Source organism: Ciconia boyciana, chromosome 2 (genome assembly GCF_034638445.1).
Source record: "Ciconia boyciana chromosome 2, ASM3463844v1, whole genome shotgun sequence".
Taxonomy (NCBI): Eukaryota; Metazoa; Chordata; class Aves; order Ciconiiformes; family Ciconiidae; genus Ciconia; species Ciconia boyciana.
Genome location: NC_132935.1, coordinates 57,050,810 through 57,194,988, shown reverse-complemented (window position 1 = coordinate 57,194,988; position 144,179 = coordinate 57,050,810). Strand labels below are relative to the sequence as shown.

At 41.3% G+C, this 144,179-nt stretch overlaps 2 protein-coding genes across 10 annotated transcripts in view; one reads left to right on the top strand and one right to left on the bottom strand.

Annotated features, from left to right (window-relative positions):
- The window catches only part of RAB31 (RAB31, member RAS oncogene family), a 62,487-nt gene extending 10,378 nt beyond the window's left edge, over positions 1-52,109 (bottom strand). Inside the window, 8 exon segments of the mRNA XM_072852755.1 lie at positions 1,354-1,463; positions 6,064-6,170; positions 8,034-8,105; positions 21,739-21,820; positions 24,454-24,533; positions 51,692-51,781; positions 51,784-51,860; positions 51,863-52,109. Coding sequence (XP_072708856.1) covers positions 1,354-1,463; positions 6,064-6,170; positions 8,034-8,105; positions 21,739-21,820; positions 24,454-24,533; positions 51,692-51,781; positions 51,784-51,860; positions 51,863-52,109 — 865 coding nt within the window.
- An 18,333-nt stretch (positions 52,110-70,442) lies between these two features.
- Positions 70,443-139,057, top strand: PPP4R1 (protein phosphatase 4 regulatory subunit 1). Of its 9 annotated transcripts, none has more exons than XM_072852751.1 (21): positions 70,443-70,635; positions 70,923-70,967; positions 71,448-71,588; positions 86,519-86,603; positions 95,382-95,488; positions 106,626-106,768; positions 108,146-108,292; positions 109,886-109,993; positions 110,732-110,797; positions 113,094-113,252; positions 114,445-114,575; positions 116,130-116,647; positions 123,769-123,944; positions 127,909-128,004; positions 129,321-129,506; positions 131,033-131,194; positions 131,821-131,921; positions 134,843-134,963; positions 135,052-135,186; positions 136,178-136,319; positions 138,024-139,057. In XM_072852751.1, exons 4-21 carry the CDS (start codon positions 86,545-86,547, stop codon positions 138,185-138,187), a joined length of 2,721 nt encoding a protein of 906 aa, XP_072708852.1. In that variant the 5' UTR covers positions 70,443-70,635; positions 70,923-70,967; positions 71,448-71,588; positions 86,519-86,544; the 3' UTR covers positions 138,188-139,057. The 9 variants fall into 9 exon arrangements, with proteins under 9 accessions (XP_072708852.1, XP_072708851.1, XP_072708850.1 ...); XM_072852750.1 differs by having other exon boundaries at positions 86,468-86,603; XM_072852749.1 differs by lacking the exon at positions 71,448-71,588.
- Positions 139,058-144,179: the final 5,122 nt, after the last annotated feature.

Sequence of the window (144,179 nt, the reverse complement as noted above, 5' to 3'; positions counted from 1 at the left end):
AAATCAGAGGTGCAGTCAATACCCTTGAGGGCAGGGCTGCTGTTCAGAGGGCCTTAGGCTGGAGGCAGGAATGGGCCAACAGGAGCCTTATGTGGTTCAGAAAGGGCAAATGCCAAGCCCTGCTTGCGGGAAGGAGCCCCTGGCTATGAGACAGGCTGGGGACTGGCTGCGCAGAAAGCAGCTCTGCCAAAAAGGGCCTGAGGACAGCAAGCTGAGCACGAGCCAGCAGCGCGCCCTGGCAGCAGAGACAGCCAGCAGCACCGTAAGTCATACCAACAAGAGCCAAGCCAGTAGATCAGGTGAAGTGGTTATCCCCTTCTAGATACGGTCTAACACAAGCTGCGTAATGCATCCAGTTTTGGGCCCCATAATACAAGAAAAACGTTGACAAACTGGCACGGGTTCAGAGGAGGGCCACCAAGGCAAGTCAGGGGGCTGGAGCGCTTGCCCTGTGAGGAGAGGCTGAGGAAATGGGGCCTGTTCAGCCTGGAGACGAGATGGCTTTGGGGGACTGCAAAGCCACCTGTCAGTACCTATGGGGAGGGCTGCTAAGAAGACAGAGCCAGGCTCTTTACTGGGGTGCATCCAGGACAACAAGTGATGGCGGTCATGAATTGAATCAGGAGAGGTTCTGACTTGATACACCGCGGGGATGCCACTGTGAGGGCTATTTAAACACTGGACTCGGCTGCCCAGAGAGGTTGTGGAACCTCTGCTCTCGGGCCCAGTCAGACAATGGCCTGAGCAACCTCGTCTGAATTCACTATCAAGTCTGCTTTGAGCAGGAAGTTGGACTGAAGGTCTCCTGAGGTCCCTTCCAGCCCACAAGGTCCTTCCCACTCGCAGCCAGAGACCAAAACTGGAACCCCTAGAAGGCAAACTGAACAAGATGTTTTTTTCCTTCTCGTCATGAGGAACGTCAGTCTCATCTTGTTTAGAAGACCTGTAGAGAAAATTTTTTTTAAACTGATTCCACTGCAACAACTATTTTCTACTTATCATAGCCCTCCAGGCGCATTTCTCAACATTTAAGTTTTTACCAACATGATGAGAAGATCAACAGTATCACCTCTACAGGAGGCTTGGTCTGAAACAGAAGGTGTGACCCAGGTCAGGATCTATATACAGATTTAAGAGGAACAAGCTTACCCCGTACCTACTATCTACTATGTTTTGCTCTAGCATATTCAAAGTCATTCTTAGTTTACATCTGCATAAACAGCAGCCATACTACTGGCCCAGTGGATTTCTTGATGCCCTTGGGAAAGAAGTTTTTAGACCCTAAACAGGCAGCTATTTTCAGAAGACCTCCAAACAATCACAATTAATTAATTAAAGGGAGCATTTACTTACTTATTCCTTGAAAAAGTTCTTCAATGTTAACAGCATTCTTTGCACTGGTTTCAACAACAATGGCACCTATAGATTCTGCATATTCTTTGGCATCCTTCATAGGAACCTCCCTATCAAAAAAAAAATTACAAATAAAACAAAGTTTTCAAAAAATAATTTAATTTTGGGTAAAAAAAAGACCTCAAACACAGCCTAATCAGAAAAGCATTAGTATGCTATCTTTCTTCTTATTATGGCATTTAGATCATCATATTCAAAATCTCAAAGTGTCACCAGTGATTGATCTGCAGATTTCTTGGACTTGCTGCTGAATCCATGCCTTGAAAAAAGGAAGATAATTTAAATGACCACTCCATTTGTTTGTTTTTTAAACTTGACCCTGATAAGAAAAGCATTAAAATACTAGAGAAAAGACAGACAACTCTGCTGATTCAGGCAGCAACCAGTACTGTCCACACCAAGTGTTCAAACAAGATAGGGTATGACTGTTGTGGAAGTAAACGATAAAAGCATCATATGTCTAAGTGTTTGCAAGCAGCAAGAAAACGAGAGATTCTGAAAGAAATATGAAAGCCACTGACACTGAGCACATTGGCAAGAGCAATCTGGGAGTGCCACATTCACTGGGGGAAGACCACCATTCTGTGCCACGTTGCCAAAGTGACACCATCTTAAAATCGCTGGTAGAATATCCTCATTTTGTAGCCAATACTTCATATGCCAAAAGCTGGTAAATGCAGTTTACAAGATGTAAAAGACCTCTGCTTCAGACACAAAGCAAGCCCCACATTGACCTCGTATCTGCCTCAGCCAGGTGGCAAATCTGAATCTGCCTGTGTCCACTGCTGTCTGTAACCACCGCTATTCCTGATTTTTGAGCAACAGCTCAGAATCGGAGACCGAACACCCTAACAGGCACCCAAGGTACACCCGATCAGGGGAGCACATGTTGAAACACCAGGCTGCCAGCACTATTTTTCTTCCAGTTGTTCAATGCATCGACTGGTGTGTTTTGTGTGGCTTTGTAGCTGTCTGTTGCACATGCAGGATTTGCACCAACTCCTTCACCACACAGCTCCAATGTACCAATCCAGAGACTCCTAGTCCATTATTTGCTTCTTTGTATTACACATCTTTTTATTGCGGAAGACACAGGGAAGGCAGCATTCCCCTTACTATTTCTGAAATGGCACCTTGGCCTTTATTACGAAAGGTACCACCATCTGCGGATGGTCCTGGAGATAAGAAAAAGGGAACTTAACTATGTAACACAATATTCAAACAACAGTAAAGGAAGAAATTTGAGAGCATAAGGTTATGTAAAGACGACTTTCAACTTGCTATAATTTAGATGAGAAAGCAAACTTCAGGAATCAAGGAAAAGGTAAAACAGCAGCAAGTGACGATATTCCAAGGAAGCATCACAAAACTTCTTAGCCTCCTCTGATGACATTTCTAAAGGAAACCTATAAATGTCCACAGCACATGGGCAATAAGCACCATGCCATCCCGTGCTGTCGACACGGAGAAGGCTGCATTCAAGTGGAGTCACCGTAATCTGGATGTCAACATTGCTAAGATGCTACCTTGTCAAAAAGGAAAAACACAAATGCTTGAACTCTGAGCTGAGAGATGAATACATGCAAGATGGGGTGAAGAGGGAGAAGGCAAGAACCATCAGTGGAGTGCTGCAAAAGTGTTATTCCAGGGCTATGGGGAAAGTTAGAAGAATACCTATTCTGAAAGATGTCAATTATTTCATTTTATCCTTTCCAAATCATTCTATTGATTCAGTCTCCCTGGAGATTTTCTGAATAATTACTGAATAAAGAAATATTCTGGGTGCATAGAGGGAAGATCTGAGCATGAAATTCTGCTGAATTCTCTTAACCAAGGATGTGGCAGTTTCCAGTGAACACAAGTATTAAGAAGGTGCACCATGTTTTTAGGGAAGTAAACACTTCTTAGTTGCTACTATGACTACTGATTTCTATAATGCTCAAAAGATATTTTCAACACTCACAACATTTTAACATTGAAGTCTCAGTTCCTGTCTTTGAAACTACTTTTTAATGACCTGTCAGATGGACAGGACACATATCAGAAGGAAAAGTCTCCTATTATTACTTAAAAGTAGACCAAACACTCAACAGTACTATAACAAAGATGAGGATTTATACTAAACAAAGTTGCCTGTCTACCTGTAGAAATTCCTTCAAAGTGGAGAAGAAATTTACTTCAACAGAGTGCCAAAAACTGCTGATAGCCTACCAACAACACTGAGAAAAGCAGCATGACCCATGAGTGTCCCAAATCCATCTCGGCAGCTCAAAACCAAATTTTAGATGCTAACTGAGGAGGGTAACATGGTCAATGATTATGAGAAACAGTGCCAGTCTTTTCCCAAAGGAAGATAATCAGTTCTTATTGCTTCCACTCATTCCTCCTTACATTATCTCCTACAGTCATAGAGATGGCAGAATCAAATCAACCTGAACTGGGTCAGCTTGTCCTCTTTTGCATCTACTCATGTTGGTCTTAAAAGCAGCTGTCTCTCTGATATCCAGCAAAACATCTACCAAAAGTTCTACAAAACCAAAGAGAGATGCCAAAAATGCATGTAAACAGCAGCTTGCTTCTGTGTGCTTACATCATCTTATTTTTAAATTCTCTGTGCCCAAAGACGTGTATTTTCTACTCATTGGAAACAATCTGATAAATTGGTGACACGTTTCACCTAAAATCATTTTTACTGAAGGAGATTTGAAGACAAAGCAGCCAGAGAATGCATTCAGCTGCATGTATTGCATAAACAATCAGATTTCTGGAAGAACTGTGAAAACATATCACGTACAAGATAGTCTGCTCTCTATTTTTCCACCCAAATCTCTTTAGCTGGACGTCACTGGATGATGTTAGAAAGAAAAGAGGCTGGGGGATGCAGAAAGAATAACTGCATGAAAGAAATGTTCTCAAAACTACTCATAATTATGGGGAGAAAAAAAGCCCCCTCCCTAAAAGAAGAAAAAAAAAAAGAATGAGAGACATTAGCTCACAGAGAACAACAAGGACCATGCAAACACCAGAACATTTTGTGCATGGAAGAGCTGTACTGGTTGAACAGGAGCAAGAAACAAATGATCGGCAATCAGTAAACAACAGGTAGTGCTTGAGAGTAACGTGGTGGGAAGATCACAGTCGCTCTGTGAGGAACCCCAGTATTCTCACAACATTTCTGGGGTGCAGGTTTTTCTTCATGTCTCAAGTTAACCTGCCTCTGGTGGAACAGCATTTAAAAGCTTGCTGCCATGGCAAATGCTACCAAGAGCAGGGGGATGGCTGCTTATGGATTCATTTGCAATTGGTGCCATTTTTCACAATCTCCAAACTTATTACCCTTGATTTAATCAGGCAACTGTATTGCTGGGAACACTTAAGTAATAAATTTAAAAGTGACTCTGAGGGCAACTGAAAATGACGATTTGTGCTAGCTGGTTTTTGGTTTTATTTTTATAATTGTCCTTTCCTCTTTTTTTCTACTTCATATTTGGAAACCTTCAGTTTTTTCTTGTGGGACTCAGTTTTACCATGTTGACAAGCATATCACAACATCATGTAGGAGATGCCAATATACTATCTGTGCCCCCAATTCTCAGCCCAACAGGAACCAGGAGTCTTCTAGCATCAGGGCTTGTTCAGGTCTTAGAGAAAGCAGTGACTCACAGTTTTGTGTTCGTTCATGGCTGACAGTGGTCGGGGGCGGGAACAAAAAAAACCCAGAAAACACACAGGTCCAATCCTTGTATATGCCTTGATTCAATACAGCACTGCATCACTTAACTGAAGTTACACATTTCAGGGCTTTGGTGCATCTGGGCCATAAAACAACAGGGAAATATATTCGAACAACCATGAGAGCCTATGAGGTCCTAAGAGGAAAGCATCAAATACGGCCACTGAGTCTGTATTCATAGTTGAAGCAAGAAGTAACAGTCATGGACTGACACAGAGGTTCACTACTGTACAGCAGAATGTGCTTCCATTTCCAGCAAGGATAAATGCAAACCCAAAATAGAGCTAACAAGCAGAAGAGTGACTCTAGCTTCACTCTCATCCCAAATAGCATCATCTCGGCTCTTCTGCAGGAGGGCGGATTCAACCCTCCCCTCTTTTACCCAGGAGGTTCTTTGCTTCACACAGGTGACAAGTTTTACTTGAGGTTACACTCCAAAAAAACCCAAAAATATACTTTCCACATCCAGTATTATGGGACAGTTTCAGTTGTTGCAAAGCACAAAGCACAAGTCCTCAAAGCTTCTCTGTGACTAACGTTATTCTACCTCAGGCCCATCCTTCTAGCTTTACATTGCTGGTTTTGCTCATCACTTAATACATTCTGCACCTTTTAACATGAGTGGAAGGAAAAAAAGGATAATACTTTTCCATTCCCAATGATTCAGCAGCTAAAGGGTGTAGATTGTACAAATACACAGGAAGGGCAGTAAAAGAGAGGTTAAAAAAAAGTACATAATTCAAGTTGTGCTGCTGCTGGTGAGGCGGTACACTGGTAGAACCATTGGTGTTAGAAAAGACTCAATACAGCTGACCAAAATTATATACTATTATTAACAACGAAACAAATTGGTTACCTGAAGGAAGGAAACAATATAGTTACTGCAATCGAAGCAACAACAAAAATGGATGTATTACCTGATATCAGAAAGATCACATTTGTTTCCAGCGATGGCCATTACAATGTTTTCAGGACCATGTTCTTTTAGTTCTTTCACCCATTTCTTCAAAGTATGAAATGAATCCTAAGTCAGAGAAATAACAAATAAGTTAGTCTTTGCTGATGTATTTGCTTATGTTTTGAAGTTGGAGGAATGCAGCTTTGACAGTATTAATGCAACAATAATTTTATAGATCTCAAGACCAGAAGAATGCTGTATCTATGTAATCTGCTTTTCAAGACTTCCTCAAATTAATTCTTGAACTTGGACACTTCCCCCTTTGCCCCCGCCCAAAGCAGCACTGAATGTTTTTCTTAAATTTTCAGTCATGAAGAAACTACCACAGCTCTTTTAAGTTTGGCTAGTAGCTAATTTCCTTCACTTTTAATGTGAGCTTCATTTGTCTAATTTCAACTTCCGCCCAGTGGATTACCATCACGAACAGTATCATATTTTGGTAACATCCAGGAGAGCTTTCACAGTGACCCCCTCCCCTCCACACTTCCAAATCTGTGACCTTGTAAACCTCAATTTACTGAGTATGAAACCAAAGAGACAGGTGACAATTTGCTCTGCTTTTTTCATCCAAGTACAAAATTCGAACACTTTTTGATGCTACCTACCTTTTAATAGTACATTTTGTATTTCTTTACACTAATGTACTAATAGCATTAAAATCACTTTTGTTCCTAGAGGTTCTAATCATAACGCATGGTTGAAATTACTACTGAAACTCAAAGTGAGCTCCCAAATGTATTATAAATAGTTTTTTCCCCCTTCAGAAATGCAGATAAGAGTTGTGTCTAAATCAGCAACAGCTGTATCAGTATCACTGAAGAGAGAGCACTATCAGTCATTTGGGAAAAAAACATCCATTCTGCTTTAACGATCAACGCTGAATATTAAGCATCAGAAAGTGAAGTACACATTGACCTTCTTCTCCTGTTTTCCCCTCTTTATTCTGAGAGCTGTGCCACATAAGCTTGGAGAAAGGCTGGCAAAACACAATTCTATTGTTACAATGCATTAGAAGATCAACTGTAAGATATTTAAATTAAAAATAAGTATCAATCCAGCACGATTCACTCTTCCTCATCTTTTCTTGGCAAATTAGCAAAGGAGAACAGTACCGCTGTGCACCAGCGGCCACCATCATCAGCCACAGATCATTACACTAATGCACTGGAGAACCAACCCAGCTCTCTCAACCTAGTAGTAAATAATTCAATTGGCAAGAAAGGAATAAAATGCTAGTGAACTGTCATGACCATCCATCCATTAACGCCTCCTCTAACTCAGCTTTATCAGCAGGGGTTTCTTTCAAAAGCAGTGGAAGAGGCATTCAGCTACAACCTCCTAGCCTCCTCTGCCTGAGAAATGAGGAAGAGCAGTTTAGAATCTGAAAATACAACTTTCATTCCAAATGAATAAAGTTAAGGTCAGAGATATATTTCATTCCTGGTTTCAAAGTTAAGACATGAGTCCCACAATGCAAACGTGAGATGATATGCTTAGTTAAAAATATTTTGTTTTAAAATAAGTAATATGCAAACAGCTGAATTTCTGTTCAGTTGTTAAAGCAGCCAGGTGCTTTTTGTAGTAAAAATTCCATTCCATACAGAGAACATAGGTGGTGGTGGTGGGAAGAAGTATTGCAGGATATTATCCTGTCTACTTAGCTGGAGGAAATCCAAAGAAACTTTGGCAAAATGCAGTCTCCAACCTTTTGTCTAGATGAAGTTTGAACAACACAGAACCAGGACTTCATATTTAATTTTTTAAGGCAGTTGGACACCTCCATCCAAATCTACACAAACTACCAAAGCATATAAACCCACTGACATGAACAGGGATTAACATAAATACTTCTGCAGTTGTGGGTTTTAACTCCAACTCTGGCCCAAGCAGAGGAGTTAACACAGGCGAAAAGTGTACAGAAGGTCTTACCTGTTTGGTGATATCATAAACTATCACGGCTGCTGCTGAACCTCGGTAGTACATCGGAGCCAAGGAGTGAAACTGTTAAAACATAACCCCCCCAACAAAAAAATATCATTAATAAATCAGAATTATCACACACTTCATCAGGTCACAAAGACTCGCCATGGCAGGACCACCGACTTTCTTTCATCCCATAGAGAACAGACCTCTTCAGTGGTTGCCCATCTCTAATTTTCCTTAAATGCCAAGGAAGCAGAGCTCCCTTATCTCCTGTTGTTCTTCATCCTGCTGGATTTACGCAATCAGCGCTTGCTGGTTCAATACATCTTTTCCATTACAGGGCATGGACTCTGAGGACAAGTTTTGACATGAAGATCACCTACACTTGGAGGCTTAACCTGACAGCATATAGACCCCTTCCCCTGGCAAACCACAACATTTTGCTTTGTAGTTGTAACAGACTGGATTCAGCTTGGGTTCAAGTTTTTTAAAACATTGCAAATGACTTGGATAAAATTAACTTGTCAGAAAACTCTGAACACCTGTCATGTTTAGTTATCCTATACTATGACAGATATTTTGAAAAACATGGGTTCTTGCAGTTTAAGTTACTTTCCAGCTTTTTGTTTCAAGGGAAACATCCTTTAAGAAAAAAACCCAAGCAATAAATATGTTTATTGTAACAACAGCTTGCCAATGAACAGCATAATTTTCATAATTTACCATGACTAAGGAGCTGATTTAGAATTTCAGCTTATAATTACACAGAGAAAGGAAGTCAAAAAGCCTTTCTGCTGATTCAACTAAACGTAGTCTTAAGCAAACCAAAAATAATCTTTCTTGGAAAATACATTTAGTCTCACTGTACTCGCACAGCCATTCTACAATTTTTTATTTGCAAAGTGATCTGCAAAAGCTTCATATAAAGCTGCAGCTAATAACCGAGGTCAACTCCTAAATCAAATGCATTATTAGGGCAGGGTATGAATATCACTGCCCAGCGAACGTGCACGGACCTATGTGTTACGTTGCAAACCTCTACAGATTTAGCAGACACATCTTTTTCTCAGAACTGTACTTACAGACTGAGCATTTAGACCTAGCAGCCTCCACTGTTTCACATGCAATGTATAAAGCAAGTTATTTGTAATATTGGTTAATTTGCCAGTTTGTAAGCTATTTATCACAGATCACACACTCCAGCTCAAGGTCGATACTTTCTCTTATAACAGTAAGGATGCACAGCAGCAGTGACAGATGGTCAAGTGCTGAAGTGTTTTGGGGAGCAAGGCAGGTGGGAAAGCTCATTAATAGGAGAAAACAGCAGGAAGGAGGATGAGAAAAGAAAGAAGAATCAGTCTAGAAGTGTGGTCTGAAGAAAAGGGATCAGCCAAGATCCTGAGGGAGCTTGGTAGATGCGTGCCTTCTGGGCTCTTAGTATGTGGCTTTATTACTTGCATGTTTAATGCAATAAACACTTTTCAGAACTTTCAGGCTTCCATATCATGACAGAAATTTCCAGCGTGTAAGAATAGAATAGACTATTTCAGTTGGAAGGGACCTACAACGACCATGTAGTCCAACTGCCTGACTAATTCAGGGCTGACCAAAAGTTAAAGCATGTTGTTAAGGGCATTGTCCAAATGCCTCTTAAACACTGACAGGCTTGGGGCATCGGCCACCTCTCTAGGAAGCCTGTTCCAGGGTTTGACCACACTCTCGGTAAAGAAATGCTTCCTAATATCCAGTCTAAACTTCCCCTGGCGCCGCTTTGAACCATTCCCACACACCCTATCACTGGATACCAGGGAGAAGAGATCAGCACCTCCCTCTCCACGTCCCCTCCTCAGGAAGCTGTAGAGAGCAATGAGGTCACCCCTCAGCATCCTCTTCTCCAAACCAGACAAGCCCAAAGTCCTCAGCCGCTCCTCACAGGACATGCCTTCCAGCCCTTGCACCAGCTTTGTTGCCCTCCTCTGGACGCATTCAAGGATCTTCACATCCTTCTTAAATTGTGGGGCCCAGAACTGCAGGCAGTATTCAAGGTGAGGCCGCACCAACGCTGAATACAGCGGGACAATCCCCTCTTTTGACCGGCTGGTCATGCTGTGTTTGATGCACCCCAGGATGCGGTTTGCCCCCTTGGCTGCCAGGGCACACTGCTGACTCACATTGAGCCTGCTGCCGACCAGCACCCCCAGATCCCTTTCTGCAGGGCTGCTCTCCAGCCACTCCCCTCCCCATTTATACCTGTGCCCAGCATTACTCTGTCCTGGGTACAGAATCCGGCATTTCAACTTGTTAAATTTCATCCCATTAATCATAGCCCAATGCTCCAATCTATCCAGATCCCTCTGCAAGGCCTCCTGTCCCTCAAGAGAGTCAACAGCACCTCCCAGTTTGGTGTCATCAGCAAACTTGCTAATGGTGCATTCAACTCCTGCATCCAGATTGTTGATAAATATATTGAACACCACTGGCCCTAGAACTGAGCCCTGAGGAACACCACTGGTGACCAGACAGATGTAGCCCGATTCACTACAACCCTGTGAGCCCAGCCCTTCAGCCAGTTCTTCACCCAGCGCACCGTGAACCTGCTCATCCCACAGTTGGAGAACTTGTCCAGAAGGATGCTGTGAGGGACAGCATTTTAGTCTTTAGACCTCTTGCTATTAACATACTTAAAGCCCTTCTTGTTATCTGAAACAACACCGGCCAGTTTCAACCCGTATTGAGCTTTGGCCTTTCTTGTCTTCTCCCTGCATAAACGAACCACAGCTCTGTGCTCTTCCTGCGAAGCCTGACCTCACTTCCAGAGATCATGCAATTTCTTTTTCCTCTTGAGCTCCACAAGGAGTTTCCTGTTGAGCCAAGCTGGTCTTCTGCCCTGCTTGCTTGACTTACACAGTGGAATTGCCTGCTCCTGTGCTTCTAAAAGGTGGTTCTTAAAGACTGACCAGCACTCAGGGACTCCTAAGCCCTCAAAAGCAGACTCCCAGGGTACTCTGCTAAATAGCTCCCTGAATAGCTGAAAGTGTGCTCTCTTGAAGTCCAGGGTAGCAACTCTGCTGTTCTTTTTTCTCATTACACTCAACCATTTCACGATCACTGTGGCCAAGGCAGCCACCTACCATCACATTCCCCACAAGTCCTTCGCTATTCACAAATAGCAAGTCTAGGAGGGCATCTTTCCAAGCTGGCTCACTGAACTTCTTGTTACTCAGTGAGTACCAAGGTACTATCTCCTACAAACTTCAAGAATTTCCAAGACCTGCTCATCAACATGTGTGTTGCGTTCAAGTAGCCTGAAAATCGGGGACCTTAACTGTGGAAGGCAGATCTGACCTTTCATGGTGTATGCACACTCTTCCCAGTCTGTAAACTCCTGGAAAAAAAACAACATACCCTACACACATGCTGATTTGGTTTTAATCTAGATTACATGGTATTAATGAATTTACAAAGAGCTCTCAGATAACAGTAATCACACTTCACAGGAGCCATGCAGTTAAAAACTCACATGCTTCAAATTCCTTCAATACTGGCCCAGAAAGCACACTGAGAACCTGTACAACATCTTGGGAATTTCTCTCCCTTTTCTTTTGTCCAGGTGACAAGAACACTTTCCATAATAGCTGTTCCATTAAACAATATTGCCAGTGTTAGGGCCAGAAAGTAAAAATAAAAATGATAATAATTAAAAAAACCCCAAAAAATAAAAACCAGAAAAGCAGACCTCTTTCACTGTATCCTGGACAAGTAGAACTGCATGCAAACTGGAACCAGGATGCAAGCTACCATTTTTGGGGTAGGATTAATTTTTAGCCGAATTCCCAAACCAGCTTGTTGCGCATCAGATAAGCCCCAGGCTCAGCCGAAAGGAAGGGGTGGGAAAGCATGGCTGAGAAAAAGGAGGAAGGGCAAGACCACTAGAAGCCAGATACACAGCGGTTTAGACCACACTCAAACAGCTCTGCACTTGCAGAACTACTTTGTGCACATCTCTGCTGGTGCAGTCTACTGCCACTGGCAGTTTTACTCTTTTTTTCCTATAATGGAAGCATATAATTTTAAATGAGTACAAGTAATACGCAGAAACAAAGAAAACTTCTTCTGAAACACTTCTGGAGATTAATTAATCACTTCAACAGTGTGTTGCATTTCAATAACAGAAATGCCAAGCGATATCAAACTATGCTTGACCTGTTCCTTGTGTCAAGAAACATAAAAAGTGGTGACCAGAGACGCAGCATGTGGGAGGAATGCAGTTCCTCTGCTATTTAAGACAAAATAATCTACTTAAATATTCCAATTCCTCACAAGCTTGGAAAGAGGGAGGGCAAGACCACAGCAAGCTAGGCTTGGAAAGGCAACTGCCTTTGAAAGGCACTCAGGTTCAGTAGTTGGTGTTAACATGTAAGTATGACCTCCCTACTCTACTCTACTGAAAATCTATTTACTTGCTCAGCTGACAAGACAGTTATTTCCTCTTTCATGATTCTACAGTAATATTTTAGCTATAAGGCCTTTTAAGAGGAGAAAACATTTCATCTATATTTGGGCATGTAGCTTCTGGATTTGGGTTTTTTTAAATAACCAAGTGATAGATTTCATCTGGCATGTAAGTTTATATTCCTGTTTGGATAAACCTGACACTCAAGCTTTCATATTTCACATTGGACAAAGTGACTAAAACAGTATTACAATGCATCTTAATGCAATTTCCTACAGTCTGAGAAAAAAAAAAAAGTACTTTGAAATTGTTTAATAACAACTGAAAGTACACTAGTAACAATTATCATCAGTTATCACAGTACAGAATATGAAATAAAACCAAAATTAAATCCCTTTTGTCATTCTTTTGTACAGTCTAATAAACAAACATGACGACACATTATGTCCCAGTCATAAGAAATCACTGTTGTCCACAAGAAAACAGGAAAAGACTCTTTGCAACACTAAATGAATCAAGAGGGGTTGAAAAATTGTAACTCTGAGTAAGTTTCATGATCTAATAATAGACTCTTAATGAATGTGTTTTATGAGCATGGATTTTCCAACATCACAAACACACTCATAAAAATATTATGCAAATAATTATGTTTATTTGATGCTTTTTTTTTTTTTCATTTTTTTTCTTTTAAATCAGTGCCCAAAAGCAAACTCCTCTTGAACCTTTTTCTGGCCTAATTACCTGGAAAAAGAGAGTCACGCAAAATTAAAGGGATACAAAATATTAATGTGCACATTTTTCACCTGCCAAGGACCAAATGTGGGACAGATGCCCAAAACAAGCGACACACAAAAAAATCAGCTCACAAAATTAAATCTCATGGGACTACCTTCTGTATTATAAATTACAATGCCTATAACCTTGATTTTATATCTCAGTATTTCTGTGTCCAGTGATTCCCAAGAGAATTAGGAGAAACAGGAGCAGTTCAAGATTCCGCATGAGAACAGCTCTGCTTCTCGAGAAGGGCCACCTAAAACGCTCGGGCAGCCCCCCAGCTCTACCACACGGACACCCAGCCCACAACCCCAACTTGCCGGGGCGTCAGCCCCTCTGTAACCCACAGCAGAGAGCAGTGCTCTGGCAGATCCTACCTGCAGGTCCTACCTGCAACCAGCAGCAGCTCACATCACCTTGGGCTAACAGGAAAACACAGACCCGAAACAGTGGTCTATCAGCTCCTACCGTCACAAGTAATCACACTCCTAACCAGTTTCAAAAGCTGATCAAGGTCCAGCCTAAAATAATTTGTGGGTTTTTTTCATCATACTTCTATGGGGATCATATTATTTTGATGATTAATAAAATTCTGAATTCCTAATTACTACATTACTTGTAATTTACTTGCACCTTGACTTACTAAAATTCAAGCATCGATGCTTGCCTTTAGCTGAAATATGAATACAGAGAAGTCTTGCAGTCTTAACTTCGCCAGTTTGCTAAACCAGGCTCTTCCAGTCTGAAGCTAAGGTAATGGGGAGAAAGCAGGGTCTAATTGTCTTTCTCTGTGCCTGGTCCAGCTTCAGTTCATCTTTCCTGACTGCTGGTGACCAGGTTTGCATGCAGCACTCTAGACATAAAACAGCTTTAACTGCACTTCCCCTAACATGTCACACATTTCTCATGGCCGCATCATACACATGGTCATCCTTTAGCCAGTAAATACATTCACAGGTGGCTTTCCTCCTCTGTTTCCAGAAAAATCACGTACAACTTTACAGCATACATTTTTGTTGGGAGTCAAAAGGTACAGGGACTTGCTACTTATACTATTGAATTTCCTCCCTACTATTTCCCACCATGTCCTTCTAGGCACTGGGAATACCTCCCATCTTTGTATAATGAGTAAACCATCATTAGCAGCTCACCTACTGTGGAAATTTAGAAGTCCTGTGCCTCTCATTCAGTATCCACAAAAAGTTTGCCTATTTGCAAATGCTGACCCACTTCATCACTCATTAGGCCTGTTCTGCTTTTGTAGGGGTTGGTAACTTGTGAGGCTGAGGTCACTAACCCGTGCAATGCAATAGTTAAGCTGTGGGGGCACATTTTCCAATTCAACAGCTACAGCCAGGCCAAAAGGGTCATTCAAAATACAAATAAGAAGTTTATTTTACTGAAGACATGCCAAAAACCAAAATCAATGACTTGTGTAGCTTCATGCAGACTTTTAAGACTCTCTTCCTTAGAGCACACCACACAGCGTGCTACATACCTACACAGTCACATCAGTACTGGTGCAATGCTAACTGGGTTCAGAGCACCTTCACACTCGTGTTCCTCTACCAACACGTCCACTTCACACTTGTGGTTCATCATCTCTGCCACTAAGGAAGAAGTAGTGAGGTCACATGCACATTATGAAATTTCCTCTGAAAGCAGGTCCCCTTTTTCTCTCAGGATCCAACTAGAAACTGCCCAACCTTTGCACAGCCCTGCAGCATAGAGGACAAATTCAGTCATTAAGTGGTGCAAATGCAAGTTCAGCATAGCCAGAGTTGGTCTCATTGATTCCAGGAGTATTTTGGGATTCTGCAACTCCTGATCTGGCCATCTCACTGAAGTCAACAGAAGCTTTGCCCTTGCAAAGGGCAGAAAAATGGAACCAACCAGACATTAAGGAATTTATCACTGATTCAAAAGCTCTCTAACATTTTGCTTTCTGCTTCCTGTGCGTCTCATCATGGAGTGGTATATTTGGTCATAAGTGATGCTTTTCATATTTCCTCTATACTAACAGTACAGAATGGGGAAGAAGAAAAACCCACAGAGCAGCCATATCGCAATACTTAGTACAGAAAAACAAATTCAAGGGAACACAATGTAAATCACACCTGAGCTGTGGTAGTGAAAGTCTCTTAACCATGTCTTATGTAATACTGGTTCAGAAAGCAAAACAGAGGCCAAATAAATACAGAAATAAAAAGCTACCACTCCTGCCTGTTTATATAGAGGCTGACAAATGCTGCTGAAGACAGTCTGGATTCATTCAATCTGCCAGGCACACCAGGGAACATTAATTCATGTCTGCAGCTCTTCGCACTATCCTGTCGTGCTACACCCCAGCACTGGCTTACCGCCACAGCAGGGATGTCTCTTCCAAACCCCACAGCCAAGAGGAAAAGAAACAAAACCAAAAACAATGACAAAAAACCCCCACAACCCCTCTTTTTGCTTTTACCATCCTAGACTGTAAAGAACATCACTTGTTCTTGCTGCAAAAGGATTATAATTCTGCCTACAAGCATGGCTGGAAAAGGTAAGGGTGCACAGAGTAAGCAGAACCAGACCAGTGCTCAGCAAGTGTTACACACCTTCTCATGGCAAGGGCTGAATTCAGCTAAGATTTTTCCACATGGTGCCTTTTCAAGCACCTGCAGGTGCACAGCAGCACAAGATTTGCTTCCTGACAGCTGTAATCATTTGACTAGATTTCATTTCCATTCCTGAGAAGCTGCTCTCTGACTGAATATGTTGCATCTGAGCAGCCAAGACCAAACCACTTGGCCCCTCTCAAGGTCAGAGATCCTTATGCTTTCTTTATCTGGGTGCCATTAATGGTAAGGACAGCCACAGGTTCTGGCTCTCTGCTAGCTGCTTACGAGCACAGGCAGTGACATAGCTCTGCAACTTCCTTCCCCTTCCTATTACACACACTCACCTTTCTAGACTAGGACCTTCACGCACCTCTGTCCCCTCACTCCGCAGTCCACTCCCAGCTCCACTGCAGGGGATTTTGGGTGTCCTGTTTCTCCTGTCCTTGGCCCTTCCTGCCACGCCACCCCCACAAACCCCTTCAGTCCTGTCCCCAAACCCACCTGAAGCACATTCCTCCTCATGCTTTGGCCCCCACTCCTACAACCCGAACCACTGAGGTTCTCATGGTGAAGAGCATGGTAGACCAGTGCCAGAAACATGTTAACTACCTGCCTGTTTAGGAGAGCTGCATTCCTGCTTCCATGGATCGGGTAAGCACCCATGGGGGAAGAGCCAGAGGCTGCCAGCACTGCATCCTGCATTGCACGAGCTCATTGAAGCGGTCCGTGCACCGTACCTATTCCACAGCTTGGGAGCCTCTACTTGCCGAAGCCTGGGCATTTACATGCCCTGTTCCTGTCACCTTTGAGGCAGCGGCTGCCAACAAACAGAAAATCTGGGTGTGGGGAGAAGCAAAGGCAAAAAACCAGAAGCGTCAAACAGATTATCGTGACACACAAGCTTCTCGCACAAGAAGCGGCACAGGGAGGGATACAAAATTCCTGACATTCTCAGCTGGCAAAGAGCAAATGGAAAAATACTATGCATGAAAGCCACTATCAGATACCATTTAGCATTTTATAACCTTGAGTAGTTTTCCCTACATGATTGCAGGCTGCGAATCCTGAGAACTGGAATCTCAAGCTGAATAAATCAGGAAAGATTTGTCTGTCTCCAACCTACAGGTATTTTTTGCTAGTTAAATTGAAATAGATATATATAAAAGAATGAGCATTTTTCTCAAATATGTAAGAACTCTTAAAGTGAAGAGGGAAAAATTCCAACATTTTAGGATAACCTTTTGAAGATATTTTAAATAAGCAGAAAACAAACTTTTGCAACATCACAGAAGTGACCTGTGCTTAGCCCTCTGAAGTTTACAGTCATCAAACAAAGGATGCAAAAGACACTACCCCTAAACCATGGCTCACTGTCAAACTACACTTGCTACAAGTTTGTTGAAGCTTAAGAAAAAGCACATCCACATGCATCTCTTAGATTATTTACCATGCTTTACGCTCACTCTAAAAATAGTAAAAATAACATATTCACTTACTAGCTCTGATTACATGTGTGCTCTCACAAACGCACATATTACCAAATCACCTGTTGACCTCTGCAGCACGCAAGCAGTAGCTCACCGCACGGAGGTCCTTACACCGCATACAAGGAACCACCTCCGCACTGACTGAGCTGTGAGCTACCATCAGAGTCACCTATATAAAGTGGCAGAGCAAAATTTAGGCCATGTCTTGACTGCAGAAGTAATTCAAGTCATTGACAGTTGGTGTTAACTCCTCTTAGGATAGCCTGGTTTCAGAGGAAGCATCCGTAAGCTCAGTGATTAGGTTGCTCAGCTTAGGGGAAACATCCCAGGCAAGACTGCAGCAAGGACAAGTCCTCCTCTCAAGGAGCATTTTCACCCCCTACTTTGTGACGCTGTCTCTAGATCACCAGGACAACTACTGTTACTCAGAAAAAAGGGTGCTATAAAGCGCTGTAGATATCTCATCAGTCAGCCTTTTCCTGGAAATGGAGCAGTTTTAAAAAAAAAAAGCCCACAACTCAGGGTAATTCCTATCAAGGTTTAAATTGAGCTCAAGTAATTGAGGCTCCTTCTATTAAACAAAATTAAAAATCCCGGAGTTCAACACTGGGGATTTAAAATTAAATTTAAAAAGGACAGATATAAATTTTCCTGCCCTAGAAACATGGCCCTCAGGCTCCCTAACTATTTGCTACAATATTCCTCAGCTGGCAAAACGGAAAGCTGGCAGCCACCCAAGGTATTCAGACAAAGCATTGTAATTAGAAGCTACTTAGGGCACCATGAACCAAAATATATGCTAATAAAAACATCATTAACTAACTCGTGAAGAGACCCTTCTTAGGGGAGGGAATCTTTGCTAACAATAACATAATTGTCATGCATTTAAGTCCTGAAGTCCATGGCAACAATTTGAAGCTGATGGGGAAAAAGTGAGATAGGGAAAAAAGTGACATTTGGAAAATAGTGGGGCGGAGGGAAAGTGACTCTGAGAAACAGAATAAAGTGAGCTTCTCTGATAGCACACCAACACAAAGCAACTGGGTCTGCAGAGATCAGTACTTAGGCACAGAAACGTAGGGGGATTTCATTAAGTGTGCTGCCAGTTTAAGGTTCTCCCTACCCAAAAAAGGGAAAAGAAAAAACAAGATAAAAGGATTAAGAAGCTCTCTCCTTTTGTAATCCAGTACAACGTGAATTTTCCACAGCGAAAGCTGCTGGAGAGCCACGTACCTCTCTCCGAGGTCCCCTCTGGGAAGCACGCTGAGCATTTGCTCCCAACCAAGGCTATGATAGAAATGCTTTTGATTTCCATTTTCTGCTGCATTACCGTCATTCTGCAGAAGTGACGTTTGCTTGTTATTTGCCACAAAATGGCAATTCTGGTTCCTTCTCTACTCTGCCTACAATTCCAAGTTTCCTGACACAAAAGAAATAAAATATTATATCTATTACCCATATGAATCAGAAGTTACCTGTTCTCCATGACCAACCTCTGACTGGCTGACCTGTATATTAAGGTTCTTCAACTCAGGTGTTCCTACAAGCTTTTAAACCCAACCATGACCAGCATTTCCGAAGGCTTGCCACGTTACAAGTGGCTATCTGAAAGTTGATTTAATGCCTCAAGGGGGTGCTGAGTGCTTCCAGCTGGCTTCTCTGAGCACCCAGGACACGGCTCCTTTTCAGAAGCAGCCACATGAATTTCCAGTTTCTCCCAGCTGACTGAAGGCAGCCAGGAGGCACACTGGTTCTCACAGAGCATCGCTTCAATAAGGGCTTGCAACTAAGACATTTAAAAGTGGTTTCTCTACACCCTCCAATCTGGCAGTTTCCCAGTTTGTTGCCCAGAGAAACTCATGAAAAAGGAGGAGAAAACTCATTAAAAAGGAGAAACTCATGAACGAGGAGCACAGAAGTGCTGCTGCTGTTGCTTCCGCCTGCCCGTTCTACCATGGTTAAGGTTTGAGCTTAACTTTCATGGCATAAGTAAGGCTTCAGTTAAATCTCACCCACAGCTCTTCTGCTGTGAAGGCTCCATATCAGCACGTAGACACAGCAACAGCTGGCACAGCTGGGGAAGCACAGAACACCCTGACTGCAGAATAAGCACACACAAGTCCTAGGCTTGGCCTTGTGTTCAGGACAACGAAGCCAAACGAAGGCAATGTTGAAAGAGCAGGAAGTCCTAAACACTGCTATCAGCAGTATAGACAATAGGGGCATTGACGAAACTTCCAGACTTTAGCAGTGGAACATAAAGCCTCAACAAAAATCGCAAAGAACAAGGGAAGCACAAGAGCTCTCAAAGCAGAAACACCACTCGGAAGACATTTATTAGTACACTATGAAAAACAGCAATAGGCCCAGAGGTTGGGGTAGGCTGGAAGCTTTGGGTCATCACTGTTGTTCAGAGGATAACGAGAAAGAAATTAACAGGGGGCAGACATTTGTTCTTGAGTAGTACCTCAGAAGGAGCAACACAAGACAAAGTTAACCAGAATCCCAGATACAAATTAAAGTGAATAAGCTATTGAGAAGCATCATCTGTAAAATGGGGATGTTCTAGGACAGAGAACGACCTGGAACAGTATGGACTTCACCTTGGGAAACTTGGTAGCCAGCACTCAACACCCATCAACTTTGTTTACTCTATCACCCCATTTTCCTAGAGTCCTAGTGAAGGATTTGGAATACGCTGTGCAAACACAGAAGAAAAAGATAGTTCCTGGCCTAAAGAGGTTATAATTCACGATTACACATGAAAACCTGTAACATAACTTACCTGCAATAGATTCTGAGCAATTTAACAAGGTTTGTGGTGGTCACTGCTCATCATTGTTGGACACAAAAGAAAGGAAAGCAGATGTATGAAAAATGATGAGCTTAAAAAAAATTGAGAGGAAACATAAGGGACTAGATGGGAAGGATGGATTTTATGTCCAGGAGTCAGAGCTCAGTCACAGATTTCCTGTCTCAAATAAGGCATCATTTAGTTCAGTAAATACGACTTTATTAATATGCACCTACTTTTAAAAAAGCTTTGAGAGTCTTAAGACTATGTGGGAAAATAGATTAATACTTATATTTAAATGTCAAGAACTGAGTTTTGTGTGCTAAAGAGCTAAAAGGAAAAAAAAAAGAAAGCAGAGCGGGGCAGCAGACGGGGTAGAGAGAGAGAGAATAAGCAAGGAAACTAAAACCATGGGAAAGAAAACTGAACCTTTGCTACCTCTTGCAATAATTAGTCAGTTATCAGCTCCAGACCATGCAGAAATGGAACAAACAAGATTCAAGGGAAGGAATTATGCTATACTTCAAATATGTTTTTCAAGATCCGTTTTCCCATCATAAATAACATACTGAATTGCTAAGAGTCAACAGATTTCATCAGGGCCATTTTGCATCATGCTGCGCATTCTAAATAAATGCACAAGCATTTCCTGCACTTAACAGCAAAAATCTTCATTCCCTGCAATTCATATACAAGGGATGTATCAGGACTGACATTACAGCCTGTATAAGCATCTCATTTTACCCCAACCTAACGTGAGCATAGCTATATTTTTCCATTAACAGGAACAGTGCAATTTCACAAGAAAGTTTGAAGATATTTTAAAACATGTGCGTGGGTTTTTCCATTTCTTTCAAACTTCTCAAGATAAACGTGGGTATACGTTAAGAGAACTCTACAGTTCTACAGCCTATTACTGCATACTACTGCTGTTGAGGCTATTAAAAGAAACAAATGACCAACCAGGCTTACATACAGTCTATATGAACTAATGCCCACAAACTCCGTTATGGCTTTTTTGAAAAGCCAAAAGAAAAGCTACTTAATTTGAGCAATTCACTTCATAGACTTGAAAAATTAAGACCAAAACCCTAAGTGGTTCAGGTTGCCAGTGCTAATTTCCATAATAATAACAGCAGACACAACCCGTGCCCATATTCAATGTCCCAACTCAGGACAACCCCGGAGTCACCACCTAAGCTCAGACTACCTGCCAGCCCATGTGCTGGAAGTCAAATGGTTTCCAACGCCAATGAAAGCTGCCACATGTAAACCTGATGAAACCAGAGGGGAGCTGGAGACTGCTTGGGCACTGCCTGAGCTGTCTTGAGGAAAGTGGCTGACAATTCACACCAGGATTTTTTTTTTTTTTTTTTTTTTTTAGGTAAGTGGTATGGTCAGCCTGTCTCTGCATTTTCCCCACCGGTGAAATGGGACCCTATATACTTGGTGACTGCTGACCACCTGCTTTGCAGAGCCTTGCAAAGGTTCAGTAGGTTTATACTTACGAAGTCTTCTGAAGATGAAAGGTTAAGAAAAAGTATGCCAACACATTGAAAGAGACCGGGGTAACAAAGACATACTGGTAAGTAATACTCACCCGTTCCTGACCAGCTGTGTCCCAGATCAGAAATTTATGAAGCTCATTCCCACAAGGCACAGTTTTAGTCATGAAGGATGCTCTGAAAAGAAGGAAGCAGCAGAAATTTGTAACATGACCGACACTCTGAATATGCAACCTGTAGACCTTAGCCATTCCTGCTGGGTTCGACTGCATATGGGGAAGCTCCAAAACCTTGATAAAATGCCTACAGAAGTGAAAGTCTCCCTTTTCTCAGATAAAATATATGATACCTATATAGGTACTTTAAAAGAAGGGAAAAGCCTCTGAGGTTCGGAGGGCATTTCTTCATGGGCCCAGGAACACAAATGCTCCTGCCGCTCACTCATAGCTTCTGCTGCTAACTAGCTCCATCTTCTCAGTGATATGGACCTGACAAAAAGGCATCATCCAGCACCATACCAGGTAACAAATGTGCAGCTTTTCAGTTAAACCTAGGAGACTGGATCACCAGGGAACAGAAAAGTCACCTGCTGGAATGCACGTGGTGAACAAATGGGAAAAAGTTCTTCCCCCTCTCAACTCAGATGAAGAAATCTTCATGGCTTCTTGTATTTTTTGCAGGAAATGCAATTTGTCTATGTTTTCACAGTGTAATTTTTCTTCTTTTAGGAAAGAGGGTTACAAATTTATAGGCTTTTTCTATATTACAGCATTTCAATTGAAAGCTGGCTAGGAGAGACTGCCAAACTCTGGTAGATTTGTTTTCCCCATCCTATCTGGACACTGCTGAACAATTTCGGTTGTGATAACTTTTTTCCTGGCTCATAAAGATGCATTTGATACAATGCACTGTCATTACAAAAACACCAAATTACATCAAACGACATATGACTGATCAAAACATTTCCTGAGAATGATATACCAGAGTTCTCCTCTACAGCCATCTGCAAGTTGCTCGAATTTAACAATGCTGCACTGCTTATAAAAATATTAAATAAGGCAAAAAAGTGCAGCATTTTCTTTGGTTATTTTCAGGGTGTGTGCTTTCAGTTGTCACTCTCCTTCTCAAAGCATTAAGCAACACTTTACAGCTTCAAAAACAGGAACTTCAGAGCTGCAGCAGCTACTGTAGATTGCAAGGATTGTATATTTCAAATATCTGATTAATTTGGAAGAAAATAAAAACAAAAACCTTATCTATATAGACAAGTAATATCACCTGTGTGCAAGCTAGCCTTCACATTTTAATCCTCAAATAGAAAAATATTTTCCCTCTGTTCTCAATTATGAAAATTAAAGGGTTGGGGTTTTTTTTCCATTTGAGCAGAAGACATTTACTTAGCAACAACAACTACTTGGGGAAAAAGGCTGCTGATGATTTAGAAGTAAAGAACCACTCAAGTTCCCATCAATTCCCTCACTGCAAACAAATGTCCTTCAGTCAGTAATGTTATTCATTACATGCTTCCTTTCTCTCTGTCCATTCTTCTCTATTCATTACATTCAGGAGTCCAAAATTGTCCTGGAACTTCAACGTGCAACTTCCAGCTGAGGCTCCTTCATGCATCGAAAGGCAGAGCTTTGGAAGATATCGTCTAACCCTCTGAACAACAGACAGCAATCGATACCAATCCTTCACAGACAATTTAAACAGCTCTAACACACAAGCCAGATCAGCCCTTCCCACCCAAATTACTCCTTTGTGAACATTACGTATTAGCTTCCTTTCCCATAAGAGATCAAGAATTTTCAAAATTTTCCACGTTACATTGGACTTGGCAGTTTTGTCCCTAAGATGTTAAAAGAAAAAATTTTGGAATTAAAATCAACTACAGGACTAATAGGCTTCTGATGGTCTAACACGCGGAAGCATGGCAGTTTTTAAAGAAGAGCAGGTGTGAATGAATTACACTTAGTTTAAATTACATTGTCCCTATTTTGAAAAAGACAGGATGATGTAACATGTCCTAAACCTAGATGAAAGGATGTCCGCATCTGGGAACAGACGTTGTCCATGTTCCAGCCCAGCCTGGCAGGACACACAGCGTAGGTACGTTAAAGGGCTCCCCATGGTTCTCCTGCCACTACTCAGCCATGGGGTGTCCTGATCATTGTGCAGATCACAGCCTCTTCGGGTTGTGGGGTTTCGGTTCTTTAAGCTCCAAGGATCAGATTTGATACCTCATAGACCAGTGGGAACTAAAGTGATTTTAATCCTAAGGTCCTATGACCAAAACAATATGTAAAGTGGGAAGTTCTTGACAAGACAAAAAGAAAAGGACACCAGCCGAGTAAGACATCTAAGAATCTCTTGGTTTAAGATGGGTGAAGAAAAACAAAACAACAGCTGGAAGTCATGGCTGTGCCCAACACAAGTCAACACAACGTGGTTCTGGACAGCCCCAGAGAAGAGGCGATTTCAAGAGACACAATTCACAAGAGGAGAGTGGCAGAGCTCTGTCAGCCTCTCCATAAAAGATGATGCTGCAATATAGTTGAGGCCCCCTCTGTATTCCTAGAACAGGGGAGAGCAGAGCAGACCTGGTTTGGGGCAGCCCCAGACTCTCTAAACAGGTAGCATGAGCTGAAAGCCATTAAAGGAGACTAAAGGGTTCAGTGAGATTGATAAACTGGAGGAAGAAAGATATACAGTATTCAGAGCCTTGAAAATAAGGAAAAAAAAGGAGCTCAGCAGAGGGCAGTGAATTAAAAAATACATAGAAGAAAAAAGATATTATGCGTGGTACTTACCCAATAGTAGGACTAATATTGTGATCAAAGTGGTCCTGGACAAATCGACAAACGATGCTCGATTTCCCAACCCCAGTATCCTGGAAATAAAGAAAAGCATGACGGTGAGTTCAGGAGACCCTAAATATCAAAATTTCACCTGATGAAATAGTCAAATATTAATTTGTGAAATGAAAATCCTCTCTAGTGACAAGTGGGGCAGATTAAACATTTCAAAAGAAAAGTGAGCACATGGATTATCCTTTTCAAATGTCAGCATTATGAATGGAACTCCCCGGTCCCCTTCCCAACACTCCCTTCTCTCCAAGCCTTGTATTTTTTTGGGTGGATTTTATATTCCTGTTTCAAGGACTGCAGTACTTCAAGCATAGCCATTTACTTGTACAAGAAAATCCTGTGCTTTCAAACACATGGTGCATTACCCAGCAAAACCAGAGAAACAATTTCATCCAGACCTGTTGCAAGGGCAGCCCAAGCATGCTTCCAAAACAGATTACTAACACCAACCTTTTAGTACACTGACGGCACTAACTTAGTAGAACTAACCTTTCCATGGCAAGACAAACAAGCCTGCTTGGTGGAAACTTTGCAGAGGCTTCAGGTGGTTTTGAAAAGGCAGGAATCCAAAGAGTTGCATCCCCAGAGATGTACAACTATCCCTGTGCGGGTTGTGTTACTGGACTGCAGTGAAACAGCATTACTTTAAATGCAACACAACTTGCTCTCTACACTGCAATGTGGTAGGCTGCTTCCATTTGCAGGAACGGTCTTTTTTTACACCCCTCCCCCCCCCCCCCAATCAGTAAGGAAAAATAACAGCAGTACAGTACTAGAATAAAATTCAAAATAAACTTGGGGGGGGGGGGAGGAGCAGGGGGTGGGGAGAAAAGCTTGACATTACTCAGAAATACTATTTTAGGCATTTAAGATACAAACAACTTCCCCCAAAAGCTGCATTTTTCAGTTTGTCTCTGCTATTCCATGAAGCCTTGGATGGTAGGTAGAAGAACATAAATTATACAGAGAATTATCAAGGAAGAGGAATAGCAATGTCTCCCATAGAATTGCAAAGAGCCTCCTTAGAGACAAAAAGGATGCAAGGAAATCGATCCTGACCTTTCCAAGACATTAACAATGACAGCCCAGGGTCCAGTGTAACTCATTAAAAAGTCAATGGAAAGTTTTCTATTAATTTCACTGGAAGTGACTGCAGAACTACCAGATTGCACTTGGTAGTTCCATTTGTATCCACATTTTAAGACACTTGACTAATTTACATAAACTTCTCAAAAAGTGCCAAGACAAGAGAATACAGTTTGTTGAGAGCACTACACACATAACTACTTATTAAAAAAAAAAAGCCTTTGCCTTTCCTGTAATCAATTTTGCAATATTTTATTTTCTTTTTGAATATAAAAGGAAAAGAATGCCTGTAGTTAAGATTTCCTTTCACCATGTTTAAATGAAACCGTATCGCCACTGCAAGCGAAGTCTTTATAGACAGTGCTTATTAGAAAACCATCATTTAAACTCTCATATTTAATTCAAAGCTGTCCTTAGCCTGCTTAAAAGCCATAATAAATGCTCATGCTACACAGATGGTTGTTTATCTACTGTGTTCAATCAATAGGAAAAAAAGATCAAAGAGAGGAGCAGTGTTTAAAACCAGCCCTGTAGCCTTTGATCAATAGCAGCAACACATCCTGTTGCTATTCCCAAATTTTGTCTTCATTATCGATTCCAGCTGACATCTCTGTATAATTACTAGACCAGGATGGCAGAACACATTTAAAAAAAAAAAAAAAAAAAGTCCTCTGTGCTGAAACTGAGAATCTAATTATTATTCCAGATTTTAAACGTCGTGGAGAAACCAGAACTACCACCCGCTGGGTGCAAGGAATTACATTTCCCTCTTGTGGGGACAGAGTGTCTGCCACTGTATTTGAAACTAGCCATTGACTCCCGTGCCCCGACGATGCTTCAGTTTCGTGTACTTCCTTCAGCTCCCTTGACAGGTCACTCAGAAGGGCAACTGCAATTACAGCTCCTGAGAAAGAGGAGCCCAGTCTCTGGCAGGGACATGACATGCACAAGCACGGATTAAAGCTTAGCTCATTTTCCTGGAAGCTCCTACCTCTTCATCTTGCAGTTCGTGGATCTTACTAACATTTCATGCTAACATTAAATGAACTTAAAAAATTTCTATTGCCCTTGCATCTCTCACAACAAGCACATCTAAACTTAAGCCTGTGCCAGGCACAGTGATAGCCCTCAAATAGCTTAAAAGCATTCTTACACTTTGCTCCTGGGGTTGCTTGGACTACCGAGAGGACTAAATTTACCCCTGGTGTAACTCCAGTGAAACCAATGGGCTTGGACCACAAATGAACCTGTCTTTAGGATGACCCCTGTTGCAGGCAGTGGCCAGTGCTTCCCAGGAGCCAGGCAATTTATTGCACCAAGGGGTTCAGCTGAAACAAGCACTCCCAGCTTCTGTTTTGTTGCCTGGAGGATACAAACGGCTGGCTAGCAGAGTATAATTAGAGCACAGAGGGGAAGGAAGTAAAAAAGAAAAAGCTTCCTACTTAAGGCAGTGATTATCATTCCATTGTGGGATTTAAAACTACTTAGATAGTTTTCAGCCCATGTTACCGTACTCGCACCCATCAAACAAGACGCTCACCTGCCTGAAAGCAAAGCAGATCATGGTCTATGAACATTATACAACAACTTGAAAACTGAGTAGAAATCTTTTACTGCTAATCAGACCTTATCTTTTACTGACAATAGGGAACCATGTTTCAGGTCGCTCTCGCAGAAGTCAAGGAAAGCATGGTTGCTTCAAAGAAGTAGAAAAGGCATTCACTTCTCAGCAATGCATTGAAATTAAGCCTCCTTGCTAAGGCTGTACGAAGCTTTCCTGCTACCATCTGCTTTGTCCTTTACTATATGGTCTTCCTCTACATACATCCATTTTGCTAACATCTGATGGGGATGATCATCCTTGGTTTGTTCCTTTTTCTTCAAAGTATTATAACAGACTTGTCAACCCACATGCCTGGGTAACATTCAGACGTGCAGATGACTTATTTTTTCAGCTCTCAAAGTTCTGCTTTTCGCCAGCTTTTTTACACCCTCTAATCTGTTTTTCTTTTTTGTTTTACTCCATGTTGGTGTACATATAACATCAAACATACACCAAGGAATAACATTTCGGTTTATGTAAAAGCTCACAGCGGTATCGAGCTGAGTGGATTGGACAAGTTTCAGAAACTGAGAACATGTCCTGAGGAGTTATGTCGCACTTTAAGGAACAGATCCTGCAATTCTTCAGAAAAGTCTTTATCTATGCGAAATCCAAGGGTTTCAGCACTATACTAACTGACTCATCACGATTGAGAGCATACCAATCCATGAAAGGAGTGGCAAGAAAGGAATAAATAATTATTCTGAATCAAGGTGTTCATGACGCGTTTGATGAGTCACTCATGGGACCAACTGCCTGTTTTGCTTTTCTCCTTTCTTCTTCATAAGCCTTGTAGCACACTTACTTACTTACAAAATATCAGTTATAAACTGCATTGTACCGAGATAAGCAAAAGAGGTGGAGTGGGGTGGGGAGGAAGGAAAGGAGTAGAAATGTAATTCACAGTACGTGAACTGCTATTAGTTCACCAGAAGAAGTAGCTACAACTTCAGAATCTCTCACTGGTCATCCAAAACGGATATGGAAATCTGAAGCCGTATCAGATGTTTCTGATAAACACAAGGAACCAATGCAAGCATGACCATTTCCTGATTTTTACACTTTAACCCTGAAAAGACATTCTCTCTTCCTCTAAAATCCTTTACCCGCAGATTTAGGCACAAGGATTTTAAGAGCACCAGAATGGAGAGCAGCATGCCACAAAATCAAGTGCTTCCACCCACACTCCTGCTTGCAGAGAACCACCCCACTTGGCTCTTCTCCACTTTATTGTAAAGGAAAGAAGACTGTATTTCAAGCCAGCGGAATTACAGGATGCTGGCAACTAATTTGCAGGCAAACGACAACTGAGCTGCTGATTTCTTCTGGCTGATTTGCAGCAGCATAGAGGAAGATTAAAAAAAAAAAAAAGGAAAGAAAGCAGAAGTTCAATATGAGCAATATATTAAAAAAGAAAACCATTTTCCATCACAAATAGGCAGCACATCCACTGTTCCAGATGTGTGCATCCTGGCAGAAAAAACTGATGCAGCAACATTTAGCTCTTTAATTTAAATCTGGATGTCTCATTTATACCTTTGCACAACCATAGGGCTCAGTCCTCCAAGCACTTTTCCAAATGGAATGGTACTATACTACCCTGTAAACACATCCCTGATTAGGATGTTAGTCTTTAGTCTTGATATTATAATAGCTTTTAATAGATTCGGATGGGTCAAGTCCTGCTGTGCTGAGCAAACTAAACTCTTCATGTAAATTCTTTTTACATCTGAAATGGAATAAATGTTGAATTCACAAAAAAATCCACACGTATCGTGACTGATGACTAAACAGCAGCCCTATAATTATGCAGACTGCTGCAACAGCTATTTTATTCTTGACTACGCAAAATCTTTCTGTGCTATGTTAACACAGAGGGCTTTTTAAATATATGTAAAATTAGATAAACCACGCAAAAATCCTTTTATGACTCTAGGATTTTGGAAACGCAAATAAAACAAGAATACTAGATGGCATTTCACACGAGGAAATGGCACACTAAGAACGAACATACTGAAGAAACTGCCTTCTGTCCTCCCACTTGCAAAGTAAGAAAAAAAAAAGAACATCTGGCTTGTAACCACCACAGATCTCATGACTAACTTCCCATTTCAGCTTTAAAAGAAGGCTGAGATACCCTGGAGACGGGTGCCACAAAAACCTGCATTGAGGAGTAAAGGAGAACTGATCTCTATGAAATAGGGATCCAACACACGGCTCCTTTGGAAGGATGGAAGTTTTCCCATCAGCTTAGACAAAGTCATGATTCAATCCATGGTATTTCAATTTGTACAAATTAAAAATGTCTGTCCCTCCAAAGCATTTCTCGTAATAACCGAAATTCATTGAGACATGATCTACAGACAGAGGTCTCATTAAAATTGACTGTGTTTAACACACGTTTGCCTTAGGTATCAGAAGAAGAATGACAGTACCCTAACAACCTGGAAGGTATTACTACCAAGTGCTCTAGAAAAGCAGGTAAAGTCAATATTATTTCAACAATAATATGAGAAACACTTGGAAGTGACAGCCCTGTATCCTTTCCCAGGAGCAAGAAACCAACCCCATGGCTCACGCGGCTTCCACCGAACCCGGCAGGACTCCCCTGCACCTCACAGCAGGGATGCATCTGCCCCTCAGAGCCACTTTGTGCTGGGGCTCCCCAAAAGCTTACCTGCTAACCACCCTAACTGCAAAGGCACCATGAGCCTTTGACTGCAAAGGCACCATGAGCCTGAGGATCCCCGATCAAGAGAAAAAGCGCGCGACCGATGCAGTCAGGGCTGATTTAGGATAACCCCCAGGCAGCCTCCCGTAGCGTAGCTTCTTCATCATGCATATAGCTGGAATTACAAAGCTGCTCACACCGATGAAAACCCAGGTTGTAGGCAGAAGGCAACACTGGAACCTACCCGCAAGCTGTTTTGAAGCTTTCTCCAGACAGGTTAGCATCAAGAGGTGCAACAATTGCACGCACCAGAAACAACCGTCGTCAAATTTGGCCCATCAGTGATCTTCTTAGTGCACCTTCCAGTGAGATAATGCTGCCTTGTGTCATCTTTCAGACACGGGGAAGCGGGAGGCTCGATCAAACATACAGAACAAGGGTACAGTCAAAAAGCTGTCCCGCTCTCCTGGAAGAGGATCTGCTCAGAGAGGAAGCTGGCTGTTCCTGATTATTGAGAGAAGCAACAATTCCTGGCTCCCTGTCACATATTCATGCCACTGGACAAACTTCTTGGCTGGTTCGTTACTAACTGAAAAATAACATAGGAGCCACTTTATGCTGAAGACTTCCCGAGCTAAATTCTCCTCTTTGTTACACTGATTTGACTCCTGCCAGTGCTACAGCAGATAGGAAGGAGAGGTCCTTGCCTTGCCCAGTGCAGAACTTGCATTGATGAAGTAATTAAGATGTACAGATGAAAACATTTGAGTTGGTATGAAGTTGCCAAAAAGGAGAAAACTGTCCTTTGTCATCAAAACATTTGATATCTTAAATACAAAAAAAAAAGGCATTCAAAATCTCTGCAACTGGCCAGGCAAATCTGAGGTAGAAAGACACGGTTTAAACTTTAGGGGAAGAAAAATAATCATTGAGCCTCACAAAAAACGCAGATGCAGAGACCTTTCATTCTGGTAGCTCTGTAAAGCACAGCTGGTTTTGACTTGGCAGTTCAGCTTCTGCACATTAAAATAGCCGTTCTTTCCACTGTCAGAATTGGCCACGCTTTAGTTTTTGATTTACAGCTGAATCCCCCTGGCCCTTTCCCATTATCCTCAGCAGGACTTTGATGGAATTTGAAAATTCACAGCAGTGTAATGACATCGCAGTGCTGCTAGATGGCTAGCATTTTATTAGCTATCATCAAACAAATCACTAGGCCTGCACCGTAAAGTATCGCTGAGCTTTTGCAGAAATGTATGCTCAGCTCTGGTCAAGCCTAGGAGGAACGTCACCCCTTGGGCAAGGTCTGGCATGCAGCACTGAGATATCCAACCTGCATCTTCGATGCTTTCGGAGACACCAGTCCTTAACCCAAAGGCACGTGATGTGGTAAGGCTGAGTACAGGATTATGGCTGTCTTTTAAATTCCATTTGGAGGTAAAAAAGCAACGAGCTGAACAACAAAATAAATCTTTGCAATTTGCAGCCTGCTTTAGTTCTCTATGCCTGCCATTAACATTTTAATCATTACTCAGAGGATCAGATGCAGGCAGCAATGCAATACTTTCCATGTCTTACTAATCCAGCTACAGCTGCTCTGGAAGGCTGTGGCAAGCGGCTTGAAGAGCACGTGAAACTGGCTTTGGATTTTTATCAACCATATGAACATACAAGGAAGAGTTATGCACAACAGACTCCTGATAATGGTTTCCAAGGGCAGTATTTTACCCAATAAACTTTTGCTAGTCTTAAACACATCCTTCGTCCTTCCTTCTATCTGGGTATCACTCACTTGTCTGAAGACACTGCTGTAAGGAGAAATACCTTTCAGGAGACCTGGGTTCAGAGACACCCCTGGGACTGAATCTGCCAAGCGTCAGGCTTGTCCCAGTGAAAACGCAGCCGTGCACTGCGGAGCGGTGTCTAGGAAGAAGTGCAAATAGCTTCTCACTGTATTCAGTTTTTCCATCTGCAAGACGTATCAAGTGAGCAAATCCCACCACTGCACAAGCGCACAGATGAAAATACAAGAGCAGCCCTTAGACGGACACATTGGCTCTCAGCCGCTTCACCAACACAAAACTGCCAGAGGCTTCAGCCTGAACCAGAGGGATGCAGGCTGAGGTGCTCTGAAGCCTCGCTTCTGCAGCCAAAAGAATACACATCTCAGGACACAAATAATCTTTGTAAATTCCAATTTTCGCTACAGCCCTGTACAATGAGAAATAGATTATTTCCCCTGTGAGCAACACGATTCTCAGAGAAGATCCTCTTCCTGTTGATTTGCTGGGATCCCCCTTCCAGAGCTACAGCACTGGCCCAGGGGCACGCCTGCTTCCCAAAGCGGCAGCACGATTTTTCAACTCCCAGCCTGGCCCTCTACGAAACGAGAGGTCTGTTGTGCTTTTCCTTCCTACCCCACCACCACCACCTTTAATTGTTTGACTTTACTCATTACCTCTGGTACTCTGAAAAGCTTGTACAAGCCTGGCAATGTACTTTGCAACAAGAGCTCCAAACAACATCAGACATGGCCTTATGCCACCAGTGATGTACAAGGAGTTTCTGCAAAGGTCTGGGGTGTACTCGGTTGCAAAGCAAATATTTGAAAGGGAAGAACTGGAACCAGAGTTGGCCTCCAGGACTCTCCATGTGCTATCTTGCACTTTCCTGAGTGAAGGGTACTTGCCGGATGAACGGTCATGCTCCCATTGAATATTGGAACTGAGTTCCCCCAAGATCCCAGCACAAACACACGGATCTCGACGCAACTGTGTTTTTAGGGGGAGGATTATTCTGCAGTGTCTCACTTCTTCAGTAGGAACCACCACAGTTCTTTTGGCCATCTGTCCATGTGTGAAGCTTACAAGAACATCTCTGTCTGCATTTGTTTGTTGCATGCCCTTTTTAAAACCCACAATGCATGGTAGTATTTTAAGTCTGTCGGTATATTACTCCCATAAAGTTAGGATGGTCTATGTCAATTCTCCCACAGTAAAACACCCTACACATCATTTCTAATTGCTGATGTAATTTCAGGCCAACGCTGGTGTTGTTGAGCACCAATTTGCTACAGAATAAGGTTTTTTCCCCTGGTGCGCATCAGAATTAGATTAACTCTAATTCCTTCTACATGTAGGAGGAGCACCGCTTGCTTTCAGAGACATTTTTCCACCCCCAACCAGGTAAGTCCTGTTATATTAGAATACAGTCCTTCCTCCTAGTGTTGCAAGGACTGCATTTTGGCACAGGAATTCTTGGCTCCATCATTCTCAGCTCACTAGCTGTTAAATGAAAATAATAATTACTTGATTTTACCTTGTAACAGCATTATGAGGATTTAAATCAGTGATAGTTGTAAAGTGTTCAGACAGTACAGTGACGAAGAACCACTTAAGTGCCTCGAGAGACAGTCAAGTGCCAAGTTCATTTGTTTGGTAATTATATACATCTTCAATACCACCTGTATATTCCTAATGGCTATTTTAAAATAGAAAAATATCTGCTGGCCAGGGCTTAATGCTATCTGGTCTCTGAATCCTGAGGGGATCATCTGATCCCTTCTCTCAATCTGTTTTCCTTTTGTCCACGTCGGTTAGCAAAACGCGTACAGTACTGCCCATCTGCTTCTCCTCAGAGCTGGATGTGTCCACAGCCCTGTCCACCTCTCCCATTCCCAAACGGCCACCGAAGCCAAACACCTCCTGCCAGCTTTTGGCTCCCTTACCAGTCGTGATTATTCAGGCTGTGGCTTCCTTTCACATACATCCTGCACACATCCTCCCGTGGAATTAAACTCAGGCATGCATAGCTGCTCTGCTGTCTGCCGTACCTGGAGCCAGGGAACGCAGTCCTACTTGTCCTGCCATTTTGTAGGCTTCTCTGGAGTTAGTAAGTTTATCTGTATTCACTGTGACAGGTCCATTGCTCTCCACCAGATCCCAGCCCACTAATCTTTTAAAGACAAAAAACCCTAATGCCCAAGTTTCAAATACACCTTCTTTAATACTTTGCTGCATCCTTTCCATTCTCACAGACAAAAAAAGAGTATTTCCAGCCCTCCCCCACCCCCGGACTGCAATATTAGTTACAATCTCTCTACAATTACTATCTACTTTTGTCAGCGATAGGCCCAGAGACCCCAAGCAACACCATGGCTTCACCAAACTGTAAAGTACAAAAGCAAGCATAGGTGGCCAAAAGCACTTTATCATCGTATCAAAGCGATGTGCCTGGCCAGAGACGGGAGAAGCTGAAGAGCAGCTGATGTCTGTACAGTAACTAATGTTAACAATAAATTCACTTTCCTAGAGACGTTGATATCTTTGTATATGTAATATTATATGAAACCAAAGTCTCTCCTAGAGTGTTTCCAAGATACTTGGCATTATCCTGCTATAACTAGGGCTCCTATCTCAAGCTCTTCATGCTAAGTTGAAGGCATGGAGAGTCACAGCTGCAGCCTGAAGAACTTCAAGGTGAGTGGACCAGCCGGATCTTTCCTCCTCTTTCTTCTGCAAACACTTGGTTTTCAAATGGATTCGCTCAAAGTGCTTTCTCTCATCTGGCAGCTAGTAGGCACTCCACTAACTTCAGCTGAAGATTTGACTCCAAGTGTGGAAAGGTTTCTCCACATGTGAGGACTCAAGAGAAGGAACATTATCACCTTGAAAGAAGGCAAGACGGTGCTGGGAAGATGACCTAGTCAGAAAGGGAGCTATCTTTCCTTCATATATAGTCCAGTGACTGACATGGCATTTAATCAGTAGTAAGGAACAAATCCTCCTTTTACATCGCACTAGCAGTGGGTGGCAGGATTAGCGGTCAGTTAAACTATCTGCCCCCCAAGAAATCACAAAGTGGCCCATGTGGCTACTGTACATTTACTCACCCAGCGCTTACAAACCGTGCTGCTCTTCCGCGACCTGCCAACTCTTTTGTGTGTGTAAAGTTGGCAGGGGAATTATAAAACTATCTTTTATTTATGTGGCAGGGGGCTGCAGAGGGAAAGGGAGAGCAAAGAAGCTTCCTTCAAAGCTATTCTTTAAAATAACTCCAATAGAATAAAAATAAATAAATAAATCCATAGGGCAAAACAAAAATGCGACTGATGTAGAAAACGTAGCCTGTGGGTCAGCACTCCAGCTACCTCAGTTCCTTTCTCTGCAACACGACTCAAGAACAGCAACACTGTAGAATATATTAAAAAATAAGAACAACAAATTAACAGTGCAGCCAACCTAGCCCCAGAATGCCCAACTTAGCAATTTTTAAAGCTAATCTACTTCGGCCAAAAAAACCCCAAACCCACACTCTTAATTCAAATATATCTGTTTAATCACCGCATCTTACCGTACAAAGTGCAAGCTAACCACACTGCCACGCTAGCGTGAGTGTGGACGGCAAAGATAAGAGCCTTCAATCTTTATTAATATTATTTAGAAACTGCTTCCTGACATCAAATTTCCAGCTAATTCTCTGTGTCTTTTCTTACACATTTCCTTCCCCTCTCCACACAAGTTATCAAATTCAGAGCAGCAGCTGAGAGAAATGGAGGATTTTAAATTGAAATCAAAGAGCAGAATCTCAACCAATCAATTTCTTATGCCCTTGACAGCATGTGGTAAGGACGGCTGTGGAGGAAGAAGTGCTCAGCCTGGTGAAAAGAAAGGGAACTTAGTGTTTATTTGCATTCCTTCATCTCAAACTGTGGCTTTTGGGGGCATTTGGCTATTCCCTCAAGATGCTGAACTCCTTGTTTTGAACAGCCTCTACAGTTTCCAGTAAGAACACGATCTCTATAAAAAGCAGCTGCAAATAAGGTGGTATCAATCTAGTTGACTAATAAGATGAGAGGATGAAAGGAGAAACAAGCAGAGCACCTTTCAGGGAGCAGCCTCACACACACACACACAAATCTCCTTTGGAGCAGCAGCACATGCCAACAAACGAGCAAAAAAACTGGATGGGGGGGGACCCAACAGCACAAAGCCTGAGGACATCCTTAGCGAGACTTGCTCATGCTTTGCACTACAGTAAAGCGGCTTCTGAGTGCAACAGTGTGGTCACAAGCTGTGTAGAAGCAGCCCAGCCTTTTCGGGACCTCAACGTCAGTCCCGGACGCTGATTAAGTCACAGGGAACAACTTTGCTTCAAAAAAAGTGACTCAAGACTGAACACATGGTGAGAAGCAAGACCCCTGGCTACCTGACACAGCTGCCCACCAAAGAAAGGTCCATCACAAAACCAAACACCATAAAACCTTTCTACAAAGGCTGGACTGTGCTGCAATGCAAAGGAGGGCATTTAATTGGGAAATAGCACCATCTGGTGACTCCTGGTACTAAGAGAGAAGGAAACGGTCAACTTGGCCATACTGGGACAGGAGGAAAGGAGAAAGGAGCACTGGCTAAATTGTGCAAGTGAGTTGGGAACCAAGAGCCTGGGTAAGGAGGGAAAGAGGACTGCATGATGGAGTTACAAGAACAAGACAAGTGGGACAGACAGAGATGAAAAGAAGAGTGCCTGAGCACCTTTCCCTTGGAAACACAGGCATGTCCCACTGCTGTTACCACTGCAGGAGCCCTGCGTGACAATGAGTGGTGTGAACACAGCAAAGGAAGCCGCAAAGGGATGCCCATATCCCACACATAAATCACTGTATTCATGTACCATGAAAGGAAAAAAACACCTAAGCCTGCAAAGTATCAACAATGTTGTACACCTCAGAGGGGCTTTTTTGTTGTTGTTGTTGTTGTTCATTTTTAGGAGATCTATAGCTGTGGGACTTTATTAGAGTCACTATCGCCCAGACAAGAATCATTTGCTCTCTACTGATCGTTGAGTCATAGGATCCTCTTGACCAAGGCATAACCCAGACCAGGAATAACGCAGGTAAACCTACCCTGCCAGATGCCCTGTAAGTGATAAGAAAGTGTATTACCTCACACTCCATGGTATGCTCTCCCATCTCTTCACTCCCACCACCCCAGCTCACCTTAATAACCTCTCCCTGTTACTGGTTTGGTGATTCCCAGCTGAGCACCACCACAGATACTTAAGTATGATCACTCCTATGTTCATCACTTCATTTTTTCAGGTGAGGAGGAGAAACGAGAGCCTTGGTTTACCATGGGAAAATTCCTACTGTGGTGCCACAGATGGATGGTGGTCACCATTCATCATCCCCCACCCGCTCCGCCAACGAAGCAGGAACCAAGAGCAAATTTAGCAGATCTCTCCAGCATGTGAAACCTCAACAGGGCGGAGCTAAATAAAGCTGAAGTAAAACAAAGAAAAATTGCAAGTCCTGCTTTAATGCCATGGAATTTTACCAAGAGCAATATCTGATTTTGCTAACTCAGATGGTCAGAGTTCATTTTCTGGACAAACTTAGGAGACCTTTTAACATCTGCACACTGCCATCCTTTTCCTACCCACTCTATTTCAAAATATATGTGCAGTCACAAAAATCCACTTGACGTACTACTCTTCACACAGATAAATTCATATTTAAAATACAGTAAGAATCTGTGTGTATAATATCTGCTTAGGAATCCTGATAATTGGCCCTGAACTTGAAAAATTAAGTAACGGATAAGTGTTAAGGAAGTAACTTACAAGTCACTGTACCTCACATTGTCAATGATAATGAGTATTGATTGCTGGAGCTGTTATCTCTATAGGCCATATGCACACACACCAGCATAACAATCTGGTTAAATATCGTTCATCATCATTGTGCAATGCAGTGATCAGAGAAACTAAATTCAATTTTCAGACTAAATACATAAATAACCTGAGACTTCCGTAGTTCAGTAAACACATTAGGCAACAGCATCCTGACAAATGCTGTTTTTTAGTACAGTTTGGCAGCAAAAAATTGGATAAACAATTCTGTGTTATGCTTTCCAAACCAAATTCTTTTTCTAAGTGAACCTTCCCCACATATATTTGTAGCAGCTGAAACTTTAAAAATAATTGTATGACGAGGAAATAATCTTTGACCTGAATTGCCATTTGCCACAAGTTTCTGTTCATACTCCAGCATCCTGTCTCTTCCATTGTCAAATCCTACCATTAGGGGCCATAATTTCAAAACAGAGGCTTGTTAGTGTCACTTATTAAATAGGAAGAAAAAAAGATTTGATACACCTGTCCCCACACAGAAGATATTCAAAATCTTCCAGCCAGTCCGGAATTGATAATCCAATCCAAACATTATAGTTTCATATTACAGATTGCCTACAAATCCCAACGAAGTAATTTTCTTTTATTAAATGAAGGCAGTGGCTCTTATGCAATGAACTATATGCACATCAACTAGGTACAGCATTTGAGGAAATGGCTCTTGGTGTTCAGTTTACTATTTCGGTAATATAAAAACCGTCCAGCAGTTGCCTGAAAAATTTGTAAGATGGCTGCATTGCCTTCAAATTTGCCCGTCCAAGCTCAGCAAGCAACTCAATTCAATGTTCAGACATTCCCCTCCCAATCTGCAACTACCTCGCCTGCAACTTATTATTGCATTTCATACCAAAAAGGAAGAAAAAAGCCACATAAATTGTGAGTGCCAACCGAAACACCAGTTGAAAACTTCAGTTGTGGAGAAAAGAAAGCCTGATCCCTTCTCTCTTGCAGCAACGGGCGACAGAGAGGAAGGAGGCAGAGTTTCAGGGGGCAGCTATATAAAGACATTTCCTCTAAAAAATGGGAAGCAGCCTCATGGCCCCAGATCTTTGCTCCGAATTAGCGGAGCCGTAGTACAGGGTATGTCACCTACCAACAACCAGAAGCAAACAACTCTTCCTTGCCTCTCTGCTGGCAAAAGGCGGCCAGACACCAGCGTCTGCCAGCGGTTTGGGAAATGCCACGCGGGTGGGACAGGGGCTAAGGATTTCATTAGTGGTTTTATCAGCAAAAACTCTGCCTCTGCTTATCAGTTCCTTTTGAGCTGATACAACAACATCTAACAGCATCTTCTTTATTCAGGCTGCCCTTACAATTTGCCAGCCCACCCGCAGCCTTTGGAAACCTGCCTTCATTACCCTTCCAGACACATTACAACGTGTGCCTTACCCCGGGGCATCAGGGGAAGGTGGTGAGTTCAGATTTCCTGGAATTTGCCATTATCTGTTATCTACAGTTAAATGTAGATAACACGTTGATGTAGATAATGTACATCTACATGGACATTAAATGGCATCAAGGAGAGGTCTAAAATCCTTGAAACTGGGGGTTTTCATTTCCTGAACTGATGTGCAGGACTGGGAATGGACAATCACAGGTTTGCGTAAACCTAAATCTGTGTTAGAAAACTTTTCACCAAACTATCATGTTTAATCAACTTAGATTAATAGTGATTTCGTGTTTATTTCACCTGTTCCCTGGATCTGAAGTTCTCCCTAATACAGTAAATGTCACCACTTATTTTAAACAGCGTCATGTAAGGACCCACCTGGTGTTTTCCCCTCTGTCACCCATGCAAGCAAACAGAAGAGATAACAGCAAGCACAGTATAATAAAACCCAGGGCTGAGTTTTTCATCTATGGATTTACTGCATGCTGCTGTGAACTTACTGAGAGTAAAGCTATCTGCAGCAAACAGGCTCATAAATGGAAGACATTATCAGCGCAAGGCCATATCCCTTAAGTAGTTGACTTGAATGTTTTCACCTCCTGTTGATTTCAGCAGCAATGAAACTCAGCAGCTCCTAAAGCTGGTACAACTAGTGACAACTAGTTTCAACTTTTCAGGGAAAAGCCCTTTAAATGAGCAGGAACAGATTTTGTTGCTGTTATTGTTAAGGCACCTTCCTCTCTCCACCACAAAAATAACTGGGAAATAAGGATCTAACTTACAACTGACTCTCAGAACAAAGTTTTGATTCACCTGGCAAATTTTTCTCATCTTCACTCAGAAACAGGGATCCAGAAATGGTCAAAACCGTACAGACTTTGCAAATCTCAATTGAAAACACGCTGGGAGCATTTCAAATGGCAATGATAAACCGCGAAGTTTAGTACATTTAAGGACATCTCCTCAAGGGACGAGAATAGCTGGGCTAGAAGAACGGCCGATTTCATCTTTCCCTCCAAAGAAGGAAGAGACTGAGCCGCAGAGGGTACTGAGGAGTCCCTCTCGGGACGGGCTGTCTGGGTGCTACACACACCGCCTGCCTTGCAGCCTGAGTGCTCGGGACCACGTGGGACCGAGTCCGACGCTCCTGCAGACCCCAGACACGGCAGAACGACAGGCACAGGGATTTTGGCCATCATCTCAAGAGGCCCATGAGATCCTACCAGACCTTCCCTTTCAGCTACCAGATCTGCAACAGTGTTCTTGACCAGTCAAAACGATACAGCTTAATTTAATGCAATGTAAACAACGATTCTGCAGGTTCAGCTGGACAAAAGTGTTTTGAAACATAAATGAAACAACGCTAACTAAGACAAAGTTACAGCTTTAAGAAAAAAAAAAAAAAGGAAACTGAAGGCTAAAACCAAGGGGAGGTGTTGGGGTTTCTTCATCCCACCTCATTATTTTGTATGTATTACTCCCTTCGCTGTTTGGCTTGGTGTGGTTTTCTGTTTCCTTATTCTCAGCTTCTCTTTCCCTTGCTCCTGCTCCAACTTTACCCCCCTCGTTCCTCGTTCCCTCCCACCGGTCCCCCACAACGCTCCTCCAAAGCTTTGCCTCAGTCCTCCACTTCCTCCTCCTGCGTTAGGCTCTTTGTTTATCACTTTGTTCCTCCAAATCTCCCCTACACCAACTTTTCACCCCTTTTTCTACTGGTCACCACTGAAACTATTCCTGAAAATCTTTTTAGCCTGTAGGGCTGCCACTCTCCTTCAGAGAAACTTTTTGAATTTGGACTTATTCTACAGGTGCCAAAGGCTCGTTCTGTCTCTTTCTCCACACCAACCTAAAGGAGAAGGCAAACCTGGCCACAAAACTCTGGATCAGCTTAATTACCTGGTCAAATAAAGCACCATCTCCAAAGAGCCTACCAGATGCAAAAAACCAAGTAGAGGTAAAACTGAGCTACTTCATCTGCTTTTAATGTTAAATGACAGGAATCACTCAAGAGCTGTGTTATCTCAAATACTTAATTTACATAAACTTTTTATCTTTGTCCTCCACACAGCACTGCATTCAGCTGTGTATTAAAGTATACACTGAGCTTTAAGCTTCGGATTCAATTTATCCCATTCAGCAAAGGCTGAACGATGCACCCTGATATACTGCTGAAGCGGGATTACCCCAATACTTAAACATGTGCTTAAGGACACTACTCAAATTAGGGCTTCAGTAACATCATCTTAAATCAACATTTGTGTTATCTGCTGTTATACAACCGCCATTTTTGTCACATTAAACGTGCTCCAACTGTCTGTCTAATGCCTAGGCATGCGTTTATTCTTTTCAAGCACATCCTGCAGGAAAAAAAATAAAGAAAAATATCCAAGGGGAGGGGGGAATATCAAAGGACAGAACAATTGACTCTGAAGACTATTCACACAAACTACACACTGCTGCTGGAGTCATAACAGTTGAAGACATTAAATGTGGGGGACAATGTTTAATTCCTTCATTGACATTCAAGCAAACTAAGACAAAAACAAAGCCCAACATTCCTTGAATTTTCCACAAGAGCGATATCGTCCAAAAAAAGAAAAATACTGACTTAAGGGATAACATAAGAGAAAACCTTGTTTGTAGCACACTCAAGAACTGAATATCCTAAAAGTAAGATTGTCTGTATAGTATTGCAAAGGTTGAAATCAGGATGGATTATGCACCATGAGGGACTTCTGGCCTAAACGTGGTTGGAAGCTTCCTGTTCATATCAGGTTTAACAAGATATATTGCAAGTGTTGATTTTATGACTGTTAAAACAGACCCACATATATTTAGTACACTAAGGAAAAAAAAGAGGGGGGAAAAAAAACCTCAGATAATCGGCTTCCTATCCAATAAAGGGAATCTGTTCTTTCTCATTTCCCAAATCCCTCCAGGAATTAACCAACTGCCAGATTTATCCAGCCACAAAGTGGAAGTGTGCCCTTACAGACTGGTAGCGGCATGTGTTGGTCAGAGGTGTTTTTTTAAATTAACAAAGACTGTCACAAGCAAACAAACATAGTATTTGCTTCCACAGATGCCAGAAGCTGCTTGAGATTAAAACTGTGACTGTGCGCGGGCAAACGCCTCAAATTTTTCAGTTGTAATATGCTTCTAACTCCTAAACTACTAACCATAGCAATAATGTACTTTCTCCTCCTTAAATCAAGTAGTTAAAAATGAATTAAAGTCCCAAGAGCCAAATCGAGCTTTGGTGTGACTCCACACCGCATTCAAGGGAGTCCTCTCGGGGATGCTTTTCACATCAGCCTTTGGGAAGCCCGGTGATCCCTACCACAGCTTCTCTGCGTTGGCACATACCAGATGTTGACCAAATACCTAAGGATTCCTCCTCTGTCGCTGAATTCCCAGCATCAGCCTCACAAGCAAGAAATGGGCACGTCTGGAGAACGCATGCAACGGCAATCCTGGAGACAAGGTACCAGCTACTGATTACGAGCATAAGATAGAGAAGGCTAAAGCTACGCCCATGCCCACTGTATCTCACAGGTCACCAGTGAGCATGGGAGGACATGCAAATGGCTTCAGACACATCCCATTTGTCAGAAGCAGAAGTTTGCTGATGAGCCATTAGATCCTATCGACACTTCTTAAGTTTTATTTGCTGCAGAATTATAATCGGCCAAAAAATTTCATTTTTCAAAATTAAACCCACTTGAGGAACCTCTTTAACTCACTTTGGTTCAGTAGATAGACTTTAAAGCAAAGGAAAATCTGCCTCAGAGAGTCCCTAACTGTAGGTGAATTCCTGCAAGAGGCTGATACTTATCATTTTCAAAGATTGCCCTTACAGTTTTTTATAGTCCCCTGCAGTTGTGCCCAGCAGAGGCTGACCGGTCCAACCGGGACACCCAATGACGTCTGCAGCATCCTGTCGCTCTGCTGACAAAGGAGGAAACAATAACTCGGGGACACAAAGTATTTAGTAGCTGGATTTCATGCACATGTACTTCCACATGTTGCCCAAATAAGAACTCAGTTCAAAACAAAAAGTGCAAAACCGTAACTGCTCTACCCTCTCCTCCAAGAAATATAAAAACCACACACCAACTAGCATTTATGTTTAAAAATAGCCAGGCAAAAATAAAAAGCGTTTGTTCCACTGCCTGTTGTTCAGCTTTCACAAGCAGCCCTGTGAGGCTGGAGACCGTAAATCAAACCACTGGCATTTGCTTACACAAGGCTGTGCTCCGAGCCGGCCTCCCATCCACCTCCGCTGGCGGCTTTCTAAAGCTTGGATTTGTCTTCTTGCAGTGGTGTTCAAAACTGCAAGTGTTCAAGGGAAGGGTGTTTAAGATGTTTCAGAAGAAAATTGAAATGTCTGCCTTTCCTGACGTATTACAAGTTAAGTTGAGACGGCATTTAAGAAATTTCCATTCACCTTGACCCTTATGCCGTTACCCAGTCTCTACAAGGTAGGTAGGAAGAAGAAAAATATCTCCATGAGAACAAAAACATCTTTTATTCTCATTTCCTTCAGACGTGCGTGCCCCATGGCAGCTCTCATGCACCTTCTGGCGATGGGCTGCAGAGCTGTATTCACAGAAGCTGCCCGTAGGCTGCAAACACTTGCATGACAAGACCCAACAAGGAGCAGAGCACTGAAGGCTTGCTCTGCCCTGTCCAAAAAGTGTGGGATGATCTAACCCATCAGTGTGATTAGCACTGGACAGAGGTAGGATTTTTTTTTTAAATATTTTATAATGCAGCCAGTTATCCAAAGGAAGCGGAGGGGAAAAAATAAACCAGCTTAAATCCGCTATAAAGGTTAGTAGGGTAAGGATTTAGAAATACCAGGCCATGTAAATTAGAAGGAAAAGACCAGGCTGAATGCTAGCTTGTACTGACTTTCAAAGGGAAAGCCCATCAGAGCAAGAAACTCCAGGAGAGGTAGGAAGTGGCAAGCGCTCCTTTTCCTCCTCCACCAGCAGGCAGGGCCACTGCCCGGACTGCCCAAGGACGAGCTGTTCCCACCTGTGTCCTCGTGCCACCCCTGCAGAAGGCTCCAGGGACGCCAGAGCGACCCACAGACGGCAGCTTCAGCCATGCCCGGGGGGCTGTGTGCCACCCTGCAGCCCTCTGTGCCAGCTGCTGTGGGTCTGGCTCGCCCATGGGGCTGCAGAGCTGGTGGGGAGCAGCCGAAGCCACGACCCAGAGTAGGATGCACTTGGCTATTAGCCTGTGTGCCAGCATCGACAGTATGGGTGAGGAAACCGAGGAGCAGAAGAGGGAATAGATACTTATTGAACTGACACGGGCTGCCAGCCCTGGAGACAGCAAATGATCATTGCCCTGAAAACGAGATCCTTGGTGCTCCCAGCTTTACAGATGAGCTCTGCAGAAGAACGAGACCAACCCTGAGAAGGACTGAAATGCCTGATGGCCATGCTACCTAATTTAGCCAGGGCAAATGCATTTGTTCCCTTCAATGTCAGCATCCAGTAGACCAGACCAGATGAACCCACCCAGTGTCCCACCACCTTTCCCGACCCTTTTGGAGGGTACCTCTGGGTATCCACCCACGTGTTGGGCATTCGGCTGGCCCCAGAAGCAGCTTGAGGAAAATGTGAGCGGAGGAAGCCCCAAACCTCCAGATGGAGGTGGAGATGATGGCAAGGCAGTCAAACCACAACTCCAAACTACAGCCCCCCATCAACGGAGGTTGATGAGCCGCTGAAGTTGAGGAGAAACAAGCTGCCCTGCACTCAACAGCTTGTTTTCTGAGACAGCACCTGAACTGTGGGGAAGGTGGGGTCAACAGTGCAAGCCTGCTGAAGCCAGCTATGTTCCATTTCAATGCACCCCTCTGCCTTCCCCCTCAAAACCAAGGCGTAGGAAAAGAAGAAAATGATGCCTGTCCCGATCTCATCCGAACAGGGACGCAGCAAGGAAATACATGATCAACAACAGCTCCTGGAGGGTCTAACAGCCCTGAAGACTGGGCAAATGGCATTTGGAAGAAGGAGCAGAAAGGAGACAAAAGAAAAGGTGGGTGTTTGAGAGCAACCGGAGCAAAGCTGTGGCTCCAGCTTCCCTGTAAATGCCTCTCTCAACAAGGAGTTAGCTTGAGAAATTTTAGAAGGACTATGTCTATCCAGCCTGTACGCTTGCAGTCTGCAGCACCCACATACCCAGCTCAGACACAACCCAACACTAGCAAAATTTACCAGCACCGTAATTTATAAACACCACCATATGCAAAAGCCCTGCAGGTTCAGAGGCCTTTGCCCATGACCAGCTCAGCTAACGCCTATTTTGCCACTTCCTTAAACTGCAACACACCCTATAAATAAGGCAAATTATCGCCTGAGAAACAAGTCATACCATCAACCAGAGTCTCAGAAAACATCCTTTAAATGTAAATAAAAAATGGCCTTTTAATATAGCTTGACTTAAGCCAGTTACAAGGAATTGTCTGATGAGAATGAGAGGGTTTTTCTCTACCCCGCACAGTTCTTGTATGCAGTTTCTGGTCGCTTAACACAGTCTGCCTCAGCACTACTTCACTGAGTAGGGCTAAAACTGCATTCATCCATGTTAAAAAAAAAAAAAAAAAGGAGTTTATTACCAATTCAACTTCCTTATTTTGGTAGAAATAAAGAATTTACTTTTTTCCTCAGAATAACTGTAAAACAAGAAGTTTCAGAATTTTTCAGCCAATACTAAGAAATCAAAAAGAGGGACTGAAGCAAGGGGCTAGGGAAACCTAAAAAACCCTATAAACAAAAGAAATTAATACAATTTAAGAGACAGTAAAACTACAGCCTGCACATGATTTCTGGATGATAGCCACGGCATGGTCTCATTCAACAGGCAAGTTATAAGCTGGGACCTGCGAGCGGGTTATCAGCAGATCGGAGCCGACCATGTGCAGCAACAGGCACCAGCCACAGCGTATTCGTTTGCTGCCCAGTCAATTAGTAGTAACAAGCTTCCCCTTCAGAGGCTTTGCAGCTACTAAAAGCAAAACCTGCTTCAAGTCCTGCCTTCTGCCGATTCAGAAATCCAGTTTGGTTGTGCTGCTGGAAATGAAAGCAGAATGTGGCCTCCACACTCATCTTTTCCTAGAAGGATGTTCTGGCCATAACTTTTCTAAGCAATCCCACCCAAAACTTTTGGAAGATATGAGTAAATAAAAAAGTTTTGTAGATATGTCAGGAAAGCAGTAAGGCCAAGGTCAATATGAAATCCTGAATTCTGTTAAATTCTGAGGAATTCTGTACCTACGTATTTAATGTCTACATTGCAAAAATCTGATTGTAGCCATTTAAATATTTTATAAATTAATAGGAAAAGGCTAGTTCAGGCTTCTGAACATACTTGTTTATTGATACAAGAGAAAAGACACTTCTTACTTGGTATGTAACTAGATTTTTATGCAGTATTTTTCAAAAAAAACCCAAAATCACCAGTCCCAGTCTCCTTCAGTATCCTGCTAGACTGTTCTTCTGAATGGCAAAGCAGGGCAATGGAGTATGGAAGTGCTATGTGCACATATTAAGTGTAAACTTCAGAATATTCTTCACCAAGGGAGAATACCAAGGAAACCGTTTCCCAAGGAAATGAGGCATATGTAGTCACACTAACCGTGTGTCTGGCTGTCTGCCTTTCAGTTCCCTGTGGATTTAAAATCATTGTCCAGTTGTACACGTGATTTGATGTTTCACTACAATGCAAAGAAATAAGTGACTAGGAGAGAGACACAGAGGAGGGCTCCTTTGATGGAAAGGCTGCAATGATGGACACTTCACACCAGTGACCCCACAAGACAGACAGCCATGCAAAGTCATGATTCAAAAACTTCTCTCATGATAGAGCTACTTGTTTACATAATAAAACATGAATGAATAAGTAGATGATGATGATGAACCATTAAGATGGGGAAAAAAAAAAATCGCTTGTCAGTCTCCGTTGTTCCCTCAGATGGATATTTTGTGGACCAAATTTTAGAAGTCATACATCTACTTCATCAGTACAATTTTCTTCTTTCCGCGACTGCCTTTGTCATCTGCACTACTTTGGTCCCTCTTGTTCTGTTTCAGGCTACAGCACTGCAGCTGTTGATGCATGCACAGCTTCTGCACCTGCGCAGTGTTACTGTCTTCAGTAGGATGCTCATCTTAACATGTAGACCCCCTTGCACCTATCTAGTGAGAAGAAAGGTCCTTAACTGATACAACCCAGCCAGGGGTAAATTTTTGGTTTTAACAGCAGTGCTCCTACTTGGGTTGGGACATCTAGGCACTAAGAGCATTAATAATGACAAACATTTTAGAGTCAAAAGAGAAATAAAATTGTTGTATTTTATAAACACCAACACAAACTAAAAGATTCTCAGTCATACGTGTTCAGTATAACAGCTACTTAGAGAAGAGTGGGTACTTAAGCTTTGCAGTGAAAGGTCTGACACACGCATGCATATGCTCTGCCACAGGAATTTGTTCTTCATCCAGCAGAATCCAGAGCTTTACATTATCACGACATGAAGATAAGAAAATGAGAGAGATTTTCTCCTTATGAAAACTATTATCATAATCCCAATTACTCTGAATATCAAAAAACTCTGAGCTCAATTCCACAGCCTGCACGTGCAGACGCTGCACACCGAGGTGCGAGACATCATCAAAGGTAATAAACTGTTCTCCATACCTAGCAATTGGGATTCAGTTGTGGAGAAACTCCTGAGGAAACCTGTCACTCCTTTTACATGAAATGTCACTCTTTTTACAAATGTAGGCTTACCAGCTTCGGAGAGTATTTTCAGACTACATGCTAGCAGAACGCATGCCAGCAAGTGACTTCTTATGAGCAAGAAAATGGAAACACAAACAGGAGGATGAAGAAATGAAGTCTCAGGCAAGGAAAATGTAGGCACTAAGTTTGGGAAAAACTTTCTACAGTAAGAGCTGTTAAGCTCTGGGACATAACCCTGGGGAGAAGACAAACCTTCACCGTGAGCTTTTTAGGAACAGGAGAGACAAACATATGTCAGGAAAGTTATAAGAGGAGCTTTAGGGCCAAGGGATGACCTCTGAGCCTCTTCCAAGCCTAACTCCTTTGGTCCTATGATGAACAGTCACAACATAAAAATGCAATAAACAAGAACACAAGGAAAGGAGTAATGGAGGTCACTTTAGATGGTTGTTAGCAAGCCACCTCCCAAAGTCCCTCTGAAGGGCTGACAAAGTTTCCTCAGGAAGTGACAAAGACAAGAAACTTTGCCTTAGTCCTAAACCTGGCAATCTCTTCTGCGGTTGCCACACACAATTATGTCAGGACTTGGCAGAGAGTCGTAAATCGCTCCTCCAGCCCACATAAATAAAATGTCGGGAGCCAAGGCACATGGCACTCAGCAGCCACAGCCAGATTAGGAAACCTGGCAGCTGCACGCCCGGCCACATTTCAGCACTGAAGCATGGCTCAGGAACACACCAGCCCCCTCCGCCCCTCTCTCCTTCACCCCCTCAAGAGAGTGCCCACTCCGGAGAGAAACATCACGCGAGTCCAATGGGAGCTGCACTTCATTTCACTGCATAAACTGAGCTGCAGCGAAAACTTGCTCAGCCCCAGAAGCAGGCGGCCTCTAACACAGGGACAACTGCTGCGAACAAACAACAGACTGGACCGAGAGACCAGAAAGAGTTTGGGGTGACAAAACCGGACTTGGAGCAGGTGCTCAAGTGTTTGCACTTACAAAGATGAACACCTTCCACATGCAGATACCTCGCTGCCCAGCAGCAATAATTTACTGGGGGAAGTAGTTTAGGAGCAGGCTTGAGGCCACTTGCATGGCAACATACTCGAGAGAGCTATTAAAATTATACCTCCATAGCTCTTACACCTAAGGCTGTGAGGCACTGAACAATTCGGGAGGCATCCTGCTCCTGCCAGCCCACCAGCAAGCCGGAACCATCATTCCTCAAACAGCACTGCCTTCTCAAATTCATGAATAACAAAGCTCCGCCATCAGCAAAGCCTGCCTTCCAAACTGACTCACACGTAGCCTTGAGCTGCCCCAGATTTCCCCTCTGTTGTGCTCTTACTGGTATCTCCTTCAACATCTACAAACCCCACGACCATCCCCTTGTTGTGCACTACTCCAGGCTGCTCCAAATCGTTCCCCATCACATCCACAGAGAGTTTTAAAAACCCCAAGATACTCTGGAGGAGGAGGAACTGAAATGCAGATACCCAAATCTGAGTTTTGTTAGATTTATGCTAAAAATTACAGGCCAGGTTCCCTCCTGGCAATGCGGGGTTACATCCAGGAGCAGATGACTTAGTCCCCATCTCTACTGCAATGGCTCCAGACCGAGCACTGGCCGTGGAGTACTGTGCTAGCTTATAGGGCTGGCAGCGTGGAGCACAGCTCCGGTTTCTGTATTCCCCTCTCTCCTCACCCTCCCATCTAGACCCTCTACAGCCAAACGGGGCTTCAGGGCTTGTGGAGAAGCTGGCTTTGCAAACGTTGTGCCAGCTGCAATTTTTCCTCATTGGGGAATTCTGAGCTAGCAGCAACAGCCCAAGCCCAGGCCCTTTGCACAGCTGACGGCCACAGACCTTCAGTGATCCTCCTGTCTGATGTAGAGATGCAGCCTAGGGCTTTGTTCGGAAGTGGAGAGGTATACAGGTTTAAAAACCTATTTAATCCCTATTTCTAACAAGGACAGGAACTCATCTTGGGACTTGGACATGCCAGACTACTGATTATCAGGGGATCTACTAGATACAATAGAGATTAACCTACCAGGTTCAAGACCTACTGAAAAGACAACTGTCAAGATTCCTTTGGTAGATCTGAAAATGTATTTTTGAGTTGCCATCTAGCTTTCGAGCAGATCAGAAGATTAATGCGTGCACTTGTTCACACAGACAGGTACAGAGTTTCTCTGTTCTGAAAATCTGTCTGAAGTTCCCGAGGGGATTTGTCATATGAAGGATTCCTCTCTTTTGGGAAAACAGTGTCAACCTCCATGGTAGGTAAGATGTCTATGATCAGAAGTAGATGGTTTTCTAGGATTATACCCTATTAAAACTCAGGAAGGAACATCTCACTAACTACTAAGAGACTATAACTACAGACACTTACATCTTCCTAAGTATTCCCACTGCCACCCTATCATTTTAATGAATCTACAGAGTAATTGCATACTCCTGGTAGCACAAAGCTGCTTTATAGGTTTCTTTTCCTGTCTTAAAAGAAGTAAACAATTGCCTTGCAAAACCTCCAGTACATTTGTTACAAAACAGCAATAAATAATGGGCAAGAGGAATGTCATTCCACAAGACACTTCATCTCACTTCACGTAAAATTACAGGATTTTCTGCTGGAGAAGAAAAAATACACATCCACATATTCTACCACAGACTCCTCACGTTTGTATAAACAACATTTATTTTGTCTCTATGCCATTTTAGAAGTTGAAGACAGGAATTCTAACAGAGAAAGGAGGAATGGTCACTGCCAAATACTTTGGGTTGAACTCTCCAGTGCCCTGGCACCACGTCCTGGCACTTACTGCAGGGCAAGGTACCCACGCCTGCTGGGGTAAGTGTCAAGACAAATCCGAGAGAACTGGAGTGTCTGCATTTGTTTGTTTTATAAATGTTCAACTCACTTGTACAGCATGAAAGAGAATTCACTCTAAAACACCTTCACTCATGCAGCTTTTCTGAATGTTTATGGAGATACGGACCTAAAAGCAGCCTAACTGGCACCTGGTAATTTGAGATGTTTGATTTAAAAAAAAAACAACACCCCTAAGTAGTGATGCTCTGCTGGTAACTGTCGGAGGAGGTGGCTCTGTTCTCCCAGCGGTGTTACTAACAGCTCGGAGGGCGCGTTTTGCTGTGCAGCTCCCTGCGCGCAGGGCAGAGAGGGGGCAGGCGGAGCCGAAATGCAAAGCTAAGCACATTGCTGCTCCAGATGTGAACCGCGCACACGGGCTGGCCAAAAAAGCAAAAGAAAAAGCAGTGGCAGAAAGGACGTTCCTGTAAGGAGCCGAGCGCGAGAAGCTCTGAATTAAGGCAAGTAATTAAACAAAGCACCGACACCGCACATAGGTGACTCGGGGCCGGCGAGAAGGAGCCACCCGAAATAACGTCCCAGGGCGGGCAGCGCGCTGCTGCTTCCCCCCGTTCCGCTTCCCACCATTGTTGCAGGGGCTCGGCGAAGGCAGCGCGGCGACTGACAAGACCTTACAGCCTGCCGCGGGGATGGCGGGCAGCCAGACCCTCCCGGACGCCTTTCGGGGCTCCGGCACCGGAGGCAGACCCGCCGCGGGGCCACCACCCCGGCCGGGGAGACCCGGCTCTCCGGCGGCGACGCCCCCGGCTTGGGAAGCGCTGGGGGCAGGCACCCCCAAAAGAGAGCCCCTCGCTCGCCCCCCACCGCGTTACGCCCTTCAAAAGTTCAGAAACAAGACAAAAACCACACAAAAAAACCCACCGAGGCCTCCCCCCGCCCCCCGGAGGCCGGTGCGCGGCTGCCAAGTCTCGGCGTGGAGGAATTCACCGCGGCCGGGCCCCCCCCGCCCGGGACGGGGAGACGCGGCGCCCTCCGGGGGGGGGCTGGCAGTGTTCCCCTTCGCAGCGAGCACCCCCTCTCGCTCGGCCCCCACCTGCGGGGTGGGGGAAAGAAAGGGGCGAAGCGACCCCCCCGCTCCCCTCTACTCACTCCAAGCAGACACACTTTCAGCTCGCGTATCGCCATCATCTGCCCGGGGCCCGGCCGCTCCGCATCCCCCGCCGCGCCGCCGCCGCCGCTCCGCACTGCCCCGCCGCGGCGCGGCTCAGCCCCCGCCGCCGCCGCCGCCGCCGCCGCCGGTCACATGCGCCCGGCCCCGGCCCCGCCTCGCCGCTGCCCGCCCGGAGCCCGGCGGTTGCCGAGCGTGGGGCAGGTCGCGTCTGCGGGGAGCTGGGGCGGGCACGGGCCGTTCCTCCTCCGCTGGAGGAGCGAATGTGCTCGGTGCTGCAAACCGCGCCTTAACGCTGCGCCCTGGAGCGGGCTTGTGAGCGGGGAGATGTTGTGTAAATATTTGCTGTTGTGAGAAAGATAGTCGGTGAGAGACTGCATCCTGCATGGGACTGCACATATGCTTAGTCCTACACACCATGTGCTGGTCTAGATAGAGGATTTGGACTGCTTCGGTTGGGAAGGATCTGAATCCATCTACCTTTTTTTTTTTTTTTTTTTTTTAGTTTTACTTACTAGGTGCAGAAAACATTTAAAAGAGTAACTCCGTTTTTAACCAATCCTAGTAATACATACCCATTTTTGATTAAAATGGTCAACCTCAGGTTGACAGTAGGGCTGCACCCCACACATCAAAAAGTTATGCTAAATGCTACATTGCAGCTAACGTCAGGACCAGTCCACCAAAATCAGTGAGGGGGGTTCGTAACCACTCTTCTCTGCTCTTGGTAGCCGAAGTCCTAGAATTTATGGAGAAGAGTTGCATGCTATAACCCCAGGAAAGCAGAAGAGCGTCGTCTGTCAGGTATTTGAAGTCATAGCCTCTGTTCTACTTACAGTTTTATTTTCATTTTTTCACTAACTTATCAAGTAGGATTGCTGAAGGGAATGAAGAAAATCTTGATTAGTCATTGTGAGATTACTGCCACGTCATTAGGAGCTTCCTGGCAATAAACTGTTGTGGCCTTCATTATGTCACTAATGAGTTCCACATTGGGTCCTACGCTCACACCGATAGGCTGGAAGAAGATGTTCACTCTTCCAGAATCCTGCGCCAAGGAAATGCTTGGAACAAAGCAGTTGTTATCCCCAAGGAGGAAAACACAAAGCATTTCTAGTGGAGTATCACAGCCTGTCAGGAGAGACACTATCAAAAGAGAGATATCAAAGGAGAGGCTCGTCAGAGAGATGCTTGTGGTTTAATTAAGCTTGTCTTTTTTTAGGAAAATTTAGCAAAGAGAAACAAAACACAGCAGGTTTTCAGACAACCAATACAGAATATTGCTAGGATTCTGTCTGCTCATTGCCTTTGCACAAGAATGCATTATACAATAAAGTCTTTCAATAAGCAAATAGAACACGCTCACTAACAATTACAGTTTGCACTCATAGCACAACTAATCTAAAGCAGCCCGACATTTCAGCCAGTAATTAATTCTACAAATCGACAGAAGATATGAATTTTTAAGGTTTTACACCATCTCACTCCATCCTTTCTCTCAATTTTAAGTCTGAGTTAAATATTGCTCCTCTAGCTTTGATTCTGACTTTTCCACTGTTGAGGGACTGAGATTCACAGACAGTGTTATGGTTCAGGATCACCTTTTCATAAAATCTTCTCTTTTTTTGTCACACCTTTAAACATTTCCGTGTCCTTCATGTACCCCATTGGTCATCTATCCCTTTTCTTTGGTCCAGATTTTCTAATTCTTGACGTTTGGGAATTTTTGCTTATTGTACACGTGAAACATTATACCAGCTGGATTAATTTCAGCAAGAAACACTTGAATTACATTAATCTAATCTAATCTACATTCGATTGTGGATTACAGAAGGATTGATAAGTGGCACACTATGTTCAAAGCTGTTCAATGTCACAAGCACTGCTTGAGGTACGCTCAGATTAAGCTACAATGATGTAATGAGAGCATCCGTAGAGCAGATAATGCACTTTACTACACATGCATTGACTCTGCAGCTTTAACCGAGGCGCCTTAACTTTCCAAAGCCCATCCATTTGTGAGACGGTCATTTTTGATACATCCCACTGACTTCAGAGGCACGTAAGTACTTCTTCTTCAAATACACAGTGGCGAAACAGGAGCCCTCACTAAAAAAGGTTAAAGCCCAGACCTCAAAATCTTACTTCTGAAGATAGCAAATAACTAATTAGCTACTTACAAACAAGCAAATTGTTTAAAACAGTAGCACGAAGGTGATCCAGTGGAAGCTGTTCAGGCTGAAACAGCAGGAGAGAGAGTGTTAAGGAGGGGCAATTTTACTTGCACAGGCAAAAAGTCTGAAGAGCCAAACAAAAAAAGAACAACCAGCGGAAAAAATAACCCATTGTACTCGTTTAAACAGAGTCTAGAAACAAAAAAAAAGGAAAAAATATCCCCCAAAATGAGGGAGATAAGAAGAGAGAAAAATAACAATACAAACAGACATGTGCTCCACTATTAAAAAAAGCTAATGACGTTCGTTCTTCCAGGAACTGGCATAATCCATGTGTTTGTCTGCATGCAAGACGCTGTGGTCAGGAAAACATTTTTGAGGAATTGGTCATGTTGCAGTGTTTTCAAATGGCTGGTTAAAAGCAAAGGAAAACAAGTCTTTGCATCCTAAAGGTTTTCTTTTTTTCCCTTTTGTAGCATCTTATTCAATGAATAATTACAAGGTTTGAAGCAATGATTTACCTCACTTCTTTCTACCCAACGGTATTTTGCTTTTGGGAAATAGAAAGCCAAGCAGCTTTGTTTTTCAGCAGCCTCCTCTCGGAGTTTCAAGTAAGCCCTTCTCTCCTCAGAAGTCATTTCCTTCAGTTTGCACAAACTGGAGGAGCCAGACCATCCTTTAGTTTATTCTAATTTTATAACAGTGCAATTGCACTGATCTCAAATTAATTACTCCTTAGTGTGAGAGATTTAGGTCCTCAGAGCTGGGCTTAAGCCAGCAAGATGCCATCTGGCTGAAGGTGTTTCTGAGTGTGATAATTGGAAAGTTTGTTCAGGCCTGTCTCTGTCTGGAAATTCAAGGTAGTACTAGTTGCCTTGGGAGGGTAGGATTGATTCATCCTTCACTGTGTTTGGGTTTTGTTTTTTTTTTTGCTTAGACAGCTAAAGCAAGACTATCCTGTCACTCACCCTAGTTTTTTCAGTGTAACACCACTGATTTCATGTGAATAGACCCATCAAGGAGAGGAAGGAAGGCAGCCTCCTGCTCAGAGGCACAAGTCAGGAAGACTGGGTTGTTCTCCTGCCTGCAGGGTTGCTTTGCTGTGAGACCTGGGGCTGGGTACCTGACAGTGCTCTGCCCTGGCGTGTGGTCCTCCAGCAGCCTGGGGCAATGGTAGCTGGGGCTGCTGTCACCCTCCTCTTTGCCCCTACCCACATGTTTCTGCCCCTCTGTGGCTCGTGCTGACAGAAAACTAGTCCTACGTTCAAAAGTTTTCTGCGACCTCAGCCTGTTCCTCTCTAGAAGTGGTGTAGTGGTATTTATCTAGCCTGTATTGGTAGGAAACGTGATGCTTGTGAGGTGCTGGCAATGTTCCCAGGCTTATGAAGGCATCTGCCTTCCTCCTCCTGCTTCCTCTCTCCGGTGAGTGACCTACGCAGAGAAAGATCCCTCCAAGACCCTGATGCATACCCAGCTCCTGAAACTGCTGCTGTCTGTCCCGAGCACCTGGTCAGCTACTTCCTTTCTCCCACTGTTGCTTTCCCTCTCGATTTCTTGGCAAGCGTCTTCCTCACACAAAAATGTTATCCCTCCTCTTCACTGGTGAATTCAATCCAGGCCCTCCTACTATGGGCTGCCATCCCAGCTCTTATTCCCCAGGCACAGAGCAGGAGGCAAGTTAACCCCACGCTGTCCGGGGAGAAATGCCTCTGCGTCCCATGGATGACACGAATGTACAGTAATGACTGCCGCTGCCAAAATCTCTTAAAAGGAAAGCAGCTGCTGCTGAGCAAGCAGTTCTTTGAGCAGGAGGAACAGCTTCCAGCTCAGACTCTAGATCCCATGCAAAATCCGGTGGTTACGAAATGACTAAAAGTCTGGAAGATGCTATTTTTTGTTTGTTTGTTTACTTAGAAGGCTTTGGGGAGACCTTATAGCAGCCTTCCAGTACTTAAAGGAGGTCTACAGGAAAGATGGGGAGGGACTCTTTATCAGGGAGAGTAGTGATAGTATGAGGGGTAATGGTTTTAAACTGAAAGAGGGTAGGTTTAGATTAGATATTGGGAAGAAATTCTTCACTATGAGGGTGCTGAGACACTGGAACAGGTTGCCCAGAGAAGCTGTGGATGCCCCTCCCTGGAAGTGTTCAAGGCCAGGTTGGATGGGGCTTTGAGCAACCCGATCTAGTGGAAGGTGTCCCTGCCCATGGTAGGGGGGGGTTGGAACTAGATGGTCTTTAAGGTCCTTTCCAACCCAAACCATTCTATGGTTCTATGATTGATTCTATGATTAATCGCCACAAAGGTTAGAAAAGGACTGCCCTGGGAAGGCATCATGAGACTCCCAAGACATGAAAATTAGAGAAGTACAGGAATGACCTGGTGGAGATTGAGGGCCTGGTTCCGATTTCAGTCACATAGTTCTTAAGCCACTGCAATTTAACTTCAGTAGGGTTATTCCACTTCATTCCACATGCAAAAAGTGAATTAGGCCCTTCATAGCCCACTGGTTCCAGCATTAATGCCAGGAGAATCTGCAGCTGCCTGTTACTTCATTTTGTTGTAGTGTTGCCTCATGTTTTAACATCTCTTGTTTGTGGCATTTATATGGTCCAGTCACTCCCTCCTAAAGAGAAAATCCACTGGAAAAGGTTAGAGGGGAGTAAACCTCTGCAAGATCCTACTTGCAGCTTCACTGCCAAGTACTTTGAAAAGCAGCATTATTGCTGTTGAAAAAAACCTGGGGGTTGTTTGTATAGAGCTTACTGGCATGCTTCTTGATAGACCTTGAAACAGATGCGCGGTTCCTAAAGTGCTTGGGAAAGATTTTTGGCAGTATAAATGTACGTTTGTCAAGAGAGTCAAATTTACTCTACCGGTTTGTAGTTAATCCCCAGGGCCATCTCCTGTCGCAGGAGAATGCTAGTGAAAAGTAATGCAAGTTTTCTTATTCTTTGCAAGTGATGTGCCATAGCCCCAAGCTGGTGACAGCACTACATTTCTCCATTGAGACTGTTTGATGGGGAAAGAATCAAAAATGCTCTTTTCTTATACCTGAAAAACAGAAGCCGAGGTACAACTTGAGAACACTACAAATACTATAGGCAATTAAGCACCAAGAAAGCACCAATTAAGCACCAAGAAACTAGCTAAAGCAAAGTATCGTCTCAATTAAAAAATAGACATAAATTGGCCTTAGATGGATTTGGACTGGAAGTTAGGAGCAGGGCTTTCCAAGGTTTTGGAAAATTTTTCTAATAATAGCTGTCAGAGCAACAAAGGAAAAGTAAAGTAATTTAAAGGTAAAGCTCAATATATGTAAAAATAAATTTCTGAGATGACCTGAAATAACACAAATCAAGACTCAGTGATCCAACAGATTGTTTGTCTATATCACTAAGTAAATTTGCCAGTCAACACCAGCTGTTCAGGTTGGACATCAGGCCTGATGTGTCACAAATGAATCAAGTTAGAGCTCTTTCTACTGAGATTGAAATCACCAATGTATTTCATTTAGTCCAGCAAAAGCCATCCAGCTGCTTCAGCCTGTATATTACTTTCAGCCTGTATATTACTTACACAGGATCAATTCATACAATCAATTCCTGATGAAAGCTCCATATCTTACTATCAATCTGCTATTCCATATGAACCTTATGAAAACACTAATGTGAGCCCACGATGCTGGATGAGTCCTTTCTCATGTTACATTCTGTACAAAAATATGCCTGAACATGCACATGTTTGCAATGTAAACAGCAATCCAAACAAAATGTTTTTGTGATTTCATGTACCAAGGCGCAGTTCAAAACAAGGGGCTCACTGACTGTGGGCATTCCAGGTTGCAATTTGGTAGTGTCCATAGCTATTATAACATTATGTTTCGTTTTGCAGGTCCTCGCCTCGGGCTGCCAATTTTGAGCGCAGTTTGAAAAGACAGCGTGATGATTATTATGAGTGACTCCATGGAGGCGACATGAAGTGTCTGAGTTTGCCTTCTGTGGTGCCAACACTGGTTTGCTCCATTCTTTTCATGCTTCTGGTATAGCTTCTACCTGCTAGTTGCTGCCTGAAAAGCAGCTTCACCCAACTAGATGTTGTCTGATTGGAGTGATAATCAGAGAGAGGTATCTCTACTTCTGGCACAAAGCCTTTCCAAATGCAGGGAGACTTTGCAGCAGGACAGTGATACCTTCTTGCCTTCCAGCTCACTGCAAGAGCAGCCCAGCGAGTGTCCCATTATAAATTACAACTGGATTTACTGAATAGTAATGCTGTTTCCTTCTAGCAGTATATTCCACAGTACACTATTCTCGTACAGAATAGCGTAGTATCTAGTGGTTAACTTTGCCCACTTTACCACCATTAGCTTTGTATGGGGTGAAGGAGCCTGTGTTTACTACCAAATGAAAGGAAGGCATCCACAATTCTCCTTCTAATTAAGCTTAGCCTTGTAAACTATGAAAAGACCATTATATTAAGGCCAACATTTTATTGTCAAGCAAGCAGGCTCTTATTGTGCATATTGCCAAGGAGAGATAACAGGGCTCTTATACTGTCAGAAATTTGTCCTGCCAAGTGGGCATCAGGTTTGTCTAAAACATGCCCAGTGTGTGTGTGCTGCCAGCCAGAGAAGGTTTGAACTTCACATTGATTTTTCTCATTAAATCCTCAGGCAGTGAATGCACGTTGATAGGTGCTTCCTCTGGTTACAGAAGATCCAAACAGGGATCTTCCAAACAAGCCTCAAATGAAAATTTTCAAATGAAAATGCATCTATCCATCCTGGCCTTACAGTAGTTCAGGGGGGTGGTGAGTAGGGTGTCTGTAGCCAGCTTGCAGTATCACTCCTATCTTTTTGTCTGCATCACTGGAACTGGGTGTTCATTATAAACAATCATGAGGCAACTCAAAGGAAGAAATTAAAATTCAGTTGTAAGCCAGGTGGTGACTGAGGAGACTTATGGACTAAAGGTGATTCATTTGTTTAGATTTAACAGTGAGAGGGTTCTTTGCAGTCCAAACAGTAAATAGGAAAACAATCTGAGAAAGAAATCTCAGAGGGAGAAAAATCTGATCAAGAAATTTTCTCATCAATCCAAAAAATCTCCTACAGAACGAAAGATAGAGTTCCTAACTTTTTTTTTTCCCTGTTTCTGCTATGATTAAAATTTTTGTGTGTTTGAATGAGTTTAAGTCTGAGTTTGGGAGTGTGACCTCTCTTCCCACCGCCAGTCTAAACAGTCCTGGAATGTGGAGGATGTTTGATGTAAACTCCAAATCCCCTTTTGGGTCTACGTCTTTTATGAGGACAAATTAACCCTTAAAGAAACCTGCAGTTTTGCAAAGTTTTGACCACACAAATTATAATTATTGCTGTTATGATGTCTGTATTTTTCTTTTCAGGACAAGTCCTTGTTTATTATTTATTCCAATTTTGCTGTACATCAGCGGTAGTACTGCCTGTTTATGGACTTCAGAATTTGCCTCCAACACAGATAATCTGAGTTTGTTCAAACCTAAAAATACATGAGAAGTCCATATGTTTTGTTTTGTAGGTTTTTTAATATTTAGTAATAAAATATTTTACAAGGGGGAAAAGAATGCACTACTTGATCAAAAGCTTTATTTTTCTAATGAGGAGTAATAATATAGTAATCTCTTCAAATAAGCAAGAATTTGTTAGGGCCTTGAGTGCACCAACAGATGCTGATTACCCTGACATAACTAATAGCTAAGAGACTATCTTGAAGAGCAGAAACTGGAAATATGTACAATGCAGCATATTTTATCAGTCCAGATTTTTTACCCTCCCCTTCAATCATTTTTCGTGGTTTCTTTAAAGATGACTGAACGGTGATGGGTGCATCAGGTCCAAAGATCCTGCAGTACACTAGGAGGCTCTAAATGTTATTTTTTAGGGCAGTTAAATGCCAAGCAAAGTTCTCTAGTAAGCCTGCATTCCAAGGGGATGCAGACATACCTTCACCAACTAGCAGGACGATTGGGAAATCACATCTCTCACCTTCACAGTTAGAAAAGTTTTAAGAACTGATGAGAATAAAAATAATAGAGCAATAATTGGAAAGGTCAGTTGTGAAGGTATAGTTTAAAGAGAACTGGCACTAGTTACCTGCAGTAATGGAGTCAGCAAAGTGAAGATCTATCTGCAGGACAACTTAGAGAGAAGTGACCACAGTCATAATCTTTCTAATGATATCAGGAGGGTGATAAAATGAATTAGAAAATAATTAAATCTGACGCTCTGACAGAGACCAAATATCATTCAGTCAAAACCCAGAAAGAGTCAAAAGTCTCATTTTGGTGTTAGGACATATTAAAAAAAAAAAATCTCTTGGTTGAACTCTTCAGCTCTTGGTTGAAGTCTGAGTTTGAGATAGTCCTGCTGAAGCCAAATAAATCCTTTCAGCAAGACAGGTGGCTGGAATGGAGACGTGGTCCCCAGCCCCCTGGTCCAGGCGTTCATGCGGTCATTAGCAAGGGAGGAGCTTAGCCCGTGAACGATTTGGGCTTTATTCGAGCTACTATCGTTCACTGAACTTCTGGGCATGTGTCTTGGCTGTAATCCTTCTTCCAAAAAAGCTCAGATGAACTGCATCTCGGTGGGACTATCTCCTTTGGCTCCTACATAGAGAACGGGAGCACTTGGGCATCTGGGTGACCTAGGTCGTAGCACTTGCTTGTGGCTGCAGAACAAACAGCGACCTGGAAAGGAAGGGAATCAGACTGCTGGAAATAGCAGAGGATTTGGGGAGCTGGGTCCCAAATGATTTGCACAGAGGATGGGGAAAAATTGAACTCCTGGCTGGCTTTATCCTGCAGGAAGGGGAGGTAAACGACCCTGTGTGAGTTCAAAGACTTCTATCCAAATGCAGAGCTGCCTGGGTGTGTTATCCCATAGCAACAGCAAGTTTGTAACGTCTTATTTATTCCAACACAGGAGTGAGGACGTACGCATCCCTTTGAGAGGACACCTGTTCTACACCTATTCTTGCACTGGTCAGCCAAAAAATAAGCTCAGACTGAGGGCTGGCTGGTTTGTTTATCTAGCCCAAGGGAAGAAGTAAAATAGGCAAGTAATCAGGCTCACTAATATATGCTGTGTTAGTGGCATGTAGGGAGCTAAATGTGGAAGAAAAAAGGCTGCAGAGATTTCTGAGGATAAGAACACATAAAGCCTATCTTAAAGCAAGACATGCTGCTCCCAGCTCTCTCTTTATGAAAGCTCTATCTCTGGATCAAAGAAACAAAACCACTCTAACAGCTTGTTTTTTCAAGATAAGCCAGATTTTCACTGCCTCTCCTCTAACTTGCACTGGCATGCTGTACACTGCATGCTTTTCTAACTTGCACTGGCATGCTGTACACTGCATGCTTTTCTGTTTGCTTACCAAAAGGTATCATGAGATAATTAATGCGTATAAACTAGAGCTTTCCAAGAGAAAGAACTTTTCCTTTATTCTCAAGTTCCTAATATCCTGAAGTTTTGTTCCCTGACAATTTTGAGAACTGTACAGATTAACTTTTAATGGGTAGGTGAAGGACATCACAGCAAGCACAGCCTTCTATTTAATCTATTTCTTGCTGAGGCAAATTACAAACTAAAATCTTCCCTGTATATTTAATCTAATTTACATCTTCAAGTACATTTCAGTGAAAGGATGTAATATATTATTTAAAGCTGATCCATTAACCTATGGGTTAATAGCATTCATACCCTTAAAAAACCACAGTTGATAGGAAATTTTGAGAACTAAATAGCATCTGTGGAATATTAATTCTCTATACACAGGTCTTGAAAAACAGCAGACTGCCTTTCAAAGGTAGAAAGCCCTCTGAAAACATTATATCTGCACTGTTTCCTATACTGAATCCTTTCCTGCACTAGGGTCAGAGCTAGAGTCTTTCTTTTAGCTCCTGTTAGCAGGAGAGTTCACCTTGTCCCATTCTGCCCATTTTGTGGGAACGTGAGCCTTGCGAGCTCCCTCTCCTCCATAAAACTCTTCCTTGTGAAACAGGGTATCCACAGCCTTCCTTTTGCTAGGTTTCCTTTTATTCCAGTATGCTGTCCTACCTCACAAATGCATGGATTTTGCCAAGGAAGCAGTTAGGACCACTGTAATAACATCATTTAGCCACTGAACTGTACGGAGGCATTGAAAAATGGCACTGGTACTGCTAAAGCAACGAGAAAGCCTGTCTCCTCTGGCTCCCTGACGTGCAGCGCATGTACCCTGCGTGGTACGGCCGGTGCCGTGCCATCCTCTGGGTATGCACAAAAGCAGAGGTGTTCTGCTGATCGGACCATGACATCCCTCAGCCCTGCGGGGCTGTGGGAAAGCACGGCCGGGCTTCCAAGGTGGTTGTGCCCTCCAGGTGCATCGAAGTGGAGAAAGCAGGGATAAGGGCAGTTCCTTACCCTACTGTTCCTACTGTTTAGCAAGCAGTATAAAAAGTTCCTACTGTTTAGCAAGCGGTATAAAAAAAGAGAGACATAATGCTTGATCAGGAGCCAAAGAGAAATTAAACATAATACATTTAAAAGGATGTTTTATAAATGTAACAGCTTGCTTTTTAATAATTGAACTCAGGACAAGATTAGCACTCATACCAGTATGAAACCCTGTAAGTAGGACTCGGTTTCCCAGTGTTAGAGCTCCTTGTTCTCAGTACGAGTGGGTCCTTAGTCTCAGAAACAAAAACAATGCTGTGGTTTTCAAAATGCTGCCTGGAAAGAGATGTGAACAGGAAGAGTGCAGAGAGAGTGAGGTATATGCACGCAAATGTACAACCACAACAAACCCAGCTCAGCAGGCTTATGGATGCTCAATTAATAGCAAAACTGTATTTAAATAAAAATGTTGCAGCCACCCTGTTAGAGAACAGATAGCATTTTCTTCTGTGTTGGAACTGCAGACAGTATCCCTTTAAATCAATGTTATTTTTATTAATTTTATTCTTTTTCCTGCCCTTTATTCCCAACAAGTCTGACTGTAGTCTCACTGCCAATGGAATAACTGAGGGTGAATGATGCAGCTTTCTCGTTTTACTTTAATATTTTCGCTGGGGTTCACTGGAATAAATGACACTTGGAAATATATTGAGGTTCTCATGGGCTAAATACATCTTTATTCAGGAAGAAGATTTCTTGTATGCTGTGCTCGACAAACATATTCCACTAAATCATTACTTTGATCCCACCCACATTCCAATACTACTGTGCATACTTTGTCTGACTTTCTTTATGAATCACCCAATAAAACACACCCAGTTCAAGATACTATTGGCAATGCTACAGTCTATGTACATTAAATCTCATTTTAAACAAAAACCTTTGAACCTGAAATGTTGCCAGTGCTCAAATCCAAGAAGTAGTCAAAATGCAGTAACGTAAAGCTTCTTAATATACCTGACACCCTTTAACTGTTCCCACAGTTAAAAAATATTACAGCTTACATTTGTACCACAACCAGGCACCCAGTGGTTCAAGCCCTATATGATGGTAAGAAAAAAAGGAAATGGTCATTTATATATCAAGTGAGCAAAGTTGATTTGGAAATTATTGAGACAATGAGGCTAGCTAGGAATTGCTTTAGGACTGTAATTGCCCCTTCACATCTTAAGTAATTTAATTAAACAAAGGAACTATTTTTGGACCAGACAGCTCCCTCAACTTTTGATACTTGCTATTACAAACCATCTGGCCCTGTATATTGTCAGATTTCATAACTCATACTGTATCACCATCTTCCTCAGAGATTATACGTGGGTTTTTATGTTTATTTGTATCCCCTCTAGTTTTGTGTACATTTATTTCAGATAAAACACTTTGTTCTTTGGATTCCCTCCCAGTTCAATAGCTGAAAAGTTCTGTGTAGAAACTGGCACATGTCAAGAACCATCATTCAGTTGTCCTCCTTATTTTGGGTAGCTTTTGGGTGGTTGTTTCCTCTGTTATACAATCCTTGCTCATAGTCTGTGGATCATTTTCTAACACTGTAAGTAAGTTGAGTCTTTTAGAATATTCTCAGCCTCCACTCTTAGAGGAACAACAATTTCTGTTTCCATTATTTCTTCAGTGAATGGACTTCTGCTACATTTTGCATATATTTGACTGATTTCCAAATGTTGTGCCACTGTCTGTCCATACATCTGTCTGGGCTCAGTGCTACATGAACTGTAATTACACTGATTGAGTTGGAGCACAAGGAGAATGAGTTCACATCTGCCTTCAAAAGACTGTACAAATACACACATCTAAAGACTGACTCCTCCAAAGGTCTAAAATACATGTGTGTAACTAACCCTGAAATTCAGTGTGCTTCCTACAAGAGCCAGGGTTATCTAAACAAAGAGTTCTTAGCATGTAACCCCTTGACTTCTCCTCCCCTTGCATTTTTTATGATCGACAGGTTCTAGCAATTGCACAGACCAGGATAACAAGCCATGTCCCAAAGAAATCATTCTCCTGACATGCATTCCACTGGCACCTACTATCCTTCAGATCAGCAAAAAAAGAGCTTAGCTGCCTGCATAGGCATGTTCCCAATTCTTCCTGACTAAATGGATTACACTGTTGTTGGCTGAATAGGGTGGCCAAGAAGACTTCCAGCCAGCTAGTATTCACATGGGTTGTGAAACAATGTCACTCTTGAATCTGACTTAAGTCCAGTTCAAATTTGAAAAAGGTCTGCAGATAGGTTGCCAGACTCCACTTCTGCCAGGATTTGGGTTTTGTTTCTCTTTTACTTTGGAAAAATGCAATGTGAGGATAAGAAAACAGTAAGAATGTTCAAAAACTGTTGACAAAACCAGAATTAAAAGTGCTGTAGACAGCAGCTTGCTGAGAGGAGTTTGGAATGGAGGAGCAAGAGGGTGGGGAGAGCTGGTGCTGTAGTAAGAAGGAAGAGAAAGGATCATAGGAAGGCACCAGTTGGAAGGATGTGAAACTGATGTTGGAGGACAACGGCTAAAAGGAAAAGCAGGTTTGGTGGTGGTAGTAGTGGTAATTCAGTCCCATTTGTCCCTCTGAGACGTGTTCTGGGATCTGAATAACTCATCTCTGATTCAGAAGAAGGAAGAGTGTGAGCTGATTGTATGTGCCAATATCTAAGCAGACCTAGAGAGATGCAAATTTAAACTCAGTAGACCAGGAAATGAAGGAGTGAATAAATGCAAATATATTAATCTGCAAATCAGGTTAGGTATTGCCAGGGAGGGACTGGTTGGGTGGGGAAGGGAGACTGCGTGGGCTGAGGAAAGGCTGGAAAGCCTGGCTGACTCAAGGGCAAGTCTAACACGGAGGCAGGGTCTGGCCTGGCATATAACTCAGAGCTGGCACATTAGGAACCATGCATTAGATTGCTACCTGTCACATACGTAATGGCATCAGATAGTAAAAAATAGCACAGAAGAGTTTTTTTGGGTGTGTTTTATTTTATTCACTATTTTCCATCTCGGGCCTCAAGCAGTATCAGGAACATCACTTTGCTTCTTTTGTTCTCTGTTTCTTTACCTGTAAGATGAGCATAATGACATTTATTTCCTTTCAAAATGATTTGGAGATCTAGGATGAAGTGTTGGGGGATATCAGTATCTACTACAATAGTTTCCCAGGTGGACATATATGGGGTTGCTGTAATTTCCTGAAATAGCCAAAATTCGAATTTTTTTCTCTCTGCTCAAAAAAAAAAAATAAAATTCAACAGGCAATTCAGTGAGGAAAAGATTCACTTTCTGGTTGCCCAGTCTTGTTTTCTTCCAGTATGTCGGTGAGACACAAACCTCTGAGAACCAGGAAATCCAGAGCTAAGGTACCTCGGTACAACCTGAACTCTGCCTTGTTTGATCAGTGATTCAGTCTTCCGGTAGCATACATATGCATGACACATGATTCCTGAAGCAGAGCATCTCAGAGCTGTAGCACAGCTCTCTTAAAGGAAAACCTGTGTCCAGGCGAGTGCTACTAAACAAGGAATCCTGTACGGACCCAGGTCCCTGAAACAGCCTCTGACGCATTAATTCTTTGTCCTCTTTCCCAGTGAGCTGGAGCACCTATAGGACCAGATAGAGACATAGACTTTCACTTGCCCGCTATAAAGATCGCAGACCACCCTCACGCAGTGTCTATAGCCAAAGGAGTTGGGGATATCACCGCTGGTCGTGGTCTTAATGGCAAAATGAGGCATCAAGACTTGTCTCCTGATTTACATGCCTCTCTTCCTTTTGCCCACACAGCTGTCATCTTCATGCCGTCAGTGCAATAGATTTGCTTGCAAATTAATGCCAAGAGCCATTGCAAGCTCCAGGTGCAGCCTTAATGTTGCACCAGGATGTGCCTCAGGTGGGTATTTCCTAGTTTTCAAAGGTTTGAGCATCACTTGAACTTGCCACTGCATTTGTTGCTGTCCTGGAATGACATGAGGAACCCACAAGGCAAACTTAACTTCATATTAACCAAGCTCTTTGTCAGCAAATTTAGGTGTTAATTTATTCATGGTTGGCATACTAATGTGTTCATAATCCTTCTGCGAGGCCTTCACTGGGAGCAGTGGCAGCTGGACTCCGATGTTAAGGTTCGCAGGTAGTCACCAGCTCAAGCTCTTACCCAGGAAACCGGGAAAATTAAATAAAACTGAGTGGTGCACAGTCAAAAACTTGCACAACCACAAGGGATGTATCAAAAAACCCCTCCAGTATTTTTATTGCAGGGGAAAAAAAGAACAGGAATAGGGAAGGGAAAGGGAAGGGAAGGAGAGAAGGAAGGAAAAGGGAAAGGAGAAGAAAGGAAGGGTTTTATGACAAACACCTCTTTTTAGCAGAAATGCTTTACTAGATTTTCAAATGCAAATTGACTGCAAATTGACTGACAGGCTTCAGCCATCAGGTTTTTATGCGTATCCATACGTATTATAGGTACCCCTGTGCTTACGTGTGTATATGTATCTTAATCCGTGTATTTAGTCATGGGCCAATTTTGGTGAAGCACTCTATAAAGAACAAAAAGATAGTCTAAAAAGTAAAGAGTGTATAGTTTAACCATAAAGCACAACATATGCTTGCAGACAGAATCCTGGGGGTGGACAAGAAAATGATGAGTCAGTATTACTCAAGAGGATAAGCAGTTGCCTTGGTGCACCACCAGTCTAACCCCAATACATTTTCTTGTAGGCTTTACAGGAAAAGAGAGTTTTGCAGAGGAATCTGAAGGAGGATGGCGAGATGGCTGCGTAGATATTTATGGGAAGCTCTTCCCACACACAAAGGGTAGCCTGGGAGAAATGCAAAGCTAGTTAATATGTGGACGTTGAAAGCTGGCATTGTGGTCTGATCAGACTTGCTTCTTCACAGCAAATGAGAGAAAATAGATAATAATCAGCTAGATAATAATATAATATCGGTGAGTTCTTGGGGCTGCAGGGTTTTTCAGCCTGAGGTGCTTATACCTGGAGCGGTTTTGACTGAAGACATGCCACTAATACAACTACAGAATAACATGTTGCAAATATGTCTAGATGGATGTTGGGTATCTTGTGTCTACCTTGATCACTTTTGTAGGTTTGAAAGGATTTATGTAGTACTTTATGTAAATACTGTAATGTCTTGCTGATTGCTATGGACTTTTTTGAGATATATCATGTAGATAGCAATACAGGTGTCTTTTGTCCATGCAAAGTATCTTGCCAAGGAGTCTTTCATTTGTATCCTTCCATCCCTAGCCTTGGCTTCCACCCTTTGTAGTGGGTTTTTCCATGAGATGATAGAGTGCGTGAATGTGAGTTTATCTATTTCTTAAGTTTTTTACTTCCCAGTGCCTGTAAGGGTACTCAAACTGACTATGAGAACTCCAGCACAAAATCTGCTAGAACATTTTGGCAGGTGCTGTATTTCCTGCTCCTTAACACGTCTCGTCTAATAAAACAAGTCTGTTATGAAAATTTTATTTCATCATTAGGTATGTTATTTTCAAATTGCAGTTCATCACGCTGTCTGAAAGAGCCAGCGTCTGTCCTACACTTACATGGTCTCTGTCTGCCTTGCTTGGGACCAGTGGCAGGGAATCTTACCATCAACTTGAACTTTGGATCAGGCCCTTAAGGAGTACTTGGGGATTTACTGAGGCTGAGAAGTTTAGAAATATCTGGTTACTTATTCATTAAGTGGGATTTTGCATTGCGTGTTGGCATGAAGCCAAATAATTTTTTTTTTTAATTATTTATTCCTCTCCATGTGTGTGTCACTGTATGAGCAAAGGTTTTGCCACAGAGGTTCTGCTCACAGAGGAAGAGACCTTTCCTGATGGCTGCTAGCAATGGTGCTGGGACCAGCTGCGCCTGGGGAACACAGTCTGATGTTCTATGGGTAACGCATAGCAAAAAAATTTGCAATTCCTGAACAATTATAATTTGTCTCGCAAGGCTAAATCACACTGATCCTTGTTATCTGTGCTATTTAAATACCACACAGTCCTGCCTACGGAGAAAGAACTAACCACCACTTAAGAAGATCACATGCACATAGGAAGATCCAAAATTCATTTATATGAATTTATGTTAAGTATGATCTCTTGCAATCATCATTTGACTGTGCTTTATTGCATAAATTTTACTTCAATCTCTTTAAACAAATATGTACTTAGAAATAAAAAACCCCTAAATACTCTAGAGACCATTACATATGGGGCAATAATTAGCTGACAATAATTAACACTATTAATACACTTTCAAGAGCAGTAATTCTGGTGCATTCCAAATTATAGACCCAGTTGTCGTTGACATATCTCATTAAGTTCCATTTCTCATTCTGATGATAATAATAACAATGGTCAAGGTAGATTTGACGCTCTCAGACCACAGTAATCTATGGTCAGTGTGCATTAGTGCCTCTTTTGTAAAGAGTTGGAAAAAGGAACCAAACCCCTCGATTCTTTCAGTAAAATGAAGCACATCACATTTTAGGCTGTTGCTGTTGAATTCAGAGGAAGCAAAACTGGACCTTGACTGTGGTGAAGGATGCAGAGAGGAGATGAGAGAAAGCTTCCTGGAAATAACTTGCAGTAATAGAGATAATGAACATGGAATCTTCAAGTACACTTTATTTTTCTGCTCTAGGTCTATTGCTATTACATCCTGCATTGCCAATGATTTGTGATGTCAAATATTTCCCCAGAATCTCCTCTTAAATTACACTGGCAGAGAACAGCATGGTTCATATAACTTAGTCATGGTGAATTTACTTGATTTACTCAGATTTTGAGGCTATATATCTGAATGAAAGCAAGTGTTGGATAATCAGTATCCAGTAGGCCCTAGTGACTCGTCTAAAGATTGAACGGGTATGAAACAGAGCAGAGCTTGTTCTACAGGATTGTAAGGAAAGGCATGTATGCATTTTAAAAGATGATTACACATTTTCAGCCACTATGGCAAAGAGAATGAATGACTATAGAGATTTAAACCTTGTCCAATTTACAAAATAAAAACAACCGTATGATGTTAAAAAGCAGCTTACAAGACATGTTGTCAAACATTCAGTTAAAAACAGAGCTACTGAAATTGCATCCTTTTTTGAAAGACTGAGCAAAAATAAAAATAATTATTTTGCTTTTCTGTGTACTAACAACTTCATCAAGTATTACCGAGATAAAAATAAGACTGTGGAAGACTCAGGTAAGACTCACAGGTAGCACCAGCACCAGTACCAGTCGTGGACCTTTCCCTTATCAAGTGCTCTGGGTATCAACTAATTAGAGCATTTGTTTTACCCAACACTTTTAATATTGCAATTTACAGTGGAAAATCTGTCAAAACAGTTAAAATGACAACAGCCATCGGGACTGACCATAAGGTACAGCCAGCAAAAGCAGAAAACGATGGATACCTTTGCATATACATACAACTAAATTGCGCATTTTTAAAACAAGAGTCAGAAGGCACAGCAGTGAAGCGGAGAACATCCCGAGTCCCATCCGTAAGCCACGGGTTCCCAGCTGCTGAAACTCGGCAGTTCACTAGAGGAGGGTGCTGGTGGGCGGCGCGGTGGCGGCACGGCCACCTCCCAAGGGACCCTTCTCTCCAGGTGACCCCACAACGCCCAAAGCAAGGACTTCTGCGGCCCCGCTGCCTCGCCGAGACCCCTTTCCTCTGGAAGCGACCCCACGCAGCCCCAGGTGAGGAGGACCTTCCCTCCGGCTGACCCCACAACGCCCCAAACGGGGCCTTTCGGGGCAGGGCCGGGAGCGCGGCGGAGCCTTGCCTCAGCCCCGCTGCCCTCCCCGCCCGTCGACGGGCGGCAGGAAGAGCCCAAGCCCCGAGATGGCGGCGGGGGGGGGGAAGAGCGGCGAGGCCAGGTGAGCGGGCCGGGGCGTGCGGCCGTGCCCTGCCGACCGCCGGCCTCGCCGCCCGCGGGCAGGGCCGGGCGGCTCCGGGCGTGAGTCAGAGCGAGGGGCGGGGAGGCACGGCCGCCTGTGCGAGCGAGCGCGGCTCCGCCGGGCGGAGGCGGGGGCAGCGTGTCCGGCCCAGACCCCTCCTCCCGCCTTCCTCCGCCCGCCCGCTCTCTCCCTCCTCCCTCCCTGCGCGACTCTCTCGGGGACGCGGGGAGACGCCGCCGGGCCCGGGACCTGGACCGCGCGGGGCCTGCCCCCTCCCGCCGCCCGCACCGCCGCCCCCTTCGTCCCTCGGCCGCGGGTTAAATGTAGCCCGGCGCCCCGCGGGGGCTGCAGCAAGATGGCGGGTAGGTAGCGCCCCCCTCCCCCTTTCCGCACACGCCGCCTCCCCGGTGCGGCGCCAGCCCTCCTCTTCCCCCCTTCCTCTCCCCCGCCCCGGCTTCGGAAGCGCTTCCCGCCGCTGTCCGGCTCGGAGCGCGGGGGGCTGCGGGGTGGGGTCGGGTCGGGTCGGGGGGGCACCGGGGCGCAGCCTGCGGAACCCGCTGGCGGCGGTGGGCAGCCCCGCGGGCGGGCTGGGTCACGCGTGGCGGGGGCAGCGGGCCGGGCGCGTTGGCACATGGTGTGTCTCCCGCAGATCTGTCGCTGCTCCAGGAGGACCTGCAGGAGGAGATCGACGGATGTGAGTGGGGCCGGGCGGCGGCGTGGGGTGGCTTTCGGGCGAGGAAGTGGCTTCAGAGGGGAGCGCCCACGGTGCATTGTGGGAGGCAGGGGGGAGGAGGAGGCCATGCTCCGCGCTTCCCTGTGTACATGACACGCACCCGGGCGCGCGTGGGGCAGGCCGGGCTCCGCCGGGCTTTCCCGCGGGGGAGCGGCGGCGCGCAGCGGGGTGCGTTGGCCGGCGGGAAGCGCGCGCGGGGCGGGGGGGTGCGGGGGTTCCGTTAACGGCCGCCGAGGGCGGGCGGGAGGCCGCCCCGCCGGGAGGTGTGGCAGCCTGCGAGCAGCCGAGGGGAGTCGTCCCCTCATGGCCTGGGCACGGGGGGACGCCTCCGGGGAGCAGAAACCTGCCGGGCTGGAGACTGCAGCGTGTGGGTTGCTCGTTCCTTTTATATCTCTCTATTTTTTTTTTTTTTTTTGTCCTTCCCCCTCCTCCCCCCCTCAGGCCCCCTCTTCCTGACCCTGCTGGAGAGATGTGTGGAAAAGAGTTAATGTCAGGGTGCAAATTGCAGAATGTGGCTCTGGTGCAAAATTACTAACTCAGGGGTATGAAGCCTGGCTGGGCAGACTGTAAAATGTTACTCAGGTGAGAAGGCGTCTGTTGGTAATGTCAATACCGAGGGAGCTTCTTGGAAGCAGAGGAGGATAAATTTTGGGCGGAAAGTGAAAATGGAGGCGGAGGCAGCTGGTAAGGCAGGCGTCTGCCTCGCAGTCTGCCGTGGGCGTGCGGACCCTTGTCGCTGTCTGAAGGTATTTTGGCTGACGTGCAGTCTGCACAGCGATCCGCTCACCAGGACTAGATGGCAGGCGAAAGAGCTTTCATTTTATGTCTTTTACATTTTTAGGGGAGTGTTATTTTAACTTGGAATTTAACTGTAAATGTTTTGCATCTTGTTCAGTTTTGTGATCTGATGTTTAAAAGGACGTTTAAATCATGCATTGCCTTGCACAAAGAGGGAGCCTTTTTCTAAGGCTTTATTTTTTTTTTTCAATTCTGCTTGCTTGAAATTCAGATTGATAGCATAGCTGTTTGAAAACTTTGTGTGATTACAAGAGGACTTTCTCAGAAATGACACACTTTAAAAAAAAAAAAAAGTGTGGTCTTAAATTTCCACATAGATTATGATTTTTCTTGACAGGAGTTGAAGCAAGATATGAGTGTAGTCATTGGAGAGATTATTCTGAACCTGTGGGTTTCTGGTGACGGTTTGAAAGTTATGGTCTTGTCTTTAAAAACATAATGTATGCTTGGAGATATGACTCAATCCAGATGAGAGCATCCTGAAGGCAGGAGCCATAGAAATCTAAAAATTTGAAACCTCATTAAACGTTACTGAGGTTTTGATGGAAGTAGATAAAAGTGAATAGCTCAATACTTATGCATATTATTTTAAGGGAAAAACCAGGAATCTGTATGAATCAATGTGTGCTGTCTGGACATAGTTCAGTCACGTGATGTCTTTTATGGTTCTAAATTTTATGTGGTTTTGTTCTTGTGAGGTGGGTTTGAGCTAAAGAAAAATAACAGACCAGGGAAACTGTACATATCTAGTCAAAAGCACTGTTTCTTGTGCAGTGGTATTTCTTTGAAATAACCATGTTTTGTACCCACGTACAACAGGTCTTACACAATTTATGAAAGCGTTCCCAGTTGATGCTTTGTTTGGGATTACATTTCATGGTTGCACATATGAAACAGACAATGTTGAAAAAAGACAAAAAGCCGCAATTTTTGCCTGGCCGTGCCAAGCCTGAACTCCACCCTACAGTACCTCTCTATTGTAAATATTTCAAATGTTTACAGCTCTTTTGAGTGGTCGAGTTAGACACTGGTTTAGAGGTGTGTTCCTGAAGTAGTAATGCAGTTGTGAGAAAACTGGAAGTGCTGGCAGCTTTTATGCATGTGTAATTCTGCCAGCTGTGCTCTTGGTATTAAATGTGCTAAGCTATAATTAAGGCCAAACAAGGAAAAAGATGTGCAGGCATACCTGTAGTCCTAGTGGTGTAATTTAGGAGGAGAAATTAGGTAAATGTAAAATAATATGAATTATAAGAAAAGACTGAGATGGGATCAATTGTTTGGCTATTTTGAAAAGTGAACTGTGTAGTTTTCAATAAATCTTTGGGCTTTTAATTGATCTGGTATCAAGCAATAGCAAAACATCTATGAGTTATGCTGGAGAAACCAGGAGTGATTAAGACTAGATGCACGTGTACAGATCTGGATTGGACATCTGAAGCTCAGTCTCTGATTAGGGATATGGCCTGGGACATTTTACTAGATTAGGCGTTCCTTTGTAGCTCATTGGTGAGTCTAGGTTTGATTCTGAATCACAAAATTGTTTTTTTATAATGATAATTTACAGTGTGATTCACCATTGTCTAATACAATAAAAGTACAAAAGAAAATGAAAGAATCATTAAGGTGACTAATAGATACCTTTTATTGGTCATGTTCTAAAGCAGTAGGAGAAAATCCTGGAGTTGAGCAAACAACAATGCACCGTTGCTGCTAAAAGTAATGAACCAAGCATCTATATATCTTTTTAGATGCGCAGAGTTAAGAACAGCTGTTTTATAATAATTGTCTATAAGGTCTCTGGAATTAAGTATTTTACTGGAAAGTTGGAGTTTAATCAACAACTTGTACAACTGTACAGCTTGCCTCTCCTCATTTATTCTGCCACTTCATTTCATGGGATGCTAATTAACCTGAAATATAAACCAGTAAATTATTATATCTTTGGAGAACTGTTTTAATAGAAAGTTTACCTTTTCCCAAAGAGAACTTGATAAATATTTAGGTTAAATGAAACATTCCTAGATTTCAACAGAGAGTAGTAAATCTGCTTTTGGAGGAGTGGGAGACTTTCAGAATATAAGCTGTAGAAGACATCTATTTAAAAATTGCCTTTTATTTATTTGTTTAAGAGGTCAGAGATTAAACAGGAGCTTTCATAAGAAAGGCTTTTAGAGAGTGGTTGATAAACCAGCTGGATTGACTTTGAAATAATTTCAGCTTTGGTTTGCATTTCTATTTTGAAAGCTTCATATTATCTTCTGCTCTTGGTTGCTTGGTAACCACTGGAAAGCTCTGATTTTTATTTTATTTTTTTCCTCCAGGTGAATGCATACTTTACACGTGATGGTACATTACACAGATGATTGCTCTAAGTAGTTACATAGCTTGGCACTTGGTATTTCAGTACTTTAATTTTAGCTAGTATTTTGCTTCTGTAGAGGTAGCTCCTGATGTCAGAGGCTATGATAATAATTAAAGACATTCTGGTTCTCCCATATTCAGCCAGTGGCTTTTCCTTGTTTGGTAGTTTGAAGAAGAAAAAAAAAAATAATCAGTGAATGTGTCCTGGCTAAAGGTACAGAAGGTTATAAAAGAAATTTAATTCTTAAATGTAGTTTGTATTGTGAAAGGCAACTTTGTTATTGACTGTAACCCCCCAAATAAGTAACGCATCACTGCATTTCATCTGTATGAAGGTGAACGTAATAAGAATCCTTGTATGATATCCACTAAGGCAAAAAAAACCACCCACTAAGGCAAAAAAAAAGGCAGTAGGGTGAAAATTCAAAGTGGAAGCCTGCAGAAGACTCCCCATCCCATCTGGCTGCTATGAGGTGGCAAAATTAAGGTAGCCGTTCAGTATCAGCTGGACAGTACCCATAAAGCTACTTGGACTATTGGCTTCCTTGATCTTTTGTCTAAAATCTTGCACAGTATATGAAAAGAAGTCAGGGAAAATTTGGCTTTTTTTCAGATCTTTGTTTTGTGCATACAAAATCAAAATAATGTAACTGTATAAGCTAAGTATAGAACAGAAAAGAAAATAGGCAACAAAAATGGTTGAAAAGCAAACATGGGGGGTTGTAGAACTATATATTTCTGATGATAAATAAAATGTTCTTTATGACTCTTCCTGGATAGTTTGTGTTCCACACCCCCTTCCCCCCCTGGATGCTTCTGAAGATTGAACTGGTCAGTACAGATAGATGCAATCAAACATACCACAATGCTGCTTCTTTCAGTCTGTCCATTGATGTGTGCAGGATGTGTATTCTGCAAAATAGAGCCATCTGTAATTAGAATTCAGATTGTGAAAGAGGATAGCTTTATTTAACTTGGGATTTTAATAGTGATTTAAATCAGGAGAGAAAAGAAATTTTGATCTAATAACTGGTTTTAATACTGTTTGGCATTTGTGTTTTTTGAAAAAATATTTATTATTGGTAACTGGCAGCTGCATTTACATACGACTTTTGGACTTTTGATAGTTGCAAGTACTATATACATGCTTTGCTGGTTATGTAGCTTAACATTCAGATTCTGAAACTTTACCTTTTATCATGTTGAAAAATGGTGAGTGATAGTTACCTTTTTCTGTACACTTAGAGTTCAGATGTTTTAACTAAAAATGCAGAAAATGGTATTTTAATATCTAAGCATAGTTTAGACAGTTCTAGTTTAGAGCTGTTGAATGAGTTTATATAGATACATATATATTACACCTGTGTGTAAACTTGTTTGCCTTAGCATAAGAGTTTAACAGTAAGATAGATTTAAAATTTAACAGTAAGATAGTTTTTACAATTAGCCAATCTAGTGTTACTGGTTGGATTTTACTAGTGGATTAAACAGTTCTAAAGATTAAAAAAAATACAGTAGCTATAATCTAATATACCTCTGGTTTTAGTATTGAGTTCTTTTTCATTAACTGGAAAGGGAGGACAGGTCTTTCTAGCCTCTCCTCCCAGCAGGCTTCTCAACTGTGACTAAACCAGTTATTTAGCTGAGCTGAAGAAAATACTCTTTGTGCATCTGCAGGTGTCAAAAGGTGGTTTATCTTTGATGATATGTTCTTGTTCCAGGTGATCAGCAACTCATCTGGCATTAGCAGTGAGCTTGTGTTGGTTGAATGCTTTTAATTAAATTATTCTATTAGACTTTGTGTAGCACACAAGTCTCTTCCCAAATAGAAGCTAATTTCAATTTATTTTTTTTCTTTTAACTTTTTTCTTTTTTCATATGCTTAAAGTCAAAAGTGTGTGGGTTTGGGTTGTTGGTTTTGTTTTTTTTTTTTTAAATAAAATCGGTCTGTATTTCCCTGTGGTGTCAAATCACAATCACAGCTTGATGCTGTGCTGTAGTTCTTACTCCCTTGCAGTGAATTATGCTGGGATAACATGTATTCAGTACGTTAAAATTCACTTTACCTTTCCCGCAGCTGTACATAGTAATATCAGAAGCTTTGGTATTGTAGTTCCTTTGTTCCATTACTACAGAACAAGAATTAGCAAATACTATTATGTTGTTGGTTGTTATGTATAGACTGCAAGTCAGGTCACTTCTTAGACTTAATTCCGGCTTTGAGTATAGCTAAATTTCCAACATAATGTTCAAATGCCATGTTGCAGTACTGACCTTTTGGTCCCATCAGAGACTTAGCTCTGGTGAAAGAGTGCTGAGATAGTTTGAGTTACTGGGTTGGCATTTCAGTAGTCTGCAGTCTTTAATGTCTGTGTTGCAAAAAATAACAAATTAATGGCAGACTTTCTGTTTTGGTTCTCTGGTGTGGCTGAGATTCTGTTCCGTTGGGAATCTAATAACCAGTTTTTAATGCTAATGAAGCATACTTGTTAAGTCTGTTGTTTTCTCCAGAGATCAGGTTTTAATTCTCCTGACTCTTCAGTTCATTTCTTTGTCTTTTAATGTGGTGATTGACCCTCATAGAAACTGGGAGACCCAGGTGGATGGCTGGGTCCCCATGGAATTCTGGTTTTAGCGGTCTCAGGTGGGTAATGGGTAATTTTTCTTGAGCAGCCTCTTAGGATCCTAGAGAGAATGAGATGATGTGAGGAAAGGGTTGTGCTTGATTTGATATAGGCTGATGAACCTTCTTCATGCAGCTGCACGTTTTCTCCATTACACCTAGCAGAGGACTGAAGGAGAGGTAATTTTCTAGGCTTTCAGCTTCCCAAGGCCAGTAGCATCACTTCTGATGTGGAATGTGCTTTTTACCAGCCACCTTTTACGTTCCTGTCACTGGCAGGAATCCTCAATTAAGGTTGCCAGCTCCTCTTTTTTTTTTTTTTTTTTTAATTTTGTCTTTGTCTCCTGATTTATCTCCTAGGGCTTCAGGTATTCTCCTTCTTCCTTTCTTTCCCACTTGGAGGAAAAAAACAAAAGGGGAAGGTGTGAATGAGTCAGGAAAGAGACATTTTCAAAATCTTAAGCTTAAGATAAGAGTGAAACCTTGGTGTTCGTGCATTTGTTTCTGATTGCTGACCTGTTGCGGAGGTGGCAGACCACAGAGTGTTGAAGATAAAATGCCTCCCTTTCCTGTGTGTGTCTTTTGCTGCTAAGACTTTCCCTCTGTGTGGGCAGGAAGTTTTCATTGTAAGAGTAGTAGCTGCAAGAGGTGCCTTGTGACAGTAGCAGAACTGGATGGAAGGATAGCTGCTTCTTTGAGAGCTGGAGTAAGAATTCTCTCTTTGGAAGAGCAAGGCATCTCTCTTTGGAAGAGCAAGGCAGGGACAGCTGCCCTTAAAAGAATGCAGAACATCAGGGTTTCTCTGTCTGCTTTAGAAGGTACAGCATAAGAAAAATTAATGTGGCTTTTTCTTGGTTTGGGTGGGATGCTGCGGTTCTTTCTGGCAATAGGATGTTAAAATCCTGTCCAGTGTATAGGTTGAACAAAGTGTCAAAGTATGTTTGTGAAGGGTGTTCATTTGCAACAGCAGAACAAGTGCACTGGGAGTTGAGAGTACTGTTTGGGAGTTTGTTTACTATTTTTAAGGTAAAGAAAAATGAAAGGCAAATAGTAAAATAAATACGTATTATTCTGAGATACAATTTCCATAAAAGCTAAATATATTAATGTATAAAAGTGACATTCTATATGAGCAATAATGCAGACTGTTGGAGCGTTTTTCTCTGATAAACAAATCTGCTTAGGTATATTTTTGTCTTGTTGCCATAGTACCTGAACGGTTCCCAAATGTTTGAATGGAAGAGAAGACCACCTTTTCCTTCCTCTCTAGCCTGCAGGAGGAATAGCTTGATTAGTCTGTAGGGATACTTGCTTGTGCAAGTTTGCTTGTATGTATGTTTTATTAGAGGAAACTCTTATTTTAAATAACATTGAAATTAACACCCATGACTGTTCTTACTACTTCTAAAAGTGAATCCATTGCATTCTGTACTGCTCAATCTTCTCCTGTAGACCAGTTTTATACTTTATACCGAGCGTGGACAGGAAGATCATGGAGAGTTGCAGAAGGAAAAGTGTGAAGAGTTGCAGAAGGAATTTCCACCTCTGAACTCTCAGGAAGCACAAAGGCTTATCCCACCAAGAGTTTTGTATGCTGTCAAACAACGTCTCAAGAGCGTTGTCTGGGGTTTAAGTGGAGAGAGGAGAAGTACAATTAGGAAGTTCAAAGTGATTTATGTTGCAAAGCCATGTTTTAAAGGTTATGGATGTACTAGTCATAGAACGTGCCTTCTCTGCAGCATTTAGTCCAAGTAAATCTATTTCAGATACTGTGATTGAACTAGTTGAAGTAACTGCGTATACTTGCCATACTTGATTCAAGTGGAGTAGTTGGGTTTTTAGCTGATGTGTTATAACTCATGGTGTCATATCAGCATTGCAAAGCTAGCACAAGCCTTTGGAGCATTTGAGCTTCAACTGCTTGCTTCATAATGCCCTCCCTTCCAGTTAGTCCAAGGTTAAAGCGTATGTAGTTTGAACTTGATGTTTTTGTGTGTACCAGATACCCAGTGAGGGGCAGAACTCGAGCATGGCCCCAAGAGCAGTGAATGCATGTGTCCTGTCTTGGTAGGACCAGGGAGAACATCTTGGTTGAAGGTGGAAGTGTGATCCTCTTCACAGTGCTACAAAATTCTCAGTCAGTCATGGAAGCAAGCAAAAACCCCACAAGCAGCAGTGCTCTGCAGGGAGAGGTTGGATACCTTTATTTGACTGTAAGGAACTTGTGGAGGAGAAAAAGGTACATTAGAGGAACTTCCTGCCTGCACTAGCTGACTTTGCTTCACTCCAGCCTCATTCCACAATTCTTAACTGTATGCAGTTGTTTGGAAGGTGTAAAAGATAGGGACTTAAATAGCAGGGGACTTGAGTACCATGGTGATGGGCGTGACATGCTCCCAACAGGAAACTGGCTGACAAAATATAAACTGTTGATTGTTTTAACTGGTAGCTTGGATGTCCTTCCCTTTGTTTCAATTTCCTCTGGACCAGCTTTTGTTGCAGGTCAAACCATTAACCGATAGAAGGTATGTGCCGCTGTTGTGCAAATAAATGGCTAGTGAGCAATGTGAGATAGAACTATTCCTTTGTTTCAGAGCAAATCAGGATTTTCAGTACTGCTTGTGTATGCCTTGAAGAGACAAACTTGTCTGTAGCTGCACTTGTCCTCGTTGCTTAAAGAATTTTGTGTCACCCCTTGTTTCCTCTGATGCTTGATGAGAAATGCAACTCCTTTGGCATGCGTGATAACTGTATTTTTTTTGAAGGCCTTTGTTAAATGAAAATATTCTTTTAGTTTGTGATGTTTAGTCTAGTGGGTCTTTTAAATTTGCTGTGCCACAGTTGCATAAATTCTGTGTGTAAACAGCTGCTGATTGATTCCTGCATCTTTCTTTAATCTGCTAAATGCTCCCCCCACCAAGCCTGTACTGTAGCTTTATTTTAAAGTGTTTGCTCTGTCTGTACTTCAAGCTGTTAGCAAGCTCTGCTATGGAAGTGCTACATAGGGGCTAATGCAGTAAGCCTTGCTGTTAGCACGGCAGTTTTGCATCAGAGCTGCTTTGCATTTCCCCCTTCTTATCTTCTTCCTTGCTCCTACCTCTCTTCTCCTTCTCCCCCAAACCCAATCCCACCAAACTTGGAGTGCAGACAACAAAGTCTATGCATTCAGGTGTGGTGACTTCACCGCATTCATAATAGGCTCAAGGTGGATAGTGTTCCATGTTTGAAGGGGAAATTTGGGGGAGAGACAGAGAAAGAGAAGTGTGGTTCTTATTTCTGTTAATATGGTGGGCAGACTGGAATCTAAGATTATCACTTGCAGAACCCATTTATACTTTTGTTCACCTGTTTTGCAATTTTTGCTGAGTAAAATCACACACTGTTCAAACTTGCATTTTTGTCTGAAAATATTTGCAATATCAGGGTAAACTAGTGGCATCTCATTTGCATTTTCAGCAGAAGGACAGCGGTGATGTATTTTAAGTGTCTCGGAAAAATCAGCTCCCACTTTCTGACAGTGGAATCGATGATCACCAGTGAGTGATACCTGGATCTGGCAGGCGAGAGGGTGGAACTCAGCATTACAAACGCATTTTGTAATATTTGTGTAACTGTCATCACAGTAGCTCTCTGTTATTGTTACTGAAGCAGTGCAGTAAATTTGTGGTAGCAAATTAAGCTGAAATATTATGACTGATGCTTTGGTCTGTGATGTCACTGCAGAACTGGAGCTGGAATATAGCACACTATGAAAGGGTAAGACTAATGAGTTCCTAACTGTGGACAAATATAGATGTTTAGCTTCCATGGTCACGCTGAGGTGGATTTATCTTTGCAGAACATCAAGATGCAAAATGATATTTCTTACAGAAAATGAGATGGAAAGGAATGTATTTACGATATTGAAGGGCTGAGAACACTACTTGTGTTCTGCAGAAATCTGAATGTAAGGTGAATTTATTCTTTCATAGCATAGAGGATGATGACTTAAACAAAACTTGCTGCTATTATTTTGTGATTATGATATCAAATGTTTGGACTTGTAGGACTACTATTTTTGCTTTACAATTAAACAGAAAAATTACTTGCTTGAACAGCAGAACAAAACTAAGTCCTTTCTGCCTGTAAGTGCTGTGTTAACCTGAACATTCTTATGGTGACAATTGATGTAGACTGTAGCAAATAGCCTATACTACAGTTGAATAAAAATTAGCCCATTTTACTATATATATCTGTAGCAACTGCCACAGAGTCTTCTTAACAGATCTTGACAACGCTTTGGGAAAGCGGAAGATAAAATGAGGGAACTGTAATATTAGTTGGAAATCTTGAATCTTTAAAATTATTTGTTCCTCAGCTTTGAGAAATGAAAATTGCTCATTTTTAGAATACCTGTCATCTTGTTACTGAGTTTCCATGCCAAAATAAGGGAGGATATGTTTCTGCCATGGAGCCCATAGCAGGTACAGAAGAGCAAACAGAATACATGTAGATCTTGCTACTGAACAGTCTTCACACATTATTAAGAACAAAGAGTTCACACATTATTAAATAAAAGAAAAATAGTAATTATTTTTTCAAACATGATCTTGTGCACCTGTCTGTAAAAGACACAGTATGATCAAGATCTTTGTGAAAGATATTATGAAGATGAGATGTAGTAGAAAAATCAGCTCACTTGAAAATTGGCCTATAGACTACAGTTTTATAGGGGACTGAGTTTTAAATGGACTTCTGTTTTGTTGTTGTATGCTCAACCAAGCTTGTCAATGGTTGACTAAGCACCTCTAAATATAGTCTGTCTCAGCACGATTGCTGTATGATCCATGTTAGTTAATAATTGTGGCAAGTAATTGTATCCTTGCCATAAAACAGAGGGGAACTTAAGGGAAACAGGAGAACTTAAAGCAGGGTATGTTAATACATTCTTGGTACAGTATGGACGAGATGCAAGATAGACAAGCCTGAACAACTTCTACAAAAAACAGTCAAACAAATGATTGGACAGGAAAATGAAGATACAGAGAGGAGCAGTTACTTGGCTTGTGTCATAGAGCAGGTCGGTGATAGTCAGATATTGAAACAAAATCCAGTGCTTATCTTGTTATGCGATGCTGCCTGTGTTTGGTGGTAGTAGTATAGAGTTTTGAAGAGAAGTTTGCAAACTACTTAGTCTAGATAAATTAATGCATGTATTCATTTTGCTCTGCTTTGGTGCTTATGTGGACAGAAAATAAGGGCACTGTGATTGCTTTTCACACTGTTGCCCAATTATTGTTCCTCCCCTCATCACCACGAGTGACTTTAAACTGCTGGGATAGGATGTTTTAATAGAAACTCCTAATTTCTTAGCTCTACTTCTTTTGCATGTTGGTGTGAACATGTAAGACCAGATTAAAGGGTTCTTAGGCTCTGAACTTGCATTAGTTTTTAGTGGTGTCTTGTAGCTTAGATGCCTTCTGAGCATTTGGTCTGGACTTATTTGTACTGGTTTGAAAAAGTGGAGAAAATAAGAAAGGTGACCTATAGTTTTTCTGCAGGAGAGGAAAGTAACATGTGACCCTGTTGCCTGGTCTACATTCTGAAGTGGGAATGAACCTGAATGTTCTGCATTTGAACTAGCCAAGACTTGTACTGGTTTTGGTGGCGATAGAGTTAAATTTCTTCATAGGAGCTTGTATGGGGCTATGTTTTGGATTTGTGCTGAAACTAGTGTTGATAACACAGGGATGTTTTAGTTGCTGCTGAACAGTGATTACACAGTGTCAAAACCTTTTCTGCTCCTCACACTGCCCTGCCAGCTAGTAGGTTGGAGGTGCACAAAATAGCCGCATACTAGCTACTATGAAGAATTTTAACTCCATCCCAGCCAAAACCATACACTTGTGTTCAAGGGTGTTTTTTGCATTTGTAAAATTTACAAAAGGTCCTGTGGTACTTGGGCAAGTGCTCAAAGCTGGGTGGAAAGCAGAGGAGGGCTGAAGAGGCAATATTCAGTTAACAGCCTTTTTGATAGCTTTTTTGGAATAACCTTCCAAGTGTAGGGAGTATCAAATTGACTTGTTTTTTTGAATAATGCAAAGTATGCTCTTTGTGCATTTTAGATGAGGAGTGGTTAGGTTGTTGGTGAATCATATTTGGGGCAAGTTAAAGACAAACATTCACTTGAGGGGCTTTGTTAGAATGAGAATTCTACTGGGCTGATGCCTCTTCACTTGGGTTGGTGTCTTGATGTTGTAAGTGAAAATGAATACATAAGATAACTGTAACAGTACTTTAAAAGAACTATAAACTGTTCATGTACTGATTGATTTATTTTTATCACCCCTCTCTTCCCTGTTGGTATTAGTGTTGCGTTTATCAGGGTGCTGCCATTTGAGTGATCTGTTTTGTGACTATGAGCTGAGATGCTGTAATTAATTAAATAATAAATGTTGCTCAGCATCAGTAGCAGAGGCACATCAAGCCCAATGTAGTGCTAAACTTAATTTTACAATGCACAAACACAGCAGAGTCAAATCCACACACCTCACTTTCTGTTTGAATTAGTGGGAGACATCAAACAGATAAATTATAAGCAGCTGCTCATATTTTTATCATGGATATTTACATCTGACATAGAGTGGATTTAGCAGTTTGGTTGACTTAACTGGTTTCATGAGGCAAAAATTATCAGAACATTCAGTTCATTAAATCAAAGGCATCAGACATCTAGTCAACTTTGGTGTTTGTTTATGTGTTAAGACATACAGAGTGAGCAGTCACCATGTTCTGTACCATCTAAGATGGCATCTATGTTGAGCCACTCACTGCAGGAGCATTAGGGGAGAATAAATGTAGAGGGGAAAGAGGAACATGGAATATGAGGTTGAGAGGAGAGAAATGGAGGAAGTAAAACTAGTAGTGGTTGATATAATGGTCAACATTTTTTTTTAAAATTCATGCATTTGATAGCTAAATAAAAATAAATATATTGGTGACAATAATTATGTTGGGTTTTTGACATAGTTTCTTCAATTTATGCTTTTAAATGTATAGTATGATCAACAGACTTTAAAATAGGAAAATAGGACCCTGTCATAGAATTAATTTCACTGAATATTAGAGTAGTGTATTTTTCTCCCCGGTTGGTTATGTCACAACTTAAATGAATACAGTTAAGTTCTGTAGTTTAGAAGTTGATCTGAGTGTGGTGGTTTAGCTCCCTAGTAAAGGGCACAATTATAATGATACAAAAAAAAAAATTAATGCAATTCATTTCCTGGAATGAGGAGTATCTGTGTAACTTACTTCATGTGTGGATGTTGCAGAATGTGTTTGTTGCTTCAAAGTATGTCTTGAGTCAGCCCTCTGACAGTAGGAGCTTGCATACAATAAAACGTTCTATGAGGAGCTGCTGAGGACTTTGGGTTTGTCTAGGTTGGAGAAGAGGATGCTGAGGGGCGACCTCATTGCTCTCTACAGCTTCCTGAGGAGGGGAAGTGGAGAGGGAGGTGCTGATCTCTTCTCCCTGGTATCCAGTGATAGGACACATGGGAATGGTTCAAAGCGGCGCCAGGGGAAGTTTAGACTGGATATTAGGAAGCATTTCTTTACCGAGAGGGTAGTCAGACCCTGGAACAGGCTTCCTGGAGAGGTGGTTGATGCCCCAAGCCTGTCAGTGTTTAAGAGGCATTTGGACGATGCCCTTAACAACATGCTTTAACTTTTGGTCAGCCATGAAGTGGTCAGGCAGTTGGGCTAGATGATCATTGTACGTCCCTTCAACTGAAATATTCTATTCAAAAAAGACTAGTCTGTGTGAGAAACGTGCATGGCATGACTATAAACACAGGAAAACCTCTGGTTTTAGTTGGATCAATGGATTGAATTAAAGGCCTATGAGCCTGTGAAAAGATGTAGCCTGTTCCTTGTTAACTTAACCTGGCATAAAATCCTAACTTGCATTATGAGTGCATTTTTACCTTCCCCCACCTTTCCTGTGAAAATAAAACTGATTCTTGCAAAAAACCAAAACAAACAAAAAACCTCCCAACCAAACCCACAAACCCAGGTTCAAACAGTTGTGTAAACCTGGGGTTGCTAAGTGCTTTCCCTTTGTGCTGCAATAGCTTTCTGCAGCTGACCTTCCCCCCCCGCCCCCCCCCAGCCTTCCCTTCCTCCCCCTGCAGTTTGTTATCCTCTACCTTGGGCATATCCAAGAGCACTAGCTCCTCTCCCCACATTGCTCTTCCATCTACCTTGTCTCACAGCTCTTAGCACACTTTCTTCCTTGCCCCTATCTCCCAGATTCTTCTTATGCCCTTGCTCTTTTCCCATCACTTCTTCATTTGACTTCTGGCAAGGATTTAATGTCCTACCAGCAACTGCAGAATTTGGACCCTCCTCCAGGGATGGGATTTATTTATGACCAATTAAACAATGTCCATTGATTCTCTACCTGGAAAATGGGATAATTAGTTTGTTGGTAAAGCGATGCTATTAACGCAGTTTAGGTCAAAAAATATTACTCTTATTGAGAGTTTGGTGTTAAATCTTCTGACATTTGAAACATGCTAAGGAAGAAGTTCAGAAAATGGTAGCTGCTCGTGTATTTTGAATGTTGGAAGATAATGATACAATGTCTGATAACCTATTTACCATATACTATACCATAGTATAATTGTATGGAAGGAAAGAGGACAATAATATTTTTCTCTTTCCTCTATAGAGTTCTCTTTTAAAAAAAATCATTGTTGGACTTCTCGATCTGGCTGTCTTTGTCTTCTATCCATCTCTATTTGCCAGTTTTCAAAATGCTTTTCAGAGAAACTTGGCTAGACTGAAGAATAGTTGTGGTGTACTGTAGTGTTGTATTTTCAGGAGTAAAGCAGGTGACATGGGATAGTTCTTGCAAATAAGTTAATGCATTTGCAATACTAGCAAATAAGTGATTGCATTTGCGGGCTAAGGTGTTTGTTATGGGACTGAGTTTTTGAGCAGTTTAGAGGACATATGGAAGCCAGAAAAGGTGGTAGTTCAAATCCTAATTCTTCAAGCAGCTCTGCAGAGCAGGAATGGACCCCTTTTCCATTTCATTGTGGTTCCATGTTGATAAAGGTGTCTGTTTATATGAAGTTCCCTATTGATGTGCTGGTTAATAATTATGCAATAGGTGAATTGTGCCTATTTTAATTGGTAGTTGGATATAGCAACACACATCTGAACTTTTTAACAAGCTTAATTTAGATTTTTGTTTTTTAAAAAAACTTTTTTTCTGTTAGATGATGTTTTATTAACTCTATCTCTGGACTAATTGCTGCTATGATTTTAGTCTATGCGTCTTCAAAAAGCTGACTTTAGAATTAGCTAAAAGTCATTGCTTAATAAAAATATAAGGTATAAAAATACTGTTAGCTAAAAATATAATGAACATTGGATGTTTAGTGAAACATAATATTTGGGAATTTAGAGAAAATTACTGAAAATCCATTTAGTCCAATTTATACGTAATCAATCACTCTTGTACAGAAAAGGCTTTATGGGTGTTGGGGAAAGCTAGGGGGAATGATGTAGTGCAGTTAGTAAATATGTTGTCAGTGGGACCTTGCCTAGACTTCTGTATTTCAGACCAACAACAGACATCATTTTAGTGTTAAACTACTGTGATTATAAGGAATATTTCTGATGTCTCTGATAGTTGGTGTGGATGACTACAGCTCAGAGTCTGATGTGATTATTATACCTTCAGCCCTGGACTTTGTCTCACAAGATGAAATGTTGACGCCTTTGGGAAGACTGGACAAGTACGCTGCAAGTGAGAACATATTTAACAGGTATGCTTTTTAAGTGTCCTGTCTGGCTAATAGTATGCAAACTATTCATCTGATTCAAATCTGACTGAATGAAATTTGCAATGAAAATTTGCATGAAATACAAATAATTTAAAAAAAAAAAACAAACAACAACTTTACAAAATTCTTCAGTTTCCACTCTTCCTCCTGTTTGCTGATACTCCTCCTACTTACAGAGAGTAAAATATTAATGATAACAGAAAAACATTTGCTTACCTTTTAAGCAACTGTAGTTCAGGACTTCTTGATATTTTTCATTAATCGGACCACATCCTTTTAGGTTTTTTGTGGATGCTAACATTCCTGTTGACACAGAATTAGAAAGTAATAGTAAACTGTATCCATAACTCTGTGTAGGAAGTGACTTTAAGAAAATACTTCATCAAAGGTGAGGAGAGGATAATGAACAGCACTGTAGATAGCCAGAGGAACCCAAGAAGTATTCTGCAGGATCATCCTCACCCATAGTTTACGGTTTCAGTATTGCTGCTTCTGGTTATTGAAAACGAAACATGGCTGTAAAGAAAGTCTTATCTTACCCAGTTAATACTGTGGTCTGCATTTTTCCCTTTTTATTTCTGTAATGCCACTGAGCTAGTTGTTTCATTTAAAAGCACAGGTATTGTAGCATACTTCAGGCAGACACATACCCTCCATCCCACCCCCTGCTCACAGACACTCTGCAATGGAATGGAGAAATTCAAAACCAGCATTTATTTTAATTGTAACTGCAAACAGTTACAAGATCATAGAAATGTATAAAATATGTTAAAGGTGAGGTTTTCTGGTGTTTGATTTTAACATAGTTTAGTTTGGCCCCAAGTAAATCTTTTATTAAAGCATGTTTGGTTTTATGTTGAATTCTTAATTCAATAGTACACGGAAGATAAGTCTATGATCAACCACCCTGTAGGTTAGCCTCTATTTTGTTGTTCTTGGCCCAAGTTCTATAAGGATTTATCCCTGTGCTTAACTTTAGTCATGTGAAGTATACTTAAAATTCCGTACTACATGTATTAACATCCCCCATGTGGAAGGTTTTCATTCTGATTGAACTGCAGCTAACAGTTACAGAACAGCTTCTCTTATTATAACGTGCATAAATCTGTGTGCATAAATTAGTTGTGAAATGCCTGGTTTTAAAGTTTTATGTTTTTCTGAAATCCAGAGTTTTTGGTATTTTGCAATTTGAGATGAAATCAGCAATTTGCCAACCAGGAGAGAGTTTCTGCATGTTTGTCTTTTCATGGGGAGGGAGGGAAGAGGAGCCTTTAGTGCTATAGGTGACAATTATGTAATAGAAGCCAGTAGGGAGGAGAACAAACTCAGAAACTCAAGTTGTGTGACTTGAATTTTAAGCAAGAATAGTGATCCTAATATTTTACTTGCCTGTTTAAGAAAAAACTGTCTCTGAGTCTCTCGGTATGGATTGCATGGGGTGTGGGGCATGCATAAACTTGAAATCTTTTTGATTATGCTATCCAGCTTTATGCATCCTGTGCTTGCCTGTGCTTTTCTGCAGGGGAAGATGGGTGGAGTAACTATAGTTTTTCCCTGGTTTTTTTGTGTTTGCTTGTTTTTTGTTGTTTTTTTTTTTCTTTCTGGTATAAACATGTTTAATCCTATCTCTCTTTGTAGGCCTACTGTGTTATTTAGCATAAGAAAATATAGGAAATAGCATATGATAGCCATTAGTGATATAACTGTGAGTAGCAGTTATATCGCTGCAAGTGATAGTGAGTAACTATTGCAGGCAGTTTATGATGATTCATTAGTCAGTCTCAGGAATAATTGGAGAGATTTTTTGCTAGACAGATGAACTGGAGGAGCATTTCATGGGGAAAATATAAGAATAAACAACTTAAATGTAATATTTATGTCTCTTAGTATGGTATAATCACATCCAATTACTTATGTGTAGTTTAACATTATATTATGACTGAGTTAATATTTCGGTTGTTTCTGCAACCTCGAACCTGCATTTGTGTGGAAGCTTCAAATTATAGATGCCCAAATCCTTGAAACGTAATCATTGAGCCTGGGTAAATTAGGGTAAGATTTTTTTTCCTTTCTTTAAGTGGATGAATTTGCTTTTAGTGTGTGTTTTTTTTTGAAAAAAATCTTTAGACATCATTTTAAGTATTATTTCTCTTTGCATTTGTTTTATCATTTTCTATCTGGTTAGTCATTTACATATGTATTATATTTGCAGTGTGTGATTATATTGAATGATTGAAGCGATTTTTAACAATTACTACAAAAGCCTAGTCTCCTTTGAGTGGATTCCTTGAGCACTCATGATTTCTCAGCTGGTATCTGAAGGCCAAAACCAGTTGCTCTGAGATGGACATGGATCTATGTCTGCATCCTAAGAAATTTTAGCAGATTGGACTTGGAACTTGCAAATAGGAGTCCTTCTTCATTTAAATATATATGATTTTTGACAGGATGAACTGAAAAAATGAGTGAGGTAGGGAGTCCTTCAACAGCTTCCCAGATGGTGGAAGGAGTTGCTGTGTGACAATTTTTGGCATGTTATGGTCTACATCCTAACTGTTTTAAGTGTTGCTGATGAGCACCACAGAGGTTGTCTTAGTCTATGAGAATGGAGGGGAACCTGACAGATATTACAATAAATGACCCCTCTTGTATCTGAAAATCAAGGCAAGTGGGACTCTGGTTATGGTTTTATTAATGAAGAGGCAGCCTCCAGATCAGATTTGAGAAGCATCTCTAGCCTATGTCTTAATAATCCAATATCGTATTGCAGCAAGAGTAGATGCTGAGCAGAAAGCAAGACCATCACCCTGAAACACAAGGTCTCCTTGTGTCTGGTACCACTTGTGTGTGTGCATGCATGCATGGATGAGGATTCCCTTTTGCTATTTGCTTTAAAAACCCACTGCTGGTGCAGATTGGATCATAGCTTTTTGTCTCTTCTCATTTTAAAAATCTTTTGTGGGTTTTCCTAAGCTTTGTTGCCATTAACTTGCTTCCATTCCTCATTAAGAAGGCTCAGAAGTGTACGATGCTTACCAATAGATCTGCTCAAATAGTGAGGCAGTTTCTGAACAACAGACCCTTCCTTTTGATCAGCATACTTTTTGAGGAATTGTGATTGCCCTTTCTCTTCAAACCAAAGTAGATCTTGGCAGCAGACTCTCATTCATCAGTATGATCAGTCTTGGCTATCAAGACTATATCCACCTATCAATGTAGATATTTTTAAGCTATCCTCTTGCCATGCTTCTTTGTGTTCTGAAGTACTTCTTTGCTTTTCCCTTGGGAGAATACCTGATGTCTTTTGAAATAGTTTTTTTGAAATAGTTTAACTTCAAAATACTTGTAGGGCAGCACTCGGCAGTAACAGAGGATATATTGGATCTCAAAGAGGGATTAAGCATAGGTGTGTGTACTCACATACAGCTTATCAGTAGCACTTTTGCTGTCTACAGTGTAGGTGAAGATTTGGCCTAAAGCATTCTGGATAACTTGTCTTTTTTGGCTCAAAGATATGCTCCTCTGACTTCATGGCACAGACGTGGTTTCTGATATGGTTGGTAGAAGGTAGCCTTCTTGCGTTCTAGACTCTGGATGGAAGAGAGATTGGCATCAGAAAGATGGCTGTACCACGTGTGGCAATGAATTATTTTAACGTGGTTATCTGATTCCTGACTCCAGCAGTCACAATATAAACCTTGGTTTTACAGGTCTGTGATTCTGGAAAATAGTCTAGAAGTTTTTAGAATATATGCTCTGTTTCAGGAACTGAGAAATCAATTTCCTTCCAAGTACTAAAGTGTAACAATAAATTTTTAGGTGTATCAGGGCTATACCATAAGCCTTTCCTGTTCTCCACTTCCTTTTGTGGAGTCAAGAATGTAATTTTACTGTGTATTTAAAAACTAGGACTTGCATGCCTAAAGTGCCCACACTAAAACAGAATAATGCTGTTTTCATCCCTCTGTACTGTAATACTTATCAAAAAACCTCTCAAAGACAGTATGTTTGGTAGTATGTCGAGAATCTTATCAAGACCTTCCTTAAGTGTAAGAAATTACCTTGCCTTATTTTCATTTAGGTATGATCAGATTATAACCAACAAGTTAATTGAGAATTTGGTTATCCACAGCTGCAGGTTTTTTTTCTCCCCGCTCACTTTCCTTCTGTCTGTGCAGCCTAGCCCAGTGTAAACTTTCTCTTTTTGGGGTATTTGAGTACTGACAATAAGGAAATGCCAAACTCATACCAAAGCCATGCAGGTGAAACTATAGTGGCATTCATTCTGACTAGGACACTTCTCATCATTTTAGGATGAATTAGGTTATATCTCCTAATCTCTAACTCTTCTTTCGTCTGTTTTCATGTTTCAGTCTTTCCAAGCCCACTGTACGTCAAAGAATAAAATTCAGGAAAAATGAAACAAACTTTAAAACACTTTTTTTTTCACACAAACTTGCAGATATGTGCATATCAAATAAATTACTTAAGTTTAACTTTCACAGTATAGATTGAGAAAGTTTACCTTGTAAGTGTACATTAAAATGATATAAGTTGAACTGTTGAAGGACAGAATTTTCCCAAAGCACTAAGAGAAGTCTTAATTACTTCAACAATACTAAATGTACCTCTGCATATTTAGCCTTTCTTCTTAAGAAGGGTACAAAGATGTTGATTTTGAAATTGGGAGTTTATTCAGAATATCTTCTGAGATTGTTTGGGGAAAACAGTGCCGAGCTAAGTTACTACTACCAATATTCACTTAAACATGAAATCTCATTAAATCTTGATTTAGAAGTTCTTCAAAAATGGGCAAGAAAAAATTATCTTCTTTCCTTTTCTTGCCTTTTTTTTTTTCTTTTAACATATGCTTACTAGCTAAATGCACTCCTTGTGCAGATGAACTCATTTAAATTCTATAGTGGAAATTTATTGACAGGCTAATGATGGTGATTGGTACACAGCAATTATACCACTGAGAACTCCCAGTATTGATTCCAAATAAGGTCAAAGGAGTGTATAAAAGGAGTTTGAATGAGCCAAGCAAAAATATTTATAGCTCTTCTTGGAGTATATTGTGACAAATCCTAATTATGTCCATGCGTGCAGGGTCTTCAAAATATCTGTCCCTTGCATGTGGACATAAAGGCAGGGTGTTTGTAATTTATCCCCATTTTATCCCACTGCTAATGGCAGTGAAGTGTGTCTACAAGATATCGTAACTATCAGTTTTTCTACCATTGGACAAGCTCTCCCCATGTGTGCTCATGAAAACTTGAACTTTGCTAATTATCCTCCACTTCCGCACATAATAGCTGAAGTGCTTATATTGCATGCTACTTTCCAGCCTTTGACCTCTGCCCTTTCTTTGGCTTTAATGGATTAATGGATAAATAGATGCATTCCTGCTTAGGTGGCAGTCGTATACCAAAGACATGTCTGGTGAATAAATAATTTTCGTTGAGAGTTCACAGCTGTAGGGTTATTGATATGAAGCTTCACTTGCCAGAGCAGCTAGCTAAAGTCTCTTTGGACCTGGAGGAATCAGGTATGAAAACTGACTGAATGGGCAAGAAGATGCAATTCTATTAGTTGTTGCAATGAAGACAACTCTGCTGGCACTGTGAATGTGTAAGGGTAGAAGTTCTTAGTAGAGCTTGGTATCTCATTAGAGGCAAGCACTGCCCAAACCCAAGCCAGCGGCAGGAGAAAACTGGCAAGAAACCATTAATCCTAGTCCCAAATCATGCCCTGATAACCAGGAGTAATGTATAGTAACAGAATGTATGCCATTGAAATCACTTATATTGTTATCATTAATGTTGGTGGAGTCATTTCTGTCACGTATGTACTTGAAGGATTCTGATTCCCTGTTAGAATGCAGTTTATGGGGACATGTTGTCATTATCCCTAGAGGAAACCTGCTCCTCCTCTTTTTCCCTGTCACAGGAGGCATCTCCTTGCCGCTTGAGCATGAAGCAAGTCTGCCTATTTTTATTGTTTCGTTTATCTCTAAACCAGACAGGTCATCCTTCAGAGCTCTGTTACAATTTCACAAGTGCTCACCTGGTGCTCACCTGGCAAGTTGCTGGGCAAGCTACTGCTTGCCTTATGTTATGCTACTATGCACTGATAGTTCATTGGAGTCCTCTGTTGTAGGCTTTTTGTAGCTTGGCTGCCAATGCTTGCATGAGAAGGAAGATCAGACTGCTAAACAGGGCACCAGGGACCCTTGCTTACTCTCTACTCTCCAGTAAGTGGGGCATGCTAAAGTGTGAGTGTGCAGGGCTCATTCCACATTAGTTGCCTACATGCTCGCTCTCAGCCTGTGGCAAATGTGAGGTAGGTTTAGCTCTGTGTCCTATGTTTGTGCCTCGGAGGCACAAGAATAATTTTGGCAGATTGTTGGGGATAGTGGCAGAACTAGGTCAGAGTCCATAAAGTTTGGAGGGCATGAGTGGACATAATCTCCCAGAACACTGGATGGATGGAGTTAAAAGATTACCCTGTCCTTACTGGCTGCCTAGCCAGTTAGGTTTTCTAAAGTGAGCTTAGTTTGCCCTGTTGCCTTTTGTTGTAATGCTTTTTACTAGAATCTGCTACGTGTAAAAGTAGATTCATTGATTCCTTTGCAAGCCAAAGAGAGAAACACCACCTGAATGTAGGTGGGTGCCATCTTCTACCTTTAGTCCAGGGAAGAAGTTGAATGTCCCTTCTTAGCTTTGAGTGGGTTTAATAAATGTCATACCTACTTCAGGTTAGGATTTGTTTTTCTTCTCCTCCTCTTGACCAGAAGGTTTGTGGCCTTCAGCCTAGAGGGTGGCTACTTCTGCATAGCCATGTGTCCAACTCACAGGAACTAGCAAAGTCTTCCTGTGGGATCCAGCCACCACCGTTCAGGATACTGCTAACAAAGCTCTGTGAGGAGATGAAAGTCTTCTCAAAACTCCCAGCATAGTATGGGGACATTCCATAGTCCCCAGGAGCCAGATGGGATGTAGTGCTGTTTATTGTGGGACCTAACTTGCTGAGACCAACACAGTGGATCAGTTGACTTGTCTCTCACTTTCCAAGGTTATGTTTAATATGTAGAGGAGACATGCATCCAGGCAGGCTGGTTTATGAAATACGCTTCATCTCTTCCTCTTTTCTGAGGTGTCCAGCCCTTTGAAAGACCAAGTCAACTCTGCTTCTAGGTTAGTGTGTCACATAGTCTGTTTCCCTCTGTTAGGATTTTGATAGCTGAACTTTCAACTGCATATCAAGATCTCTGCTGAGAGATGTTGCACTTTTACCAAGTTGAAAAGAGTGAGGGAGAGGAAATTTGTTAAAGGCAAACAGTTTTTTGCAGTTTGTTTTTCAGAGGATTTTGTTCATCTGTATGTCAAAACAGTTTAGTTTAAGATAGTTCTGCAAGTGGCCAATATGAAACATTTAAATGATTGATTTTTCAGTTTGAGAAAATGGAAATGTCTGCTTAGCTTTGGGAATTCAGGAAAACGTACTGCACTTCTCCGATTGCATGGAATTGTAAGATTCTCAAGCTTCCCCCATACACTAGGAATGTAACCATCTGTTTCTTACCAGTTTGTGACCATTGCTCACGTTCACCATTTGTAGTGAAAATGATCAAGTTTATCTATGCTTCTGCTCTTGTCTACAGCACTGCTGTTTGTCAACAGTGCTTATATCTAGGCTACAGCCTAACAGTGTTTCTATCTGTCAGTTCTGGAAATACCTGGCACTTGACCCTTGCTGCTTCAGCTTTTTGATAAATTGCTCCGGGACAGTACAAGAGCTAGCATCGTGTTGGACACTGTTCTTTGGCCTGTTCTACTGTTGGGATAATCCTGCTAGCTCTCTAAGCTGATGTTCAACCCATGTTGTCCAAAAGGGGGGGGAAAAAGTTATGCCATTGCAGGCTGTTGTTGAGGGGAAAGGTTGATTGCCACTCATTGCCAGCTGCATTGTTTCAAAACTTAATGTTTAGGGCTCGCTAGGTAACTGATAGGTATATCTTTGTAACATAGGCTGCAACGGCACCTTAGAGGACAAAAACCTGAATTTGACTGTATCTTGTCACTGACAAGTTAATCCTTAGAAAAATTTCTCATGCACTAGAAGTAGTAAGCGAGTTGATTCTGACTTGTTTCATATTTTCTTAATGTTTCATTTTCTATTTCGTTTAATGTATATCCCAGGCACATGGGCTGGCACATTTTATTTTCACAGTATATACCCATTGCTCTATATAGCATTTGAATGAAGTTTAGCTTCTAACATCACTATTGGTATGAAAATCTTCAGCTTGAGTGTTCATGCTTTTGTTCGTGAAATAAGTTCATAATTCTGTTTAAAACTGTCCTGACAATAGTGGTGTTGTCTTGCTTTGTATGGAACAAGTTAGGGAGTTCGAACGTGAGGATGGAAGGCTGACACTGACTTCCTAACATTCAGCTTCTGTTTGCCTGCTTGTCAGATGATTACTATTTTTTATCTTTGTGGCTGGTTTCCTTTACCCTTGTAAACCAAAGGGATACTTTTAATGTTACATTTAAAGTTAACAGTTCTTTAGGATTATGCCAGGTATCAGAATCAAAAATTTCCAAAGCAGGACTAACTAAATTTACTGAGTTAAAAGTGAATCTATGTAAAATTTTACTGTTTGGTTTAAGAAACTTGTATGATTGCACAACTTTTTGATTTGGCTGTATTTCTGGACACAAATAATACTAATTTTTAATCTTTCTTGTAAACTAGGCAAATGGTGGCTCGAAGTTTGCTGGACACTTTGAAGGAAGTCAGTGATGATGAGAGAGATTGTATTGCTGTGTTGGAGAGAATCAGCAGATTAGCTGATGATTCAGGTAGGTAGCATTAAACATTTTACTGGGTTAATGAGGGAAAGTCAGAATTGCTGAACCTGTGTTCAGCACAGGACAAGTATGTTCTTTCTCGTCTTCAATATTCAAACTAGGCTTCTGCAAATGCAGTAAGATACTGTAAAATTTCATTTTGCTAAATCATCCTCCTAAAGAGGACTTTTTTCCTTACTATTTTCCTCAACAGAATTAAGCCCCTTCAAAATGTAGGATTACCACTTTCCATCAGTACATTTTTTAATAACTTTTATTATCTACTTCAGCTACTCAGCAGATCTACATGATTATTTTAGATTTGTAGATAAAGGTTAATTTCTTGCCTTGAAAAGAATCTTGCAAAACATCTGTGCAAAACGCCCATTAGTTTTGATAGAATTTAAATGCTGAAGTTGTTCCCTTGGTCCCTTTTGGGCAACCAGTTATGAAGATAAGAGAGGCAGCATGAATTGGTAAGCAAGATGCAGATAAAAGTAGTGAGTAGGAGGGCTCTGTAGATAGAGGGGCTTTTTTGCTCGTGAATATATTGGGACTACTGAGTGTTTGGAATAAAAGGCAAAAGCAGGAGAATAATGAAAAACAAATGTGAAATAAAAGGAGTGCTTAAAAAGCGGTGGGGGAGTGGATGAAGGGAAAAATGGTGTGGACAGAGCTGCAACAAAATTCCAGGTTGAAGATGCTCTGAAAAGAATTAAGGGCTTGATTTCAACATAGCTGATACAGTTGAAGCACCAGAAGGAAGAAGGCTTTAGCGGCAAAACATCAGAGAAGATCTGAAGTTCATTCTTTTGTCATTGTAGGAGTGCTATGGAGAGAAACTTGTATTAAATCTTGTATGAGAAGAAAATGTTTCTTCTGTTTAATGACTGTTAGTTTTTCTCCCTTCTTCCAGAATTGCAGAGCATAATGCTTTCCAAGGGTAAAAAGGTGTTCTGCTCATTTCTGTTATTCTGTCATTACTGTTTTCATTTAAAATGCACGTTTTTATTTCTCTGAGGGAATGTCCTTGTTTAGCCAGGAAAAATAACCCGTTGTAAGCATTATGTAATTGTATTGAGTACCTCTCTGAGGATTCTTTAAGAGGAAAAAAAAGAAGTGACTATTCATTTAAGATTAAATGTGTCTTTAATTGAGAACAGTGGCATGCTACTGTTTCTAGCATGCTTTCCTAGCAAAGCTCTGCTTCTGAAATTTGTATATACAGTGCTTGTCTGTGTGATTATGTTAACAGTTTTGAGCATTAGAAACTTTCTGAAGCTTCATTTCAAGTTTGGAAAATAGGACAGATGTGTCCAGGGGAATATGGCCTTGTGCAGCAACTTTGTAGCCTTAGGCTTTTCATTGGTGACCAACTAAGTGTCTCAAATTGAAGTTTGTTTAGGTAGAAGTGTAATGGAAAGCAAGAGTTGAGCTCTAAATCAATTTGTTTCCTTTAACAAGGGTGGAGTACATTTTTAGTCAGGGTTGATATTTTCTCAGCGTCAGTAGAAGCAGCATTTCAGGCTTTTCTTACGTTGTACAAGTTGTCTCCGATCTGCCAAACTAGTAGCACTGGATTCTGCAGCTGCCCCACAAATTAAATTTCTGCAAACTTAACTGTGATTTTTGTGCCTCAAGCAGTTGCAGTATTGGACTTAGCCTGTTTCTGTAAGACAGGTTATTACAATATTCTTGTGTCTTAAACCATGTGAAAATTCATTAGGGAACTAGATCTGCTTTGTATCATCTTAATATATGTGCTTGACTATTATTCAAACTGCAGCACAGTGTTTTTTGTTCTTTTTTTGTTTTGGGCTTTTTTTTTTTTGGTTAAGGTTGCTATTACTTAAGAGAAAAATGAAAACCAAGTTTATCTGATGCTTTTTTTCCATTTACAATATTTTTTACAACTTGTTCTGTAAAACATAAAACCCCCTGAATTTGGAATAAGAAGACATTATAAAAGTATGTGTGTGATTTGACTTGCTCGGTTAGAGCCAGATATCTGTATGGTTAGAGCCATCCTGGAGTCAAGCCTTCATGTTTAAATGCATAAATAAAAATAAAACCAAACTGTTTGAAGTCAGACTAAACTATGTACAGGCCTTCTCGTTTCTAATAGGTGATACTCATTAGTCTTTTGCCTGTTTTTTAACATTTGGAGGTATTTGTCTTCCCTTGTCAAATCAAGTCACAGAAAGCGAGGTACTTTTCTTTTTTTGGCAGTAGTTTGTATAATAAGGTTTGAATTGAAGAATGTACCTGGGGTACAAAATATCCATGCTCTCTTTGTGCTGCTGCTGCTGTTATCTAAAATACGGGTATAGCAGTGAACTAGAAATACCAACTGTCTTAACGTTGCCTAAGCAGTCCTCTGTCCTGTTAATACCTGGCAACTTCAGAAGTCCTGTAGGTGGACTGATGTTTTTCAGACATGGTCTTTGCTTGAAAAAGAAACATGTTTAGGGTTTTTTTGGGTTTGGTTTCTTTTGGGGTTTTTTTGTTTGTTTGGGGTTTTTTTTTCCTCTTTTTTTTTAATAAGCTGCGGCTACAATGAGACAGCCATTTCTGTGTTTGAGAACAAGACACTTTCAAAACAATAAATATTTTTATTCTTCATGTACTGTGATACCACTTTAAGAAGCTAAATGTCATCTCTGTTATGCTAAACACTGCATTAATGTGAAATAAAAATTAATCTTTAATTGAAAAGGATGTGGGTCCAAATATATGATTGTAGGATGGAAGGCACAAAAAATGATGAGACTGGTTTGGTATGACACAGATCTTGACATACCAATTGGCTAGCCATGACATAAATTTTTTGAGGCATCATCACAAACGCAAATATCAGCTCTAAAACTATTTTTAAAAAACTGTTGACAAAAAATTCTCAAATAAATAGCTGTTAGTGGGAACTCACTTGTACTCTTTGAGTAATGTCTTATTAATATCACTAATTTATGAAAGTTTATTTGGCGAGGGAAGAATTAAGTATTGCTAAAGAATGCGAAGTGATGTTTTAACATCTGTCAACAGCCAGTGTGTGGGTTGTTCACTACAACAGCCAGCGAGTTGTAGTGAAATGTATTTTGTGAAGGAAAGTTCTGACTACTGTTGTGTAACTGCACATACAAATGATATGAAGTGGGTCTTCTCCTGACAGGGCAGTTTGGACTCTTTCTAATGAATTAGTTTCAGGTTAGTCTGTTTCTACTGGGGAAAAATATCCACTTCAGGTGATATTGGAAATGAGCTGCTCCCAGTGCTGACAGAACACAGGAATTGCTGTGCCCTGGTATCATGTCCTGCTGTATGTAAATGGCAGCACAGAATAGCTGTTCCAGTGGAGGAAATCTATCAGTGGCAGTTGGGGAATAATCTGCTGCCTCCAGCCCCCTTACTTGTCAAAGAAAATTTTCTCCAAATCTCAGTGGTTTGGAAGGCTTCTTTTCTTCAGTGTTTGTCTTCATTGCTGTGGTTGGGTGTTACTGCTATGTCTCTCATTTTGCTGTGGGGTTTGGGTATTTTTCAGTCCTTCCGAACTCTGGACTTCCCTACTGTCTTTGGTAATGAGTTTCCCCCACTTACATGTTTTTATGGTCTTTGAACTTATAGAAGACAAGAAGCAGCTTGGCATAGAAGCTCAGTGCTTGGCAAGTGTTAATTTATCCCCTGTAAACCCTTGTTAGTGATAAAGAGCTTATGTGTGTGTTAAAACAGCTGGGCCGCCTTCATTCTGAAATGTAGACTAGCCACAGACTTACGTGAGCTTGAACAAGGCCCTTATGTCTGTCTTTTTCACTTGAGTAAATTAGTATTATTCAAACTTTTTTTTTGGTACCAGCTTGTGAATGGCTTATCTGATATAAGGCTTCATCACTGTGCACACAAGTTCAATTAACTGGCTTTGAAAGTTAGCCTCAGCCAGAATTACTGCATTACTGGCATTTTGCTCAGTGTGCTTGCAAAACTGGGTGCTAGAAGCTTAAGTCTTATTTTCTGAGGGTTCTTTTAGAGGGAGAGTGTGTATCTTAATTTCTAAAATATATGTGGTATTTTAGTGTACTGTGAAATAGATGCATATAGGTATCTTTCTAAACAAATGATGGGGAAAAGAAAGGGAATTCCTGGAGGACTAGTGCTTATTTGCTTGAATATAACCAACTAGAATTTTTTTTTTGTCCTGAATGAAAAGTAGTCTCTTTACTGCATAGAATCAGTTGTGAATGCAGTTTGCAAAACAAACTGATTTTAAAAAACAATTATTAGACTAATTGGTCATTAAGTTTTGAAGCTGTATAATCAGGCTTAATGTGGATGGCCTCTCAACCTTAATTACTTAATAGTGTGCTTAACCTATGTTAGTAAGACCATTTCAATTACTGCTGTTGGTATAGTGAGAGATGCCAACAGTACCTGTTGAATAGCACATATTACAGCATTTAATTTAACAAAATCTTCATATGTAAGCAATATTAATGGGAATGCTAATATTTGCCTTTCCCAGATGTCAATAGCTCCACCTGGTTTTTTTTCTCCCCTCCTTCATCTTCATGTTTCTGGATTTTCCATACCTTTTCTCCCATCTCCTGCTACACTAAGAATTTTTTCCTTTGCTTGATGTGATCTTTTGTCTCTCCGTACATCTGATGGATGACTAATGGTGACTTTACCCTCTCTCATTAGTCTGTATTTCACTCCTCGCTCTGCCGGTCAGTAATGAAGACCATTTCTGGTTAGTAAGAGAAAAGAACCTGACTACTGAAGCAGCACAGGTCAGACACATCAGTCTTTCTGATGGACTCCTAAGTTAAAAGGGACAGGCTCTGGTTACAGTGTATTTTCACTTCTCTAGATTTTCTTTTGTCTTCAAAAAAGGTAGGAAATTCGGAAGGACAGATGAAACAGGAAATGAGAGAAATCAAAAGGGAAAATATAGATAACACTAGAAGGAAAAAAAGAGGGGAAGACAAAGTTATATTTGGCAAAGAAGGGGATAGATAAAGTTTGAGCTGATAAACTGTAGAATTTATTTAAACTTTGTCTTTAATCATGCAAATCACGTTCAGTTTGAGAATAGACATGTATACAAATCCAATACTATTGCCATGCTGTTGGCAGATTGGCAACTTAGTATGCTCTGGACCTTATATTCAGGCTGAATACAGAAATGGGGATCTACACAGGGGGAGGGGCATGAAGGTGTTTTCTGCACTGCTTGTTTCTCTCTAGCAAGTATAAATCAGTATTTTAATTTGCTTTTCACCAAAATATTTTTTTTAAAAGAATGAAAGTGTAAATGCAAAGCTATGCACTTAAAGCTTTACTTCTTACTCGCAACCCTTAATAAGAACAAGTATTAATATTATTAATATTCAGATGTACTTAAAACATTCATCAAAATCGTCAAAGCAGTGTTACAGTCACCAGTAGTTGTTCTTCATGTACACTTTTACAACACAAAAACCTTACAGCCCCTCACAAATGTAGGGGAAATTGGCTGCTGCTTGTATTCCAGAATGGTCATTTTGGGATAATGAAAGCTTTGCAGAATTTCTTCTAAATACTGTATGTTGTTGCAGAATAACCTATTGTGAAATAAATCCAGTTGTGAGCTGGCTCTGGAATAATTACTTCATTTACAAATAACTGTTCTGGAGCAATTAGTTGGTATTATACTGTGCAGCTCTGTAATAATCCCCTTTTAATTTCCAGTATACAGCTAACTGTGGTGCTTTACTTCCTCATAGCTGAAGTGGAATACAGAGTGAACTGAAGCCTCAGCAGGGGTGAAATAAACATTACACATTTATATAGGAAAGCTATAGGAGTAGCTACACGAGTATGTTGGCACTTTGCTTACATGAGAGATGGTGTAAAATTCTAGGGGAAATGTAAATTTTTTTTTAATGGGTGGGGAAGGAACAGTTAATTACTTCTACAATTTTGGAGTCAGTTTGGGATGTTGATTTAAATGGTGATTTGTGAAATAGCTAAAACTGAAGGTTGGTGTGTGCAGATCAAAGTCTGCGCAGGTTCTGGAGATGTTGGTTGGAATATATTGCTTCTTTTATGTGGTGTAGAAATCGAGAGAGGTAGAACTGTGTCATTTTTTATTCTGGCAACTTTTCAAAGTTATTTCACAAACAGAAGAAATTTAAGTCTATTTTCACTTTCTTCTGTCATTCTTTTAGTTTTGCTTGATTTCTAAAACTCAATTCAGTATAATTTTTCATCTAGAAAATACACAAGAACTGATAGAATGAAATAAAGTGCTAATGAATGAGAAAAACAAGTATGAGTTTGCTTCTGAGATCTAATTTTTTTATGTTAATACTTCTTTTCAAATTTATTTGTCTTGACAAGTTGCAGCTTTTTTTCTAGTACCCTGCTACTTTAAGGCATAGACTTGTACCTTCAGGAGATAGTTTAAAAAGAGCAGTATTTAAAAATACTTCCTCTGCCAAACGGAAAAATACTGTTCCAAGCAAATGTTATGGAGAACCTAATTGTACACAGTCATTTTTCCAGAGTGCCTAAAATAGAAACTTTCAGTCTTGATGTGAAGCAAAATTCCCCACCCAGATTTTGTTTATACTGTGTGAAAGCCTGGTCTTGACTGTGTTGTACAGTGCAAAAAAAACCCCCAAAACCACAGATGTATTCCCCAGCTGGATGAGCTTATGCTTTAAGAAGCTGCGTGTAATAATTTTAACTGATACTGCCATGCTCTGTTCACTGTCTTGATGACCAAACCATAAATTTGGTTATAAACAACAGAAGAGTTTAAACTGAAATGGCAGACATTGTCATGTATTGAAGCCTGCTGGAATCTGTATTTGGAGCTGCCACTTGTCTAAGCTAAAGACAAAGCCGAGGAATGGATGAAGTGAGTGAGAAAGTGCTGTATCTTTAGTGGAAATTTTTGGCATTGTTGCTTGGGTCTTTGGGAAACATAATGCAAAAAACCTCTCTCCTGTAACCCCATCAGACTGCAAGATTAGGCTGGAACATATGCTTCAGCGTTTGGAAGAATTGAGCTCTTATCTAAATTGGTAAGCTTAAGGTTCAGGTTCTTGCATAGCAGCAGTAATTCCCCAGAACAGCACAAATGCCTTTTTGATAGTGAATTATGGTGTTGCATTACACAGCCAGTTACATACACAGAGCTGGTTTGTTTGTTGGTTTGAACTGACCTTACTAAGATTGCAGAGCCATGTACTTAAAAGTTAGTGAATGTAAGAACTAAGGTGACTTTACAGTTCTAATTCATTCATGGGCATGAATTTTTCAATTTTCTTTAGTAGCATCATCTCATCTGTCTGTGATCCTCACAAAGCCAGAGCCTACTTAGTAGCTCAGGAAGAAGGGGGCTCGCTTTACATGAGCAGCTCTTCAGTATTGTCAGGTGGTGTGGCCACCAATCTTAAGTGCTGCATAATAGATGAACCCTGTTCTGAAGAAAAAAGGATCTTATGTTTTTGGTACTCACTGCTCTCTGACTGGAGTACTTCATTAAGAAATTTATGAATTCAGTTTCACAGCAAACCTAGTCAATTTGGGGAAAGGCAGTGTTGCTGTTACTTTACCAGTGGGTGGGCAAACTGTAGAGGTATCAAAATCAAGAGTCTGCCCATTTTGAGTGCCTAGTGTCTGAAGCTTTATACATAGCTTTTGATATGCTTAATACAGAGCTCTTGTTGGCTTTGACTGCAGTGGTGGTATTTCTTCAGTGAAGACACAGAGTTCGGATTGCAATCAAATGAATAGTGTGCAATTACTCTTGAACACTGAAGAGTTTGGCTTGAGCATTTTGCACAGCTTCAGGCTAGGCAAAGGAATGAATAAGGTTTCTCGGCATTTTACTTCTTTCATTCTGTTTTGATGGTAATATCACAGTAAGCAGTTCCTGTGCCCTCTTACCATCATCACTTGCTTGCTTCCATCATCAGATAGTTCTCCTACTTGAGGGGAACGTGTGATTGCACAGGGAGACCAATCTAAATGCCAGTTCTTGCTGTTTAATCATGTGGCTGTGGTGGGGCAAAAGCTGCATCAGCCAGATCAGTTCTTTGATACAGTTTGTAGTCTAGCTGCACGAACAGTTGCACTGGCATAATAGAAAGGCCAGCAGCAAGTTTTGGGTTTGGGAGGGTGGGAACTGCCTGAAGCAAATTTGGAAACAATTTAAGAAGCACTGCTGCCAAACATGCAGCCTCAGCCAAATTTCTCTTACTCTCTCCCCCTCCCCTCTGCCCTCCCCACATCAGTCATCTTCTGTCTGCTGCAAGGAATGAGGCAGGGGTCCTAAGAAGTGAGAATGAGATCCTAGTGATAAATGTTGTGACACAAGCCTCTTGTACCCTTAGATCATGTCCCAGGCATGTTTTGCAATAGCAGCCTTATGGGAAAGGTGGGAGCGAGTCCCTCCAGTGCTGGCATTGGGCCCTGGTTCCAGTTTCTTGTCCAGCAAGTTTCAGTCTCCCTTCCCTTTAGTCGCTAGTTTTATCTCCTTGTCACTCACCTCTCAGCCCTCCATCCCTACTTACCCAGCCTGGTGGTTCCTCATTCTGCTGTTTCCCATCTGCAGCCTTCTCAAAAGAGTTGGTCTTGGGAGAGGGGCTGTGTACAGTCTGTCTGCAATGATGATGGCTGTCTCCTTCTCAAGTGTACGGTGTGTCTGCAATGATGATGGCTTTCTCCATCTCAAAATGTGCTCAGCAGGGAAGGACTCTTCAATTTGTAGTTGCTGTGCTCTCTGTCAGCTACTGGGCAGGTGCAAATGGAGGGTGTTTTCAAGGCTTCTTAGCTCAGTCACCTTTGGGGCAGGTTTTCACACAGATGGAAAAAACATGTTGAGATGTAAAAAGACTCCTTTCTCTGGCACATTTCAAGCCCCTCTTCCAGAAATGAAGAAGCTCGGCCTTTGTCAAATAAGAGGACCAGAATTCAATGTGGGAAGAAAACAGAGTTTTGCCAACTTTAGTCTTGAAAACAGCTGATCTACTTCGGTTGATATCTCCCCCCCCCCCCTTCTCCTGAGAAAACCTCATCCTAATGAAGAATTGCAGCTTATGCTATCTCATGTTCTAAGGACTGCTCTGGCAAATTTTTATAAGGAAGCAAAAGATGAGTTACTATGATAGGAAGTATGAGGCAACTTTAATAGTAGGAGGTCCTGCAAGCTCCCAATAGAAAGTTAGACTGGAATTAGAAACTTCAACTGAGGATGGTAACTTTTTATTCTCTGACTACATTTTTTAGAAAAACTGTAAGAAATAGTATTTCCTTTCTTCGCATTAATATGATCTGTAGAATTTAACTTTCAGAATTAATGATCTCAACTGTTACATTTGCCCTACTTACAGGTGCTTATTTTGGTCAACTGTCATGTTTAGTGCTACAAACATAGTGTTCACCAAACTAGGATTTAGCCTTTTGTTATCTGTTCGTTCATTTTCATTAATTCAAGTCTGCTGAAACTCACACATAGTTTGAGTAGTCTTCTTCAGGATCTGACTTCTTCAATACAAACTTCAGGATGTGTGTATTGCTTATGGAGTTCAACCTCCATATGTTTCAGAACATCTGAAGCTTAAATAAAAAGGCTTTTGTCCTGTGTGTTCCTGTTAATGTTTTGGGAAGAGAAACAGGGCAGATTGGAAGACTCTTTCTTTGTTGTCGTGAATAGCAAACCTATTCAGTATTGATTTATCTGGGATTTAATTTTGTATATTGAAACTTTCTCAGCTATTCATAAACTTTACAGAGGATTTTGGTATGTTTTTCTATAGGAAAAGTAATGTAAGTCTGTAGGCAAAGAAGTGGAGCCCATAGGCATTTGATTACTTTGTGTGCTATGATCTGTTCTGTTCTCATTGTCCTCAGTGAAGAAGAGACTGCACACAGCATGGTACTTTATCTTTGTTTTGTTCTATTCAGGCCTAAGTTGTCACTTGTAACCCGTGTTCAAGAAAGCCAAGTGCTGCATGCATTTGCCATGTTAAATACAAATGCAAGTTACATGCTTCTGTCTAGCAAAAGGTTGTATTTTGAATGTATCATGTTAATTCCAAGTATTCCAAGGAAGATGGTTCTGGTTATACCATTAAGTTTTATCTGAACAATTCATATGTAAAAATTTAGTAATGCATGTGTATCCTGTGAACAGTATACATCTTATTATTTAAAATATTGTAAATCAAATTACTGTAACTTGAGAGTAATTGATGAGTTTTCTTTATGTGTTTTTATAGATAATCAGTTCTCTAATAGTAACTACAGATGTCAGCAGATTCTGAAAGGACAGAAAAACTTAGTACTTAGGTCTGAAATTGTATCCTTTTTTCCTGTGGACAAGCGGACTATCAGACATGTGATAATGACCTACTTCTTAAACTGAAGCTGGTTTTTAATAGTTGGAATTTAATCCATATTTGTATTTTCTTGTTTCTCCTCTCATCCCCCAAATAGATGTGCATGTTCTGTGCGGATTAGGATTCATTCAAGCAGTGCACTGTTTTCTGAATTAAAAAGTGAATTAAATATTTTTTTTAAATAGTCACCAACTTTGATGAAAAATGTACCTGAAAGGTTTAACAGAAGCAACTGGAAAGATGCAGGACCTTTTCCATCTGACGAAAATATCAGTAGCCTTAAAAAGTGAAGAATGAAAAAGAGCATGAGTGGTTGTGGCTGGTTGTCCTGCTCAGTAGGATCTTTCCCTCATGAGAGGCTGTGGCCAGGACCACCCCTCAGTTCATTTCTTCTCACAGTGGTACTGGTGTTGGGTTGACTTTCTGCTTAGCAGGTTTCTTGGAGGTAGGTCATGCTCATAGGGAGTCCAGACAGGTTCTGATACTCATAATGTTTGGTAGCTTCCTCTTGTACCTCTTCTTGGTTTTTTACTGACAATGTGGGACTAGTCTTTTTAGTAGTTTAGCAGTACAGAGTGTAGCTGTACCTGGTTTTGCAAAAAGATGGTGCTTGTCAAAAGTGAAGCTTGACATTAACATGCTGACATAAACACTTGAGAACATAGTTTGTATGTACAGGACTGTAAAAAGCTTATTCTGGCAAGTATCTGGCAGTATACTTGTAAACATTTATTGTGCCTTGTTTGGTTTTATTTTGACCCTTGCAGAGCCAACGGTGCGGGCAGAACTGATGGAACAGGTGCCTCATATTGCTATGTTCTGTCAAGAAAACAGACCTTCAATCCCGTATGCTTTTTCCAAATACTTACTGCCTATTGTGGTACGATACCTCGCAGACCAGAATAACCAGGTGAGTGTCTTTCACAAATAGTTTATTAGCTAGTCGAATATACCTGGTGTGAGGTTTTTCAATGTAAATAATGTAGCATCATACAAGTGTAATATTTCGGGGTAAAAAGGTTTTGAATGACAGGAAATACATGGCACTCTGAACTTTAATTAAAGAAAATTTCCAACATTTTTTTCATCAAACGTGATCTGTTCTGATTTGGGGCCTTTTGTCTGGTATTGTATTCTTATGGACAAAATCAAACAGTTGTTTTGTTAAGCTTACATAGTTTAAATTCTGGCAAAAAAGAACAGTAGTTAAGAAAAACTGACTCCTTGGTATAATTCAATTTTTTAACACCATTATGTACCTTCATAACCAGTTATTTGTATATCAGTCCAATAAAGCTTTTGGATTGAATTTGTGTGGTTTGTTTCTCTGCATATATGAGTTAGCTTGTCTAGAGCTTTCTTTGGCTTCTCCATGTCATTTCAGACTAGACTAATCCTAGGTGATACATTATTTGAAGTATTTTAGGCCTCTGAGCTTGTCACTTTTTTCCTTGCCCTTTCCAGATTTTCCATAATTAAAAATAAGTACCAAAACCTATTTTTCTTAATGGTTGGTTTGTTAATTCATGTATAATACAACAGCCATACTTCTGCTTGATATTCTCTTGCTAGCAGATCAGCGATTCTGTTCATTGTCGTAACCTCTGTTGATACTCCATAGTTCTTTTGGCTGATTTGCTCTGAAAGAAAGATCTCGAAGGTGTTTTCAAAATTGCTGCATTGCAGTATATAGTATCTTGTTTTATGTAATGCTTTTTTCTCTTCTGATGAACTTACTTTTTGAGAGGCAGGGGTTAGCCACATACGAAATCAATTATTAACAGTTATTTTATTTTTGTACAGTCTTTTTTTGTTAGATGAGACTAAGCAAAATTGTCTCTCAGAATTTAAAATACATTAGGAATAAACACAGTTATGCATTGTCAACCAAACGTGTTAATCTCAGAAAAAGAGGATTTCTTTAATAAAATTCACATTCCTTACAACTTTGTTACTCCCAATTAGTTGTGCTGCTTTTCTTGCATAAGCTTTGCCGTGACTACTTTTTTTGACCTTGCTGTCCTGTGTTTTGGGAAGTATGTAGGTGGACACTTTTATAATAGCATTGCCTTAGTTTACAATATGCAAGTGTTCTTGGGTTCAAACATAGTTTGTTTCAAACATGAAGTTTTTGCAAAAGTGGTTTTGGAACACTTGTCTTCTTGCTGAGTGCAATTGGTATAGGCGTGTGGCAGTATATAGGTACAACTTCCAAAATACAGAACATATATTTAAACAAAAAACCGTCTTTGAATTCCTTGGTTAAGTTTTTGTCTTTTTATGATAGGTAAGAAAAACAAGCCAGGCAGCGTTGTTAGTTCTGTTGGAGCAAGAACTCATAGAGAGATATGACGTGGAGACCAAAGTATGCCCTGTTCTGATAGATCTGACAGCTCCAGACAGCAATGACGATGTGAAGACAGAAGCCGTGGCTGTAAGTAACAGCAATACCAAATCACGCAGTATAAAGTTTGCTTGAACGCTTGACGTTGCAGTGATGGCAGTGTGTTTCCAAGATGCACATCCATGTGGTATTAAAGAGAAAAAATTATATTGCTATCCATAACTAATCTGTAACTTTTTCCATGCTGTGTTACACTCAAGTCAAGCTTAGATTTAAATTCAATAGCTTATCTATGCTGTAAAGAAAAACCCAGCTGGACAAGACAGCGCAGGGGATAACTTTTATTGACTCCTAAAGCATCTGCTATTGTTGGCTTTTTAGTTTTTTCAGCTTTGCTTGTTTTATGGAAGTTTAAATTGCATATGTGGAAAATTTCCATCAGTGGAAAATCTTCAATGCTTGAATTCTGTTGGTATTTGCTGTATATCTGATCTCTTTATTGATTTTGTTTTGTTTTATTGGATGAAATAATAAGCATTTGAGTTGATTAACTCATGGTTGGTGGGGTTTTTTTGCATTAGACACAACCTTAATAATTAAAAATTATTGTGTCAAAATAGTAAGCAAATCGGTAAGTTGATTTACAAAGGAGAAATGGCGGAAGATGTACGTCCTTATGTTTCCCTTGAATTTTTGCAATTTATGTTGATGCTTTTTGCTGGGTCAATTTTTTTTTTAATTTCTTTTTGGTTGGGAGAGACCTCATTAATATTTTACTTTCATAATGTGGCTGGACTCATAAACAATAAGCAGGCTGGGCATTGTATTTGGCACCAAATTTCTAGTAGTTTCTTGAAGGAGCTTACAAATACATAAGGGAAAAAAATTTAAAGCAGAATTGTTTTACTCATCTGCATAGTTTTGAAGCTATTGAAACTTGAGAGGGGTTTCTGTAGCTCACTGAGCCCCTAGAGGGTAGAAAAAGAATAATTTGTTATTACAGGAAAATGAATTTAATTAGTTCTACTGATGTGATTAGGAAAGTTAAACATAAAATTCTTTTAGATTACCTTATTTTCTTAAAAGTTGTAGTAAAAATCTGAGTGAAAGAGCAATTAGAGGGAAAAGCTGTCACTTTCTTTGGTACAATATGCTTTTTCAGTAATTTTAGAGAGTCACATGTGCGCAATAGGTAGTAAGTTTTAAATAATACAGAAGTTGAAGTCACTTAAGCATATTAATTGTCAATAATTTTCTTTTAATTCTAAATACATATATTCACTAAGTATTGGAATAGTGAAAGAATATTGTACTTGGGGTTTTTTTATTTTTGTAAGTCTGTTTGGTAAGATATGAGAGTAATTTCTGAGAGTTCAGTTATCTGCATTAGTTATGAATTTGATTTAGTTTGGTGAAAGACCAGTGACTTCTACAGCTATCTGACTTCTACATCATCACGGGGGGGGGGGGGCGCTAAAAAAGAAAAGAAAAAAAAAAATTGCTTTTTGCAGAAGTGGCCAAAGCTTTTCAATTCAAAATATGGATTTTTTTCAATATTTTTCACAATTTTCATTAAAATTATGTGCATCAGAATGAAAAGTAAATGTAAAAGGCCTCTGCTTAACTGACATGGAATTGTGTGTTGTGCAAGTATTCCTGATCAGTGTCTGTCTTTGCCATTAGATAATGTGCAAAATGGCCTCCATGGTGGGGAAGGACATCACGGAAAGACTTGTTCTTCCTAGGTTTTGTGAGATGTGCTGTGACTGCAGAATGTTTCATGTTCGTAAGGTATGAATTATCAGCATCTAAGCTGGATTATCTGTGAAAGGAGTGTCGTCAACTTGGAACTTGCATTTGTCTAAATGACTCTGGCTAGATCTCATCTGTGACATATATAAGTGAAAGCTATGGGGTTTCTTTTGTAGCCCGCATTTCCACAGATTTTATATTTGACTCGGAGTTTTTTTCCAGAGTCCCTACCTTTTATTATCAGAAACAAAGAAAGAATCTGCTTGTTCTTATGATTGTGTAGGTAGCCATGAAAATGTGAACCAACTGTAACTAATACAGCATCAGACACCTGAGCTCATATCTCTGTACATAGATGGAATTAAAGATGCTCATTAAGATGAAATAAACCAGTACTCCATTATGGTATTTAGGTGCTGAGGCTGTGTTTTGGTTTCACCCTGCCATTGCATAGCTTATTTTCCTTGATAACTGCTTGTATTCTTTCATTTGACAGCACTTTGAATGTGTTTTATCCTCCTTCCCTTTCATGTCAGTTCTGGGGTGGTTCTTTCGTGATTAAAAAAGGCTGATTAAGCTTGAAATGAAGAAAACAATTTTTAAACTTTTTTGGTTTTTTAAACCATGAGAACTGATGGAATGGGGAAGTGGCTGGTATTGAGTTTGCACTGAAACCTGTTTTTATGGTTTTAAAAGCTGTTTATGTTTTTCCTTCAATTTTGTTTGCTGTATTAAAACTATGGTCTTAGTGATTATTTCTTGCGTTTTGTCTGCAAGGTATGTGCAGCCAATTTTGGAGATATCTGCAGTGTGGTTGGGCAGCAAGCCACTGAAGAAATGCTGGTAAGCCATTCCTTAAAGGATTTTTCTTTTTAATACAAGTCAGTAGTGGAGTTAGACAAGGTACAGAGAAGGGCAGGTAAAATGATTAGACAACTGCTACATTCCCTTAGTAAGGAGAGACTAAAAAAGCTGCGACTTCAGTTTTGCTGATGTGAGGTTATGATTGACGTTTACAAAATCTTGAACGCAGTTACTGTGAATGCAGAACTCTTACTTGCCAAGTCACGCAGTCTAGAGCTAAGGGTCACTCAATTCTAGAGCTGGGAGAAGGGTTTAAACCAGACTGAAGAAAATACCTCAGGCTGTGGAGGCAGAGCGTATTTGCAAGTTCAAAAATACATTAGGCAAGAAGTAGGCAGGAGTATGTCTTCTAATGTCCATAAATGCAATGAGAGATTGCAGATACAGGAGGAGCGTGGAGGGTATAAACTGCTAGAAGTGGTGAGGCTTATGTGGTCTCTTTGAATGGCATCGCTTAGTGCTGCTGTTCATTGATTTAATCTTCTCAAGTCAGTTTTCCTGACTCTAACAAAGCCTCACAACCCTCCTGGGAAGGAGCAAAAGAGAAAGGCAGGCAGAGAAAATAAATGAATCTGGGCAATAACAAATGAAGTAAAGGGAAGAGATACAAATTTGAAATGGAAAAGCAGGGAACTGGATGGAGCAGTGAGCAGAGGATCCTTAAGAGTGCCCCCCATTCCCCTGGCAGGTTGAAGGAGCTGGTGGATGTTGCTAGGCTTGGAGACATGACAGGGCTAGGGAGCAGAAGTCAGCCTGACAGTCTCTGGAATCCTTCTTCAAGCTTTCTCCTTTTGGGGATGTGGACAGTGAGCTTGTTGAGGGCCAGAAGAGGTTGATGAGTCAGTGCCATGAATTAGCGAGGGACTTATAAGGAGAGAGTGTAAATGCAGGCATGACTTCAACAAGAGGCTCTGCAGCCTTTTGCAGATGTGGTACTGGGACAGGTACGCCTAGCGTGACCCTCAGGGCATTTCTTTCACACCTAGCGTGACCCTCAGGCTGCATTTTTCCCTAGGTACTGTGTGATTCAAGCCGTTTGATAATGAAGTATCATTGTGCAGATTTACATCCCATATGTTTCTTCATTGGGGATGTAAATTGATTTATTTCACACAAATGCCCTCTTAGTGATACATGTTATGAATTTGGATTAAAGTTTTGTAGAGGGTGCAATTAGACTATGAAATAAAAAAGTGGTGGTTATTTTATGTGAAAGCAGTAACATGTGGCTGGATGGTTGGGGATCTCTTTCCATAACAGAAAATACCATTTTCTGCTCTTTTTGGATTATTAAAAAAAAAAAAAGGGCAAAAAGCTGAATGGCTTTAGATAAAACTTCATTTTGTAACATAAATGTTTTTTTAAATCAGAAGCAAAGTCCAGAAGACTTTGCTGAAGAAAGTAGGAACAGCTGAACATCAGTAATTGAGAACAGAGCTGTAGCAACAGTCGTTGTATTACTTGCATCTTACTACTCTGCCAGTTGCAAGCAAAGGCAGCCATGTGATGACCTGCATGTCTTTCACTGCATCACCTGCACTCTGCCCATCGTTTTATTCTTACCATTACTGTTTCTAAAAAACCTGAGCACCTGAGCAATTTCAAAATGCTTCATTTTTATTAATAAAACCACTGTGCTCTTCAAACCTGTTTTCTCTTGCACCAAATATAGTGTTTCTCTCATTCCCCTGTTCCTCTATGAAGTTCAGGTCCTGCTTTGTAGGGTAGGTGGTGACAGAGATTGGTAAATCTAACAATGAGAAGTTTAGGTGGAAAAGAAAGGTTTTCTTTCTGAAGATGCTCTTCCTTGCATTTCAGTGGGAAACTTACAAAAATCTGAAGTGGTCTCTGATAGGTAAAACATTAATGCACCAGTATTCTTTGTTTTTGTTCCTTTCAATGTTATCTGCTTTAAAAGAATGGTGTAGAGATGAAATCTTGTCTTATGACAGATTTTCTGGGCTTGCGGATATTTTTGGAGTTGGGTTTTTTGGGGGTTCTTTTTGGATGTAAATCAGGTTAGAAAGTTATTACTTTCTTGCTGTTCTTCAGACAGGTGAATTTTCTTTATCTGTATCCATAAGTAACATGAGAGCAACTGATTAGAAGGGTGGTGCTACTGAATGTATGTTCTTTGTCTTGCAAATGTTAAACTAATGCATCTGAGTATGAGGGTAGAGAACGAGATGAAGGAAATGAATGTGGAAAAAGAACTTAATTTGAAACAAGTACTGCCTGTTAAGACTTGCAAACTTACTCACTATGTTTCTAACAGCTGCCGAGGTTTTTCCAGCTCTGTTCTGATAATGTGTGGGGAGTTAGGAAAGCCTGTGCTGAATGCTTCATGGCAGTTTCTTGTGCAACGTCTCAGGAAGTCCGGAGGACAAAATTGTCAACCCTTTTTATTAATTTGATCAGTGATCCTTCACGATGGGTAAGAATTGCTTTTTATTTCTTCAATAGCTGTCATATCTAAAGGATTTTATTGCGATACTCCATACAGAACTTCTCCCCATAGGTGTGGATAAACATAACTTGTTTCATGTACCTCCAGCAAAATTCTTCTTAGACTGCTTAGTTTGTCAGTGGGTGTAGAGAGTCCCTCACATTTTCACTGCAGCATGTAAGAAAAACTGTGTCAGTGGGATAGCTTTTCTTAGCTACAGAACTGCCTGTGACTTTACATTGCTGGAAATCATTAACAAAACTGGAAAATTAGATGTGACTTACTTGTATTTCTTGAGGTTCCCTACCACCACCTCCTTTTGGGGGGGGGGGGAGTGGGGGAGTGGGGTGGTAGTGTTTGTTGTTGTTTTGGGGTTTATTTGGCTTTGGTTTGTGTGAGTGTGTTTGTGTGGCTTTTTGGTTGTTTTTGGTTTTGTTTTTTTTTTTTTTTTTGTGGGGTGGGGTTTTTTTTATGTGGTGGGTTTTGGGTGTGTGGGTGTTTGGTGGTGGTGTTTTGTGGTTTGGTTTGTTTTTTTTTTTTCTCTTGAAGATCTACTTTTCAAACCTTGTTAAATTTGTTATTGAGCAGACTACTTCCAAGACCCTGAACTAGATGTTTTGCACAGGAGCATGAGCTCTTGGATCCTGGAAAGTCGTGCAAGTTGTAGCCCAGCAGAATGAATCAAATAATAAAAATGGAGATAGATAAGATAATTGTTGAGAAGGAGAGAATGAATAGTAGGACAAAGGAAGAGCAAATGAACAACATAGCCAAATAGGAAAGGGAAAGGAATGCAGAGCTTATCAAATTTACAGTAGTGAAATGTCTGTTCACTGCACATAATTTTTTCCTTTCAAGTTGTTAAAATTCTCAACTGAGCTTTCAAATTTACTTGCTTCTATCTAAATATTTGTGATTTCTTTGGTTGTGAGGAATAGGCCTGTCAACTTAGTTACCATGATTTAACTGTCTTTACCCTGCTTTTTCTTAACTTTTTTTTTTTACTTAGCTCTTTATGTATACAGCTGGCTGACTCTTTCCAGACAAGAGCCTCTGCTGTTGCTTTCCTCAGTAGGCTAATGACCCTTCCAATTCCTAGTAGCAGGCATTTATGTTTTATGGGACAGCAAGCTTTATATATAAAAATATTTTTTTTTTCACCTTGGACGCTTTCCACTAGGTCCGCCAAGCTGCTTTTCAGTCTCTGGGGCCTTTCATATCAACTTTTGCTAATCCATCCAGCAGTGGCCAGTACTTTAAAGAAGAAGATGGTAAAAACCCAGAAGATTGTGGTTCTGCACAGGAAAACAGGTAAAGAATTTGCTAAATCTACAAATTACTTTTTTTTTCTCCTTGTTTTTCTTCTGTATGAACTGCAAGTTAAGAAAATTAACTTTCCTGTATCAATTGAGTATTTATCTTGGTAAATAGAAAGATCTGGAACTTATCTTACTTAACTGAAAATTCTGGTAGTCTATTATTTACTAAAAATACATGACTATTCAGTAACTTAGGATACCTTAGGATATACCTTCTGTGACAAAATGACTGACTTGATAGACAAGGGGGAGCAGTGGATATAGTCTGCCTAGATTTCAGTAAGGCTTTGGACATGGTCTCCCATAAAATCCTCATAGAGAAGCTGATGAAGTATGGGCTGAATGAGCAGACAGTGAGGTGGATTGACAGCTGGCTGAATGGCCGGGCCCAGAGGGTGCTGATCAGCAGCACATAGTTGGAGACCAATAACTGGTTGTGTACTTCAGGAATCAGTATTGGGTCCAGTCCTGTTTAATGTCTTCATTAGTGATCTAGATAGTGGAGCAGTGTGTACCCTCAGAAAGTTTGCTGATGACACAAAACTGTGAGGAGTGGCTGATGTGCCAGAGGGTCACGCTGCCATCCAGAGGGTCCTCAATAGGCTGGAGAAATGGGCTGGCAGGAACCTCTTGAAGTTCAACAAGGAGAAGTGTGAAGTCCTGCACCTGGGGAGGAACAACCCCCTATGCACCAGTACAGGCTGGGGTCTGACCGGATGGAGAGCGGCTTTGCAGAAAAGGCCCTGGGGGTCCTGGTGGACACCAAGTTGACCATGAGCCAGCAGTGTGCCCTTGCAGCAAAGAAGGCCAATGGTATCCTGGGCTGCAGTAGGAGGAGTGTTGCCAGCAGGTGGAGGGAGGTGATCCTTGCCCTCTGCTCAGCACTGGTGAGGCCACATCTGCAGTGCTGGGTCCAGTTCTGGGCTCCTCATTATAAGAGACAAATGGACATACTGGAGGGACTCTAGGAATGGCCACACAGATGATGGACTGGAGCATCTCTCCTATGAGGAAAGGCTGAGAGAGCTGGGGCTGTTCAGCCTGGAGAAGAGAAAGCTCAGGGGGGATTTTATCAATGTATACAAATACCTGAAGGGAGGGTGCAAAGAGGATGGAGCCAGGCTCTTTTCAGTGGTGCCCAGTGACAGGACCAGAGGCAATGGGCACAACCTGAAACACAGGAGGTTCCCTCTGAACATCAGGAAACACTTTTTTTACTGTGAGGGTGACTGAGCACTGGCACAGGTTGCCCAGGGAGGCTGTGGAGTGTCTGTCCTCTGAAATATTGAGAAGCCATCTGGACACAGTCCTGGGCAACTGGTTCTGGGTGGCCCCGGTTGAACAGGGGGGGTTGGCCCAGGTGACCTCCAGAGGTTCCTTCCAACCTCAACCATTCTGTGGTTCTATGATTTATTTTGCTATGGTGTGAGTAAATCTAGTTTGATAAATAGCAAGCTGATAGCATGTGTGTGAATTCTCAAGAGTATCTGTTTGCGACAAGTATATTTTGGTTTTTTAAATGTACATTTGCTTTGGCACTCAACAGTGAACAAGTCAGGACTACAGAAGGTGTCACAACAGAGGATGAGCACAACAGGACAGAGGATCTGTCTTCACGTGTTGATAATGACGATTTTGCAACAAAACTTGAAAATGCCATGGAAGATCAAAATACAGTGTCCAATAACTCCCAGAGGGAAAGTGATTTCCAGACTGAGTCATCCTTCCATTGCACTTTGTCTTCAGAATCTTGTGGGGAAATGGCTAATGAGAACGAGCGAAGTTCTCACTGCTGTACAGCAGGTCTGCGGGAGGCTGGGCTGAATTCACAGGAAACCTCTCTTTCAGAGCAGGAATTGTACAACTCTTTCCATTTCTGGAGGACTCCACTTCCTGAAATAGATATTGACTTCGAGCTTCAGCAGACTTCTGAGATAATACTTGATAGAGAAATTCAGGAACTCACTATGCCAGTGTCTCCAAACATTCCTATGGCAACAAGGAAAGAATTGGAAGAAATGATAGAAAATTTGGAACCCCATATAGATGATCCAGATGTTAAAGGTATAGTAAAGATACTGAAGCATTTTTAGTGTTTGGTGATATGCATATGCTGCTTTAGCAGTTTGGCCTTTAACCTTCCAGTTGTTTTAAGTCGGAAGTACTACTTTCTCCTGGTCCTCAAAGAGATTGTATCTATTTTGATTTAATTGTGAAAACTGATGATGAACTAAAAGGGAACTTGCATTTATGTAAAGATGTTTAAAGGTAGTATGATTCCTTCCATAAACTGAATACAGATACCGTTAGCAGTATAAACTTCTGACTGCCTGTTTTGACAGTATTATCAAATAGATGGTTCAATAGCATAAGCTGTTGATCAGGAAATTAATTTGTAATTAGCATACATGCAAAATAAGAAGGCAGATTAAGATTTTTTTTTTTAATATCGAAGTGTGATTAATGGTTTTCATTTTACACATTATCCATTTTATTTTTAATGAATTAGTCTTCACCATTTTTCTGCAAGGTCTTTATTATTGCAGTCTCATGTTGTCGACTTAAGTGTGCCAAGTTCATTGGGTCAAAGTGAGAATTGATGCAAACTGAATTCTTGAAGTGAACACGCATCCTCCATTTTAAAAGCTCTTGAGGGGTGGAGAAGGGTTTCATAAGTATGACCAGCTGGTGGAGCAGCACCTCCGAGATACCTCCTGGGCTAAAATGACTTGGCTATTTCACACATACCTACTGGAGATATGTTTCTCTTGGTATTTGTATGCTGAATAAATTATAAGGCACAGCAAGCTTGAGCATCACAGTCAGAAAGTCCAGAGGTACCACTAAGGAAGAAGCCATGTTATTCTGGAGCTGAAGAATCCCTTGGGGAAGGCATGTCTCTATACCAAAAAAAGTAGGAAGGAAAAGGAGGGGCAAGTTGGGAGTGGGAAAAATATTTTTGGAATAAACTGATACTGCTTTCAACTTCTTTTTATTTTTAGTAGGTTGATATGCTAATAACTATTCTTAAATCCATTTTGGACTGCTTCTATTTAATCTATTGTGAAGTCAGCAGATCAAGCTTTGTTGCTTTAAGAGTGTTTTGGGCACTGTCTCTCTAAAGAAAGAGTTAAGAAAAAAATTTTAGCCTTGCTAATGATCTCAGTCTTCACATAACCCATCTCTGAAGCTCACTGTTAAAACTTGCACTGCTGTTTGGGTTTGTTTTTATAAAACCTTGCTCTGTCCAATTACAGAACATACCTTAAACGCTTTTAATGAAGATTTATGTAGGCATGTATATGTACATCCAGAATTGTCCTGTGTTACAGGGTTGTTTGTCGTGTGTGTTCATGTCTTGTTTCAGAGAGGTTTGGATTTTTTTTTTTGGTAGCTCTCTTGACTGGGTGTCAAGAGGTTTTCTGTGCAGTTGTTGACTAGCGCTTGTGCATTTCAGTAGAAGAAAACTGTTACTAGGTTGTCAACACCATGGGTTCCTAGTGCCCACAAGTTAGGAAAGATTTGAATTAGGGTTGCCAGTACCGTTTATTCTAATTTGGGGTAGGGTGGGGGTGGGTGGTCTTAATTACTCAGTCGCCTTTGTATTCTGTTCAGTACTTCTGAATTGGTCAAGGTTGTTTAGTGAAGCCCCATGAAACATACCTTCTAAACCTTGTACTCTTTTTTCCTCTTGCCTGTACTCTTATTATTCAGTCTAAATACTTCAGAAGCTGGAATTTAACAACGTGCCTGTTTTGATTTGGTAACGTTACTATTTTAATTTTACACAAAGTGCCTTGGGGCATAAGGAAATTGAGACCAAAACTGATAGAACAGTTTTCATTTTGCATGCTTGTCTCAAACACTAAAGCGCACATAGAAGTGGTAGGTATCCAGACTTTAGTCTCTGAGTAGCTGACTTAATGCCTATGTTTTGGATCTTACACTCCATAAATTGTGACAAGAGGGAGGTAGACTCCCTTTAGGGGTGATCCAGAAGATCAGAGCCCTGACTGCCTCTTTGCTCATGGCAATACCAAGAATAATGCTTCCATCTTTACCATCTAAAACTGTTTTTGCGAACTGATGGTGTAAATACTCAGTCCAAAGGTTGTCTTAAGTTGTTATTTTCACAGAAACTTTAATTTCATAGAAACTTCTTAATTTCACAGATAGTTTTGTCTCCAGTACACGTGGCTTACAATGTTTGCCAAACAGCCTTGGTCCCAAGCGGTGCTTAGAGCCTTTCCCTGCCCCCCCTCTCCCCTCTTCAAGACTAGCCATTACGTTTTAATGAGTCTTGTACTGTGAGTGGTTCTTGACAGCAAAGACTGAGCAAGCTAGGAATTTTTTTTCCCTTCTCTTTCTCTCTTTCTTTCTTTTTAAATCCTTGTGATCTTTTTCTTGCACTTATTTTCTTCATTGGTTTGCTATCACCCAAGTCCTGGATTCCTGCTTCCATGCTGTGCTCCTGTGTCTATTGCTGCATTCCCAGCCAAGGGATGGGAGAGGAGGATGCTGTGTTGTTCTCTGTAGTGGGTAAGCGGAGGCCTGCCATACTGGAGAGCTCCCATAGGTACACATCTTCTGGTTTCCATAGCAAATGGGGCAGGCATCCTAGAGAAATCACAAGATGAAGTGGGGATGAGTTAGCAAAAGTGTAGTTTGGTAGTGAGACTGTAGTGTATGATGTTATGCCTGTGTCAATAAGGTTAAGTTGTTCAGATGACCTTAACTCTGGCTGTACCTAGCCTCTCAGTGCTTGACTGCAACTTCAGCATCCTTCTCTTAACATGCTTGGTTTTGGAGAATATTTTCTAAACTTAAAAAAAGAAGAAAATTAATACCTGTTGTGTGGAACCATGTTGGCCAGGGTCATTGGTACAGGGTTTTTGAAGGTTCTTAAGGTCACACTGAATTTTTATTATTTGACTCTGCAGAATAACTGGTGATGGTAATAAGGTGGTGTCATGCATGGTATAATCAGCGGAGGCTGATTTCCATTTTGCTAGTTGGGTTCAGACCCAGTCCCTGACAGCTGAGGCAGGTGTGGAGTTTTGGTACTGGCGTTCAACCGGCAATGGTTCTTTCTGAGTCAGAGGAGTACAGGTCTCATCCCCCGTTGTTGTCTCCCCCCCGCCCCGGCTTTGTGCTGTATATGCATCCTTAGCAACTACTACACCTTTGTACTCCTATCCCCTCCCTCCATATGTGTTTCCCCTCCTATTTCCTTTTTTGATTTCATTTCTCTTCCTTTCTGGATTCTGCATTCCTCTACTTCACATGTCCCACCTTTCTGTGTTGTGCAAGGTGCTTCTTCCCTCACCTGCTTGCATCATTATAGCAGAAGTATTGAGAACAAAATAACTCAGTTTTTATCTGAGATGTACCTCAGCATACCATGACAAGGGGAAGGATCAGTTGAAAGGAAAGGCATTGCCAACTCATGCAGCCCAGAAGCCCAGAGTACAGTATGTTCAGTGCATACCCCAGTCTTCCAGAGGTCTTGGCTGCCAAGCTCTAATGGGTTACTGTTTACATACAGAGAACGAACTGCTTGTGGTTGTGTGGGATTTTTGGGTGTTTTTGTTTGTTTGTTTTTGGGGGTTTTTAGGTTTGTAACTTGACTGTGTTTTCTGTGTTTCTGTAGTGCAGCTCCCTATCATCAGAGTAGTTTCCATTTCCAACTTCAGATCCTTGCTCCAGGGCATGGAGACTGGTGAGGTCTCTAGCAAATACAGTTTTTTAACAGTGACCAGCAACTGCCATAGAACTTTATTTTTATGTTTTAATTACTTGCATCTCTGTTCCCATTAATGCAGCCCATAGCTTTTTGCCTCTGAGTAAGAAGTGAGGGTAAGGAAGGCAGATCCTTCAGAAAAAAGAAGGGAGTGTGCCACTTAGAAGTATCAATGTCTTCTAGTGAAACATCAGGAGAAACAGAAAAGAACAATAGAGCATATTGAAAGGACAGAAGCTCCTGAGGACCAGGAAATTTAATAAGGCCAGGTAAAAAGTGGTTTTGAATTTAAAAGTTGTGCCAGTTATTTTAGGATGAGTGTACAGTAGCCAAGAGTAAATAATTCATTGCTGAAAAATATTTCTCACCTGAAGCAAAAGTCAAAGGAAGAAAGAGTTAATTAGCAGAGGGTTTAAGATCCAGTGAACATTGACTTTATCTTACCAATGCAATACATGAGTTCTGTGTTATGCACAGAACTGACCTTTACACTCCAATTTTTACAGAAGGTAGTTGTGAAAGCTGGTTAGCCAGCAGATTCTCTTCCAGTCTTCCTCCTAAAGCCTTGCTTCCCAAGACCTCTGAAGCATTTGTCTGTCATGCATGAGAGGGGAGTCTTATTCTTTGCTTGTACTTCTAATGTTTTTCTGGATAACATTGCCTGTCTTATGGCTGTAGGAAAGATCTTTGTGGGAGATGGGGAGGAGCAGCAGCAGCCACCTCAGTTAGGAGGATGTCAGCACAGATCTTGGGTTTGTCAGTGTGTAATGGCATTACGAGGGGATGTGCCCTGTCACCTGAGTCCGGGGTGGTGAAGACAGCTCATTAGGATGCTGTCTCAAGTTTCAGTATCTTCAAGGCAGCCATGTAGGGCTGTGCACATATATGCACATACTCACACATGCACTCTCTTTCCCTTCCTCCTTTACTAGGCACTCCACCATTCTGGAGCCTTCCCTAATGACTGTTTGGGGTTTTTTTGTTTGTTTTTGTTGTTTTGGTTTATTTTTTTTTGGCTGGGACCGTAAGATGTTTACGGACTTCAGGTCATTCACCTTTCAGTGAATGACAGCGCTGGAGTCACCCTTGGTGACAGGACCTGTGGAGAAACACTCAAAGAAGAAGGCAGGCACTTGCCAATCAATGAAATCCTTGGGAGTTTGGCCTCTCCTGTCCTTCATCCCCACATCTTGGGATTGTAGAATTGACAAGAAGCTGAGGAGATGCATGTTTGTGTCATACCTCCTCTAGGGCAGGCAGAGGAAATCAGGATATGTGTGGTCTCCATCCCGTTAAGCCCCTAAGCAAGGGTGATCCAGGTGTGCAGGCTGACAGTGGGGCATGGGTGGGAAATATGTCTTGGAAAATTCCCAATTACTGCTGTAGATGCCTTCACTTTTGTTACTAGAAGTAATCTTTGGAGCTCTATGTGGATTTTTCAGTAAATATATATTCAGTGTTTCAGCAGTATGTGTTACCTAGTCAGGGTAAGCTTTCTTGAGTTTTAAGTGAAAATGAGAGGAGTGTACATTTTTCATGAAGTTGTCCTTCATGAAAGAAGTCTTCATGAAAAATGCCTCCTTGATGTGCAGCAGGATATAATTCCTTAATTTTCTTGTTTGATTTCTCTGAGAATAAACTGGAAATCTGACAGGCATTTCTTACCTTAGCAGGTGCCACCTATTTTCCATGGCTTTGGGGTGGTTTATTTAACTGTTAAGTTTTGGAGGAATTTACTAGCCTTGATCTTGTTTATTCTTGTGGGCCTTAAAGTACAGAGGTTTATTGTCAGTGAAGTAACACTTGAACAGTGAAGTCATAGCAAACTTTTGTTAATCTTACAAATTGTCCTGTAAAATTCCTACATTTTATATATTTATGTATAAATTATATATTATAGATATGTATTGAAACTATATTTTCTAACATAATGCATTTTATAGTATAAATTATATATTATAGATATGTATTGAAACTATTTTCTAATGTAATACATTTTATAGTGGAAGTATTAGTATGATGGGTTGGTTTTTTTGTTTGGTTTTTTTTGTGGGTTTTTTTTTGTTTGTTTGTTTTTTAAGGTTCTAACTTGCTGTGGTTTTTCCTGTTGAGGTGAATTACAGAGCTAGCATTGCATATTGAAAATAATTACCTTTGCTCCTGCTCATCAGACTCCATCTAGAAACCAGTGAATCTGCAGTGTGTTTTCAGATTTTTTGCTAGCTAGGAGTGTGCTGAGTTACGATTTTGCATCTTGTAACAGATGTATTGCATATCTGTTTCTTCTGTCTACAAATGAGTCCAACTTTCTTTGTCTAATTCTTACTAATAACCCTATCAAAAAAGCTAGAGGGAGAAATTCAGATTCTGTAACTCAGTATGGCAACATGGGATTAAAGATAAGCATATGGTTTTGTGCTTAATTTCACAGTGAGCATTTAAGAAGCCTTGGAAAAGCCAAAGTCTATGAGGACCAGAGCTTCTAGAGGGCTGGGTAAATTTAATGGGTTAGGAGATTATTCCTCCTTACCTTCCTGGAAAGAAGTGGAGAAGGAGAGAGGTAGGGTAGATCAGTCTGCACTGAATTCTGTGTCGCTTGCAGCTAAGATTGCCTCTGATACCTGATCTGCTTAGGTCATGCTATATCCAAGGGACACTGCTCAGTAAAGCTCTTTTTAATTAGCAGTAAGCAGAGGATGGAAAGCAGAGCAGTCTGAACTGCTGGATCTTTTGAAAAAGAGTGGATGGCAGTAACAAGTGCTAATGCTTTCTTTTGATGAGTAAAAGGACATCAAACAGTGCAACCTTCATTATTCGTTTGGCGGATGCAAGGAGTCTAAAGTATCCTGTACAGAAAAGAGTTACTGGGGTCTAGGATCTTCTTATATAGATCTTGCTTTAGAATTGCTATAAAAACTTAAGAATTTAATGGCCATATATAGAGAAGAGACACAGCCTCTCAGAACCGAAATCCTTTCTGTATGAATAAACCTGTTTTCAACCTTTATTTGAATTACTTTTCCCTTCTCTCTCTCTCATTTCCACCTCCCACAAAAGACCCAGTCAGTAAGTTAGTATTCATGTGCTGTTCTGCCCAAAAGACTATTTGCACCATTAATATGTACTAAGATTCTTAAAGAACGAATCCGGCAATAACAGCAGTCTCTTACTCCTCGTTTTGTTTGCTTTACAGACAAATTTCACTGAACTGTAGTGTGGTTGAGCCCTCTAGGAAAAGAGTGGAGTGTCAATCTGCCTTACATGTTATGCTAGCATCCCCAGTTTGTGGGATTTACTAACAGTCAATAATCTTAAATTTGTACCTGCCCCATAGTTCTTCCGCATTCCTTCAGTTAATTAGTCACTGTCTAAAAGTTGATTTCTGGACTTGCCAAAAGTTCATTGCAGTTCAGTCTCTCATGTGTTTCTCTTTCACGTGCTGTAGCACAAGTGGAGGTGTTGTCTGCTGCACTCAGAGCATCCAGTTTGGATCCTCAAGAAGAGACAGTGGCCAGCGTCGGCAAGGAAGCAGACTCACAGACTGAACTAACCATCAATGACCAACAAAATTTTAAACCTATACTGGGTGATATCGTGCCTTTAATTGGTGACACTGTTGAGGTAAGAAGCAAGTTTTGTACTCTAATTCTGCCCCCCCCCATTAGGTTTTCCAGGACTCCAGTGATAAAGCTGTATTTTGTGTTTGTGCAGTAATTGCAGCCAAATGCTTCCTACTTTTGGCTAGTGTGACATTCAGTTTTGTTGGCTGGTATTGAAGTGCTAGCTACTGAAATAAAACGGGTTGTGTTGGGTGCCTTTGTTTTTGCCATTTCTGTGCTTGTCCATGTAAATTCTTGAAATTGTTTCCATTAAAATCTGTGTTGTGATGATCACATTTTAAAATGTTTTAATGCTACTGCAGTTTATTACTGTGAAATCGCATTACTTAAAACAGAACCCTACTGATAATAAGTTAATCCCTTTCTCCAGTACCCTCCTGCTTCCACATCCCCCCCCACCCCCCCAAGAAAGAGGTACTTTGTTGCCTGTGCTCCCTGTCAAAATGTTTTATAGTAGTTTACTGGCCTGCATAAGAGAAGTTCAGGACCTGCTATCTAGGATGTTGTGAGGACTGCTGAAAGAGAAAGTGGATTCTAGCAATGAGTAACATTTTACAGTTTTTTGCACTCATTTTTGTTGAATCATATTGCCTAAATGGTATTTTCAGAGGAAATTTTGATAAATGTCTTTGAAAAGTCTAGGAGTTGACATCAGTCCAGTACAGAAATTTTCAACCTCCTTTAATGAGAGCAGACGACATTTAATTAACTTTTCACCTAAGCTGTTCACCTAAGCTGAACCTACTGTGTAGCCCAAAAACATTTGGGGATTGGAGGAATGTCACACTTACTTGGATGCTGCTGTTTATATACAGTCATAATTTAACACTACCAATGTGGTTGGTTTGTTTTAAAAAAAACAGCCTGCCTCCAATTCCTGATGTCAGGCTTGATATATTTCTTTATCATAGGATCTGTTTTAGTCACTTCTTTCCAATGCTAACCTGTAAAATGACAGTGTAAATTTATCCTCTGTCCTGATTTTTGGAGGTTATGAGGGTGGTGTGTGTTCAGAGGGACTTATCCTGCATTTTATTTCTTTACAGTGTGTGATGCTGACAGAAAGTTTAAGAACCTGTCACATTGCTGGTATATGTTGTTTTTGCATGTTTTGGTTTTACTCTTTGAAAGGATGCTCTTAATTGAAAGAGTGTCAGTTCCTTCTTTGTTACTGGCACTGAATCAAGTCCTCATTTTAACAGTGAAAGGATATTATAGAGGTGACCTAGAATTTGGGAATCAAGCTGTGATCTGTTGAACAAGTGAACTGTTGCCCTTAGCAGTGAAGAGAGCCCTAATTTTCACAGGTGGTTTTTTGTGGGTTTTTGTTTGTGGGTTTTTGGTTTGGTTTGGGTTTTTTTTTTAAATCTCAGCATAGCGAAGTGTTAATAAGGTACTGGACACTTTAGAAAAATCAAGCTACAGCATTTTATATTTGAAAGCAGCCTTCACAGTTCTGTGCACATATTACAAAGCAAATCAAAATAGAGAGATTCTCTATTCAAATAAAAATAAATGTTGTAATAAAGTGAACAGATAAGGTTTTGGGACATAGATGAAGCTCGTTTGTTGAGGATGAGGGTAGCTGTTTTATTTTTCCTCAAGAGCCACCATTTTCATTTTCTTTAGGTTGTATGCTCTCTGTAAGGTTTGATAAATGAATGGAAGCCTCAAGAAATCCTCCAAGTCGTATTCCCAGTGGATGGGTGTGGGAGTCCTCTTTTTTTTTTTTTTTTTTTTTTTTTTTTTCTGGTTGGAGATAGAGGGAGAAGGGAAGGAAAAGAAAGAGAAAGGAAACTGGACTAAAATCAGCCCATCCCTTCTGGCACAAATACCTCTTTAAGAAGAGGGTGGATGCCAGGGGGAGACTGGACCCCTGAGACTGGCCTCATCTCTCTGTGTTGGGGCCAGCTGCCCTGTCAGGAAATGCCAGCACCACTTGTCCTGGTGCCCATGTCACAGAGCAGGGGTCTATGGAGCTCTTGTTACACTGCAGCTAAAGGAAACCTCCCGTAAGAGATTTGTAAGGCCATGGCAAAGATTTTGCATCTCTGAGGTTGTGGTTCACCAGTTTGGTACGCAAGAAGCTTTCAGGCTAAACCCTGCTGAATTCTTATGTCCTGGCTTTCTGCAATGCTCAGTTCTGTGTGTGCATGTTACATGGAAAAAGTACAGATGGAACTTCATCTGCAGGCATAGGGATACTGCATTGACTTAAATACCGACTGATGCTGTGGTTCCCTTGTACTGAAGCTCTTCCTTTCTGGAATGCATATTTGACTTTAAAAGTGGCTGAGTAAAAATGTTCCCATCTGTGACACCCTTCAGTACATTTAGTCGCTCAGCTTAGTTCAATCAATAAAGTATTTTATATATATATAAAGTATTATATATATATATATAAAACTTAGCCTTTTAGAACTGGCGTAGCAGAGATTGTGAGATGGAGTCTTTTCATTTTTATAGTAGCAGAATGGATGGCTAGCCTCCAGTCCCATGCACCTGGGCAACTCATGGAAAGCGCTATGGCTGTGTTGTACTGGCTGCTTCATAATTTCTTGATCTGAAAGCTGGTGACTTTCTGGCAATGATGAAAATTATCTCTTTTTTGGGAGCAGGGGGGAAGGCTAAAAAGGAGTGAAGAATTGACTGGCAAACTAAAATCCTACAGAGATGGTTTTCGGAACCTCTGGAGGTTTTATAGTTGGAGTTGTATGCTGCTGGACACGTTTAGTTACAGGGTCACCTGCAGATCTGTTCTTTCCTTGGCTCTTTGACACCGTCTTGCTGCTGCTTGATAAGCCTGACAGGCGATTTGGGCTGCTGTGCCAGCGATATGCAATTGCCTCACAGCTCTGCCTGTTCTTTATCACCTGTAATTATACCTTGGTGACTAAAATTACAACCCAATGCTTTAGATGAAAGCAGATCATGAAAGAGGAAAAAGCAACTGTCTGAAGTCAAACCAAAGAAGACAGATGGTATCCTGGAGGCTTTTTGGAAGAAGTTTATAGTTTGCTTGAAAATTCTCATTGTCAAACTGATCTGAACAGCTGGTAGAGTAGGCATATTCTCGGTGGTTGAGTTGACCCTGAGAGCTCACCCTGCAGCATCTGTGAATAGATACCTTGGCTCATATCTAGCAAAAATGCCTTTGTCCTGTTCTACCAGACAGCAGCCTGATCTACTTTCCAAAAATTAGTCACATACTTCTTGAAATTCACGGTTGATTATGCAAAGTCCATTGTATTTGGGGAACTCCACTCATACAGAAAGTGACAGTGCATCCCGTCAGCAGCACAGTTTATCATAGCGTATCAAACCTCTGCTGCTCGGTGGAGTTCTGAAAGAGAGCCTCAGTCCTTATCTTCAAGGCCCAGATATGTAGCCAGAATGCTTGAATGATTGCTAAAAATTATTTTAGTAGAACTGCTGAGAGGTGCGAGGACTCTGTATTATAAGGTAAAGCTCATCTGTAGAGAAGATTATAGAATAATCACCTTTAGGAAAGGAGCAACAGCATAAATGTCATCAGTTTCTACTCTTAAGAGTGAGGGTGGCTTTGTTTTGACCTTTTTCTAGCACAAATCCAAAGCAACAAATTAACAAAATCTGCTACAGATGTTTTCTCACTTTCTGTTTGGGGAGAAGCAATGTGACCCATATGTTAGTTACATTTTCCTTAATGCAGTCTCAGAGGTGGTATTCTCCTGTGATTTTCATTCCATAAGAACCAAAATGGACCAGAATAAGAGGTGCCTGTGTTTGAAATTTAAAGCAGAAAGGTTTATTTTACAGGCCTTTTAATTTCAGGCTGTAGCAAAATTCTATTTGATGTTAAAACATGTGTTCCTCTAATCTAAGAAAAAGACCCTGAGGTGAAGACAGCACTTCTTGATGTTGACATTTGCTTTGTGTTTAATCCTTGAGTGTATTTTGTGTGACTTTTTTTTCTTTTTACATAGAATATGGATTCTACACTTCACTATATTAATAATGATTCAGATTTGAGCACCAACAGTAGTTTCAGCCCTGAAGAAGAAAGAAAATCCAAAGTACAGGTAAATGACAGTAGCTTCTGTTTTTCCTACGTGTATCAGATAAGTGGAATTTTTTTAGGTACATGGGTATTTCTTTTATGCGTTTCATTCAGCCATTTCTGATGTAACGTAGTTTTTATAAAATATGGCAAAATTCTTAAAAGAAGTAATTTTAAAATATTCTGTGTTTCCAGAGATAATGGCTTAATTCAGCAGTTGCTTCTGTTTTAATTATGTATAAGAGAGGACAGTATTTTTTGACATGAGAACAGTTATCGTTGACTTCCAGGCTCTGGTTTAATTTGGTTTCATTTTCTATGGAAACTGTCCTGTAAAGGAAATTAGGTTATTGAGGAAACAGGATTTTTTGTTAAATGTTTTGAGTGGAACTGCCCCCACCCCGTGACAGCTTTTTGAAGAAAAGGTGTGAAAGTGCTTCATTAAGCTTGAACTATCTCTTTGTTATTTTTTCCCAAAAGGAATTGAATGTTTTTGTTAGATAATTCAATATTATGTGTGCCACCCTCCACCAGTGTGATTCCTTGAGTGGGAACCTCGGTCCCTCTTGTTGCTTACATGAGCTGAGCTATTCGGCAGCTGTGTGTTAGGGAAATGCTCTTGTGCACCCCCTTGGGTAGAGTCAGTGCCTGAGATAAACTGACAACAGCTGAAGGAAAGGCAGTGTTGAAGTCAACACAAAGAGGTTTTCACAAAATTTTAGTTCAGATGCTTTAATTTGTCAGTGGAGAGAAGGATTGGTCTTCACCAGAAATCTCTATTTCTGAAGAAGTCTCTTCCTTTCTGCTGACTCTTTAGGGAGTTTGGAAGCAATATTGAACATGCTATACTCTGCCCCCTCTTCTCCCCCCCCTCCTCAAGGCATTTAAATTTGTTTTCTTCTCCCTACCTCCCCAAGATTTTGAGAGGAATAGGAAAATTATTTTTGAGCAAGTCTTTTCATTTGCTGTTCTGCCTGTTTTTATGGATGAGTTAAAATGGCCAATTTGCACAGCCTGCAAGCCTGAATGTTTGTGAAAAAGGTAGAAAGTAGTCTCTTAATTTCCTGGTCTGCCCAAGTAGACAGTGATGCACCCACTCATCTGTTATGTTGGTCTGTATATTTTCAAATAGCCCCCAGTCATGTCATAATTTCTTTGGAACTTTTTGGTGGAACTTATGAAATACAAAATCTCTGCATTCTTATTAAGCCGTTGTAAATAATACTTTGTAGTTGTGGGGAAAAAAATGTTCTTCTGACAGTGTGTCCTGGAATTTTAGTAAGCCTTACAAGGATTTATTGAAAATAGTGTAAACACTCTACATTTTTCTTGCTGTAGGATGTTGTACCTCAAGCCTTGCTGGATCAGTATTTATCAATGACTGATCCATCTCGCGCACAAACGGTTGATACAGAGATTGCCAAACACTGTGCCTACAGCCTGCCAGGTGTGGCACTTACGTTAGGCAGACAGAATTGGCACTGTTTGAAAGATACCTATGAGACGCTGGCATCTGACATGCAGGTAAGCTCAAGAACCTCTGACAGTGAATGATCTGAACTTTTATCATGGGACAATGAATAATCTGAATTTTTATGACTATTTCTCTTGTTTACTGGATGTTGGGTTGCTCCACTTTTTATGTGGAGCTTTACATTGCTGATGTTAGTTATTCACATAATGAATGAAAGTGTAACTGTTGTCTCAGAGGAAGCTGAATGCGTGTGGTGCTCAGGTAGCACGGAAATGGGGCAGTTTCAGTAGGAGGTGGATCTCCAGTGGGAATGTGAGAAGAGGTCTCCGATTTCCTCTGCTCGCTTGGGATCTTATGGCAGTGCTTGGGATTCTCATAGGTATGAGAATTTGGGATGTGCTGCTGTGTGTGAGCAGACATGTGCCCCTGCAGGCATGTCTGGAGCTCAGTGAGTCAGCCTCACGCCAGGCCTTTTGGTAGCCTTTTGGTGCTGCATCCAGTTAGTCATAAGGGAATAACATCACTATCGCCATGCAGCATTGCTGTTTTGAAAACAAATACTGGAAATAGCAGCATTTTCCTTGTTGTCAGGTGGTAAGGAGGTGGCTTTGTGCGTTTTACTGTTGGTTTGCAGTTGTTTCCCAGTCCTCCTTGTTTCCTTTTTTGGAGATGCTCTTATTTTTTTAAACATTCTCAGACTACTTCACCTCTCTTGAACTTGCTGCTTGCTATGTCAGAGCAGCAGTTCTCAGTGGTATGTAGTGAGTAACTTTATACATGGCTATTGCTCATATTTTCCAAACTCTTTTGCAGCCGTTAATAACAACCAGCTAATAAATTTATAACCTAAGTAAAAACAAATTACCCTGTGTTCAAAGCTGTACAGAGTTTATTGCCAGTCTAATCTGAATTAAGATTGAATTGCCAAACCAGGGCAAAAGAACAGTACCCATGCTAATTGGAAGGTGCTGGCTAACAAATAGATGCTATTTTATTTTTGAAAAGACTTACTTGAAATAATTACTCCATTAAAACAGTGCCCCCTCAATTTAGGGTGAGTAAAAGCTCTATTGGTCCTTGGACTGCTGCGCACTCAGTGTGGGTGAAACTTTACCTATTATGGAAGCTGAAATATTGTGGGATATGTGTCTGTTCCGTTTTATAAATTTAACGAATGAGAGAGTACTAGTATGGAACTAATTTACGCCAAAGAATTTGAAGCAGAGAGTAATGTGTGGAAGAGTACTGATATCAAGAATACTGTTTTCCTTCCTGACACCTGGCAAATTAAAATATTTCCATTATTTTCATTTGCCTAGTTCCTTGATATTCAGGTGGAAGAAATAATACCTCGTCATTTGTCCACCCTTCCCTTTCCCTTTTTTTTCTCTCTCTCTTTTTTTTTTTTTTTAAATTTCCAATTTCATTTTCAATTGTTACATGAGACACTGTTGAATGTATTTGTAAGTACTGTAGCTTGCTGGGAGTCCAGCTTGGATACTGACCCTCAGGTTAAAATAGAGCACTTCAGATGATACATCAATAAAATTTATTTATTTATTTATTTATTTTACAGTGGAAGGTTCGGCGGACGCTAGCGTTTTCTATACATGAACTTGCTGTCATCCTTGGAGACCAGCTTACAGCTGGAGATTTAGTTCCTGTCTTCAATGGCTTTTTAAAAGATCTAGATGAAGTCAGGATAGGTGTGCTTAAACACTTGCATGACTTTCTGAAGGTACGTCTGTGTTCAACTCTGGTCAAGTGAAATTATGTATTTTGCTTCATTTCTTTGTATGCACTTGCTTTTTAACATAACACCGGTATAACTTTTTATGGGAATCCATACAAATCTGGGTAGAATCAAGATGTCTGAATACTGGCGTATATTTTGCAGGACATCTGTGTTGCTGATACTTTCTTCCCTCTAAAGAGCCTGGTTTGTGCATGTTTATTCAATATATAGGTGCCAATGGATGGTATTGAGGCTTTTGATGGCTCTAACCTCTCTGAACAACTTCTCAAATTTCTTTATTTTTTCAGGAGTTTTTCTGTAACTGCCTAATTTTTGGAGCTGAAAGACACAAATCATAAAGCCTTTAAAATCAATACTATCTTTACTGCTTACCCTTCTTCTTTCCTAGAGTAAAAGCAGAGACTAGATCAGATTTTGCTTTCAGCAGTGCCCCATGTGATTCTGTAGACTGAAGCATGACAGGGTTTAGCCCAGAAAAGCAACACTATTGCTAAAGGTTATTTTTTTGAGTAAAAGCAAGTGTTTTATTAGTTGTATTTTAAAGCTCTTGTTCTATCTGCTGATCGTAGCCTACATTTCTTTATGTAAGTTTATATTTACTGTTACAGCTTCTTCATCTTGACAAAAGACGAGAGTATCTTTATCAGCTCCAGGAATTCCTAGTGACTGATAACAGCAGGAACTGGCGTTTCCGTGCAGAGCTGGCTGAGTACGTAGTTTTCTGGGTGCTTGTTTTTATTGTTGTGGATATTTTAAAATGTTAAAATCCTTGAATAAATGTCTTACAGTGACATTCTTAGTTTAATTTTTAATTAGTGGATAGTCCTTATCCTCCTCCACTTGTCCCCCTTGCTTAAAAATTCCCCGTAGTTGTATATCATTTATAAGTGCTCAAGTAAATTGGAACTTGACTGTCTTTTCCATCACCATATGTTGAAAACACTACCCTTCCATAAAAAAGAAGTTGTCAAAAGAGAAGACCACATCTGCTTGTTCTTGAAGTCAGTAGAAATGTTCTAGGAATTTTACTTCAAGTTGCTCTGTCTGATGAGTAGGCTGAATTCATGACCGTGAAACGGAGAAGATAAAGATCTTGAGGGGGGTAAAGAAAGCAAGTAGTAGAGTAGTGACCTTGGACTTCATCTGAGCAGACTTTGGCTTTTTCATGGAACTTGTATGTGGGCCCTATGGGAGGCAGCTCTGAAGGGTCAAGTTGCTCAGGAAAGCCAGCAGATTTTTTAAGGACAGCATCCTCCAAGTGAAAGGATAGTCCATCTTCATACTCAGAAAAATGAGGAGATGGATCAAGAGCCTGGTTTGGCTAAGAAGGGAACTCATGACTGAGCTTGAATGCAAAAAGGGATTATACAGGAGGTGAAAGCAGGGACAGGGTGCACAGAAGGAATTTAGAAACATTGCCCAGGCATGTACGGTTATATTAGGAAAGTCATAGCTCAGCTAGAGCTGAGACTTGCAAGGGGTGTCAAGTAGTGTTATGTTAACAAAAAAAAATAAACATGGAAAATATGGGACCATTGCTGAATGGGGTGGATGATTTAGTGATGGTGGGCACAAAGAAGGCTGAGGTACTGACAAGATTTCCCAGGCCTCTGTGCTTAGAGTAAGTTTCAGCAGTGGTTGAGGATCAACTGAGGGATTACTTGAGAACTCAACCCATGTATATCCATCAGACCAGACAGGCTGCAGCTGAGGGTGCTGACAGAGCTGGCCCATGTTGTAGTGAGGCCATTAGCCATCACCTTTGAAATGCTGTGAAGATTAAGGCAAGTCACCAGGATCTAGAGGAAGGCAGATAATGTGCTTTTGGCCTTTTAGAAGATGGGTACTATCAGGGGAGTTAAAATTTTGTCAGCCTCACATCAGGCCCTGGGAATCATGGAGCAGGTCCTCTCGGAAACCATTTCTGGGAATGTGAAGGAGGAGTCCTTCAGGAAAACAGTCAGCATGAATTTCCAAGAGTAAATCACATCTGAACAACCTGCCTTCTGTGATTAAATGACTGAATCTGGATGAGGAGAGGGTGATGAATGTCATTTACCTCCACTTTAGGCAAGGCTTTTAGTGCCATGTCTCACAATATTCTTATAGCCAGGTTAGGATATAATGATCTGGATGGGTGGAGGCTAGATGAGTAGAAGTCATTGGATGGCTGGGTTCAGGAGGTTGTAGGTAGTAGGTTGTACTCTACCTGGAGTATAGCTATAGGTGCTGCAGGAGTGCGTTCTGGGACCTTTCTTCTTCAACATCTTTATCAATGACCTGAAGGGGGTGACAGAGTGCACTCTCATTAGGGTTGCTGGTGACACCAGAATGGGATGACCAGTCAGTGTGCTTGGAGGGAGGGCTGCCATCCAGAGGGGCCTAGACAGGCTGGAGGAAGGGGCTGACAGGCGCCTTATGAAATTTAACAAGGGACAGATGCCAAGTCCTGTGCACGGAAAGGAAGAGCCTCTGACAGTGAGACAGGCTGAGGACTGGCTGCCCTGGGAGCAGCTCTGCTGAAAAGGCCCAGGGTATCATGGAGGACAGTGGCCTGACCATGAGCCAGCAGTGTGTCCTTGGTAGCATAATCCTCAGCTGTATCAGCAGGAGCAAAGTCAGTATAATGAGTGAAGAGATTAGCCCCCTCTAGTCAGCACTCATAGATGCATTACTCCAGATGAGATCTAATACCAGTACAGGAAAGTTGTTAATAAACTGGAAAAAATTCAGCAGAGGGCCACCAGGATGATCAAGGGTGCAGCATGTGCCCTGTGAGGAGAGACTGGGACCAGGGCTTCTCTAGCAGGAATGATGAAATGAGTGTATTGTAATGACTAATTACAGTGTATCTTTTGAATTAAATTTTAAGAGACCTAGTTTAACAACTGATCATGATGTCATGTTTTTGCTACATTTAAGTGTTGTTTTGATTTAGTAACTACAAATCACTTAACCTGCTATTGCTGGTCTGGAGACATTCAATCAGCTGCTTGTGACATGTCATGCCACTTCTTTTGACACGCTTTCTACCATTTATAACACATACTTGTGTCTGCAACCTGCTGAAATCTTAATTAACTCATTACAAATTGAAGACGACTGATAATTTCTCTAGTTGTCCAGTATACTCTGAAGTAAAGTTTATTGTTTTGATAAATCAGTGTACTTAAGTGACCAAGGATACCTATCAAACTAAGTCAGAGTAGCTGCTTTGTAGCTGTACATGTGTTATATGTGAGATGTCTTTACCAGGTATTCAAACGTATGTGCACGCTGCAGTGTCATTCACATCTGGGTAGCTGTGCTGCATGTACATTGTAGCCGGTATCAGGATCCCTGCCTTGTAAAGGCAACCTTGGTTCCCTTGCCTCTCTCTCCTAGTTTTTCATTCTTTGAGCTCGTGCAGCATTTTGCTGTTATTGTAAATAAGTGGCAATTTAAAATTTGCAAGTGACCCATAGTCAAACCGATGACATTGAAAAATAGAATATCTTACTTTTCAGTACCATTATTATGGCCATATTGCATATTTGGCAAGTGTTGTAATATAAATGATCATATTCACAGTTAAAGCTACCTTTCTTATTATTATAATGTACTCTGTTTGGTTCTTCTTCCATCTTGTAGGCAACTGATCTTGCTTCTAGATCTGTACAGTGCCAGAGACATTTATGACTACTTGCGACCTATTGCTTTCAGCCTCTGTGCAGACAAAGTGTCTTCTGTCCGTTGGATTTCTTACAAGCTGGTAAAACAATCTAAGTAAATTCAGGATTTTAAACTTCTGAGGGTTGGTGGTCAGAAGTAATTTTTTTTTTTCTTCTAATTTCTTCAAGGTTAGTGAAATGGTAAAAAAGCTGTACATGGCTTCAACATCAACCTTCGTGATAGACCTCATGAATGAACTTGTTGAAAAGTTCTGTAGATGCCGCAAATGGTCTGGTCGGCAAACTTTTGTCTTTATTTGCCAGGTAAAATGTCTTTTTGTTAATCTTTTTGGTTTGGGGTGGGTGGTGGTAAGAATGAAGGGGGATAAGCAGCTGGAACTCGTTAGCTGTCTTTTGACACTAGTTTAATGAATATTTGAGAACTTTGTTTCCAAGGGAACAGGTTTCATGGCTGTTTTCTTCAGTGTTGCTCCATCGATAAGCTTGAATGCATCTTTAGCTTAGCTTATTAACATCAGGCTGTCAAATCTGATGTTGAATATGAAACAAACACATAGCAAAATAATCCCTGAGTTGGGAAGCTGCTTTGTTACTCGGCATAAAGTGAGATTTTTACAATATGCTGCAGCAACTTTTTTGGTTACCCTGTAGAAATCAAATGCTAGGAGTTGCCTATACCTCCTTAGCCAGCTAATGCAGCTTGGTCAAAAACAACGTATTCTCAGCAAGATAAGCAGAAGAGTTAGAACTAGGTGGGGTCCCAACAAATTTGCAGGCTGTAACAGAGGTGCAGACTCTGCACCAACATGACTGCTGCCCAAATAGAACAGTTCTTTGAAGTATTTGGAGAAATGTGAGCTCTGAGCTTATTTAGAGAAACACATTTGGGTACAACAGATGTTTATTGAGATGGACCATTCTTGTCTTAGTATAGTACTTAGTTAAAACAAAGACTAAATCAATCTTAAAAAGGATTGGGAAGGTCTTTTCCTTTTCTTCCCTGTTTTCAACTGATACAGTAATTAAAAAAACCAAAACATTAAAAATAAGGAATTTGCCAGACTTCATACAAAATCAAGTGGGCTTCTAACAGCCTGAATTTCCTCAACCCTAACTTGCTTCATTGTGTATGACTTTGTGCTAGAAAGTATTGTACCGTATTTTAAAACTTTGTGGATACTACATACTGTATTTGTGCTATGAAGGTAATAAGATCTGCCAGCTCTGATTATGTGTTGGGATTTTATCCTCACTGTGCTGAAATCTAATGAAATTGCTTCTGTCTTCTTGCCAGACTATCAGTGAAGATGACTGCCTGCCCATGGACCAGTTTGCTGTGCATCTGTTGCCACACTTACTACACTTGGCATCTGACAGGGTTCCAAATGTTCGAGTCCTGCTTGCAAAAACATTAAAGCAAACTCTTTTAGAGAAAGGTTAGTGGTCAGAAAGAGTTGAAATGGGCTGTCTGCATATCTTTTTGTCCCTTCACTTTCCTCAGGTCAGCTGGGAAAGAAGAAACAACAAGATGTGGGTTGCTCTTGCTTTTACAGTTGTCCTTGGTGTGGAATGTTATCCTGGCTGAGATGAAACCATGAACCTTGTTGTGGTATCAGAGCCACTGTTGTGTAATGCTGGGGAAATAAGAGTTCTTGCTTATATGCCAGCCTGTTCTTTTTGTATCATTTTCCCTGAATGAGCTAGTTTTTAGAGGTGTCATCAGGGCACAGAAAGCACGAATGAACAACTAGCAACTGTGAAGTTGTTGAGCAGTGCCTTTTATTTGGTTAAAAAAAAATTCTGTTGATGTTCTGTGTAACAAGGATAAAAAAGAAAAATCCTTCCATACAAATCCACCATCTGTTTTCTCACCAGGGGAGAAGAGATGGCTGCTGTTCATTTTTTATATTTTATGGTAGCAGTGGGAAGAAAGTTTCTCTGGAGTCTGTTGAGGGAAATTAGACATGGAACTTTCAAATTGCAGACTTTGCTTAGGAAAGCATCCCTGATGCATAGCAGATGCCAGAAGAGTCATCAGTGCTCAGATTCCAAAGCACTGTAAAGGAGAATAGCATCAGAAATATTATGCTATTTTGTAAACCAGCGGAGTGTCCACACTTGGAATACTTCATCCAGATCTGGTCACTTTATTCCTCAAAACCCTACACGGGCTTGAGGACTGCTGTTTCTAGCATAGCAAGTGTGAAGAAAAATGCAAAATGTTCAAAACACTGGACAACACAAAGGATGCCAACGCAGTGAGAACTAGGCTATTGCTGGCTGTCTTGTGCCTGCTGGAGACTCTCAGTAAGCATAGACAGTTAAGATGGATCAGCTGATGTGCAGTAATATATCCTTTGTTAACTGTGCCAAGGCTGTCACTGTTCTTCTTGTTGTTGTGTAGTATTGGTTTTTTTGTTGTTGTCCTCATTATTTTTGTGTTCCTCACCTGGATGGTACCACCTCCATTCTGCATTGCCACTATGTAAGCTTTTAATACAGGTATTCCCTGCCTCAAAGATGTTGTGTGTATGGTTAGGAGTGGTGGATAGATTGTGAAAGGCAGATTTAAAAAATAAGTTCAGAAGTTTTTAAACCTCAGATCTAAATCGCCCTTCCTGTCAGCTGTTTGTAGTTATGCTGCTTTTATGCAACGTGTGTTGTGTAGTTCATGAAAATTTAGATGTTGGAACTTCTTCCACTCTTATTTCTTGTTATCTTAGTTTTATTATCTGATAATTATTTGGCAAGTCTGACAGTGAAATGGAGTGGCATGGCCATGGGTTTGTGATACCTTCCCTCCATCACAAATACAAGTACATTCCTGAGTCTCTTGCGGGTTTTTTCTTCCTGTTTGGTCATGGAGTCTGTCATGCTTACATTTATACTGAAGGACCATAGAAATCCTGTACCCTGACAGCACTGTTAGAGCAACTGTGCTCTGAAACATGGAATGATTTTTTTTTTGTGAATTCATAGGTTTATTCAGGAGTGTATTGTGTGCCTGCTCATATATTCCAGTTTGACTGTACGTGTGCACTGTCTCCTGAGATTTTGAACCTCATGATAGTATGCTGAGGTTTGCGTTGAAGTACCTGCCGTCTTTTCCTCCTGTAAGTCTTGTGCATTTTCTTTTACAGAATATTTTCTGAATTCTGCCAACTCTCATCAAGAAGCTGTGGAGCAAACAATTATGGCGCTTCAAATGGATGATGACAGTGATGTGAAATATTTTGCAAGCATACACCCTGCCAGTACCAAAATTGCAGATGATGCCATGAGCACTGCTTCATCAACTTATTAAAAAGTTCTGAATGTTGCTATAATTAAAAAATTTTAAACAGACTATCCTCAAATGCTTCTAAAATGGTTGATCTAGGACAACCTCTTCGGAAGGAGAGATTTCTTGCCAGACTTAACAGGTGGATGTTATCTAAACCTGATACCAGGGATTTTAAGTCAAGAAAAAGTAAACATACCTGTGTCAGCTTGACTTTAGAAAAACACTGCTCAGAGGATTATTTTTGCCACCGAAGCCTTAAATCTTCTGTCTTCCTGAACAAATGAAACTTGAATTGGCAGATCATTTTCATTGTAGAAAGGATGTGATTTCCAGAGACCTGCATTGTTTCTCCTGAGGAGTTAACTTAGCAAGTATTTTCTGTAGCAACTGATAGATGAAATGGCCAGAAAGGCAGATTTATACCGGGATGTAAGACCTCCAGTATTAGCGCTAAAAGTTTTTATCATTCAAGGACTTGATTTGTGTGCAGCTGGGCACACCCTTAAGTGGGAATAGCTTTGATGTTTGTAAATGGGGAAAAGTAGAAATTTGGATTTCTCTTTAAGGGCTCAGTGCTAACACTAAACTAGAATTTGATTTTAATCCTTAAATGCAGCATATTGCTGTACCCATTAGCAGAAAACTTTGCTGAGTACCTGTGTCCTAATTATTTTCATGCTGGTCATGACCTAAAGGAAATTTATTAGCACATGTACTTTAAGTCAGGTATTTTTAACTTGATCATGATCGGCTCTGAGGTGCAACTTTTTTCTTCATATACTGTACATATCTGTGAGCCTCCTTGGAGTGCTGCAGTCTTTAATCATGTTGTTTAAAGCTGTTGTGATACAAGTTGTTCTCTACTTGTCCAAATAAAATTTATTAATAAGATTGAAAGCAATCTTGTGACCTTTTTAAGACATTAAAAGAATAAGTTTGAAATTTAAGTGGCCTTTTTTTTTTCCTGGTTCTTTACACTTTGATGGCTATTGCAGGGGAAAGGGGTTTGCTTAATGATTGTGAAGAATTTTGCATTTTGAGATGGAATATACTACAGTGCAGATGTACTTCAGCTGTGTAATTGAGGTTTTGCTAGATTCTCTTTCAAGCATCCCTGTTGTGCTTGGGAACTTGTCACTCCAGTGTGAAATGGTGTCTTTGCTGAAGTGAGTCTGAATATCCACCTCAGTCCAGATTTACAGGAAACTGTGAGCTCAGACTGCCCTGTATCTACCTTCAGTCCGTTGACTGCTTTCATTTCCTCTCACTTAAAATGACTGATACAGTATCTCCTTCTATGTCTTCCAGGGGAAACTTGCTTAATTCGCCTTTACTCCAGCTTGCCGAACTTGAAGCGTGTGAAGCTTATTTTCCTGAGGAGGTAGAAATGGCTATGGTGGCTTATCTCTAATGTATTTTAGCAGAACATTTTCATTTGTCAGTCAGGTGCCTGATACCCTGGCAGTTCAGCCTCAGGCAGGTGTGTCTTCCCCCCCCCCCCCCCCCGTTTTCTTGGGAAAACTGATTCTTCTGCAGTTTCTTCTCTAGTAAATGGAACATTGCTATTTACTCCCCAAAGGCCTGCTTTTCTGTTCCTGAGCATGGCCATGGAGGTGGTTAAGATAGTCATCTCTACCTTGAAGTTTGGTGGGTTTGGGGTTTTCTGGGGGGTTTGTTTGATTTTTTGTTTTTTTTTGTTTTTTTTTTTTTTGGCTTGGTTTGTTTTGGTTTTTGTTGTTGTTGGGGAGTGTTAGTTTTTTTGGGTTTTTGTTTGCTTGGTTGGTTTTGTTTGTTTGTTTTTAGGTTTTTCCTTTGCTTGTCCCTTCCCTTTTCAAAATTGGCTTAAAATTTGAAAAGGCAACTGTATGCCTAGGGCAGAATTTCCTGTAGTACAGGTAATATTCTCATCAGGTTTTCTGTTCCTCATGTTCTCCGATGATAATTGTTCAGAAATCACGTGCAAATCCCTAGAGGACTAGGCAGTGTGACAGCACTGTGTCTGGGTGACAACAGATTGTCAGAAAGCAGTGAGCTCTTCAGGCAGGAGGATTTCTGAGCTCTCTCTGCTACCATATGGAGAACAACTAAAAGTAACTAGTCCTCTCCCAGGCCAGATGATTCCCACTTTAGAAATACGCCTTGAAGTCCAGTCGATTTCTGCATTTTGTTCAGGGTACATAAATCCCTTTGTCTGTTTTTTGCCTCAGTGTAATGAGAGTTGAATTGTTGTTAGGTAATGTGTGCAATTTCTAAGGTGAATGGGATCAGTTCTTTGTTCAGACCAGAGCATGCTTCAGGTCGTCTTCTAACTGTGAATGAAGTGCAGTATTCACTGGAGGAGTATTGAGACTTAAAAGAAGTCCTAGTGTTTGGAGTCCAGAGTGAACATGTCCCAACCTAATTCTGTTAGTGTACTAATGTACGGTTCCACTAGTCCAGTAAAATGAAGCATTATATCTGATCCCTTTTCTAGTATTTTCTAGTTATTTAAGGGCAAGACACCTTAAAGTTGAAAAATGAGACACATCTTCCAGATGCTTTATTTCTCTCCATTCTGTATTTCTTCAATACTGGTGCAGGCCTGTGAATTTGAGGGAGAGTTTGAGCTTTTCCAAAGGAAGACTGTTTTCAGTTGCAGAGTGCTTGAATTCCCCTGACATGTAACAAATAAAGATCATCTTCAGGGAAGAGGAGAAATAGCTATCTTTCTCCTTTTTTCTTCACCCAACATGTCATGGATCTGTCTGCCTCTTTTCTGCTTCATTTGGTGATTCCCAAGAAGTGAAAGGAAAGGAAATACTTGCTTTATTCTCAGCGTTGCCCAAGAACATTTGCTCTACAGCCTGAGGGATGTGGTCTCTGTTGCTTAACTTGGATAGGGAATTTTCTCATGTGGGTAGTGTTAGCAATGTCAGTTATTCAAGCTTCAACTCGTCCCTAAGGATATGGGGTTTGGGGAAATGTGCATCTCAGTTCTGAGTGGCAAAAAAAGGAGCTGTTTTTTCTGTGGGGCAGCTTCTGGGAATGCTGCCAAAGGTCCTGGTGAATTCCCTCAGGTGTGTCTCCTGTGAGGAAAGATATGAGCTTTGTATCTCAATTCATTTCTCCTTTGGTCAGGATTTCTTGAGCAGAAAGTGAGGTGGCTCCCAAATCGTCATCTGTTGGTCCACAGTTTCCCAAAAGCAGTATCATAGCTCTACCCCCACCGCCTTAGTAGAATACCAAATCAGTCCTTCGCAAGCCATTTTTGTTGTTTTCCATTTAATCTCTTGGCTTACTCATCTTTGAGCTTCTTCATGGGAAATCCCTTTTTTCCCATGTCCTAGTTATAGCACTGTTTGCCTCTCTCCTGCTTGCTGTTTTTCACAGTAGGTTCTCTGTCTTCAGTCGTTCCTCCCCAGAGACGCGTCAGGATTTGGTAGGGCTGTTTCCTCACCACGCTTTCCTACAGATTTCATGCCAATAAAACTGGCAAATGTCTGGAACCCTCTAGAGGGCACTTTGTTTTTAACCAAAACATGACTGACGCTTGGAAATCAGATTTTGCTGTTTTGAAAGTCCCAGGTAGCTGTTGCACAAATTCTTGGCCCTGTGGACAAGATCCTGCATTCATGAGGACTGCAGAACAGCAGGCTAATTTGCAGCGCAACTGAAATAAATGTTTGCATGGGCTTGGCAACCTCAGCAAGAGAAGAGACAACCCTCCTGTGCAGGTGTAAGGTCTGGCTGTGATGGTTTTTGCGTTGGGTCAGTGTTAGTGCTTGCCCCCTTTTCTCTGCACTGTCGGAGGTTGGGGGTTCAGAGATGGCTGATTTGAACTGGTAGTGGAAGGGCAGAGAGGGGAGGACAGCGAAGTCTGTCCTGTGGCTCAGCACATTCTTACGCTCTGATCGATCTCCTTCCCATCAGCAAGGTCTCCTTTTGTTCTCTTGTCCTTTGGTGTGGAAACTTGTGTGCAATGCTCCTGATTTCAGCCCGGGGACCTCTCTGTCTTGTTAGGATGAGAGAGGAGTTGGAGGACTGGCAGATGGACAAAAGCTGATTCTGTACTCCACTTGTTCTCTCATGTCAGTTCTCCCCTCTCTGATACCGACTGGAAAGGCTTATCTTCCTATCTGTGCTGGCATTCCAACAACTTGGAAAGCACACTTAAAGTGATTAATCTTTTATTTATATGCAGAGTTAGGACATACTGATAGACTGCCTTAAAAATATAAGACTCTGACGGGAAAGTTCATTTAAGATGTGCATGATCTTCTCTTCCCTCCCACCCCTGAGTGCTTTCAGACGCTGCCTTTTAGTTTTACTTAACTTTTACTTTACTTTTTACTTAGATCAGAAAAATAAATGAAGAACCCAAGGTAACGGGAATGCTTTAGGGCTCAGTTGCTGTTGAGGTTGGACTACATCTAGCCAATTAAAATACACTGACTTAGAGACAAACAGATTTTTAAACATCTTGCAGCCCTCTGATCATCGTCTGTTTGAAATGCTGTGACCCATTTCTGCAGAGGTGTAGTAATGTTTCTGTATGGGAAATGTTTTAAAAGGATTACCTGCAGGTGGTTTTGAATCATGGCTGTGAAAAATGAAGGTACTGAGCACACTTCTCTGCATGTTTTTTAACAAGGCTACTGAGAGGAGACATGCACTCTTTGAACATCAAAAGAAATTTCAGGGTTGGTTTTAGTCAATCCAGGCATCCTGTGTAAGTATGAACCTGGATAAACTTGGTTTGAGTAAGGTGACAACAAAGGCTCAAGTGGGGGCTGGGCCTTTTCCCTTGTATTGGTCATTTATTTCATGGTTGTTTTTTCTGGCCTCTTGACTGAGGAGTTCTGTGTTTTGTTTTTCTTTCTTTTTTTGCCAGTCACCTTCTGGATTTTTGTGCCTGACAATGTTGTTTCCCATAAACGGTACTGTCAGCAGAGATGTTCCACCCTAACCTACCTCAAGGCCCCATGCTGTGATAAAACAGGCGGCGGCTCACAGTACCGGGGTGAGGTTCTGTGTAAGGGGGGGTGCAGCAACAGGAGCTGAAGGGGACTCCCAGGCAGACCTCTTGCTGGTCGGCAAATGGCGTTCCTTGGTGCAGAAGTCTGGGATGCAGTATTCCCATCTGTCAAACCAAAATGCTTCACCTGCTGATGGCCCCAATCATCTGCTGAGCTGTAGCTAAGCGAGGCTGTGCTGCCGGCTCCCTTCCCCTCCGAAGGGGAGCTTTAGGCTGTGGGTGAGGGGGACAGTGCTGCGGTCCCTCTCCTGGACCGGGGAGTCCAGCAGGGAAGAGGGATTTGGGAAGGGGAAGGCCCACGCTGACGAGCCCCAGATTGCAGTGGGCTGGTGTCTCTCCAGTGGCCTCAGTGCGTTCCTGCTTTGGAGGATGGAGCAGCCCTGATGGGAGGATGTGGAGGAGCATCTGGGAGTATCTAGGGAGGAGTCAGCTGACAAGTCAAAATGACTTGAGGAACAGCCTTACAAGTTTTAGGATGCAGTGACCTTTGGTCTTGGCTTTTTCCTGATGTCTGCCCTCCTCTTTCCCACAGGCCCCCCTTTCAGATATGGTTAGTAGAAGTTGTAGAAGGGCTGTCAGCTACTGTCATGGCTCTGGTACAGTCAGAGGGTACGGCCAGGGCAGGTCTTGGGGCATGCTAGCCGGCAGCAGGGGCTGCTCTCACTGCCCTGAGCTGTAACTTCACTGCACTGAGAACTCTTGTGTTTTGTAGTTCAGATGCGGAATTATTCCAGTGCATGGGAGTGGGGTTGTCCGGTTAAAATCATATGCTTTGCAACATAATCCTTTGGCAGACCTTCTTGTTCACGTTGTTAAGATAGTCAGCAACACAAGAAACTCCAGACAAAACTTGGTACCAGTCCACTGTGTCCGAGCAGGTCAGCAGTGAAAGTGCCAGCGCTGAGCTGGAGGCACAGAGCACCCCAGGGGTCTGTTCTGACAGGCATCGCTTTGGGTATCTGCATCTGTGACGAGATAGAGGAGCAGCCGGGGGCTCGG

Excerpts from the sequence above, each read along its gene's own strand:
- PPP4R1 (XM_072852746.1), top strand. The coding sequence starts at position 71,096 with ATGACACGCACCCGGGCGCGCGTGGGGCAGGCCGGGCTCCGCCGGGCT. Across the intron at positions 131,195-131,820 it reads ACTTGCATGACTTTCTGAAG|CTTCTTCATCTTGACAAAAG; the intron begins GTACGTCTGTGT and ends TTACTGTTACAG. Across the intron at positions 136,320-138,023 it reads GCAAACTCTTTTAGAGAAAG|AATATTTTCTGAATTCTGCC; the intron begins GTTAGTGGTCAG and ends TTTCTTTTACAG.